Source organism: Furipterus horrens, unplaced genomic scaffold, assembly GCF_987537825.1.
Source record: "Furipterus horrens unplaced genomic scaffold, mFurHor1.1.pri manual_scaffold_2, whole genome shotgun sequence".
Taxonomy (NCBI): Eukaryota; Metazoa; Chordata; class Mammalia; order Chiroptera; family Furipteridae; genus Furipterus; species Furipterus horrens.
The window spans coordinates 9,047,967-9,191,263 of NW_028327172.1; the positions used below are offsets into that span (position 1 = coordinate 9,047,967).

General features: G+C 43.4%; 5 protein-coding genes, 1 long non-coding RNA gene, 1 other non-coding gene and 1 pseudogene across 10 annotated transcripts; 4 read left to right on the plus strand and 4 right to left on the minus strand.

Moving 5' to 3' along the window:
• Positions 1-6,553: 6,553 nt before the first annotated feature.
• On the plus strand, positions 6,554-8,914 carry MPEG1 (macrophage expressed 1). The gene has a single exon (XM_090260920.1). It carries the CDS (start codon positions 6,654-6,656, stop codon positions 8,802-8,804), a length of 2,151 nt encoding a protein of 716 aa, XP_090117046.1. The 5' UTR covers positions 6,554-6,653; the 3' UTR covers positions 8,805-8,914.
• A 4,133-nt stretch (positions 8,915-13,047) lies between these two features.
• Positions 13,048-41,173, minus strand: DTX4 (deltex E3 ubiquitin ligase 4). 3 transcript variants are annotated; one of them, XM_090260931.1, is made up of 9 exons: positions 40,876-41,173; positions 31,840-32,563; positions 25,541-25,602; positions 25,027-25,188; positions 23,178-23,239; positions 22,148-22,300; positions 19,826-19,987; positions 15,905-15,994; positions 13,048-14,205 (listed from the first exon to the last, which is right to left on the minus strand). In XM_090260931.1, exons 1-9 carry the CDS (start codon positions 41,084-41,086, stop codon positions 13,972-13,974), a joined length of 1,860 nt encoding a protein of 619 aa, XP_090117057.1. In that variant the 5' UTR covers positions 41,087-41,173; the 3' UTR covers positions 13,048-13,971. The 3 variants fall into 3 exon arrangements, with proteins under 3 accessions (XP_090117057.1, XP_090117071.1, XP_090117065.1); XM_090260945.1 differs by lacking the exon at positions 40,876-41,173 and adding an exon at positions 33,471-33,763; XM_090260939.1 differs by lacking the exons at positions 13,048-14,205; positions 15,905-15,994 and adding an exon at positions 19,020-19,362.
• A 2,094-nt stretch (positions 41,174-43,267) lies between these two features.
• LOC150017735 (centrosomal protein of 72 kDa pseudogene) lies at positions 43,268-44,049 on the minus strand (annotated as a pseudogene).
• A 3,977-nt stretch (positions 44,050-48,026) lies between these two features.
• LOC150017736 (small nucleolar RNA SNORA61) lies at positions 48,027-48,146 on the minus strand. The gene has a single exon (XR_016509532.1). It is a non-coding gene; the product is annotated as a small nucleolar RNA SNORA61 (small nucleolar RNA).
• An 8,715-nt stretch (positions 48,147-56,861) lies between these two features.
• FAM111A (FAM111 trypsin like peptidase A) lies at positions 56,862-64,278 on the minus strand. Its single transcript, XM_090260955.1, has 3 exons — positions 64,226-64,278; positions 61,646-61,763; positions 56,862-59,403 (listed from the first exon to the last, which is right to left on the minus strand). Exons 2-3 carry the CDS (start codon positions 61,724-61,726, stop codon positions 57,604-57,606), a joined length of 1,881 nt encoding a protein of 626 aa, XP_090117081.1. The 5' UTR covers positions 61,727-61,763; positions 64,226-64,278; the 3' UTR covers positions 56,862-57,603.
• Positions 64,279-69,757: 5,479 nt separating this feature from the next.
• Positions 69,758-73,001, plus strand: LOC150017738 (uncharacterized). 2 transcript variants are annotated; one of them, XR_016509173.1, is made up of 3 exons: positions 69,758-70,311; positions 72,316-72,569; positions 72,899-73,001. It is a non-coding gene; the product is annotated as an uncharacterized LOC150017738 (long non-coding RNA). The 2 variants fall into 2 exon arrangements; XR_016509172.1 differs by having other exon boundaries at positions 72,358-72,506.
• Positions 73,002-105,652: 32,651 nt separating this feature from the next.
• Positions 105,653-111,444, plus strand: GLYATL2 (glycine-N-acyltransferase like 2). The gene is made up of 5 exons (XM_090267493.1): positions 105,653-105,764; positions 106,933-107,040; positions 107,986-108,112; positions 108,207-108,387; positions 110,825-111,444. The coding sequence occupies exons 1-5, from the start codon at positions 105,687-105,689 to the stop codon at positions 111,231-111,233; spliced, it is 903 nt and encodes a 300-aa protein (XP_090123619.1). The 5' UTR covers positions 105,653-105,686; the 3' UTR covers positions 111,234-111,444.
• A 14,179-nt stretch (positions 111,445-125,623) lies between these two features.
• On the plus strand, positions 125,624-142,214 carry LOC150017740 (glycine N-acyltransferase-like). The gene is made up of 6 exons (XM_090267495.1): positions 125,624-125,822; positions 131,490-131,585; positions 137,332-137,439; positions 139,301-139,427; positions 140,755-140,926; positions 141,139-142,214. The coding sequence occupies exons 2-6, from the start codon at positions 131,505-131,507 to the stop codon at positions 141,539-141,541; spliced, it is 891 nt and encodes a 296-aa protein (XP_090123621.1). The 5' UTR covers positions 125,624-125,822; positions 131,490-131,504; the 3' UTR covers positions 141,542-142,214.
• Positions 142,215-143,297: the final 1,083 nt, after the last annotated feature.

Consider the following 143,297-nt stretch of genomic DNA (forward strand, 5'->3'; position numbering starts at 1 on the left):
CTCTTCCTCCTAGGCTGATGTCATCAGGAAACCTCCAGGCAGATGGGGAGGGGGTTGGTCCTAACTGTTCAGTCTCTGTGGGGCTCAGCTTGCAGAGCAGAGGAAAAGGGAGGGGTGGCTCCGAGGGCTTACTCAGTCAACCAGACTGCTTAAACATGACACTGACTACCCCAAAAGTGGCACTTACTAGGGATGCCTGACAAATAACAGGTGCTCAATACGTGTTCATGTAATGAGTGGATGAAATGGGCTTCCGCTAGAATGTCCTGGGGAACTGTGCTGAGAATACTGAGGCAGCCTCAGAGCTGAGACTGGTTAGTGCCGTCTGCCATGATGTGGAAGTGGCAGCCTAAAGGGAGATTCTGACTTTGGGTGATGAGCACACAATGAGAGATATACAGATCATGTATCATGGAATTGTACACTTGATACCTATATAAATGTATTAACAAATGTCACCCCCCAGAAATTTAATTAAAACATAAAAAAGCGAAGAAAATAAATAAAATTGGAATCCTGGGGGGAAAAAAGACTAAGTCTTTGCCACATCAGGATTTCCTTCTTTAGTGCAGTGGACGTATCACCTCGAATCACAGACTTGTATCCTCTGAACGTAAATATGGAAAAGGCAAAGAGAAAAGAGAGCAGAAAGAGAAAAGTTGATGAAGAGGAGAAGAATTAGGACAACTGAGAGGGAAAAATGTTTGTAGAGGAAAAAAGATGAAATGACTGAAGGCTGCCAAATTCTGGCCTCACTTTTAATGGGGAATATGCAGAATTTCACATGGACCTTCTATCTTTACCAACAAGATTAATTGGAGTCAAGAAACCACTATGTTCTTCTTTTTGTGGTCAGGATACAAACAATCCTGATAAGAAAAAGAGTCTTTGAAGGGAAAAAGCAACAAAACAACTCTGACAACATCGAGTAGGAATCAACAGTTCAGAAAAGAAAATACTGTCACTTTGTTGACTGATACCTCCATGATTTTCTAGAACCAAGTTTATTCCAGAGTCTATAAAAGTCATAGTTCTATGATCCATTTAGCAATTATTTGACTGAGTTTTCAGATTGGTCTCCTAGATTCCTGTTAAAAATAAGAAAGGAATCAGTTCCTGCAAACAGTCAGACTTTCCCACAACCCCTGCCCCAACACACACACCATTTCAGACCGCAGGTGAAATTCAAAAGTAGGAAGCACCTGGCCAAGCTCCAAGCCCACACAGAACTGAACCTTAGGCCTGAATCATGGCTTGACTCTGCACGAGATGATGCCAGAAGGTGACATGTGCTCAACTTGAGAAATCATGCAGACATGGGACTTCCCTCTTGCCTCTCTTTGGAGGAAGTGAAATTGCTTTTCTGCAACACAGATGGATGCCTTTTGTAGAAAAGTTGCCTTTTTCTTTTAGAAACCAAAGTGCAGTTTTTAGAGTTTATGTGATTGCATATGCACTTCAGTACAAGAAAAAAGTAGAGGAAATTGCTGGTAAGCAGGTAAAGCAAGAAAAAATTGGGTGTAAGGCTCAGATCAACCGGTCAAAATCCTACAGGCTGCTTCCTCACCCTTGACCATTAGTAGTAGCAATGTCTGCGGCTGGCATGCAAATTTAAGTTGAACTGAAATTCCCATTTGCACTTCATTTTTCATTGTCTCCCTGGGAACTGAAAAGAGAGCTCCCTTGAGCACAGCAATCAGAGTCATAGGGTCTGGGTCATTTCAGGTACATAGAAATTACAGAAATGACTTCTTTCATTTTTTTAACTGTATATGTGTCAGTTATTTTCCTGAGTACAAAAGTATTGATTACTCAGTACCCATCCCGTGTTTGGTACTGAGTGATTCTCAATGAAAACTTGTCAAATGATTACAGATATCCTCATTATCGAAAACTCAAAAAAATGCAAAAATGTAAGAGGAAACATTTAAATACTTCATACAGTTATAAACCAAAATTAATTTTAGGTTGTATAAAGATTTTTTAAAGTATATTTTATTGATTATGTTCTTACAGTACTCCCAATTTTTTCTCCTTTGATCCCCTCTGCCCAGAACACCCCTTCCCCCAGCAATCCCACCCCCTTTAGTTCATGTCCATGGGTCATGCATATAAGTTCTTTGGCTTCACCCTTTCCTATATTATTCTTAATTCCTCCTGTCTATCTTGTACCAACCGATTATGCTTCTTAATCCCCACTTCTCCCCCTCCCCCCTCCCAGCTGATAACCCTCCAAATGATCCCCAGACCTATGATTCTGTTCCTATTCTGGTTTGCTTAGTCGGATTTTGTTTTTATTTTTTAGGTTCAGTTGTTGATAGTTGTGAGTTTGTTGTCATTTTAGTGTTTATAATTTTGATCTTTTTCTTAAGTTAAGTTCCTTTGATATTTCATATAATAATGGCTTGGTGATGATGAACTCCTTTACTTTACCTTGTCTGGGAAGCACTTTATCTGTCCTTTCATTCTAAATGATAGCTTTGCTGGATAGAGTAATCTTGGTTGTAGGTAGGTCCTTGCTTTCCATCACTTTGAATACTTCTTGCCAGTCCCTTCTTGACTGAAAAGTTTCTTTTGAGAAATCAGCTGATAGTCTTATAGGCACCCCTTTGTAGGCAACTTTCTGTTTTTCTCTTCCTGCTTTTAAGATTCTCTCTTTATCTTTCACCTTTGGCATTTTAATTATGATGTGGTCCTCTTTGTGTCTAGCTTGTTTGGGGCTCTCTGTGCTTCCTGGACCTGTGTGTCTATTTCTTTCACCAAATTTGGGGAGTTTTCCTTCATTATTTTCTCACGTAAGCTTTCATTTTGTTGCTCTGCCTCTTCTCCTTCTGGCACCCCTATGGTTTGGATGTTGGCGTGTTTAAAGTTGTCCTAGAGGTTTCTAAGCCTCTTCTCATATTTTTTAATTCTTGTTTCCTCATTCTGTACTGGTTGACTATTTTTTTCTTCCTTATGTTCCAAATCATTTGTTTGAACCCTGGTTTCCTTCCCTTCACCATTGGTTTTGTGTGGATTTTCCTTCGTTTCACTTATCATAGCCTTCACTTCTTCTCTTATGCATTTTCTGTATTCAAGCATATCTGTCAAGCCTGTGAGCATCTTTATCACCAGTGTTTCAAACTGTACATCTGTTAGGTTGACTGTCTCCTCATCTATGAGGTTGGCTGTATCCTCATCACTTAGTTCTCCCACTGGAACCTTGATCTGTTCCCCCTTTTGGGCCATACTTCTCTGTATCTTCTTCTTGACAGGCTCCTGTGTTTGTTTGCCGCTGTGTATTATGTAGAGCTGTTGCACCTGTTACATTTAAGGGGTGGAGCCTTAGGTATTCGTCAGTACAGGGCGACTCGTTTCACCATGTTGTGGCGCTGTATGTGGGGGAGGGGTCTAAGAGGAAACAATGCTGCTTGCTCAGCACTTGCCCCTTCTCCAGGCACTTCTCCCACACTGTATGGGACTGGTGCCTCTCTAGCAATTGCCCTGTCCGTCGTTCCCTGAGTGGGTGGGTCTGCAGATATTCTAGGACTGGGTAAGGCCCTTTAAACAAGCGGACTCTGCTGAGAGACTGGAAGTTTCTTCCTCTGCCCCAACCCACCCCCTCAACTGGTTTGCACAGTCAGAAGCTTTATTTTCCCTGGCACTGTGACCATGAACTACATGGTCTGATCTGGTGCTGGGAGTGCTCCCCAGGTGTCCCTCCTGACTTTTTAAAACATGTGACAGGGCTTTCCACTAGCCTGCCGCTGCTGCTACCGCTGCTACCACCACACTGCATCCTCTCTGCCCTGGCTCCGCCCCTCCTCCCTGTCTGAATGAGTATTTTTTTCTTTATATCTTTGTTTGTTGGACTTCCATGCAGCTTGATTTTCTGGAACTTCTGGTTGTCTCTAGTTTTGAGGTAGTTGTGTTCCTTCTCAGTTGTGGAGGGAGACTCAACATGTCTAGGCCTCCATCTTGGCTGGAAGTATGTATAAAGATTTGAAAGCATTTATTTGAAGCAAAAAGAGCTGTATCCTGGGGGACACAGATTCAGGTACAATCTAAACAACCTAAGTCATGTTTTGATTGGCCAGTATAGATGCAAATGAGTTGCATAGTTCTGATTGGACTAGCGTGTCCCAATCCAGTGGTAGAAAGATGAAATCGGGGCTTCCTTGTCGTGGTGGACTCAGATGGCGTAAACAAGTGGGGTGTAGTATGGGAAGCCAACGGTCCAGTCTGAGGTTCTCCCTGGTGTACAGAGGATATGGGAAGCCCCTGTCAGTAAATGGCCACTAGACCCTATTATTCATAAAATTGGGGCCTTCAGTTGACCATATGGAGTCCACCTGAGCAGATAAACTCCTTCTTTGGGGTCATATTAAATAATTCTTTCTTCTCAGGTTCACAAAACCTACCAACCAGACATAACTACTGTCAACAGGTTGTTGCCTATCCTTCTAGTTGTATATATTGATATATTGCTGAGGTCATGTTGAATGTATATTATGCTTTTTTCATTTAACATTATGGCATAAGAATTTTCATGTTATTAAAATTGCTTTAATATTTTGTCATATAGATGCAATATAATTTGACTCTTGTTGGCTCTTTTAGCTATTTTTAATTTTTGCTATGATAAAAGTGAATAGGAAGGGTGTCCAAAAAAATGACAATGGCTAGGTGTTGCAGGATATAGGAACATGAGATCATCGAGTTATTGATATTCATTGAGTTATTGATATTCGCCTTGCTTACATTCTCATTGTAGAAGAGTGAGGTTTCAATAGGATTTATTAAAGGGAAAATGAAGAGCAGGACATTGTTAGCAGGTCCTCAAAGCTCTAAGTGAGAGAATTTTTCTGATTCAGATTAAGTAACCCTGACACAGTTTAAAGAAAAGTATGTGGGTATTTCAACAAATTTATTGGAAGTACTAAAGGACATTCAACTCTAATTATTCAAATTCTTGAATTATTCTACTGAGCTATAAATTTATAACTCATTTGTAAGTCAACCACAAGATCCTGTGCAGAGGATTGTTTCTCTAGCCAAGTAAATATTGGACACTGGTTCATAAATTAATCCTTCTTGGGTATAAGTAAATTCCCTGAAGTGTGATAACCTAGGCATGAATAGACCCAGAATGTCTATTTCTGGATTTACAGAACACAATACAATTGTTATTTTAATAATAACTAGTAACTAGTGAGTTCACCTTGTGAAATTAGGCAAATGACCTCATAATTTTTTAAAACACTGCCAGTTGCACCCATGGCAATCTGAGGTAATTCTATGCCTTGACACAGTCTTTCCAGATGCATACAGATGCTGGTGTAGTGATACTTATGAATTGCAGCATAACTTTTTTAACCTTGGCAGTGCATCTGGTTCATGGTCTGATTTGGGGAGCCATGAGAGTGCATTTGGAAGTCCACTCACTCCTCTGGATTCCCTGGCTACCACTAAAGGCACTAAGATGCACCTTAGGGGTCCGAAAGAATTAACAGAGCCCATTTAATCCTGGTACTGTATCAATGAACCTGAAAACACTATTCTAAACTATGGGCTCTAATGCCCTAGCATTAGTACACTTTAAAAAATGGTGAAATTATATTCTAATGGTATAGAAAATGAATTGTTGCTTTTTAAAAGTTGAGTTATGAAGAGCCACATTCTTTTTTATGCATTCTACTGTTTACATGCATTTAACAATGGAATAACAGGTATAACAGCAGGTACCAAGTGATTGCCAGCTACACACATACACATTGTATAGCTGTGCACATACAAATATTCTTTGGCCACTGTCTGCTTTTGCTAAATCAAAATTTAGATTATAGCGTGATTTTTCCCTTTGTTTAAACATTTCTTAATGAAAAAAGATAACAAGGCTGCGCAGAGACTCCTCACCTTCACTCAGAACACTGAAGATAATGCAGACTGAGGTTCCCAGCATATAGCAAATAGAATCCTCTTCATATCCCTTCAGCTCCACCTCAGCTAGGGCCATCTCCAAAGCTGGGACTAATGGGGCTTATCACAATGGCCCCCCGCGGGACTCGTGTCTGAGATCTTCACTCCATTCTTCTGCGGGAACAACCTTCCCTCTCAGGCGAATGGAAAACCCAGGCCCTGGCCCTGACCTACTTCTAGCCTAGGGATGGTGTACCAGGCAGGGTGTCTCAGCAAGAGTGATGCTGCCACTCACTTCTGCATTTACAGTAGGAAGAAACTATTATTGGAGTTCCGGGAAAGGAGAGTGAGAAAAAGAAAATTGAAACATCAAGGGAGTGAACAGAAAACAAAACCAAAGCTTTCTTTCACAGCTGGAAAGCTCCTGGGGAGGAAACAGTGAGGCGTGTGGTGCTCTTCTTCTGGGGACTCCCTACTGACGCTGTGTAACCAGCTCAGGGGCAGTTAGGGTGGTTCACTGTTAAGGATATCTAGTACGCCAGAATGTTTTTGAAGTCCTGATGGACCATAATATTCCATCAACTCTCATTTCCTCACTTTGCAATTAGATTAGTCTAAAGAGGAACTCGTGACTTTAGGAGAACTGTGAATTTTTTTTGTAGTTTCAGTAACTGCTTTCTTTCCCATCGGTTCAGTTTGCACCAAAACTTGCTGTCCGCTGCTTAGGGCTGGCTGGTGACTGGGCTGTCTGAACCATGGACAGCTTTAGGGGTACCATCCTCTTCTGGGCAGTGGCAGCGTGGGCTAAAGTGGACATGCTTCTGGGAATGGCAGATGATGGTGGATTTCAAACATGCAAGAATGCCTTAAAACTACCAGTTCTGGAAGTCTTACCTGGAGGGGGCTGGGATAATCTGCGGAATGTGGACATGGGACGGGTGATGGACTTGACTTACACCAACTGCAGGACCACAGAGGACGGACAGTACATCATCCCCGACGAAATCTTCACCATTCCCCAGAAACAGAGCAACCTGGAGATGAACTCGGAAATCCTGGAGTCCTGGGTGAATTACCAGAGCAGCACCTCCTACTCTATCAACACGGAGCTCTCCCTCTTTTCCAAAGTCAATGGCAAGTTCTCCTTGGACTTCCAGAGGATGAAGACCCTTCAAGTGAAGGACCAAGCTGTAACCACTCATGTTCAGGTAAGAAACCTGATCTACACAGTCAAAATCAACCCAGCTCCAAAACTAAACTGGGGGTTTAAGAAGTTGCTCATGGACATCTCTGACCGTCTGGAGAACAACCAGACGCGAATGGCCACCTACTTGGCAGAGCTCCTGGTTCTCAACTTTGGCACCCACGTTATCACCAGTGTGGACGCCGGGGCTGCTCTCATCCAGGAGGACCACATCAGATCCTCCTTCCTCCAGGACAGCCAGAGCAGCCGTAGTGCTGTGACTGCATCTGCTGGAGCTGCCTTCCTCAACATCGTGAACTTCAAATTTGAGGAGAACTACACCTCACAGAATGCCTTCACCAAGGGCTACCTCTCCAACCGAACCAACTCCAGGGTGCAAAGCATTGGAGGGGTTCCTTTTTACCCAGGCATCACCCTCCAGACCTGGCAACAGGGCATCTCCAACCACCTGGTGGCCATAGACCGCGCTGGCCTGCCTCTGCATTTCTTCATTAACCCCGACATGCTGCCTGACTTGCCAGGGCCTTTGGTGAAGAAGTTGTCGAAGACGGTGGAAACCGCTGTGAGACGCTACTACACGTTCAACACCTACCCTGGATGCACAGACCTCAATTCGCCCAACTTCAATTTTCAGGCCAACACCGATGACGGCTCCTGCGAGGGGAGAATGACCAACTTCTCCTTTGGTGGGGTGTATCAGGAGTGCACCCAGCTGTCAGGGAATGGGGCTGTCCAAGCCTGCCAAAACTTGGAGCAGAAGAATCCCCTCACCGGTGATTTCTCCTGCCCTTCTGGCTACTCCCCAATCCACCTGCTAACCCAGATGCATGAGGAGGGTTACAATGGCCTGGAGTGTGTACGGAAGTGTACTTTCTTTGTCTTCTGCAAGACGGTGTGTGAAGATGTATTCCGAGTGGCAAAGGCTGAATTTAAGGCTTTTTGGTGTGTGGCCAGTGACCAAGTGCCAGAATACTCAGGACTACTTTTCGGGGGACTCTTCAGTGGTAGGAGCATTAACCCTTTGACAAATGCACAGTCATGCCCAGCTGGTTATTTTCCATTAAGACTCTTTGAAAGCCTCAAGGTTTGTGCCTCTCAGGACTATGAGTTAGGGTATAAGTTTTCGGTCCCCTTTGGTGGGTTCTTTAGCTGTGCAGTTGGGAACCCCTTGGTGGATCCTGCCATATCCAGAGATTTAGGGGCACCTGCTCTGAAAAAGTGTCCTGGGGGCTTCAGCCAACACCTAGCCCTCATCAGCGATGGATGCCAAGTGTCCTACTGTGTCAAGTCTGGGCTCTTTACAGGAGGGTCTCTGCCCCCCGCCAGGCTCCCGCCTTATACTCGGCCACCTCTCATGAGTCAGGCGGCCACCAACACTGTCATAGTGACTAATACTGAGACTTCAAGCTCCTGGATTAAAGACTTCCAGACCAACCAGTGGAGGTTGGGAGAGCCAGTAGAGCTGCGCCGGGCCATGAAGGTCATCCACGGGAATGGTGGTCTGTCAGGGGGAGAGGCTGCCGGGGTCACCGTGGGGGTCACCACCGCCCTAGCAGCTCTCATCGCCCTGGTTATCTATCGCACCCGGAAGTACAAGAAGAGAGGATACCAGATGATTGAAGACGACAGGCAGAGTTTGGCTCCTGGTCCTGCAGAGACAGGGGACACCCCTGACCAAGAGCAGGAGCAATGTCCAGCCTAAATCTCTCCTGGGAAGCTGTTTCATTTCGGGGCAGAGCTTCAAGCATGTTTTTCATTTCTTCTTTCTCTACTTCTGCTTTCTAACTATTGAAGTGGCAAGCGTAACCAAAATCAGGTATAACTTTGTGACTTCTTTTTGTCCCGGGCGGGGGGCGGGGGGGGGCAGGAAATTAATAGAGCCACTCGGATGACTTTGGGGTAGGGGGTGAGGAGAAGATGTAACTTTCTAAGCAAAAGTCATCCTGGGAAGTAAAAAATGAAGGGTGTATCTTTTCTCTACGTGCACCATTAATTATTTTCACCTGAATGTATACGTATGCAAGAGAAGAGGGAAAATGTTGACATTTGAATTCGTATATGATGCATTTAATCTGAGGCTGGCCGTGGTTTCTAATTCATGAGCTATAAGAATTTCTGTCTTTAAAGCTTACCCTGCAACTATTTTGTTTTCTAAAAGCTGTCTGGATCTCATGTTCCTGAGGGCTGCTAGAGCCCCCAGAAGACAGAGAAGTACTGTGTGTGCACAGCTTTTTCAGTTGGAGGGCTTAGTGTGGATAGGCCCTGTCACCTCCTCTGGGTCATCTCAACATTATCTGAACCAAAAAATACTGCTTACACCAAGCCCATATTGTCAAACTTCCCTATAATTTAAGGCTCACTTAGATCAGACCACCCTTGGACTTTGGACTATTCGTAAGATACTCAGAAAATATTTTAACTTATAAACTTCTATTAGCATGTCCAGGGAGAAGGGTTAATTTGTAGAAAAGGAGTAAGCAAGGAAGGGATAAAACCTGGGGAAGAGACTGGTGCTCAGGGGAAATTGGAGTTCTTACCTACAACCGGCTACCTGGCTTCTTTCTCTTAGCTCATTATAAATGGGACAAAAACAAACACAAAAAACAGCAACTAAAAGAACAATGTAGATTTGAATAGATCAAGCATTACAGGTTCCTGGTCTGAGTGAGTGAAGTACAACCCCTTCCTCTTTCATGGGTGGCTTTGTCCTTCCTGACTCCTATCACATGCACCCCCAGACTGCCCCCCCCCCCCCGCCCCCGACACTCTCCAGACTGCCCAGCTAGGGACACCGTCTTCTCCAACCCCTTCCCTTCTTAACCCCACCTCTTAAGCATTAAAATGGTCCTCTAAATCTCCGGGTGTTTTGTGGGTAAGTTTCAGCCAAGCTAACCACTTTTCTGCAAATACCGACTTTCCCACGAATTCCTTGAAGATTACCGAGTCAGAGAGACAAAATAGATCTGTTGGCTGCCAGACTTTTCGTGCCTCCACATTGAAATGAAAAATGTCACAAACTGCTATTCTGACTAACAAAATTGCACATAAATATGCATTAAAATATGTACCTAAGGAATACTCTGTCTGACTGTTCACCCAGAGGAGATGGGAACGCAGGGACTCGCCGCGCGCGTTCACGGGGTCCTTTTGCCAAGTCAGTCCCCAGAGGGGAGGGTGCCCAGGCCCCGCCTTCCTGGCTGGTGGGCTCAGGCTGGGGTCTGTGGGAAGGCCAATCTGGCTTTTAAGAAAACCACACTCTATGTACTCTCAGAAATGGAGGCCCGTTTGGGGAACCAAGGAGCCTTTGCAATTGCATTATATTTTTGTGTTCTCATTAATAGCGGGATAATTACTACGTTTATTTGAAAAAGAACAGCTTGTAAACTACTGAAACATACACTCTAGTGGTCAGGTGGAGGGGACTTTAAGTGAACATTCAGGGTTTTTAAGGTCTTTTCCCCACAGGTTCATTTACTTATTTCCCCTGTCATGTGGTCTATTTTCTTTAGAGGAACAGGAAGTCAAGCCAGGTGCCTTGGTCAAATGTGTGGGTGAAAAAATAGAGAAAAGGGATTCCCCCAGCCCAGCCAGTGGAAGGGCTTGTGGTTGCTTACAGACTCGGAGAGGTACCCCAATGCCTCATGATAGGTGCCCTGACCTACAGAAAGCAGAAGGTGGACGATTGGTGGTTGTTCATTTGCCATTTATTGTTCTGCACATACACCTCAAGAGCACCAGGTGGCGATGTCCTCTCACAGAGCAACACCAAGGACTTCAAAACACACCCGTTACAAAGACTTAACATTAGGACGTTCACCTGCCCTCTCCCCCCGAAAACCCACCCCCACTCAAATGCCAGTGACCACAGACAAGGAGAGGGGACAGGGCCTTTTCTTGTACCACATGGGGCCTTCCCCCAATCTTCTCATGCACACAACAGTGCAATACCAGGACGAGTACTTTTCGACCAAGTCTAAAGCCACAGAGGAAAGGGATAAAACAGAAAAGCACACACAACCACGTTTACACAATTAATCTTTAAGAGGTGAGCATCTGACAGGGTCTGTCATCCCTGGAGACTCAGGGAGGGAGGAAGGAAATGGGCTGCTGGTGCTAAGATGATGAAAGGCAGGCAGGGAAGTCCCTGCATGGGCCAGGGAGCTCAGAAGGGCTTCCGGTGGGGACACTCCTGTGTCAAAGTGGTGGATGCAGAGGGCCTCTGCTGGCAGGGTTGTCACTGAACCTGAGACCGTACCTTTCCAAGCTGGCTCAAGAGAAAGAGCAAAGGAACGTCTCCCTCCTTGCCTGGCTGGCACAGTGTCAGAAAGAAAGCTCCAGAGTTCTCCTGCCCAGAACATCCCACAAGAAGATGAGGGTGAGGTAGCCCCTAATGAGCTGCTTCAAAGAGGAAGAGAAATGGGGCACAGACACAGTCAACATCCCGGAGGAAAGGCTTGAAGGCATGAACTTGCTCTCAAAGTGGTATTGCCCTGGCAGTCTGCCTTGTGCGCTCTCTGGGTCCCCTTTCCCACCCATACCTTCATCTGCCTGATGCAGGAGATCAGCTTCTCCCCACTGCTCACTGCCAACAGTCAAAGCATGTCTTCTTTCTTCCCCACCTCCTACTGCAGGGTTGTGTTTTACCCCCTGACCCTCTGTCTAATTCCTCATCACTGTGGGTGACAAGCCCAGCAGATCCTTGACCAGGGTGAAGGTAGATGGTAGTGGCCTACGGCGAGGCTCTCTGATGATCTCTGGTACATGGTAGCCTGGCGAGGGCACGGGGTGTGGCATTAAACCCTGCAGGGATGTCTCTTCCATTGAGTTCTACTGTCTCCTTTCCGACCGTGGTAGGAATTACTCTGTGGTGCAGTGAGCTCAGGACTGATGTCCTGGTTTGCTGGTGAGATAAATGGCTGCCGACTGATGGGAGAGACAGGAACCAAGATGGCAGACACAAGTCTTCTTATCAGAGCTCCTGCTGCTGGAGCCGGTTAACGTCCCTAGAGCCATTTGGAAAAGGCGGAAAGGCTCAGCACCAGCATGTCCCCAAGAACTGGGTGATACTCAGGTAAACCCACTGGTCACATGAACGGCCAAAGGGCTGCAGGCCTAACAGCAAGCAGTTCTGAAGCCGGCTCCCAGGAAAGCTTGGTTTCCGGTTCTCCTTTAAGTACCATTTTTGAAGGTTCTTTTGTTTTCATTTTTATAGCATCAAAAACCTTCCAAATATTATGAAATATATATGCATATATATATATACGTCAAACCCCAAAAACATGAGGTATATAAATTCAAATTAGTATCCAGAGGAACTTCCCCCAAACATATAGTTCAAAGAACCCACTTTCAAAGGGGGAATTGGGTTTCCCTTCTTGGTTCCCCCTTCTCTCCTCCCTGACCCCTAATTCATTCCTTAGCAGAAGCCAAAGGCAAAAGGAATGATGGGGAGGAGATAGACAGGGTCTTGGGACACAACCCAGATGTACATTGGACTAGACCATGACGTGGTCCTAACCCTGTTGCATGAGCTAAAGAGGCTCTCCCTCCATGTTCTAGGTCAATCTGTAGTAGACAAGGGAGATGAAGGGCCTGGCGCCACCCCTGGGCTCTAATTAACAAATTTGCATTGACCAAGATTGAAGCTCTCAGAAAAACAAGGCTGGAAGGAGATTGGCTTAGATCCAATCTTGAAAGAGACAGAAAAAAGGGTCAGTCCAGCCCTCACCTTCCACACCTCCCCAGACAGTCCTGATGCTCTCAGGGTCTAAGTTTACTAGGGCATGGGTTGGCAAAGGTTGAGAGAAGTTGAGGGGCCACAGCCTGGCTGTCTGATCCCCAGCAGAGCTGGGGTTTGACATTTTGCAAAACAGCCTGTGAGAATATGATGGGACTCTCCACCAACCTGGCCCAGGGGTGTGCACATGCGCATGCACACACACACACACACACACACACACACATACATGTGCACACCCACACACGCGCTCATGCACAGATGGCACAGAGCCAAGCTCAGGCTCTGTTCACAGTGACTTGATGAAACTCATGGAATCTTTGAGCTGGGAAGGCTATGGGCTCCTCTCCCTGAGGACAGTTCAGATGCTAAGTGGAATGCCTGCTCTGGCCTGATCAGAGAGTGGCAGGAAACATCATGGGATGCCGCCCAGAGAGGAATCCCAGAGCTCATTCATCCACATGAGAGAAGCAAATGCCTCTTTGGGCAGGTCAATGGTGTGAGGAGGAAGGACAGCCCAGAGAAGCCTAGGACTCTTATGAGAGCTGAGTGTGCTCCCAGAGGCCTTTGCTTCCCTGACCCTCTTGGCAAGAAGTGCTTCCTCACTCTATACCGAGGCATTGATTTCTGATGTCATAACAGTTTAGCGGTTCACCCCTTTGCCCCCCAACCTTGCACAGTGAGAGCTCCTCGCCTCCAGCGGAGGGGAGAAAAGTGGAAACTCCACTTTTGGAAGTGGAAGCAGCAAGAAGCCAGTGGAGGCAGTGAACCTCCAGCTTCATGAGGCCAGGATATGGAGTGTCCGTGCACTGTCCGTACCCGAAGTGTGCTGACCGTGCCCCCACTTACGGGGGTGAGGGGCGGTGTTCTTGCCTACCCAGCACCGAAAACTCCAGAGGAACAGACCAGGGATGGCCTTCATCCCATGTCCCTTTTTTGATGGATGAGGTTTATGAATGATGTCCCCTTATTCAATCTGGCTCCCCCTTGTTGCTGGGAGGGATGAGGACTGAAGACGGGACAGGAGGGGAGATAAGGGAGTCAGGAGGGCAGGGAACCAACTTCTACCCGGACACTCCCCATTTCCTGCCCAGTGGTCCCCACAACCCGTCTCCCCCAAAGCCCTTCCAGCTCAGTCCTTCTCCTGGGCTGGGCTGTCCTCAGAGATACCCTGGGCAGCCAGCTCAGCCAGCACGTTATCCAGGTAATTGGCATCTGGGTAGCCGTGGCCAGTGAGATTCGAGCCAAACTCTGTCTTGTGGTGGACCTCGTTCCAGATGACGGTGTCTGACTCGCCCGTCGTGCTGGAGGTACCGATGGCAAAGATGAGGCGGCGATCCCAGGCCACCAGCAGCAGCTTCAGAACCTGCGAGACAAAAGGCAGAGGTCAAAGTCAGACATTTGCTGCTGGCCAGAGACTATCCTTTGGAGGGGAGGGAGTCATGCCAAGGGCCCCATCCTTTCCTGCATCAGGATGCCCTAAGTGAAGGGACAATGTGAAGTCAGGGACCTGCAGGTCAGTCTTGGCCCTGTCACTGCCTAACTGTGTGACCTTGGAAAAGTTATACCACCGCCCTGAGATTTAATTTCCTTATTTATAAAACGGCAATGGTATGATCTGCTTCTAAAGGCTGTGAGTAGTTTAGCAGGTGCTATGGGAGAAAGACTTTTAACAGTAGTGCCTGGCACACGCTATTCAACAAATGTTAGCTACAAACATCACAGTTGCGTTTTAAAGTGAGGACCGAGGAGTGCCAGGCACTGCTGACCTCAGAGCTTCTGAAGCTGTGCCCCTCTGCCCCCACCTGAGTGTGGCATTAATGTACCCACAGCTCACGTTGTGGAATATTTCTGCAGTGGACCTCTTCAAGGCCATTTCATATGTATTTGCTCATCTGGTCCTTACGGCCACACGTTGAGTGAGGCCTGGCAGGTGCTATTACAGTACAGCAGTCCCTCTCTATATCGCGGTTCACTTATTGTGGCCTCACTGGATCGCAGGATTTTAAAAAATATTATATTTAATTGTTTATCATGGATTTTTTGCTATATTGCGGGATTTTGAGGTACTGTATATGTATGTTGTTAAAGTTACAAAGGTTTAAGGGTGTAGAATATGTTTAAGAACGTAAGTTGTGTTTATAAAAATGTGGAAAAGGTTAATAAGGGACTGGGAATGGTTTATAAGTGTATGGGAAAGGTTTAAAGAGCCTTAAATATATATAAATACTAAAATAAATGTAAGGTTCCTACTTCGCAGATTTTCACTTATCATTGGGGGGGAGGGTCTAGAATATAATACCCGCAATAAGTGAGGAAATACTGTATTATTTCTGTTTTACAGATGAAGTCAAGAGAGGTATTAGGGCTTGCAGAATGTTCTATTTCAGCTAAAATTAAAACTACATATTTCCTTTTTTGAGCAAGACACATGTCTAACACCCTGTCCCGCAAGAAGGAAGTTCCTGATAGAAATGCATTGGGTTCAAAACTGAATGACTGTTAACATGGCATGGGCTGGAGGTGAGGAATCATAATAGCCATTGTCATTAGCAGCCGTCCGTCTCGAGAGACGATGGCGTAGCTTCTTGAGAGTCTATCTGCACCGCCGAGAATGGCTGTGCAGTCCGACTCGGGAGTGACACTCCCTGCCGCACTAGCAATAGTAGTCATAATAGCAGACATGAAAACTATGAGCTACCATTCTCTTCTTAGGGGTACCTGTTAAAATAAAGTAGGTTCCAAGGTTCTGAATTTCTATCTGGTGTTGGTCCCAGGCCCAGCTGTTAAGCAGCAAAGTTCTAAAGAGAGCATTCTAAAACAAATAAATTATTGCCAGTAAGAGCCAGATGAATGAGAATGCCAAAGTTCTGCCCCTCCCATCCTACAAAAAAAAAATTTTTTTTTGCATCATCCACTTTTACCTGTGGTTGACTCAACTACGCTCTTGCTCCTCAAGACATCTAGAGTTAAGAGAGATCCAGTTCTTTTTACCCTGTGCATCCCAGGAAGCAAACTATGGGTCCCTAACATAGAAGGAAATAACCTGACAGCCTGGTTCTTACTTTTCTCCCTTTCTCGCTGTCTGGAAGGTAACAGTGTCGCGGGAAGCCACGGGCGCTGAAACTCTTCCCAGGATTTGGGTGTTCTGGCCCCTGAAAGCAAAGAGAGAAAACAAAGGGCATTTTTCAACGCATTTCTGATGAGGGTTCGCAGGCTGTGACTAATGCCAATAATGAAAACAATAATAATGGCTGTAGAGTCTAGACAGAGGACAGACCCCAAAAGCGGCGGGGAGTGAAGCCCTCAGACCTGGGCCTGGACGGGAGCTGCAGCCTCCCAGCTGGGCTCGCTGGAGCGCTCTCCCGGGGCAGTGGTTTCCCATCCATTAAGCAGGATGGATGTGGGATTCTCATCTTGTGCGATCATGATGAATGTTAAGTGACCATGACGCCCGCTTGCATACTAAGAGCTCGGTAAATGGGTAGCATCGCCACCAGCCTCTGTTCTGACCGTGTGGTTGTACAAAAGAAGAAAACTACAGCCCTTATAGGCCAGAATAGCTTCCACCATGAATGGCTTTGCTAAAGCTTAAGCCCCGGATTTCTGAGGCACACGTGGGACTGCTGGCCTCCAAAGTGCGCAGAAGCACGCAAGGGTGTCTGAGCTCTGGGCCGTGCAAGCAGAACGATCTGAATGATTCTTGTGGACTTTCTCCTCTGTCCTTGTGGCTTTTTTTGTTTTTGTTTTCTTGTTTAACAGTATGGATTGGGAAATTCATGACTAAAAATCTAACAACATGTCAACTGTTGGCACCCAGTCCTATGAAGCAGCCTCGGGGCACTGGGCCGGAAGGAAACTGAAGCAGAATTCAGCCAGAAACCAGGCTTCCCAGTCAGGGTCCCGAATGGGTCCATAGGCCCCTTTGAGAAATTCATGAAAAGTGAGGGATTTTTTCCCCCAGTAACATATTTTTTACCTATACACAAATATTTGTCTATCATTTCTGAGTATCCTTAACCCACCCCCTAGCCCCTCACCCCAGAATCTGTGAATCCTGTTTAACAATCCCTTCTAGATGAAACCAATATACTGTCGACAATGGTACGCTTGTCCAGGCACTGACGGTTGGTAAAGGTGTCCTAGCTGAAGAAATGAGTGAGTGCGTGAATGTATGAATGAATGGCAGAACTGCAAGGAAACACACATTTTTTCATTTTCTTTTATTATAGACAATGATTCCAAAATGATTTTAGAGTTCTGGGATTTAGTTTTGTTTTTCCCTCCCAGTGCGGTTCGGGAACACCTATGACTTTGCAGATTGGAAGGCACTGTACGTGCAGTGGCGTTCCGGCGAAGGGAATCGTCGCTCCCAGCCGAAAGTGCGACAGTGACTTCTTGGCGAAGCAGGACTGGAAGGGCCTGAATTTCCTATTCCTACGAGATCACTCCACCTGTGCAGCATCCCCACGGCCATGGCTTCTAAGGCAGGTTTGGTTGGCTGACGGGCCAGTTCCTAGCACAGGGCTGCCTGTCCCTCTTATGCTTGGGACATGCCGCGGTGCAGCGGGCAGAGGCACAGCAGCCAGCCTGCCTGGCGCTGACCCAGCAAGGCTGCGTGCTCCTGGCGCATTGCTAAGTGAAGCAGTCACGACTTGGCCTCAGAGTTTCTCCCCCAGGGGACAGTTCTCTGCAGTAAAGGCGGAGCCTGAAAGGTCTCAACTCCTCACAGAAGCCCAGGCTTCCATGGGCTGAGAAAGGGCAGTAACATCAGGACCTTAACCGGGGAGGCCCCAGATGAAACACTTCCTTATGGCCCTTCAATATCCTCACGTTCTCTCCTCTAGGACTCTGTCGTCTCTTCCTACTAAAATCTCTTTTCTCCAGTTCTTGATGTTGTTCAAGGCTCCACTAGCAGCTGCCCTGCACAAGAAAGTCTGCAAGGCTCCCAGCCAGATGGACGCAGGCCCTCTGCCTTACCCCCTAAAGTAAGATACCCCAGCGATGATGGTGGCCGGGGACTGAGCACTGAAATGCTGTGCCCAGTACCACAATATGCACGCAGACTCCCTGCAGATGAGCTTCCTGCCGCACAGATAAGGAAACTGAGTCAGGAGGGTCAAGTGGCTGTCCAAAGTTTCCAGCTCGTGAGGATCAGCCAGCAGTTGGAAGCCTCCCATAGCTTTTATAAATGGTGTACATCCGTTTTTGCTCTGGAGCTTAGTGATGTACAGTTATTTTTTCTTTAAGTCCCTTGAAGAAGTACCATATTTTTAATTCAATTTTTTTACAGGCTATTGCATATCCTTGTTTTATTTCTTTCACGTGACTTAACCACTATTTGGAAGTGCCTTGTTCATTTCTCTGTTTATTTTATTATCTTCCTCCTCCTGCTGGAATGGGGACTTCAAGGGAGCAAGGACTGTGTATTTTGCTCATCATTGTTCCTCCATCACCTAGAACATGCCTTGCCCCTAATTCATACTCAAACATTTATTAAATGAAAGAAAAAAAAATGCAAAAATGCAAGGAGGAGAGGGAAAGAGAGGGTGTACTAATAAGTATTTTCTAAAGAAATGAATCCAGTAAGCACCCGAAAGCACTTAGAATCTGCTTCCATGTGTGACGAAGGAATCCATCTTTATATACTGCCAGGAAAATCGTTCAGTTTATTCCTTAGGATTGTCTTTCAAAGAATCAAAAGAGGAAAGAAATGCCCGCAAAAATCAGAGCCAAGGAATCGCTATCAAATTACAAATGCTAATACCATTTGACAAAGAAATTCCACTTCTAGAAAATTATTCTACAGACACACTCGCATGCGTACGAGGTTATTCATTACAGCATTATTTGTTGTAGCAAAAGATTGGACACAATCCATATGCCCATCAAATGGAGACTGTTGAATATGAATTACGGCAGCTTTCCACAATGGATTATGGCACAGAGCTAAGAAAGAATGGGGAAGCTCCCTTCATGTGAACATGAAAAGGTATACAGACTATATTGTTAACTGAAAATGCGGAGTGCAGAACAATATGTCTAATATGTCACACTTCGTGTAAAAATGGGAGGAGTGGATGCAGTCTTTGTTGCGTGTGTGCAGAGACCCTGGGAAGGAGACACAGGAAAGTCAGAACAGTGGTGGAGAGCAGAGGTGGGTCTAACCCCATAGACGGGAGGACAAGAGCGGGAAGGGGACTTTTCGGGGTCTAACATTGTCGCAGTCAGCTTCGGCTGCTGTGACAGAATACCACACACTGGGTGGCTTTTAATCCCCAGATGATCATTTCTCACAGTTCTGGAGGCTGGGAAGTCCAAGATCAAGGTTCTGGCAGCTTTGGTGTCGAGCGAGGCTCCACCACATAATTTGTTTGGTTTCACAAATTCACAGCCGGAGAAGAATTTGCTTCAGGATGAATTGTGCCCGGAGTCTCACCCACACCTGGTTTAGGTGATGCTTAGTGGAAACTCTGGACTTAGAAATGAAAGTTGATGCTGGAATGAGTCAAGACTTTTGGGTCTGTTGGAATGGAATAATGTATTCAAGAAGGATGTACATTCTGAGAGGGCAAGGGTGGGATACTATAGACTGAAACTTTGTGTCCCCCCACAACTGATATGTTGAAACCTAATCCCCAACAGGATGGTATATGAGGTGGGGGTCTTTGGTATCTGATTAGGTTAGGAGAGTGAAGCCCTCACGAACAGGATTAGTGCCCTTATAAGAGAGCCTCTCTCCCCTTCCACCCTGGGAAGACACAGCAAGAAGACAGCCGTCTATAAACCAGGAAGAGCGTCCTCCCCAGACACCAAATCTGCCTGCACCTTGAACTTGGACTTCCCAGCTCTTCCGGAAATAAATTTACGTTGTTTAAAAGTTACTCAATCTGTGGTATTTTGCTACGGCAGCCTGAATGGACTAAGACAAACATTTATGGACAAACATTTACAACAGTCACGGTCAACGGCCCAGGGGGGCTCACCTGAATGCCCGGGGGGATGCTATAGATGATCCGGATGGTTTTGCAGTCTGGGTGGCCAGGCAAGGAGTGGGGGATGAGGTGGTACTCCATCTTCCCTGGAGGCTGGGTGCCTGTCTTCACCCCATAAATGGTCTTACAGGTTGGACACTGCAAACTGCCATCCTGAGGGGACAAGGCGAGGACAACCAGATCAGGAAACAATTTCAATAATGACCTCCCCACCCAACCCCAAAAGGTGCCAGAGATAAAGGGTCTGGGGACAAAAGGCACCCAAATGAGTACCAGACCGTAGCTGCCCCCGCCCCCTGCTTGGGCTACCAAGGTCGTTTCTGCTTTCCCCAAAGTAACAGGCGGTAAATTGCACAAACGGCCCCATATGCCGTACTCAGGGACTTGTAAGAGAGACCTTGTCCTTGAGCAGGAGGCCTGGCTTTGCACCGCACTCTGTCGGGGGTGCCGTGGGGGGACTCTGGCTGCAGTAATGTAAGGGGTCACTGTTTCACAGCAGGGCCTGGCGAGGTGTCACCTGGTGGGGAGGGACAAGAGCCTGGACAGTAAGTTCTATTCCCGGGCGTGCAAGGAGAAAGGGAATGAGAGGAAGGAAGCATGAGAGTGCGGGGAGCAACGGGTGTAAAAAGTGCTGTCGCACAGCTGGGACCAAAGCCCTGCAGGACACCCGCGTCTCCTGGGGAAGGAAGGCGGGGATCCTCTGCAGAGCTATTTAGGGACATTTCAGTTTGCTCTCTACTCATTTAAAGGCATAGCTTGTATTCAGGGCAATTACTCCATGTGATCAAGGAATGAGAACTCAAGGCTTGGGGTCAGGAAGTCAGGTCCCACTCTCTGTTCTGGCCTTAACTTGTTTCATGACCTTGGGCGCATCACTCTGTTTCTCTCTGGGCCCTTTTCTCTCCTCATTTGTGTAAATAAAATTAACAACAACAACAATCACAACAACCCTGCTTCCAAGTCTTAGTGTCAGAGAGAATAAAGGCTAGTGTCTACAGAAACATTTTAGAAGCACTATGGAAATAAATGCAAAGAGGTATTAGATTATTCTTGAATACAGTCATCAAAAAGGGAATGAATATGTTAGGAAACCCCTTTAAACCCCAAAAAACCTCTGAAAATGCAAAGCCCCTATGAAACCTTTTACTGTAGGGTTAGGAAAGTGTGCACAGGGTCCAGATATGCATCATCCATCAGTGATTGAACATGCACTTTTTAAGACACTGAGAAAGATCCCCAGGGCTTTGGTAAATTCAATCATAGGGATACATAAAGATGAAGGAAAAGAATTCTAGTCTATCATTAATACAAAGGAGATATCAATTTTAATCATAACTGTAATATCACCCTATAAAGTCGGTATTGTTTTATCTCAATCTTCCAGATGGAAAGTAAAATCTTGGAGTTGAAAATCTTGCCCCAGGTCACTCGGCTACTAAGCCAGGGTCTAGTCTTGGGTTGCTGCCTCTCTTGCCTCTACTCTTCCCCACGGTAAGAGAGGCACACGGAAGCCCCCTCAAAGCCAGACATTTATTTTGGATGAGTAAGAAGTTGGAGGAGATCAGGGAAATCTCAGACTCTGACTCAATCCAAGCTGGGCCTGCAAAAATGAGCAGAGTTCGAATTCATGCAGATGGGCGATGTAGGTTATTCCAGGTACACAAAAGAATATTAGAAGAGTCAAGGACTTAGAAAAAGCTGGGACATTCTAAGGAGAGAGTTACCATCCAGGGACATTTGCAGAGTCCCAGAAACCAGCTCTAACCAGGGAATACTCGCACCACGGTCAGTAATGAACAAGACGAGCATCTCAGCTTTCCCTGCCTCCAGCAGGCGGACCTTAAGGGATTACCTGGTAGACCTTGGCAACAGTCCCTAATGCCTCTGAAAGAGCAATCAAGGGTGTTTTGAAAACACCCGAAGAAAATGAATTATAACCGAAGGAAGGAAGGTTGGTTGGGAAACCCACCTCTGCCAGTGTGAATGGACGCTCACCATGGGCCCAGCATTGTGCTGAGAACTTCCTTTTCCCTCGTGGATGGGGGCCTGCTTTACCCAGCAATGGGCGTGACAATGGACCACCCCTCTCCAAAGCCTCAGGGACAGAAGTCTATACCTCTCAGACCACCGGGCCTCAGGTAGAGATTGGGGAGATTGGGTAGCATAGCCCGAAGGAAAGGCAAAGACGAGCTTTGCCACATTATAATTTTGTAGAGGATGGGCCCTGCTGAGAACAGCCAAGAGGACCCCCCCTGCCGCCCTGGGATGCCTGTAAGGCTCCCACCTCACCTGGGCACACCCCCAGGGACTCACCTTGTTTCCGTTGTTGTACATGGCAACCAGGCAGTAGACGTGGTATACGTGGCCGCACCTGGACAGCTTTCCCACCAGGTCAGGCTTGACCGTTGGCTGAGGGCCCTTGTAGCCCGACGGGGCTGTGAGGCGCTCCATACAGATGGTGCAGTCCTGGGGGGGGGGGGGGCAGGGCACAAAGCAGAGAGGCCGTCAAGCCTCCCCCAGCTTGGGAGATGGCAGCACCCCCATGTTGGTTCCCAATGATCAGAGGTCAGGGGAGCGGCCACTGCTCCTCTTCTAGGAAGCCCACCAACTAGGGTAGCCGCACCTTTGGGAGTCTAAATATAGTTGTGTCTTGCTTCACACAACAGAAGAATTCCCGAAATAACTCCTGGTGGCAGTACGTGTTAACTTGGGCTGGCCAACAAAATAACAGTCTCCTTGAGGGCTGTGATGATACACCATCCTTCCTGGGTGTCCTTCAGTGGCTTGTGAAGCAAACGAATGCTTGCTGACAGACCCATTGATAAGCTGTATTTAAGCTGATCGTTTTAAAGGAATTATAATTCTAGTACACCAGAGGAACTGCTATTTAAAGAAACCTACAACAGGATTTCTCAGCCTTGGCACGACGGACATTAGCGGCTGGATAAATTCTTTGCCGCAGGGGCTGTCCTGGGCATTTGGGGGGTGCTTAACAGCATCCCTGGCCTCTCCCCACATATTGTGGAAAACCGCCTCCTGTTGAGAACCCCTGATCTTCAGTCCATTTAAAAGTCAGTTCTCCTTCCTTATCATTCTCTTTTTCTTAAATTCAGACTGTCCGGTAAAGGTAGTTTAGGATCAATCAGCTCCTTGCTGAATGGGGAGGTGGGAGAGTTGAAGCTGCGGCTTGGGACCACCAACCTTGGAGCCCACCCAGGTGAGCATCTGTTCTGACCAGCTCTGTACGTGCCAAGACTTAGAAAGCAGCTCCCGCTGCATTGGTGGAGGAAAGGCTGGCGGGTGATGGAGAAGGTGAGCCCTGTCTTGTGTGCCCTGCACTCACCTCGTCTGGCGGGTGGCGGACTTTCTGCAGATACTTCTTCAGCACTTCCTCTGGGGTTTTACCTGTGGGGACAGGATGATCAGGACACCACCATGACTGAGACAGGGGATCAAACAGCCTCCCCAAGCTGGGTATACCACAGAGGAGCGTTCATCAGCCAGGCCAAAAGCAGGCAAGGGAAGGAATTCATGCTGCAATGGGGTTTAAGAATCTGAAAGGGACTCGGGGTAGTCGAGGCAGAGAGGTGGTCTGAGGAGGTGGGAGGTGGTCCCACCTGTCTACCTCTTGCATCAATCACTTCCCTGACACCCCCCCCCCTGCCTATTTGCAACAAACCCACTTTTTACTGAGAAAGACTGAGTGGGTTTCTCTTCCATATACTCAAAGAGCCTAGATCTGCCCACACAAAGAAATCAGATAGCAGAAATAAAAGCCCTCTGCACACTGTTACAAGTTAAAAAAACAAAGGTCAGGTAGGCTTATCACATTTATTTTACAATGTGCCAGGTACTGTCTCGATCTATAATGTGGCATCAAACTGATATTATTTTCACAGGAAGCCAGGAAGTTATGACCACGGTTTCAGAAGGGTCTTCCCCGGTTGTTGGCGTTGCAACCACTGCCCACAGATGTAGCCTTGCAGCAGGCAAAGGCCGACGGGAAGCGCACTGACAGGTGCGGTGATTCTGGAATTTCTTTGGGGACTGGACTGATTGGAGGCAGCCCAGCCTGAAGGCAGGGAAATGAGACTAAACGGCCCTACAAGGCGGCATAGAAGGAAAGAAGGGTCAGGGCCTCTTAACTTCCCTTAGTTTCTGTTTCTCATAGGAGGGAGAAGAGCAATAGCCCCTACTCAAGAGCAGTTTTGATAATTAAACGAGCTCATGGACACATACAGCCCTTTCAGCACATTGTCAGCTAAGGATCCGATATGGGCTATTAATAATAACAGGAAGAGTGGGGAAAGTGGAAAATCCTGTCATTTCCTATCAGATAATGAGCAAGGCAATCGAGTTCATTTAAGCAGAGACATTCTGATAAACTGGACAAGTAGGGCAAGGGTTTGAGGAAGTGGATCAGGCAACAGCCCAAAGCTGGATGCCGGCCCTTCCTTCCCACTGTCCCGCTTCTCTTATAAGAATTAAGCGTCCGTTAATGGCAAGCCTAATACTTGCCAGGCCCTGGGCTAAGTGCAACGTACATGCAATCAAACCGAAACTTCATAACACATTTGCAAGGCGGGGGCTTAAGGGTGACAGTCAACACCTTTAGCCACCAATATCAGCGACCAGAAAGCCCCGCCACAGGGCTGAGGCAGGGTTCCTGGGATTGTGGGCAGGTAGGAAGGAGCTCCTGAAGAGGGTTCAAGTGGCCAGAGCAGCTGGCAGCTTGAGTGGGACACAAAACAGTGGCTAACTCCCAACTGTCATGGATGCATTGCAGGGCACACCTGGAGGATACAGATCATGACTGTTTTCACCCCAAGGAAAGGTGGGAAAACATAGGTCCTCTGAGGTCATGACTTGCAAGTGATGAAGTTGGGATTTTCCAATGCCAAGGTCATCTTTCTCTGTGACCTATTTTATTTGTGTCTCACTTCGTGTTTTTCTGTGTTTCTGTAACTCTGCCCTGTATTGTTACATTTCCTAAGGTGTCTTCACCGGATCCATACACAGTCCAGCTTGGTACGGTCATCAGAACAAGCATGAGTTTGGCCTGCTTAGCTGAGGCGGAAATTAAGGCACAGAGAGGGTAAGCCATGGGGGTGACTCTCAGTGATCCAGGCAGAGCCAGGGCCGGGGGCCAAGGCTGTGACTCCCAGTCCCTCATAAAATAAGGAGGGTGATACCTTTCCTGGCTTGCTTTTTCGTGGTCTTGCGGCTTGTGTTGGAAACCCCTGGGATGGATTTTATTTCGCTCTTGCTGACGGGGGGTGGGTGGAGGACCAGCTTTGGTGGCCTGGTGAGGCACACGGGCAGCCCCGCTGCACTCATGAGGATCCCCGTGATGCCTAGAAGGGCAGAGCATGAGTCAGGGAGGACTGGGGAGTGAGGTCCCCAACATCCCTTCACTCCTCCCTCCCCATTAACCTCCTCTCCTCCTCTCCCCAGAGTTCTCATAGCTCACAGATTCTCTGCTTACCCTCTGCTTTTTCCAGAAACCAATTCATTCATTCATCTTCAATATCACGCTCTGCTTTTAACAATCAACTCTCCCCAAGCTCTTCCTGCTCATCTGAGACAACTCCTAAAATCCTCATTTGTTTTAATTAACATCCTAATTCTCTTTTACAAATGCTCACTACCTATTTTGTTGCTTTCATTTTTCTACCTTCAGCAAGACCGGTGCAGGGTCTCTCTTACCTGCCAAGGCAGGATTGACAGGACTGGACCCATTTAGGTTCTTCACTGGGACAGTGGGGACCCTGTGGAAAGAGAGAACAGATGCATTAAGGTTTGGTTTTGACAAGTGGGACAAAATGACCCAGTGCTGGGACCCAAAGGTTTGACCCACCGAAGCCTTCCCCTTTCTTATAGAAATTAATCACCCTACTAAAGGCACAGCAAGTTCTAAGCACCCCAGCCAGAGGGGAGACCTTCAAACCATGTTGCTCTTCCACTCAGAACCTTAAGACTCAGGATGACTCCTTAGTTCACTCAATGTCCACAGCCCTACATGTTCTGCCCACATGCCTCACCCCAATCCTCCTCTCTCTCTGTTCTCCCACATATCACTTGCCTCTTTGCTTTAGCTGTTCCTCCTACTCCAGAGCCTTTGCATATGCTGTTCCCTCTTCCTGAAATGCTCTTCCACCAGTTATATTCCTGGCTCCCTCCTATGACTCCTTCACTCTTGGCTCACATCTTACCTGCCACGTGAGGTTCCTGAGACCATGTTATTTAACACGGCTACCCACTCACCCGTCCTGCCCTGAGAGCCCCAAACCCTCTTACACCGCTGTATTCTTTTCCCTATAGAACTTATCATCTTTTAAAATAAGTTGCTGCTTATTATCTCCCCTTCTAGAAGCTAAGGTCTACAAGGATGAATTTCTTTGTTCATTTTGTTCAGAAGGCTGACACTAGTAGGGAATCAATGAATATTTTCAGAAGGAATTAAAATATAAAGAAACATGTTCAAATCTGGGTGGGCATCAGTCACCTAAGAAGCTTTGAGAGAGCCAGAGCTCGAGGCTCAGTTCGGGGTGCAAGAACTTGCATTTTTTTATTTATTTGTTTGTTTATTTATTTTTATATTTAGAGAGAGGGGAAAGGAGAAAGAGAGGGAGAGAAACATCACTGCCTCTCACTCGCGCCCCCAACTGGGGACCTGACGTGCAACCTAGTCATGTGCCCTGACTGGGAATCGAACCAGCAACACTTGGCTCGCAGGCCGACGCTCAAGAACTTGCATTTTTTATGCGCTTCTGCAGAGAGGATGCAGAGGCAGCCAGTCACCAGGCCAACATTTGGAAACCATTGCTCTAACAGCTGTCACTTCTCCTTTTCCCTGGGAAATACAAATATCAGGCAAAGCCTCCTCCTCTCTCAGTTCCTCTCCCAGCAACTCAGGCCAAGCTGGAGAGGAGACGGCACAGCTGCCGGGGGTGGGTGTGGGGGGTGGGGCTGGGGGGGGGGGGGACGCGGCCTCCCACTGCGCCAACTCCTCGAAAAAGAGAGGACATGTGGGGATAGTTCTTGCGCCACTTCCCACCCACCACCCCCACCACCCCGGCTTCCACAGCTGGGCTTAGAGGGTGATGTGGCCTTGGAGAGGTCAATGGACTGGGTCACAGAGGACCCCAGGAGCCAGGCAGCCTGAGAAGCTGGCGTTTCTGCTATGCAGGTAGGGTGGTGCTGGCCAAACAGGAGGAGGGAGAAAGAGCATGTTGATGTGTTTACTTATTTTGTTTATTATTTGTTTACTTGTCCATTCATACTGAGCCAGGGACACGGCCATGAACAGGACAGCCCATGAGCTTTCATCCATGTATTGTAACCATTAACATGCACAAAGCCTACCTCATCCTGGGCATGTTCTCCCTGCTTATATATAAATCATCCAATCCTTCCAACAACCTATACAAGAAGTGTTATTACTATGATCAACCTTATTTTAATAGGCAGGGAAGCTGAGACACAGAGAGGTTAAGCAAACTTGGTAAAGATCACACAGGTAAGGATTTGAATGCAGGCAATCCTGCTCTAAAGCCCTGCGTTAGCCACTCACAACACTGTGCTCTTATGTCTCTGTCACCCGTCACCTCATGCCGCAGACAGAGAACGTGAAGCTCAGAGAGGGAGGGAATAAACCCATGCCTAAGAGGCAGCAGAGCTGGGAGGGACCTCAAAGCTGGGCAGTGAGTCTGCCTGTCCCCCACATGCCCAGGGGTGATCCCCCTGCTATGCTGAGTCTTCCACGGCCTCTGTGCCTTCCTAGGGACCATGACATGTGCACTAGGGTTGTGATAAGGATGTGGAAATAACAGATGTGGCAGTGTTTTTATCTCAGCAGGCCACCAAAGGCTACTTTTCCTTGGAAACTCTCCTCAGGATAAATCAAACTCAGATGGGGGAGGGGTATCCAAAACAAGGAACGTAGGCCAAAAAAAGAGGCACAGACCAGATTCTGGACCCTGTGACCTGCCCCATGGGGCCGGGCATGGTATGGTGGATGGGGAGTCAGGAAATCCTGCCAGTCATGCCTCACGAAGTATGTTAACTTTCCTGAGCCTCAATTTGCTTATCTGTAAGCCTGTGAGGGCCTGGGGTTAGAAAATGTCAGGGAGACTTGACAATACCCCGTTCTAGTACCTAAGAACTGGAAACAGCAGCCTGAGTCCTGGGTTCTCCACCCGCAACTGAATCGCCTCCTTCCCTGGGCGCCCTGTGGAGAGGCTGGGAGTGAAGGTCTGGTCTCGTGTGCCTGTCCCCTGCTCCCCACCAGGGGGCACAGTTACCGGCCCCCTCCCCACACCTGCCTGACCCCCTCACCACCCCGAGGCCCCCGCTCCTGCTGATAAGCACTGTGGTCTGGGTGACAAAAGCTACCTTTGTTCCGCAAACTGGACTGGCAGGTTTCCACACCCAATCTGCTTAACTAGGAAATAGTCCAACAGGCAGAGCACACACCCCCAGGCAGCCCAAGAACTCTGGGGTGGGGGCAAGGTCTGAAGAGAGGGTGGGTCTGCACTTGGGGCCAGGGACTCCTGTGAATACTGTAGGAGAGGTGGGTGTCCCCACTATGCCAGGAAGGAGACAGCGTGGCAGAAGGGCTTGTCACTAGGCTCTGGGTGGCACTGGGGCTTGGAGAGGAAGGGGATATTTCTTTATGAAACACAGAAGGGTGAAGAGGAAGGAGCCCCTCCCCCCAGGGGGCCAGGAAGTCCGCCTTCCAGTCCAGCTGTGCAGTAACATGTGCCTTTGGGAGGGCCACACAGCCTCTCTGCACTTGTTGGCCACATCTGAGTAAACAAGCTCCCCTACATCTCTGTCCTGTGGGGTCCCTGTAAGGATAAAAGGTCTAGAGCAAATACTGTGTAAATAGCTAAGCCCTACACAAATCTGGACGATGATTTACATTTTTGTTGCCCAACCATAAGAAGTTGGGCTTGATACAGTCCTCTCCTGCTGCAATATTGCAATTTTCTCAGGTTCTTGAGGATCTCAAGCATAAAGTGTCAAGTCCAGTGGCTGGACAGTACAGAGAATTGTTGAGCTGGCAACAAGTAGCCACCCCTCCCCCACTGACACCGGTTAAAGTGAGAACCAGGGGACCGGCCCACGGAGCCCATAGCTGGCTTCATATGCCTGAGCCCTCCTTCTAGAAGCCAGCAGCCCTGCTGCCACTTGGCGCAGCCAAAGCTGCCCGCCTAACTACTCGTTGGCCAATCAGAAGACACCCCCTCTGCCCCCATGCTGTTGGGCTGATCCCCGTTACGGAGGGTGCAAGTTTTCATTTCTGTCCCTAAAATATAAAACCAAGAAAAGGGAAAAGCAAGCAAGGTGGCGGGGAAGGGGAGCCCAAGACAGATACCATGCGGAAAAGCAGTGTTTGCCTTGGAGTCTTGAGCCAACCCAGGAGACCTCAGGCAGAGCAATGGCATTGTCTCTCCAGCAACCGAGGCCTCACTGGAGATAGAGGAGCCTCAATTCTAGAGGAGAAGGCCGGAGGGGCGACTCTTGCCCTCCCCTGTACGGCCCCTCTCTCTGCTCTCTTTAGAAGCCCCCTGCTTATGTCTCTGAATAATTCACGGGGTCTTTTGTTCCCCCAAACCCTTTGCTCCATCCCACCTCTCCCACCCTCCCTGGGCTTCCTTTATCCGTGGGAAAGTTGCTTGAAGAGGTCATGGGCAGCAAGAGGAGGGGGGAGGGGCCACGGGGTGACAGAAGGCTGATGGCAATACCAGACAAAGGGAATAAACACGCCAATTAAAAGGCCAAGAAAGACTGGAGCAGAAGATGCGAATGGGGTTGAGGGAGGTGGTAAGAGGTGAAAAGAAGAGGGCTGGAAGATAGGGAGGGGCCTCCCTTGTCAGGAAAACAGAGCAGAGAAAAATCAACTTGTTTCTATAGCCCTTTTGAAGCTGCGCTGGCCAGCCCTCCAGCCTATTCTCTCGCTCCAATTCTACTGGCTGGCAGGGGAAATAAAGCAGAGAGATAAAGAGCTGCCGAGGCCCTCATTGGGATTTAAAGCAATCTGGGGTTCCTTTCGCTCCATTATGGCATGGGGTCACTTGGCATTTGTCAAGGGTCCCAGAAATGAGGTAAGGCTGTTCAGCTTTGACTTCAGTTCAACAACTACAGTGTGCCTATTCAATAAATATCTGCAATTAATAAAAAATAAACAATAGCAGCTAATTCTGACAGAACGCTTACTATGTGTCAAACCTTGTGCTAAATCTATACACCAAATATTTCATTTAATCATCATGACAACCCTCTAAGGAAAGTGCTGTTATTATTCCCATTTTATAGATGACATTGGATGCAAAACTTGACCCAAGTTATGCAGCAAGGAACTTGGTTTCAAGCCTAGGCAGTTGGGTTCTGGAGGTGGGGTTTTCATCCAGGCCAGTAATCACACTGAACTGTGTCAGAGGCCCCCAGGATGCTGCTGTGTGACAATGTACAGAAATTGAGTGGAGGCACTGTTTCGGTACCCAGTCCCCTCTGCCAAATACTTCTATCCACTCAGAGGGAGTCATATGAAAATCCCATGCATCTGACCAGCACATGACCATTTGTAAATTGCTTTTGCATAAATGAGGAGCCGGGCTTAAGCAAACAAAAAGCAATGGACCAGGAGACTAAAGCCAGGTTCCAACCCCCACTCTGTAACACATGAGCTATGTGGCTCTCCTTGGGGAGTTAATCCCGAGCCATGTGCCATGCTTGACTCTTGGCTCACAGAGTATGGGAATGGGATAATGCTGGGGAGTGCAGCCGGTAAACTGTGATGGAGCAAACTCCCTCAGTGGGCTTTTTCCTGATGACTCCACGGGGTAGACAGGGCAAGCATTATGATCCTCATTACACAGGTGAGGAAACCGCACCTTGCGAAGATTCTGTGGTGTACCCGAGTGGCAGAGGCAGGAGTAGAGGTCGGGCCTCTCGATCTATGGTATACCCTCCTTCTTCTCTCCTCCCAGTGCTGAAGCTTTATGTGCAGAGACCACCCTCTGGGCAGCCTGAATTTTACTCTCAGGTGTCCAACCTAACTCTAAACCATCCCTAATGCCTAGGCTCCTGGGCTGAAGGAAGGGCCAGGCGCCTCTGGAGAAAGGGAAGATTGGATGGCTATGAGAGGCCAATCTCATAAGAAATCAGGGACTGGTAGGCAAAGGCAGCGGGTACCACATGGACCTGGGACTCTCCCATTTTGTGGTTGAGCAGATAAAGATCATAAAAAGCAATAACCACAGAACATATATCACTGACACAGTGCAGGGAATGTGCCCAGCACACGGTAACTACTCATTAATAGGGGCTGTTAATCTATTCAAAAGGCATGCCTCTACATACCAGAGAGACGAGAGGAAAGGAAGAAACACTTATTTGGCACCTACTGTATGCCAGGCACAATGGTGCGTGCTGGACAGGGAGGGGCACGCAGAGCCAGAAAGAGTCTGGCTCTGACATCAGACTTCCTAAAGTGTGAATCCTGGTCTCTGTCGTGATCAGCTATGTGCCCTTCAGCAAGTGAACTTGTAGTTTCTTTATGTGTAAAATGGGATCAAAATGCCATTTTCCACATGAAGGACTAAGCGAGGTGATAAAGCCTCCACACTGGAACACGGTGGGAGTGCAATTCATGTTGCTGCTTTTACTGGGCATGCGTGATCTCCTTTAGTCCTCACGCGGTCCTGACTGGGTATGATGGCCAGCATCTCCCCAGCAGGAAGTTGGGGCTCTGAGGTTAGGGATTGCCCCATCACAGGGCCAGAAAGAGGCAAAGTCTCAATTAGAATATGGAGCTGGGCCCCCAAAGGCCAAAGCCCCCTCTCCGACCATACCACGCTGCCTTCCACCTGCAGCCAGGGGCGTGGGACAAGAGGACAGGGAGCTCGAGTCCTGGCGGCCCCTCCTCCATCTCTGACCCGATGATCAGTCGTGCTACTGCTAATGAGTGAAGGCTAAAAGGCAGCCAAGCAAGCACCTACCCAGAGGCGATCAGCACCCGGGACTGGGCGATGGCAAGCCGCTGCAGGTTGGTCCGATTCAAGGTCGCCAGGGCCACCCTTCCAGTCTTGCCATTGGCACCTGGGGGGCTGGCGGAAGAGCCCGCAGTCGCCCCCGCTGGCGAGCTGGAGGCCTGTCGCTGGATCGGCTGCGCTGGGGCGGTCTTCACCGGGCCTCGAATGGTGCCCGTGGTGTCCAGTGGCTTGGCCCCAGGTCCTGGTGGTGCGGGGGGCTTGATCGCTCCAGAGGGGGGTATATTCTTGCGGGCCACTGGGGGCTGCAGGGGCCCAGCGCTCCCGCTCACCACGGCCGCCTTGACGCTCATCACCAGGACGCACTGCGGGCAGGAGCAGGGCGGGCCGGGGGGTGAAGCGGCCGATCCCGGGCTGGACGGCCAGGACTGGGCCTTAGGCAGGGTGCCAGTGACCATGGGGTAGACGAGATCCAGACGGCGGCGGATGCGGCGCTGGCGCTGGGTCTGCCGGTTGATCTGGCCCATGGTGCTGAAGTCAATGACGTAGCTAAAGCCGATGGAGGTGAGGTCGATCCAGGGGTGCTGCTTCTCGTAGGCGCGCTGGATGGTGATGCCCACTTCCATGTCATAGGGCGTCCACGTACCATTGTCATTCTCCCACTCCCACACCACGCCCTTCCCGGGGGCCGAGGACGGGTCGTAGTAGTTTCGGCGAACTGGGCGCAGGGTCCCTGCCAGAGGGGGACAGAGGGGAGAGTCAGGGTCAGCAAGGAATGAAACTGAATTGTGTTTCGTTAACAGGTGAACATGACGTGAGTTTCACTGTGTGCGGGGCACTAGGCTGCCTGTTGAGGGATCAGCTTTGAATGAGACCCATTCCTACCCTGTAGGAGGAGTCTGCGTCCCACCAGCATGAACACAGATGAGTTACAAGGAAAACGATGTGGCAGACAGTGCTGGCTGCCAGAAGGAGTACTTCCTGGCTTGGAGTGGGGACACCTTGGTCTGCAGTCAAGTTTGTTCACTTACTAGCTAATATCGCTCTTTCAGCCTCTTTTTCTCACCTCAGAAACAGGAGAATAACTCCTCTGCCGAGTTTTTGTGAAAATTTATTGTGACTTCTTATTAACTCTACAATTATGCGTTTGTTTATGCCAGGTTCTGGATTTCTCTTTACCTTAAGGCATATAAAACCCTTGACACCCAGTAGGTGCTCATAAATATCCCTTCTTCCCATCCCTCTAAGTCAGTGGTTCTCAACCTTCCTAATGCCACGACCCTTTAAGACAGTTCCTCATGTTGTGGTGACCCCCAACCATAAAATTATTTTTGTTGCTACTTCATAACTGTAATTTTGCTACTGTTATGAATCGTAATGTAAATATCTGATATGCAGGATGTATTTTCATTGTTACAAATTGAACATAATTGAAGCATAGTGATCAATCACAAAAACAATATGTAATTATATATGTGTTTTCTGATGGTCTTAGGCGACCCCTGTGAAAGGGTCGTTCAACCCCTAAAGGGGTTGCGACCCACAGGTTGAGAACCGCTGCTCTAAATGTTCCTGCCTCTAGGGTTGTGAAGAGAAAGAACGGAGGGCCCTGGAAACTAGAGGGCAGAGGAAGACTCTACCTCCATCCAGGAAGGCCGCCCAGCGACAGTGGCAATTGAGCTGGCCTGTTACTGTGCGAAGAGAAGGGAAAATCAGGTGGACAGCCCTCTCTCAAACTTCCCAGCATTTCTTATAGCAGCAACATCAATGGCCATAAGAAAAATTTTCTATTTATCTAATGTCTTTCTTTCAAGAAGCTCAAACCCTCCTAAAGAAATCTTCTTGATTGTTAGAGTCTTGCTGGGGGTGGGAGTAGGGTCGAGCCCAGGGTCATTGCAGGGGGATAGCACAGAGGAAGTGAGCCAGCAGGACCAGAGGGAATACAAAGCCTATAACTGTTGCTTCTTTCTCCCCTACCCACCCCAAACCTGAATTCAGACCCAACTAGGGCTCATTTCATGGGTATCCTCATCAAGGCTGAAGATGCCCAGCTCAAGGCAGGGCGGGGAAGCTGGGGAGAGCTCCAAGGTGGCCAGAATTGCCACATCTGTCATCTTGAGCTCTATCCATCATAGTGGTGGGAAAAGGCTCCCCTCCTCCGGCCTCTGACCCAGCCCTCCTCCAACCCAGAGGGAGATACCAGGACTGGGGACAGAATCCCATTCAAGGGGGGAAGAAAAGGAACAATGGCTATTCAGGCCTTTGCCAGGGTCATAACCCGCCACCACCCCCCATCTTCAAGCCCCTTAATGACCCAAAACATCAACATTCAGAAGCAGGAGGGAGAGGCAGAACAATCCCCTATTCAGCAGCAGGATCTCTGCTAGGGGACATGCGGGTAGCTAACAGGACAGGAGGAAGGGGGAGGCAACAATCTCCTGCTTTGCTTCCATATCCTTCCTAAGCAGCCAGCTTGCCGGGGAACAAAGAGCACAGACTTTGTGTCCAAGAGCAGAGGTCCTGCCCCTTTCAGCTGTGTGACAAAGCCTCAGTTTCCTCATCTGTTCGAGACCCAGGGAAGCCACTTCAAAGGGTGAATTTGAAGATGAAATGAAAGAATGAATATAAAGCATTGAAATAACACCTGTCACACATGGAAAAAGCTCAATAAAGGTTGGTGATTATTATTGTAATTAATTTTCTATTATATGTCTAAGCAGGATGGAGAAATTGGGGTGGGGAGTTTAGTTCAGGGGATGCTGTGTGTGTGTGTGTGAGAGAGAGAGAGAGAGAGAGAGAGAGAGAGAAGAGAGGAGGAGGAGGAAGAGAAAGTTTATATATAACTTATATTTGTACAATCTTCATTGTTTAGAAAGCAACTTCACCTATCCCAGACCATATGACCATCATAACAATCTAATGAAACATCTTTTAGAGGTGAGAAAATTAAGTTTCAAGAGCTTAAATAACACTTACTTGACCAATTTTCACAGATGTACTTAGAAGGCATTTTTTTTACGACAGTTGTTAGCCATCCCAGAGATGTCTGAGAATGGCCCCAGAACTCCTGGAGACCATGCCCTGGCTCTCACACACCTTTTCAGGTTTATCTTCCTCTGGGTTTGTGTTGCCTCCACTCCTGACAAACAGACAACCCTTTTATCCTCATAAGTTCCCTTGGAGTTTCTGGACCTCCTCTCCTACTAACCCATCAGATCTCTTCTACTGAAATGCTCTCCTTTGCCTGTTTTTACCTATTGAAATTTTCCTGATCACTCAGGCCCTATGCCATTTGCCATCCATTTCCTGATAGGTTCTCCCAGCCCAGCCCCCACCCTGGGGAAGTCTGGGGTACACCAGTGTCTCAGCACATCTCATGGAGGCATATACACCACAGTGCAGGTCTTTACTTTAGTGCCTTCTGCAGTGTCTGGAAGCAACGAGGGCTCCGTGGCATGCTGTGATTGATCAAAGACTTCTGGCTACTTCGGCATTTCATCATTTATCTCACACTGCTGAGTACCCGCTAGCTGCTGCAAGAAATGCCAAGACCTAGGCACTCCTCAAGTAGCTTCCAGTCTAAAACAAGACAGGTGTGTGAATGACTATTCATGGGGCAAAATAGCTATTGGAAGGGTGCCGGTGAAATGCACATCAGCAGAAAATCTGATGATATCCCCATCGTGTTTAAATCCTTTCCAATACATCCCCTGAGTTCAGGACTGAGCTCCCCTCCACCCACCAACCTCACATGAAGGCACTCTGCCCCCACTTCTGCCACCCCAGCCTCCTTTGGTCTCTACCCACCATATGCTTGTCAGGGGGCCATTCCACAATGCCAGCCCCTCCCTCCAGCCCCTCTGGCAACCCTCTTCACTGCTCATCCTCCAGATTCCTCTGGGCTGCCCTGACCAGGTCAAATTCCCATTCCTATTTTTCTTACAGCATTTATCTTGATGGGCAATTACACCTTTATTGTGTGATTAATTTGATGAATGTCTGTCTCTCTCCACTGGACTCCCAACTCCACAAGAGTGGGCATCCAGGTGTTGGCTCAGAGCTGTTTCCCCCGTGCCTAGAATGTCTAGGGGGCTCAATAAATATGAATTAAGTATTCGATAAAATAATGATGGCTTGGAGAACACTTCAAGAAATGGATGCCAGCATAAGATCTGAATGATAAGGAGAATTTCAGTAAGCAGAAATGGCAAAGGAGGGCATTTCAGTAGAAAAGACCTTGTAAATAGTTGGTGGGGGAGGGTCAGAGGGAATTCATGAGGATAAAAGGGACACCTGTTTGTCAGGTGTAGAGGAAAAGATAAAAATATTGAGGAAGATAAACCTGGAAAGGTAGGTGAGAGCCAGGGCGTAGATGGTCTAGACTGCCCTTCTGTGGTGGGTTTTATTTGTAGGCAATAAGGAGCCAGTGAAGTTTGTGACACAGAGAGGTGACAAGACCGGAGCTCCTCTGTTAATTGGTTCTAAGTGAGAATTAATGAAGGTGCTGGCAGTGAAAATGAAAAGGAGGGGACAGGCTGGAGGGACCCTACAGAGAGGAAGTGGGTAGGGCTTAACCACGAGGAGCTGAATGCTTTCCAAGAGAGCATCCAGGGTCACCTGACTCACAATCTCCAGGGATACAGTACCCTGCAGCCCCCTGGGGGTGAACATCTCCAGGGACAGGACCTGGGAATCTGCATGTGAACAGCCACCCTAAGTTCTCATCATGCCTGTCACCCGAGTAAGACTCTGAATGACAGAATGCACCAGAGAATCCCAAGATTTGACCATGGGCAGGTAGTCAAATGGTGGCACCAGGAACAGGAAGGAGGGTGTCAAGAGGAAGAGGTGGGTGTGGGAAGGGGAAATGTTGAATTCAGTTCAGGCCTAGCAGGTTAATTACAGGCAGAAAGCAGACCTCAGAACCGAAGTTGTGGGACAAGAGGTGGTAGGATTTAATTATTCTCAGAGTCCATGCCATCTGGAATGGGCTAGTCCTGGACCTTTCTATAATCAGAACCATGAGCTAGATGTTCTGAGCAAATCCACGTGGTCCTAAGGTGCAGCGACCCAAGGAAAAAGCCTTGAATGGGAAAGGGATAAAGGATGTTACCAGATGAAGGGGGGAAGAAACAGAAAGAAAGTCAGTTTCTCTTGGCAACTCACGCACCCGCACTCCAAAACCCAAGATATTTCAGCTTCTGGGAAGTGGGAGACAACGCTTTCTAAGAATGACCTCAGGTCTCTAGGGCATTTCACCACGTCTATGCAACACTGGGTTAGAGCATCTGCTGTGCCCAAGAAATCCCAGCGTCCCTCACCCTTGCTAGAATGCTCCATGAGGGCAGGAGCAGAGGTGTTTGTTATTGCTGCACCCCATGTGCTTGCAACAGTGGCTGCACAGAGGAGGTGCTCCATACGTGTTCACCACTTAAAGGAGTAGAAAAGGGGGCATTTCACTGGGAACCACAGCTCTGCCATGGGCTAGTTGTGAACCTTCGGACAAGTTAATCTCTTTCAACTTGCTTCCTTTCCTATAAAATGGAACAATAGGTCTTTCATAAGATGGCTGGGAGAATTAAAGAAGATAGTGTAAGCAATGTGCTTGGGGCACCCCCTAATATTGTAACTGTTATGTGGTCATCATGACCTTTGCCTCCTCCGATTCTGGGCTCGCAGAGGATGGAGGGTATTGTGTGTGGGGGGGGGTTTGCTGAAATCAGCTTCTGTCAAACCCTTTAATCTCTCTCCATCTGACCCTCTCACCACACGAAAGACATAAAAGAGGCCACAGTTGCACAGAAAACTCTGAACTGGAAAGATCCCTCCCTCACACCATGTCGCTTCTAAGTAGCATCCTCTCTGGTTGAGGGGCCAAACCCATTCAAATGCCAATCTGCAGGATGGGAAGAAAGGAGCCAGAGAAATCTAAAGCCTGTTCTTCATTCTGCAGAGGAAAATGAGGCCTGGGCAGTGAAGGGACTTGTTCAAAGTCACCTTGTAAGCCAGTGAGGCTGGGATGAGAGCCTGAGTCACGTCTCCCCCTGCCAGCCAGGGTCTTCCCCCATCCTGCTGCCTGGGCCCTGGAGATGGCAGTGATCAGGTACATCAGAAGACACAGGGGGGAAGTGATGCTAGAGTACAAAGGCCCAGGCACTGTCCTACAACAGAAGAAGGCCAGCCCAGGCCAGGTAAATGACCGTAGGTGGAGAGGACCCAACCATGGCTTTTGGAAGTGGCCAAGCCCCAGTTGCCTCTATCTCACCCCAGCTCTTCCCTTCTTCCAGATTCTCTAGCCCCAAATGCAGAGAGGAGACCAGCAGAGAATGCTGGGAGGCTGTCTGGGGAAGAAGGGCCCAGGGCAAACAGTCAGCGGAGTGTGTCTGAAACCTCCTAGCCATCTCCCTGGAGACAGGCTGGATAGAGTAGGAACCCAGGAGAGCTGAGAGTCTGAGGACTCCCATGGTGGCAGGGCAGGCTACTTCTAAAACAAAACAAAACAAAACAAAAAAAAACCCCACAAAGCTCCCACATCAGGAAATGTCCCCACACAGAGAGGCCAAAGGAAAAAAGAGAGGAATCGCCTCTACACAGGGGACTTCCAGCTCTCCTTTGTTTATGGGGATGTTTCTGGTTCCCAGCTTCAAACTATGGCTTAGGGGGGGGACTATGGGTAATTTAATTAAACATTGCCAGGGCTTGGCCGAGGTTGCCTGGGAGACGGTGGTCTAAAGTTCCTACCCTGTCACGGCCTCATCAACGAGCTATATTGAGAGGAACTTGTGTCTGTTGGTGGAGAATGGAGAGAAAGGGGTTTCCGAGCCCAGAAACCCAGAGATTCTATTCTACTTTGACGAAGCCCCCTGATAGACCCAGCGTTCCTGGGAATTCAGCCCAGTGCCTCCGGCACCCAGTGCGGGGCGGAAGAGACAGATGAGAATGTGAAACACACCCTGAGGCAGGCTTTGAAATGATCCAGGGCAACCTCTCTGCCTAATATCTGGGGAACTCCAGCCACTCTTCCCTGAGGACAGGCTGGCCACCGCCTGGTGCCTAGCCTTGGACTAAGCAGACCTAGTGGTCAGCCTGTCCTCAGGGAAGAGTGATCAGACCTGGGGGAGGTAGCTTCTGTCCTTCAACCCAGTGTTCTCTAGAACTTCACTTCTATAGAAAGGGTTCTTCAGGCCACGGCCCTTCCTACGTACCATGTCCCTAAACACTGATTACACTTTCTCCTTTTCCAAATGTGGGACAAGGGCTGGGAACTTTATGTCACCAGAGTGGTCCTCCATATGCTGCAGAGATTTAATTTCAAATAGAAAAGCTCACACCTGCCTGTTTCTTTTGAGCAGGACTGGAATTCCCTGTAAGGTGTCTTAACTGCTGGTCTTTCTGGTCTCATCTCCATGGCTCAGCTGTCCCCCTCTCCAGACAGCCATCCCCTGCCAAACTGACATCTCTGCCCCCTCACCTCCACAACCTCTATCCAAATTGCACAATTACATTCCCTCCCCCTCAGACACACTTAATCCTCTTTCTCAATCTCCCGTATACTCCTCATTCTCTCTTCCTCTCAGTCCTCTGGGTTCCAACTCCTTCCCTTTCCCAACAGAATTCACTCCCCTCCCCATCCTGCCCCCCAGATGATAACACTTCTGGAAGCCTTCCCCCAGAAAAGTTTACTCACTCCACCAGTGTCTGCAAAGTCGTCGGCAAATGGATTGTTGGGAGTCGTGACTGAAGATGGGACGTGGGGTGGGGGGGGGGTGGTGGTGGAGGAACGATCCCCGATCCCCCTTTCCCATGACAATCCTAATTAGCACACAGGACGCAGGGGCTTTCCAAGGGGGCCCAGATGCCCAGCTCCTGCAGCTGTTCTCCGGCCTTCTGGGACGGCCCAGGCATCCTCCGCAGTCCCTCCTCCGCAGCCCCTCCTCCCCGCACCTGCCTCTCCAGGCTCCTTTGTACTCTTGGGAAAGCTCAGCCAGAATTCCTGAAACAACCCCCGACCCCCATGAGGAGACCACAGGGAAACAGACTTGTCCCAAGTCATCAACTAAGCCTGGACACGTTGGGCCCAGCAAAGAGATGCAGCTCTGTCCTGCCGCTCCTGCCTTGGACGCGCCACCCCGACCTCCTCCCAGACGCCTCTCTTCCTTGCCCTGACGTGGGAAGGCTGGTCAGCTGCGAAGTGGGATTGTGGTGGCCACAGGGGCAACTTGCTTCTCATGCAAAGATGGGAGTTTAGTGGCCAGGGAGTCCAGTGTCCCTCATAGGCGAGGGTCTCAAGAGGAAGCTTGGGGGGCAGTTTCTGCTTAGGAATCCGCCTCCTCCTCGGCGGACAAAGGGAGCGGAGCGGCTTCCCTGCCAGGCATTCCGGAGCCCGGTCCCTCCCCCTCTCCTCTCCATCTGCTCTGGCCTGTTGCTTCAGCCCTTGGAGTGCGCCAGCAGCCGCCCTCGCCAACGCCACTGCACCCAGGCGGCTTCATCCCCCGGAGCCCCCAACTCCAGTCTCCACTCCCAGGGAGCCCGGCCCTTACCATTCGAGACGACCGCCAGAGTCTCCGGGGAATCCCCGCTTCCTTCCCCCAGTTCCCACACCCAGCACCCCGCTGTGGGAAGGCACCCCCGCCCCGGAGGGGCAGAGGCAGTAGAGCGGGTGACGAGAAGGATATGTAGCTGGCCCAAGGGTACCCGAGGCAAAGCAGGGGCGGCTGGTGGGGCGGGGTGGCCCCAGAATTTCCACCGGGGAGGACCTGGGCCCTCCAAATGCTTTAAAGGGGGCGTAAAAGAGGAGTTATTAGGAGCTGGGGTGCAGCCGGGTTTGCATAACCAGAACGCCGACCTTAATGACATGGGCGTTTATTGGCGGGGGCATCTTAAGGGGATCACGAGAAGGAAGCGCCCCCTCCGTGACCATCTCTGGGCGACACCACAGCAGGGAGGTGCGGACTGGGTGGGCCGCGGGGGCTCGCGCGGCGGGAGATCTCAGGGCGGGGAGGGGAGGGGCGCGCCGCGCGGGCGGGGCGGGGGCTGCCGGCTCACCCGTGTCCTGGCGGAACTGGTTCATGGACTGCAGGTCGATGATGTAGGGCGCGAGCCGGCTGTCCACCTGGCCCAGCACCACGCTGCCCCCGGCGCGGGGGCCCGCGCGGACCACCGCCTCGATGTGGTGGCTCACCGCCGGGCTGTAGGGACGCCAGCGGCCGTGCTCGTTCAGCCATTCCCAGACCACCACCGCCGAGGCCAGGAGCATGGCGAGCCCGGGGCTGCGGCGCTGCGCTCTCCCTCTCCCGGGCTCGGCGCGCCCGCCCTCCTCCGCTTCCTCCTGCGCCGCCGCCTCCGGGCCTCGACCGCGCCCCTCGCCCCGCGCCCCGCCGCCCCGGGCAGCCTCAGCTCCGGCCCATGGGCCGCCCCCCAGCCGCGCATCCACCGGGGCCCGAAGACCGGGGCCGCCTGGCTCCGACCGCGCGCCGCCGCCGGGGTCCGCCGCTGCCACCGCTGCTGCCGCTGCTCCGAGGGGTCGGGTGGCTTCATGCAAAAGCCCGGCTCTCCGCAGTCAGGCCCCCGCCTTGAAAAGCCACCCGGCGGGCACGCCGCCGGAGCCCGGGCGGCCGCGAGCGGGCGCTGCCTGCCACGCGAGGTCCGAGCCCTCGCACCAGTTGCGCCTCGGGCTCTGCAGTCGCCCGGGTGGGATCTCGCCGCGCGCTCGCGCTGGGAATGACACTCTGTGTTTCCCTCCCTCCCTCCCCCCCCCTTCCCACCCTTTCGCCGCACGAAATGCTGTCGCCGCCTCGGCGAGAGCTCCCCCTCCCTGCGGCTGTGCTCAGTCGCTTCCAGAATGGTTCGCTCCTCCCAAGCGGGGCGCTAAGGCAAACCCGTGCCTGCTGAGGTTACCCCAGTGCCTAGACGCCGAAAAGAGACCCGCCATGACGCGGCCCTGACACCGCAGCTGTCGCCGGGCCGCCACTTGGCAGCCTCCCTCCCAGAAATGAAGTTCTCTTCTTTTTCTTCTTTTTCGATGCAGCGTTCTCAGTGTCTGCAGTGTCTCCGGCTCGCGCACGCACCCGCACCCACACGCGTCCACACCCTCAAGCCCTCCTTGCTCGGGGGGGTATTACCTCATCTGCGCGGGCATCCTTAGCTGTCAGTCAAGGGTGCAGCCACGCCTCGGAGCTCCGGCGCCCCCTGCTGGCTCCAGGCGACGCGCGCCGGCCGATGACCGCACACCGGTTGCGGCTCAACTCCAACCGCCGCGAAGGAGACCCGGTCCAAAGGGGGGCAGCGATTGGGTGAGTGATGGATGTATATCGTCTACGTCCAGGGCATACGTGCTCTTTCTGGCCTCTTTCGCCGTTACTTGAATCAAGAAGGCTCCTGCTAAATTGATTTATTCTGCAAGATTTCTATGACCAAGAAAATGAGGCAGTAGGACAGACGCAAGCTAGACTTGGTTATTTTGGCCTTAAGTAATTAATGTGGAAAATAATCTAAAAGGGCAGATTGACATCAGGAATATATGATATTCTTTCCTGAGGAGACAGACTTTGTTTTGCTGGGGCTGCAGCCACACAAAACAATCCATTGATATGAAGGATAGGATATGGAAAAATAAAAATCTATGCTGTATTAGGAATTGGGATTATGAGCCTTTTGAAATAATCATTTTCATAATATCTTACAATCTTTGGGGAGGGGGAAGATTTACTTTCCCCTCTCTCTTTCTTGTGCTTTCGTGAATTACAGCCACTCTTGATATCATTATTGGTATTTTCCTCATCTCCTTCATCCTTTACCTTGCTCCTCACAGAGTTCTAAATGCAAAGCAAAAGAAAAAATATCATCCGTGGAGCCTCCAAAAAGCACCAGACTTGAGGCTCCCTCCGAGCTTCGTTCTCTCCGGTGTGGACTTGCCCAGAAATCTCCCCACCACGGCCTCCAGAAGCCCCAGTGCTGCTCCATGAAGGCCAGTTTCCCACTCCAGCTCAATCAACACCATTCACCAGAACATCACATTTTGGGACTTGAAGGACAAAAGGAAAAGGAGTAAAGGATACCTCATTGAATCCTACCAAGAGCCGTTATTATTCCCATTTCAAGATGGCAAGGCTTTGGGAATTTACGCCATTTGCCCCGGATTACACATTTAGCCAGAGGGGAAATTGGTATTCAAACCTTAGCTCCGCGCCCCTCTACCCCCAATAAACAACCCCATGTGTGTTATATGGGAATGTATGTGGCAATGTAAAAGTCTCTCAATGTAAATGAAGGAAAGGGAGGAATGAGGTGAGAGTATCCTGGAAAAAACAAGACTAGACTTGGTGAAGAAGTAATCTAAATTTTATTGAGCTATTTTTACTTTTAATCATGAGCCCAAGAGGATAAAGAAACTCTGCAAACTTTCTTGTGGTCTGGGTAGGTATAGATCCAGAAACTATCAGTAATGATGTAAGGGGAGTTGAGAAGGACCAGGGAGAATCCAGCTGGATTCTTGGGAACGAGGGAAGTCATCCTCTTGTTCCTTCTGGCTGGAACTTGTCCTCTTAGGAGGGTTGTTCAAGTCCCACTCAAACTTGGCAATGAGATTCAGGACTGCCTCGTCAACAGCGTCCATGACCAAGCACTTTTTGGCCCACGGGTCAGTGCGCTTTGTTCTGGAGTGGTTCGGTCTTCCAACTCTGCAAAGAGCAGGTAAGCTGTGTGTGGAGTCCAGTGATTCCTCTGAAGCAAAAGGCAGCTGGGATGCTTTCCGCTCGCGCTCTCTCTCTCTCTCTCTCTCTCTCTCTCTCTCTCTCTCTCACTGGGCGGTCATCCAGCTGCCTGAGCTTCGGGAGCATGTGCACAGCAAAGAGGCGGTAATCAGATTCATTCTTCACCACAGGGTTCAGTCGGAAGTCTTCCTCCATGAGCTCAGTCAAGTAGTGGAGCCCGAATACTTCTGCTAGCGAGGAAAGGCAGTCGTAGTAGAGATTGAGACTTTGCAGTGCAGCCAGGTACTGAATACCCTCTAGACTAACCAAGGAGTTGCATGAGAGATCTAAAGATTTTAGACCTGTGAAATTCATCAAAGACTTTCTTAGGTGAGTAATCTTTTCTCGGTAGGTTCCAGGAATAGACAGCGAGCGACCAAAGTTCAGCCAGGTCGTGGTGGGGCGTCAGGCCACTCTTCTCCCGGGTCTTGTCCTCACACGGCAGCAGCGATGGGCTCACTGGCGCCATGCTTTCAGACGGCCAGATATTTGTATTTTGGATATGCTATCATAATTTGTAATTCATAAGTACTTGGAAATTATAATTTATAATTATATGTCAATAATGATAGTAATATATTTGTATTTGTGTTTCTTAGATCTGCCAAGACAAGCCTAATTTCAAATAATCTGTACCATGCCAGAAAAACTCAGGCATTCCATTTCGGCATTCAAACTGTATCTCCTAAATTGCCTCCTGTTCCCACCCATCAGTGGCATAATAATCTTTAATCAAATGATGTGTCCAATTTGTCATTCGTGCTATGGCAGCTATAGTAAAACCTCACTAAGTAAGACTGATTGGAACAAAGCTGGTCTGTATTGTTCAAAGCTATAGTTTGATGAGACTTCGAAAATTGCCATCATTGCTTACCATCGAGTTTCAATGAAAAAACCAATTTTCTTTTTTTTCCATGGAACATTCATAGACAGAAGTCATCCTTTTTGCCCCCCCCCCCCTAGTTACCTATGGCACTCTAACAAATGCCCCTAAAATTAGATGCTAAAAACAGCAGCAAGCATTTATGTTGCACACGAATCTGCAAGTTGGGAAGGGCTTGATGGGGGCAGCTCGTCTCGCTCCACATGCAGCTCAAAGGCAGCTGGAAGGATGGCTGGGAGCTGGAGTCATCCGTGGGCCTGCTCATTCACAGGTCTAGTGCTTGAGGCTGGCTGTCCCCTGGCAACTCAGCTAGGGCTACAGCCCAAGCACCTACGCATGGCCTGTCTATGTTGCTGACTGACTTCTTCACAGCATAGAAGTGGTTGGGTTCCAAATGAGCATGGCCCAAGAGAAAGAGCTGTGCAGAAGCTGCATTGTCTTTTTCTAAATTAGGTGTTTTCAAAAACTTTGAAATAATTGTAGATTGACATGCGGTTGTAAGAAATAAGACGGAGAGATTCCATGTACCTTCTTCCCCATGTTACTCAATGGGAACATCTTACAAAACTATTATCTACAAAACTGTAGTCACCACTGATATTGACACAGTGAAGACACAGAATAGTTATAATTCTGCTCTTACATTGAAACAATATAATGGTATCATATAGCATACAATATATGTTATTATATTAATGTATATATGTTATGTTATAACACATACATATTACACAATATACATTTTATATACCAATGTATTCAGTATAGTTTCTATCACCACAAGGATCCATAATATTGCCCTTTTACAGCCACATCCAATCTTCCCCACTACCATCCCGTCCTTAACCCTTGGCAATCACCGATATGTTCTTCATGTCTGTAATTTTGTCAATTCAAGAACATTATGTAAATGGGATCACAGAGTATATAACCTCATATTAATGTGTACATTTGGTTTAATTGATGAGCCAATATTAATATGTTATTTGCAACTGAAGTCCATATTTTACATTAGGGTTTATTCTTGGTGTTGTGTATGCTATGGGTTTTAACATGGACACCATAGAACACAGGTAGTGGTATCTCGTTGCCATTTTAAGTTGCAATTTTCTAAGGACATAAACACTGAGGACATTTTCACCCACTCATTTGCTATCTGTCTTTGATAAAACACCTGTTAAGGTCTTTGGCCCATCTTTTTTAATTGGGGTGTTTGTTTCCTTATTGTTGAGTTTTAAAAGATCTTTGTACATTTTAGACAACAGTCCTTTATCAGATGTGTCTTTCACAAATATTTTATCTCATTCTGTGGCTTATCTTTTCATTTATAACTTCTCTCTGTGTGTCTCTCTATCTCTCTCTTCCTTTTAAGAATGGGTTCTTGCCCCATCTGGCTTGCTGCAGGTGTCACAGGACCCAGGGGTGGTAAGAAATGCCTTGGAGTCCAGTGCTCAGGCCCACAGGACTTTCTCCAACCTTGCACACACTTACCTCTGCACCATGTAACACTGGGCCTTCATTCCCTTAATAATGTCTTTCACAGGGCAGACATTTAAAATTTTAAATGCAACACAATGATTTTTTCTTTCATGGATTATGCTTTTGTGTTGTATCTAAGAAGACATCACCAAATCCAGGGTCACCTAGATTTTTCTTTGTTACCTTCTAGGAATTGTGTAGTTTTTGTGTTTTACATTTGGGTTTATAATCCATTTTGAATTAATTTTTGTGAAAGGTGCACAGTCTGTGTCTAGGTTCATTTTGGGGATGTCCAGTTGCTCTAGCAACATCTGTGGCAAAGACTATATTTGCTTGAATGTATTATTTTGTTCCTTTGTCAAAGATCAGTTGACTACATTTACGGGGGTTTATTTCTGGGCTGTTTCTTCTGTTCCATTGATTTGCTTGCCTATTCTTTCACTGATACTGTATTATCTTAATTACTGTAGCTTTATAGTAAGTCTTGAAATTTAATAATGACAGTTCCCTTTTTTTCTTCTCCTTCAATACCGTATTGGCAATTCTGGGTCTTTTGCCTTTCCTTATAAATTTTAATAACAGTCGTCCATATCCACAAGATATCTTGCTGAGATTTTGACTGGTATTACATTGATTATAGTAGATTGAATTTTCCTCTACTTGTACATGGAATATCTCTCCATTTATTTAGATTTTCTTTGATTTCGTTCATCAGAGTTTTCCTCATATAGGTCTTGTACTTATTTTGTTAGATTTATTCTTCAGTATTTTTCTTTTGGGGGATGGTAAAGTAAATGGTATTATATTTTAAATTTCAAACTCCAATTGTTCATACTGGTTTATAAAAAGCAACTGACTTTTGTATATTAATGGTGTATCTTGCAACTTTGTTGTAATTGCTTATTAATTCCAGGAGGTTTTTGTTTTGTTGATTCTTTGGGATTTTCTACATAGTACAGAGACAATCATGTCATCTGTACTATTCTTTCTTCTCAGTTAGTATATTTTTATTTCCTTTTCTTATTTTATTCTCTAGAACTTCTAGTATGATATTAAATAGGAATGATGAAAGCAGACATCTTTGCTTTGTTTCTGATCTTAGCAGGAAAGCACCTAGTTTCTCACCAAGAAGTATGATGTTAGAATTTTTGTAGATGTTCTTTGTCTGCTTCAGGAAGTTCCCCTCCTAGTTTGCTGGGAGTTTTTATAAATGGGTGTTGGATTTTTGTCAAATGCTTTTTCAGCACATATTGATATGATCATATGGCTTTCTTCCTCAGCCTGTTGATACGATGGATTGCATCAATACATTTTGAAAGGTTGAATCAACCTTGCGTGCCTTGAATAAATCCCACTTCTTTGCTGATTTTAATCTGCATCCTTTCACTGTAATAAACCATAACCATGACTGTAACAGTTTTCTGAGTTCTACAAATCTTATCAGATTATTGAACCTAAAGGTGATCCTTGGGACCTCCTGAACTTGTTTGCTATAGCATGGTTGGCCAACAGGGAGCTCAGGAGTTAAAATGGCCAATCAGAGATGCCCCACATTTTCCCTTTGCCACGTAACCTAACACAGTCCCAGGTTCCAGGAATTAGGATGTGGATGTTTTTGCAGGAATGCTTCCCACAATGCTCATATAACTCGCTTGTGATCTTCTGGCCTGCTCATACTCAGTCCTGGAGGCTTCACCTTCATGATACAGGAGATAGTTTTTGGCCACACCTGACTTGGTACATCTAATAGCATGCACTACATAACGGGCAGTTCCGGATGCACAGTCACTTGCTGTCCCAGGTACTCCATTTTTACCGGGCCAATAACACACCAGGAGTTGTCATTCAAAACGTATGTACTCCCCCACAAAGGGGATGACCTTGCTCCAGAAGCCCGGGAGTCTGCACTGTGGTTCTTCCCTGTGGGCTTGCCCTAAACCGCACCTGGCATGTTTTCCCACATCTGATACTTCCAATACCATGGAGTCGCCTCGGCTGCACTGCCCGGGAAGCGGCACTGTTTGCACCGTAGCCAGCATCCCCTCTCACGGGCTGGCTACTTCTTTTTTTTTTTTTTTTTTCAACCTTGTTTGAAACTAGCCCACATGCTACAGAGCTGTTAGGCCAGCTTCAGTATTACTTTTCCTCCTTTTACGACCACCAAGACCAGTGTTCAGATCCGATGGGAAAGGGAGCTGGAGGGTGGCTGGCTACTTCTTGCCCCTCTAGCCTGATTAGCATGATGTCATTGATAGAGTGGATTGATCGGGTGGTCCACAAGAAGTACAAATAGTCCAGACTTCTCCTATGCATATTATAACAAAAGAAGAGAGCGTTAATACAGACTCGGGACTAAACTAAAACGTATGTACTATTGTCTACTCCATTCATCTGAGTTGAACTGGTTATGATCTCCCTTCCTGATTGTGACAGAAAAGAACACATTCATTCAATCAGTGGCCACCCACTATGCACCCGAGACAGTGTGAATTTGCTGCCATATCAGGCACAGTGGCTACAGCTGGACCTACCACTTGGTTTGCCTCTGTGGTAGTCAGCTGTCCTTCTCCTGGACTTACTCGGTTTCCGCAGTGGCCAGACTGGTAAGTGAAATGCATCTATGACAGAGACCATTATTCCTATATTCTTTAAATCCTTAAGGATTTCACTGCTTTTCATGCCCTGCCCCCTGCCTCCTCCACCCTGGTGAGTCAGTGAAGAGTGGGGCAGAGTTCTCTAAAGACTCACAGTGCTGACGAGGTAAAAATTGGAGTTCAGGGGTGGATAAGGAAAGGGGTGCTACTGAACATCCCAAACTGTTGGTTGGGACCGCCAGAGGGCTAAACTCAATCCTGGGTGCTTCACCTTCATTTTATAAGAGACAATTTTTGGCCACACCTGACATTCTGACTCAGTGAATCTAATAGAATGCACTACATAATGGGCAGTTCCGGGTGTGCTGTCACTTGCTGTCCCACGGTCAGGTGCCCCATTTTTACTGGACCGACAACACAGCAGGAGTTGTCATTCAAAAGGTATATATTTCTACCACAGAGGGGATGGCCTTGCTCCAGAAACCCGGGAGTCTGCACTGTGGTTCTTCCATGTGGGCTTGCCCTAAACCCCACAGAAGACAGGGGAACCCTTTTCTGGAGGAAAAGAACAAAATCCAGATGATGAAATGGGAAGTAAGGTTTCCCCAAGAAAGGCAACAGCCATTTTTCATGTAAAATCCAAGACAATGTCAAGGCCAGGCTGGCTGAGCTCCCAAGTATACATCGTCGTCGGCAGCCGTCCGTCTCGAGAGATGATGGTGTAGCTTCTTAAGAGTCTATCTGCACCGCCGAGAATGGCTGTGCAGTCCGACTCGGGAGTGACACGGTATCTGTCTCCTCCCGTGTTGAATCGACATGTTGCGATGACGCTGGAGTGTCCTCTCCAGTGGAGCTGAAGCTACAGAGCCTGGGCAGGGTGATATGGAGGGTGTGCTGTTGCCCATGCAGCAGACCCCCCCTCTCTTCGCAGCTGAAGGGTCCAAGGGAAAGACGGAGTCAATACAGCTTGGCTTCAGGTGCGCCGCCGGAGTTGCCGGTGTTGACTACAACGTCAAACCGCCTTAGGGACTCCGGCTCCGGATTTTCTGTCGGGGTTTACTCCCTTAGCCTTTCCCCTGAAGAGGTATGCCGCAAGGCAGCGGAGGTTTTTTGGAATCAGAGTTTTCCTTCTCTGATGTACCCTGACTGGAAGATCGAACCAGCGACACTTAGCTCGCAGGCCGATGCTCAATCCACTGAGCCACACATACACACATACCATTTACGTATATTTCACAACGGAGGCGTTTTGGATCCTTCCTTTGTAAGTCAATGAGTCTCAGTTGAACCATCTCCCCCAAAAAGGAATGCCAGATGGAAGACACCACCTTGGGTGGAGCCGTTAGTTTCAACAATTTAGCAACAGGTTAATAATGACCGCCTTTCTTTGGAAGGGCCGCACTGGTGGCTGCATCCGGCAGGTGGCAGTGTGTACCAGGAAATGGCCTCTGATTGCCTGGCAGCCTTTCAGTGTTTAACGCAAGCTGGGATTTCCCTTTCTTCTTTTGGGTGGGATTCTGTATTATTTTTGCTGGAATAGTCAGAAGGGACAGTGCAATAGTTTGGGGACAATCTATATGTTCCACATGAGCAGTTCCTGAACAGGAGAATCCCCTCTGGCACTAATGGGAAGTACAGGCATAGAGTGCAAGTCCACAACCATGCGGCTTCCCTCCCCCACCTCAAACCTGGCCTAAACCCCATCAGTTGAATCAGGGTGCCTTTCCTCTGATAGGAGCACAAGGCAAACCACAGATTCTATCCAGGAGCCCGGGGAACTTTGGGGTGATGGGGACAGGCTAGCTAAGGGTGAGAAAGTGGAATAAAGAAAACTTAATTTTCAGTCTTTTTCCCACCTTTGTCCTATTGTTCCAGTGTCAGCATCTAGGCAAAGTGTTAGTTCCTCTCCCATGTACTTCTCAGTGAGTACCCAGACCCTTTCTGCACCCCCACCCCCACCCCAGTGCCTCAGCTCCATCCCTCAGTTCTTGGTGTCTTTGACTACTTCTGTGCTGAGATCTTTTCCTTCCATGGAACAGAGTAGGATGGTGATTGCAGCGCCTGGATTCGGCTGGGCCAAGTTTGATTCCTTCCCTCCAATGTTCACACAAGTGCGGATGACCTTTGGAGCCCTTGGGAACAGGGGGATCTCAGCTCCATCTCTATCTTTCTCCAAAAGCAGCTGAGGCTTCGGTAAAGGGCAGAAGAGGAATTAGGGGATGGGTGAGGAGGGAGATGAGAGTGACTACAGGCTTTAGGTTTTGGTTTTGAGTGGCTGTGGTGCTTTGGGTTCAGTCAAATGAACTTTCATGTTTTAGCTTACCCGAAGCTAATCAATAGTAATTGCCATCACATAGCAAAATCAGTTGGTGAACACATGGTGCTGGAAGAGTGGTGTCCCTGGAGACGGCAGGAAGGCCCATGACCCTTCCCATATACCTTGCTGCGGTGACACCTCTGGTCTTAAGACTCCCAAATGCCTGCACCATGCAATGGAGAGAGGGTCCCATTCCCTGTTCACAGATTCCAGCATCTTTGCAGTAAGAGCTCTGGACAGGGTTCAGAAATTTAGTAGAGGAAATGAAGGGACTGGAGAGACCTGGGGTCTGGCAAACAAGTGACAAAGTTGTCTCCTGCTGTGTAAGAAGGGAGGCAGAGGTGGATCTAAATGAGGCACTGGCTTCAAAACAGGTTCCGCCCTGGAGGGAAGCTGGTGGGCGTCTTGGTTTTCTTTGTCCTTGTCCTTTGGCCCACTTTCCCAAGACACATTCATGCCTTCCTCTTTTTTTCTTTCACCCCACAAGGCCTTCTTCTTGGTCTGGGTCAAAACTTCCCTCTTTTTTCCCTCATGAGGACATCAGTCATTGGATTTGGGACCCACCCAAAATCCAAATGGTGTCATCTAGAGATCCTTAATTACATCCGCAAAGACTATCTCCAAAAAGGTCACATTTACATTAGCAGATAACAGCCAGTTTGGATTTAGATATGTTTGGGGGGAACACAAATAAGGAAATGAATGTTTTCAAGAAGAAACAAAGTATCAATGTGAAAAAAAGGCCACGCTTAATGCTTTTGTGAGTTCATCTGGAATTTCCATGCGGAAAATAAGCAAAGAAAGAACAGCGGTAGACAGTAGGAAAGATCAAAAGGAAATAGGAAGAAAACGTTTCTTTTTCCTACCTGGGTTGAATTTTAGCCTGGTTTTTTAACTTGTTACTTCTCTGTGTCAGATTATATCATCTGAACAAAAAACACCTCGTAATAGGACTTGTTTATAGCATAATTCATCAGCAGGACATAGTGAGTGTGCCCATGATTTTCAGTTAGTAATTGAAGTTGTGACATACACTTCATGATAAAAACTGTATTACAACCTCACTAACAATAATTTATGGTTGTATACATGTGTATGTAGTGTGTATGTCAGTGTGGGTGAGTGTGTGTATGTGTGTGTGTGTGTGTGTGTACTGGTTACCTAGCAACACCGCTTCCTTATAAAGCTGAGAACTACTTTTCCCCCAGAACTCCTGTGTGTTATAGGTCAGCATTTGTCAGTGAGAAAAACTCTTAAGAAACTTGGAAGGTGAAAATGAGGTGGTAGGCATTAATTTTTTGGACAATTATGGCACACAGACATGACTGTGTAATATCTACACAAGCTCCCACTTGTTGGTTCTATCTGATGTGGCAATTCTCTGTAAGTATATTTTATTATGTTGTTACAGTTGTCCCAATTTTTTTCCCTTTGCTCCCCTCCACCCAGTACCCCACTTCCCTCCAGCAACCCCACCCCCCTTATTCATGTCCATGGGCCATGTATATAAGTTCTTTGGCTTCACCCTTTCCTATATCATTCTTAACTCCCCCCTGTCTATTTTGTACCAACCAATTATGCTTCTTGATCCCTGCACCATTTCCCCATTTTCAACCCTTCCCCTTTCAGCTGACAGCCCTCCAAATGATCCCCATACCTATGATTCTGTTCCTTTTCTGGTTTTCTTAGTTGGATTTTGTTTTTATGTCTTAGATTCAGTTGTCAATAGTTGTGAGTTTGTTGTCATTTTAATATTCATAGTTTTGATCTTCTTTTTCTTAAATAAGTCCCTTTGACATTTCATATAATAATGGCTTGGTGATGATGAACTCCTTTAGCTTTACCTTGTCTGGAAAGCACTTTATCTGCCCTTCCATTCTAAATGATAGCTTTGCTGGAAAGTCATCTTGCTTGTAGGTTGATTTTCATTACATTGAACACTTTTTGCCAGTCCTTTCTTGCCTGCAGTTTCTTTTGAGAAATCAGCTGATAGTCTTATAGGCATGCCTTTGTAGGTAACTCTCTGCTACTCTCTTGCTGCTTTTAAGATTCTCTCCTTATCTTGAACCTTTGGCATTTTAATTATGATGTGTCTTGGTGTGGGTCTCTTTGGGTCTACCTTGTTTGGGACTCTCTGTGCTTCTTGGACTTGTATGTCTATTTCCTTCACAAAATTTGGGAAGTTTTTCTTCATTATTTTTTCACATAAGCTTTCAATTTCTTGCTCTTCCTCTTCTCCTTCTGGCACCGCTATGATTTGGATGTTGGCACGTTTAAAGTTGTCCCAGAGGTTCCTAAGCCTCTCCTCATTTTTTTCAATTCTTGTTTCCTCATTCTGTACTGGTTGACTGTTTTCTTCCTTATGTCCCAAATCATTGATTTGAATCCTTCTCTTCAGCATTGGTTTTGTGTGGAATCTCCTTCATTAGCATAGCCTTCACTTCTTCCCTTATGCATTTGCCATACTCGAGCATATCTGTCAAGCCTGTGAGCATCTTTATCACTGGTGTTTTAAACTCTGCATCTGTAAGGTTAGCTATCTCTTTGTCACTTAGTTCTCCCACTGGAACCTTGATTGTTCCCTCTTTTGGGCCATGCTTCTCTGTCTCCTCACCTTGACAGGCTCCTGTGTTTGTTTGCCTCTGTGTCTTAGGTAGAGCTGTCACTCCTGTTACATTGTAAGGGATGGAGCCTTAGGTATTCATCAGTATGGGTGACTCATTTCGCCAAGTTGTGGCACTGTATGTGGGGGAGGGGTATAAGAAGGAATGATACTGCTTGCTCAGCACTCACCCCTTTTCCAGGCACATCTCCTACTTCCCATGTGAGACCGGTGCCCCTCTAGCTGTTGCTCTGGCCATACATTCCCAGAGTGGGTGGGTCTTTGGATGTTCTTGGTCTGTGGGGGCCCTTTAAACAAGCGGACTCTGCTGAGAGACCAACAGTGTCTGCCTCCGCCCAACCCCCACTGGTTTGCACAGTCAGAAGCAATGAGGTTTGATTTTCCCCAGTGCTAGAACCATGAACTGCATAGCCTGGTCTGGGCTGGGATCACTGCCCAGATATCCTTCCCTACTTTCAAAAACGCGTGACTGTGCTTTCTTCCAGTCTGCGACTGCCACCACATCACATCCTCACCGCTCCAGCTCCGCCTCTCCTACCTGTCTGGGTGAGTATTTCTTCTTTATATCTTTGTTTGTTGGACTTCCATGCAGCTCGATTTTCTGGAACTTCTCGTTGTCTCTAGTTTTGAGATAATTGTGTTCCTTCTTATTCGTGGAGGGAGATGCAGCATGTCTACCTATGCCTCCATCTTGGCTGGAAGTTGATGTGGCAATTTTGCAACCTCTCTGTAAATTACTACTTTGTTATCATGGTGACAAGAGGCAGGACCATCTCAGACTTCCCCACATCAATCAGTCACTACTGTCCTCTGCTTGCAGTCTTATAGCTCTTCTCTTCCCCTGTTCTTCACACACTCATCTAACCCCTAATTCCTAATTAAATACCTTATCCTTGTAATACTTACAGTGGCTTTACTCTCCTGACAGGATATAGATGACACCATAACTGTATTTACATATGCTAAATCATTCAGGACAGCCCCAATTTCATGAATAAATCTCATAATCCCCTGAAGGATATCATGCAACTAAACAGTATTAATATATGCGAAATAAAAAGTGACAATACCAAATGCTGGTGGGGACATGAGTCCATATGAACTCTCCTTCAATGCTGGTGAGAATACAAAATGCAACCGCCATGTTAGAGGACAGTTAAGCAGATATGAAGTTAATCATGATTTTACCATACAGTCCAGTAATTACCCTCCTTGGTATTTACCCAGTTGAACTGAACACATAAATTGACTCAAAAATTGGTACACAGATGCTTATAGCAGCTTTATTTATAATCACCAAAAAACTGAAAGCAGCTAAAAGATCTTTCAAAAGGTGAATGGATAAACAAGTCATGGTAACGCTATGTAATAGCATATTATTCAGTGATAAAAAGAAACGTGCTACCAAACCATGAAAAGACCCAGAAGAATTTCAATTGCATATTACAAAGTACAAGAAGTCAATCTGAAAAAGCTACATACTATGTGATTCCACTTATATGACATTCTGGAAAAAGCAGAGCCATAAAGACAGTGAAAAAATCAGTGGTCACTAGGGGTTCAGGTGAGAGGGGAGGGATAAGTAGGTGAAACCCAGGGAAATTTTAGGGTGGTGAAACTATTCTGTGTAATGTTGTCATGGTAGATAATAACGTTATGAACATAAGACCCACAGAATTTACAGCATGAAGAGTGAACCTTAATGTATGCAATTAAAAAAAAATCACTTTGCAAGCTAAAGGAGCAAAGAAAAGAATACAGGTGGTGACAGGACGATCGAACTATGTTACAAAGGTATGAAACAAACCCACAGAAGGCTACGGGGAGGCAGGGGGGAGGTGCTGACCTCAGTGACTATAGGAAGGAGTCTAAGACTGAAGGCAAAGGAAACTGGACATACACATTCTACTCTGGTTGATAAAGTTATTTCCCATTCTGGTACACGTGAACAATTATGATACTGTTACATGTGTATACTGGAATTTAACAATTAAGTAAATAGGTGGAGGACGATAGGAACCAGCTGTCTCACTCTTGGAGAGTCCACAGATGAGCAAGGGAAGAGGCTGAAATGATCCACATGATAATAGACTGGAGTAGGAAACATCATTAGGAGTTATTTATTTTACTTTTTTTTTTCTCTTTTATTTTTTGGTTTTTCAATTACAGTTGTCCCGTTTTACCCCCATTGCCCCCCCCAGCCCACCCCTTCTCCCACAATCATATCCCTCCCCGTTGTCCACGTCCATGAGTCACTTATACACGTTCCTTGACTAGACCCTTCCCTTACTTATTCCCCTTCTTGTTTCCATATAGAAATGTTTGTAGATATGTGTATATACATGAGTTAATGTACTACGCACATATTTGTTTGCTTTGTCAGCTGAGAAGACCTAAAAGAAGTAACATTTAGTGCCCGGATCTTGGTTTGTAATATAATTGTCCATTAAGGGTAACTAGGACAAGAAAAAAAAGAGTAACTAGGGCTCCTTGGGGCAATGGCTGACTCTAGGCAGGGAATTCACTACAGGACTCTGGAAGCATCTTGAAGAGCCAGGACTCAAGAAAGTGCTTTTAAAAAAGAGAAAAAAGAAACAAGCATAACACAGTAATGGAAGTTGTCAAAGGGGACACAAGAGTCAAGTGAAAGGGCATTGAAACAACTGAAGCAATAAAGTGCTACTGGATCATAACCCCAAGTAAAGTGTATCTGTGAGCCTATACTAATATAAATAAATGATGAAGAAGAGATAAATATCCTATGCTGACTTATTCCAAATAACTTCTGTAGATATTCCGGAGTGATTTGATATGGATGGGGAGTATAACTCCCCACTACTTAAGCACGTGTGCATAGACTTCCTTCAAGGAGTATATAATCTAAAGGAGGGGAAGAGAGTAACTTGAAGTAGAGAAACCTGATAAACAGGACTTCAGGCAGGTGATCAAGGCCGAGGCCAAGTCATAAATCACACTGATAGTATGTACCCTTGCAAACGGCACTTTGCCTCCATGACCTTTTTGTTAAAACCCACAAGCCCAGTCTAATCATTACAGAAAATATCAAATTCCAATAAAAGAGCATCCTACAAAATACCTGATCAGTACGCTTCCTGTTAAGAGTCATCAAGAAAAGAAAAGTCTGATAAACTGTCACGGACAAGAGGAGCCCAAAGAGACATAACAGTCAAATGTATGTGGTATATTGGATGGGATACTAAAATAGAAGAAGGACTTTTGTTAAAAACTAAGAAATCCGAATAAAGTAATAAGATCTTTAATATCCCCCTTATCCTGATAGCCTTATAAACACATGAAGAGTAGATACTACACTCTGAATTTCAGGATACCTACCTATATCCTGACAGTTTTAGTAATATAAGGATTTTGGAAATTCTAAAAGATTTCATTTGAGATCATTTCTAATTGAGCATTTAGCTCTTCAGTTAAAATTAACTGAAGCCCTAAGGTTTGCTACTGATTGACCCACACATTTTCTAAGCACTTACTTTCTATATGCCAGGCATTGGGGATAATGGGATGAACAGGTTTTGAATCCTGCCTTCAAGCAACTGAACTTGGGGAAGATATGGAAAGTGAAAAAACAAAACAAAACAATGCTTACACTACTTCTAGTATCCTAAACCTAATTATCACTTAATCTTATCATTCTTTACATTGCTTGCCTTTAAAATAGCAATAAAAGCCCTGACCAGTGTGGCTCTGTTGGTTGGGTGCCATCCCACAAAGTGAAAGGTCTTGAGTTTGATTCCCATGTCTGGGTTGTGGGGTCAGTCCCCAGACTAAACATGTAGAGAGGCAACCAACTGATGTTTCTCTCTCACACTGATGTTTCTCTCCCTCTCTCTCTCACTTCCCCTCTCTGTAAAAATAAAAGTCTTAAAAAAAATAAAGTAGAGATAATAGTCCACCTCACAAAGTTGTTAGAACTAGTTTCTTATGTGGCTTAGAAAAATGCTTGGTGCATAAGTGGCCAATGATATTAATTATTATTATTAATGAAATAAGCCATTTTGGAACGTAGAGAACTAACATCACTGCCTGTGGAATAACACCCCTTAGGTAATTCTCTTAAAGCTCAGAAATAAGCCAAATTCTTACTGTCATCAATCCTCATCACTCGCCATTTCTACATCCTGCTGAATTTTGCATACTTTTTCATACCAGGCACTATGGTTTTGTTTAATATTGAGGAGGATGGATTCCATAGTAGGACCAAACTCAATAATACTGGAAAACCTAGCTTGGTAGTCATTACGGAAGCCAGCACTATGCATGGCCACCAACAAACCTTTTGAATCAAATACTGGTGAGCCAGAAGACCCAAAGAAGAAACTCGTGTCATAGGAAATCATATCAAGCCTGTGAACCATTTCCTGGAAACTTCTTTGGGTGTACATATGGATATACTGCATCTCTTCATTGCAACCCTGAGCCTGAAGATGTTCACGATATTTCTGTACTCGCTGACCCTGAGGGATTACAACACAAGCATCGGTAGACTTTGCCTCTCCATCTGGATGGCCAATAATATATATCAACCCACTAAATGGCACAGGACAGTTTCCATTATACAGCCCCAAAGGTATGTGATGTCCATTTTCCTTCAGTTCCAGAACAGCGAAATCAAGATTTTCATCACATATCTCAAGCCAAGGCTTAATGGAAAAGTAGTCCTTCTGTTCTTGGCTGTCTTCGTAACCAAATGTCACCCTTACACATTGGCCAATTATGCTTGCCCACTTACTTGGCTCTATTCCTTCTCCCACAACATGACATATTACATGCCAACAAGTGAAAACGAACGGCCCCCTAAAAACAAAGCAGGTGGCAGAACCCTTGTTTCCATTGTTGTCCCATGATAAGTACCCAACTGAGTCACTGAGATGAGAAAGAAGTTTGAGCATTTTAACTGGAGTAGCGTTTTTTGTCAGTTTCCCAAAGTATGTTTTATGTGCAAGATATAATGTTTTCCCTGGTTTTTTTTTCATTTTTTTCTTAAAGCTTTCTCTAATTTTTTCAGTTTCTCTTTTCAAACTAGGATACAGGGCAACAATAGCTCCTTTCAAAACACTGGGGTTTCTTTCCTCCAACTCAAAATTCTGAGTGGCTGCCAGATCACAGCTCTGAGTGGTTGCCAAATCATAATTCTGAGTGGTTGCCAGATCACAGTTCTGAGTGGCTGCTACCCTAGAGTCCCTCCTTTTCTCGGCCTCAATCTGAAAGAGCTTGCCCTCTAAGTCGTCAACTCGCTGTGTGTTTTCTACAACGGAGTTCAGGTTTTCAATGAGTTTCCAATCACCATTCTCCAGAAATGAAAGAAATCTTCCATCCTTGCACACAGCGTCCTTGATGGTTTCTCCTTTGAAAGCATAAACACAGAGTTTGACCCCTTCTTTGTGAAGTTCCCCACATTTGACAATCTTTTTTATCTTCTTCCCAATTGCGTGGATAAAAAATTTGACACAGTCAGTAGATGCCTTGTCATGCCGGCCAAATATCTGGTTCTCTTTATTCTGCCCACTTTTGCACCGGGCAAATGTAATTGCCAGGTGGCAGTTTTCAGGAAAACCACTGAGGGGCATTCCTACATTTACGTAACCTTCAATTCCTTCTGTGCCCTGCACCAGCATTTCTTTGCCTTGCTGAGTTTCTATCTCTTCTTTGACAGCCTCACAAGCATCGAGTGCCATGGACAAACTCTCTCTCTCATTATGTGAGAGCCTGTGTCTCATTTTTTTGTTTTTCCTGCAGTGTACATCCAAGGTAACGTAAAGTACCTTATTTTGGGGTATAGGCTGGTCTTTGGGTCCTTGAGCCCTGGTATCAGTTGTATTATTTTGGCTTTTTCTGGAGCCATTCTTCATTTGAGGAATACTATAATTATTCTGTTGTTCTTTATTGACCTAAAAAAAAATGTTAAACTATTAATACAACTCCCCTTTCGTTTCTTTTTCTAGTACGCAATTCACAAAATTTCTATAGGAAACTCAGAACCAATCTCCAAAGCCCCAGTGAATAGAATTAAATCAGAGTTTGAGTTGGGAGCCAAACTATGAGCTGAGTTTCCTGCCCCATCAGTTAGATAAGCTTTTAATACTACTAGACTAGTGCATGTTTCTGAGGGGAAAAAAAACTGCTTTCTAGGGGCATCAGAAACAGAGATGCTTAGAAGTCTGCCATCTCTCACAGTGTTCTCCAGGCCTTGCTTACTATTTCAGCTGTTTCAGCTTTTGCTGTTTCTGACCAAAGTAACAGATTGCACCAAAAATTTGTCTTTTAAAGCACCAAACTCTAAAAGAACAAGGTACCATGATTTATTATTGGGAATTAAATGTTTAACAAAACCATCATCAGTTAACTAATTATTTGGTCATAATAATATAGTTATTTCTAATAATTAAACACTGATTCACTCAGCATCTATCATGCAAATAACTCAAATTATTTCCTCTAGTATATCAATTAGTTCCAAAATCCTATGAAATGAAGAGCAACAAATATGACTTCTTTGTCCTTTTGATGGAGAAACTGAGGCACAGAAAGTTGCTCCTGTAAGTGCCTTTCTTAATTAATTGGTTACATAATAACTAATTAATGAAGTGAGTATCAGAACTTCAATACTAGCCCAATATTTTTTCCCATTAGACTCTATATATGTTTTTGGTAAATTTTATATCCATGATTCCTATTGTTATAGGGCATTATCTTAAAAACTAGGGGTGGGAGAGGGGAGAGGAATTACATAAGGAGGAGTAATCAAATGGAAAAAATTCAATAAGCAATTGAGAGAATCTGATTCTTATGTCTAAAAGATACATTTCTTGCCAAGTCATATTCATCATGGCATGGGTGGCAACAGATATCACTTGCTGGTAATAGGAATAACAACGCCAGGATTGTTGTAAAGATTAAGTGTAATATCATGTGTGACAATGCCTAGGATAATAACTGGCACATTAGTAGGTTAATTTTTATTTTCCTTCTTTGTAATGATACTAATATTCTAGATAAAGGAAAAGAAACATAAGGTAATGTAAGTTCATTCTGGACACACATCCAAACTCTCAAAGAGCATCCCTTCAGCCTAATGCTGTCAGAAACATCCTTGTCATACAGCCCATCGGAACACTGTGATGGATTTCCAACTATTCAAAGGATTCTTGGGCAGCTATAGACACCTTCAAAAAGGGGGACCTGAGGTTGGCCCTACATGGTTATTGGCTTGCACTGTCATGGAGTGGGACAGAGGAAAACAGAACTAGGCCTGGCTTGGCCTTTCTGCCTGCTTGGTTGTTCTAGTTAGAATCAGAACAAAAGTTGAAGGCTTTTAAGTTGTATTCTTAAATGCTCACTATCTTCAGAATAAAAAAAAAGTCAAAGGCTTTTAAGCTGTATTCTCAATTGCTCACCATCTCTCAGCCTTTTTCTTAATAAATTCAAGGAGCATTTTAGACTCAGGAATGCATAGGTGGTTTGATCTAACAGAGCCCAGTTAGTAGAAAGAACCCCCACCTAATGTCAGTACACTTAAGTCCAAGTCTTCATTCCACTACTAGTAAGAATAAATACTTTAAAAATCGTTTTATAAATTGTAAAGCCTTACACAATTGTATTGGTGTTATCAAGTAGATAAGCCATATTTGCATGGTATTGTTTATATTTTCTTTTTTTGTTGTTTTTTTCTTTCTTTTAATTTTAATTTTATTTTTATTTTTTATTTTTGGTTTTTCAATTACAGTTGTCCCATTTTTCCCCCATTTCTCTCCCCCACCCAGCCCACCCCCTCTCCCGTGATCATATTGTTTATATTTTCAAGTGCTATGAAATAACTTTAATTTTGTTTTTATTTTATATTTTACTGTAATAAATTGTTTGATTTTTTTGTTGTTGTTGTTCAGAAAGTGTTACAATAGCTTTTTGTTAAAGGCTGATTTGCTATGGCTAAGGTTTTTATTTAAGCTCCTCCTTACCACCACCCCTGAAAACGGAAAGAATAAAAATGAATAAGAAAGATTTCAACCTATTTAACATTCCCTACATTCAATTAGATAATTTCTGGACAGGAAGATTATGAAGCACCATGTCAAGGATGGCTAAGTCTAATATTGATACATTCTGTAAACAGTATTTACAAATATATTGTACCTTAGAAAAATAGTCCTCCATTTTCTTATTACTCTTTGTAACGGATGAGACCTTTGGTACCTTGCGTCTCTTAGGGCTCATGATGGCTTGAAGGTGACTAGGCTGTTCAGCTGGAACACTAAAAAGGTTCAAGTTAGAGCAGTATCTTCATAGCTACCATTAATTGTACAGAGGATAAGATTAACAGGGACCCCATATCCCACCTTTCCGTTTACCCCAGCCTTGCCCTTCTCAGAGTTGTTAACTTAGCAAGTAGACAGTTTATCCATCAACTATAATCACCCCAATAATAAGAGCTCCAATTGGCAGAGCACTATACTGGATACTCTACAAAATTTATCTTTAATTGCCAATGCCCACAGATACCATGCAGGATAGGTATATCTGCTTTTGTAGATGGGGAGCATATAACTCAGAGAAGGTAGGTGACCTACCCAAGGGCAGAGCTACATGGCAGAGATGGAATTCAAAGGCAGGTATAAAATACACTACCGAAGGGTTTGCAGCTGAAGAATTCAGAAGTGTGCTCCAGTTACATTAATGTTAAAATCCGGCCTCCACCTAAGTTGGAGATGGCATGGGGATGGTATAATTACAGGAAAATGGATGGGAAAAGAACCATAAAGACAAAATAACCTTACAGTGAGAGTTTGCCTGGGAAGATAGGAATGTTAGTTGCTGCTTTAGTTAGTTTGTTTGTTTAAAGAGGTATTTTCCCCCTCTCTCTTTCCTCTGACATCTCCCCAGAGGAGAATGAACAATGAAACAAAAGTGTAAAATCTTCAATAGTGATAAATACACTAGAATGGAAGTCATAGATGGGTAGCAACCACCTGTCTTCTGCATCTCAACATCTAACGCAATGCCTGTCACATGGCAACCCCTCAAAAAAGACAAGTTTATAAAGATACATTCAATGAATGACTGGAGTATACATATGATGCACTATGCCCTGTGACACATGCTTTTCATAAACCACCTCAAATAATTCTTACAACCCTGTGAGATAGGCACGGCTGGTCCCATTTTACTGGTAAAGAACTTGAACACCCAGAGAGAGAAAGCTATTTACTCAAGGTCAAGCTGAGAAGCTGCCCTCAACCATGCCAGTGACTGCCTATATAGCGTGTATTTTTAATGACTTTTTATTATGAATATTTTAAAATAGAAAAAAAGAGAATAATATGATGAGCCTACATATACCTATCACAAAAGGCCAATAACTGCTCATTTCTTTTTGCAAATTTGCATCATATTCTTATTTTACTAGATTACTTTACAGTTAAGAAATATCATGACATTTTAACCTTAATTATCATTGTCCATCTCTAAAAATTTAGGACTTTTTCTTACATAATCACAATACTAATTTATTAAGACCGAGATCCAATTGAGGTACCTAAGTTTTCTTTTATCATTATATCTCTTAAGTTTTCTTTATTCTAGAAAAATTGGTTTGTTGAAAAGAACAAAAACGTTAGCAGAAAGTTTACTTCCTGGTTTCCTTCTACATGCTGTTGCTTAATTTATGCTTAGCCTGTATAGTTCTTGTCAAGTAGAACTTACCTAAAGACTATGCTTTAAGGAAGATTTGGTACATACATACAATGGAATATTACTCAGTCATAAAAAGAATGAAATCTTACCATTAGTGACAATATGAATGGACCTACAGAGTATTATGCTAAGTGAAATAAGCCAGTCAGAGAAAGACAAATACCATATGATCTCACTCATGTGTTTCGGAATCTAATGAACAAAATAGAAACAGTCATAGATACAGAGAACAGACTGACTGACGGTTGCCAGACTGGGCGTGGCGCTGGGTGAAAAGGTGAAGGGATTAAGAAGTGCAATTGGCAGTTACAAAATAGTCACGGGGATGTAAAAAATAGGGAATATAGCCAATAATATTGTAATAACTATGTATGAGGCTGGGTGAGTACTAGACTTATTCAGGGATTATTTTGTAAAGTATGTGATTGTCTAACCACTATGCTGTAAACTTGAAACTAATACAAAATGATACTGAATGTAAGCAGTAATTGAAAAATATTTAAAAAGCATGAATAACTAGCCTCTAATTTAGCTATTTATGAACTACACTAATAAATACCATTTTAAAATTTTGAGGCAAAAAATAAATAAATAGAGACTATGCTTGCGCTCTTAGCCATTCCACTGTGTAGCAGGAGCCCTGGCGTCATATTTACTAGTAATGAGCTTTTCAGGAAGCTCACTTCAGCCTCTCTCAGCCTTAGTTTTCTGTTTGTAAACTGAGGCAATGATTCTACATAAGGTAATGAATATGAGAGTGCTATATCAATGTGAGTTTTTGTAAGTCCACCTGGCTTCAAATTTTAGGTTACCATCTACTAGCTGCTTGACCTTGGGGATATTAAGTAATACTATACCTTATTCTCCACTCCGCTAAGATGGAAGTAGTGCTGAGATCAGCCTCCACTGTTGTGAAGATAAAAGAAGATAACGGATGTAAAGTTTTTAGAACAGTGCTTGGCACATAATAGGTTGCCCAGTAAATATCACTATGGTTAGTATTATTATCATCAATATACTTACCACAGGGAGTCTTTTTAAACAGCAGAGACGCTGGGAAAACAAAAATGAGATACCTGTAAATAGAGGAGATGGGCTCTGTTGTATAAGCTCCTTGAAGGCAGGAACTTATTGCCCCCAAAACTAAGAGAATCTGGGGGTTCACTGTGTCTGCAGCTGCGGACTCATCTTACGGAATATGAGAGAAGACCTAGGTGCGTTAGGAGTGATTATTACACACGGACCAAAAAAGAAGTACAAAGTGGGCAGAAACAACGTGAGTTTTGCACTCCATTGTAGCGAACTTGAGCCATCACAGTGGGGAGGGGCGAAAGGTCAGGAAAATACCCCATATTCCTTCCCCACCATGGTTTCCAGTGCCCAGACTGAACCACGTTAGGTCAGAATGTGAAGTGTGCTAAGCTACCCTCCTCCAAGCCCAGCCTCGTGGTTGGAGAAGTCAAGTCTCTGCTGACCTAAGGGGCTGGCCTTATGTTTTCCAATAAAGAAACATATACAGCCTGTCCTTGCCTTGGGCCATTTCTAGCCCACCTAAGGGCTTCCCCTTAGAATTCATCTCCCCCTCATCTCTCTTATCTCTCTGTCTCTCTCTGATCTCTATCCCTCCCCACTACTTCCCTATCCCTCTTCCTCCGCCTTCTCTCCTTTTCCCCCGCCTCCACCCCAACTCCTCTCCACAGCCCCGCCTGCGTCTCCCCTCTCTCTCCACTCTCTCCGTCTCCCTCCCTTTCCCCCCCTCTATCTCTCCGGCGCGGGGATGGCCCACTAGAGCTGAGCACGGGCTGTAGAGAACACGGAGCTGATCGCTGCTGAGCTCAGGCCTCCATCAAGCCCACCACCACGCACTCACGGTCCCACGCCAGCCGCCGCACCAGAACGCAGCCCCTGGTCATAAAACCTGTGCCCTCTCGGCCCCGCAGGTGGGCAGCGTTGTCCCACCCAGGCCTGCGGAGGGGGGCCTAGCTCCTTTTTCTCCCATCGAAGCGGGCTCCTGACTCCCGCCCACCCAACAGGGCACTCCAGCGCCCCAGCAACCCCGCGCGCACCCACTCCACAGCGCACCTCACCTGCCACCAGCACCTAAACCCAAACCCAGAGCCCAGCCGCGGGCGGTTCTTGCGGCAGCTGCGCAGACGGCTGGCCCAGATGAGCGCGCCCGCGTTGGAATTTTTGAAAAGGTTTCCCGCCTTTGGGGAACTGCGGCTCCGCTGGCCCAAGGGTTATTTTCGCTTTCGAATCTTCCGGATTCTCAGCCCTAGGCCTCCTCCCACCACCCCAGCCCCTCCCCGACCTCGCCCCAACCGAGATTCTCCTTTAGTTCTTTGCTTCTTTGGACACCTGGGGAAGTGGGAAGCCGGGTGTTGTTTTCACAAAGTCCCACCAGCCTTCAGCAACCTAAGGACCTTCTTAGTCCCCAGGGTCAGCCTGAGAAACAGACTCAGGGAGCCTATGACTGTTCTCTTGACCATTCTTTTACACAAGTACAGGTGGCAAGAACAGAGACACACTGTGGGCAGTATTGCTTTAAAAGGGAGGGTTTCACCAAGCATAAGAGCTTTTAAAATTTTGGTCAGACAATCAAAAAGATCCCTGCAAAGCATCCTTTACTCCCAAGGGCAAAGTAAACTTAGTATTCGGAGAGCTCAACAAAACCTAACGCAAGGTTGCTTTTCCCTACCTTGGGTTCAGAGAGCCTCGGGAGCGACAGCTGAAGGGACCTCAGAAGAAAACTCCGATTCTGAGTTGAGGATATTGGGCTGCCTAGGTTTTGCCGGGATCTCCAAGAATCCCAGATGCCGGCTCCCAAAAATATCACCAAAACAGCCTGTTAAGACAAACCCAAGTCTATTGCTTTCTGAGGTCACGAGGAGCAATAACTTGACAGACTTTTGGTAGTGTCTCAGGGGATGGGGAGAGCAAGGTTGGGTTACTTACTGAGATTTTGAGGTCTGGTTTAAGTTAGGAATATAACGTGGAAGATTGGTTAGGAGAGGGTCATCATTGAGTAACAGTGTCGGGTTGGGTGTAATAAGGCAAAGATTTTGAGGCAAGGGTTCAAGAAGCCTTGAGAAGTAAATGGTACAGTACTTTGATGTTTTCTATTGAACAGTGGCTGGGCCTTGAGGATGTATCAGAATAAACAATAAAGATACTTGCAAGTTTCATTTTCCCAAAATAGTAAATGTTAAGAGTAAGTCAAATGAATGTGGCTAGCAAGCTATGTGAAGACAGAGGGCTTCATTCCTTTCAGTGGTGAATGTGCCCGAGGTCTTAGTCAATGTCTGTCACTTAAGAGTATTTTATCCTGGAAAGAAGCTCACTCAGGAGAACATATTTTAAGTGACATGTGTGTTACTGTTTGAAGACAAATTCTGTAAACCAGAATTCAAACCCAGAGAGGTTAACTTTAGGAAACACTTTCCTATAAAGTTAGCTAGGGTCTTACAAATGCATCCGATTTTAACACGCTCTCCCTTGGGCACTGCAAAAGAAATACGCATCTTTTTACGTTACTCTCTGTTCTCTTTATGTTTCCAGGGACAGAACTCAGTCTCTGTTCCACGAACAACAGTATACAGGTGTACAGTTTTTCCCCACTTCCTCTCCCCCAGCCTGAGGTTTTCCTGCACTGTGCTCTGAGAATATTTTCTCAAAACCTCGGGTCAGCCCCTGGACCGAAGGGATAATTCATCTAAGAGGTTCCAAACTGCTGTCACTCCACCTGCACTGGAGATTTCCAGGGAATCTTTCCCTTTATCCAGCAATTCCGCATTCTGGGAAGGAGTCTGGAGTGGAGACCAGGGAAAGGGGGAGTGTGGACCCATCACGTGGCAAGTGGATGGAAAATCTGGAGGGTTGGGGATCTGGGGTTCATTATAGGGGGCCTGGAGGTTTGCTCTGAGATCTCAGGGGCAGGGCCACTGAGGAGGAGGCCTCAGCTCTTTGCACCAAACTTGTTGAGGAAGTCCTAGTTGGGGAGGGGGCAGAAATGTGGTTTCTGGGTGCCCTGCAGTCCCCTCCTGGAAATCTTGGCAGAGAAAGAGGTACAGAGATACTAGATTGCCTTGCAACACCTGTTCTAGGGCACAGCAGACATTTTGGGTAGGTAGGAGTGGGCTTGGGTGACCCCTGCACTTTCCAAGGGACAGCATTGCCAGCAGATGGGAGAGGCTTCATAGCTGTGACAATCAGGAAAAAGCTGCAAATGCAGGCCAAGTGAACAGTTCGCTAGACATTTACCCATATGCGCAGAAGTTTACGACTGGGAAGAACACGATATGGACTTCAGGAATATACATCTCAAAGCCGACAATCAAAGAACTTAATTGTAAAGGTCAGGGAAGGGGAATGGACATATACATCTGTGGACCACAAGCAGCTGCACTCAGATGTGATGGAGAGATGGCCATGACCCAGAAATTGCAGGTTGGGTAAGAATTCTTCATATGTGGAAAGAGGGATTATATATATATTACATTAGAGAGGCTAGGTGGGAGGGTCTGTGGCTGGGACCACTAGTTTACCCAATATTCATTTTCCCTTTATTCCACAGTAATAGAATTTAGAGGGGCACCTGGTCATCCAGAATAAACACATTTCACAGCCTGATTTTCAGCTAAGTAAGCTGTGACCAAGTGGTAAACAGTGGATATCAGTAGCCATGATGGAACCAGTTTCTGGATGGTGTCCTTTAGAGAAAGAGGGGTACTCACTTTTTGCATATTTTCCCCTCTCACCCTGACTGTGGCTAAGGTGGGAGGTTAGCATCCACCTTGCACCATGCTGCATGTTGACAATTGTGGGGTGATCAGATTGGAGAAACCTAATACCTTGACACCCTAGAATTCCCACAGCCACAGAGGACTGTATGTTTAGACTGTTACGTGATAGTGAGCTGCTATTTTAAGTTACTATTTTATTTTTGAAATTCAACAGTTGTGCCTATATCCTTTCTAAGAGACAACTGTTTCCAAGGACAGTAACCATGTGTGAGAACCAAGCTGAAGCATACTGATAAAAATATAGGCATCTCCAACAACTCCCCCAAATATGAAATTCACCAAGCTTGCTATCCAATCAAAAGGGATCAGGCATAAAAAGAAGCAGGAAAGCATCACCCATAATGAGGAACGCAATCAATCATTGAACAGAAACAGACCCGGAAGTGGCACCTGTGACAGAACTAGTAGCCAAGAACATTAAAGTAGGTATTACCTTGGATTTCTGGCCAAATGGGCTGACAGAGACTGGGTTTACCCTCTTCTCTGAAAACAAAACAAGACAAATGGGCAAAATATATGAAACCGTGGCTGGCAAGGGACTGTGCATCAGGTAGTTAGGGACAGTCATAGATGAAATGCTCTCTGTGGTAACTGGGGGTGACTGCCCTGAGACATTCCAGGCCAGGGTGCAAGGAGGGGGGCAGCAAGGCAGAGGGGGTCGGAATTCCTGTTTGGAGGAGACAGAGCTGAGATGCCAAGGAGACAGAGAGAACTCTGGGTCACATGCAGGGGGCTCCCCTCAAGTACTCAGCTGTGAAGGGACAGGGCAGCAATGGTGGAAACTACCTGAGGGCAGGAGAGAACCACCCCACTCCACAACAACAAAAAAACAATCAGGGGACATCTTTCCTCAAACCCTGTCCCTACACCCCACCGAGGCAACTCGGTTTTCTCATCTGTAAAGTTAAAGAGCTTGGTTCAGATTAAACTTTGATTGTGCCTGTGAATTACCTGCCCACTGTGGGCTTGTGGCAAAGGAAGGCGTAGGATCTCACTCTCCAAGATCGCCCTCCTGTAAGTCTAGAGTGCAGTCCTGGAATTTGCATGTTTAACACACACCCTCCCCCCCCCCTCCACACACCTGGCAGCTGCTCACATAACATCGATTGGAACAGCTGCCTCGACGGTGTCCAAGCGACATTCCAGGTGTAAAACTCTTCCCCTTTGAAGGGGGGGGGGCGCTCTCCATAATGAAAGCTACCTCTCCCTCCCCCACCCCCCACCCCCGAAACCTCCACATCACTAACCCTGTAGGAACTCCAGGTCCAACTCGAACGCACAAGAAGCACTCACAGACACCAGGAATCTGCCCTCAACCGTGCGGGTGACCGCCGCACCGGGTGGGAGTCACTGGAGCTTCAGAGATGGCGCCCTGCGCGCTGTCGGGTGAATTTACCGCCGGGCAGTAAGCGGGAAATTCCGCATTTTAGACGGGGCACCGCGTCTGGCCAATAGCTGGAGAGCTTGCGGCCTCAAAGTGGCGCGGGAGGAAGGGACTGGCTGGCCGCGGAGTGGAGAAGCGGGGTCCCGAGACGAGGCAGGGTCTGGCCACAAGCCAGTGCAGCCGCCTTATGAGGCCGTGTCCCACCCATCCACTCGCTCGCACTCGCGGTCCTCAACCAGCTTCCTCCTTCAGGGACAATGAGCAATCGCGACCCTCCATCTCTTCCCCGCGCTCCAGGTCCGCTGTAGTCGAGCGCGGGGCGGGTGTGGGAGGAGCCGGGGGAACCCTTGATGTTCCCGGGCTGTGATGGCGCGGGGGCGGCGCTGAGGGTGAACTGCGTGCCCAGCATCAGGAGTTGGAGGGCGAAAAGCCTGTCACCGCTGCGCCCGGGTGCTTCGTGCGCGGCCGGCGCTGCTGTGCAGCCGCTGCGGGGTGGGCGACGGCGGTGGGACGACCATCCTCGGCCCGACCTGGCGGCCGCTGCGGAAAATGGCCCAGAATCGACAGAGGCAGCTGTGTGGGTCCCGTGGGCGTCCATCCGTGCCCTGCGCTCCACCAGCTTCCAAGGGACCAAATGGTTCCCAAGCAGGCAGCAAACAGCCCGCTCCTGCGGTGGGATCTACTGGGAGCTGGGGACCCCCACTTCACTTCCCCACTTCCCTGCAGGCAAATGAGCCAACTTGTCCGAGGCAACAGACTCTGGGAACAGGAGGAAGAAGCCAGCCCTCGTGCTCCTGGTGTCCAGGAAGCGCATTACTAGACGCAGAACTTGATGGTCCTGATGGAGGACTCCAGAGTCAGGCACCTCCCAACGGATGATCAAAGACAAGCTTCGCCAGGGGCTTGAGAAAACATCTTGCAATGTAAAAACCTGAATAGGAGCAGATCCCTTCCGTATTGGGTGCTGTGTTTGAAAAGTTGCTCAAAGAGGGGGAGAATATAATTGCTAGGTGATGATGGCGACAACTCTTCTTGTAACTCACAGAAAAATAGATATTTACGTGGAAGTTGATGGTGTTGGTGGAATAACCGGGGAAGCTTTTCCTAACTTAACCTAATGCAAATTATACACCGAGAACTACAATTACCACCTAGATTCCAGGTGCTGGGTGGGGTTTGCAGAGAGCAAACCTTAAGAGCATTAATTGTAAAAATAGTATGAAAACAGAAAAAAAGGGAAAAGGATAGTTTTCAAATCCTGCTTATTCTTTAAATCATCCTCAAGTGGTATAAGTGACTGATTATATATATATGTAATATATATACACATATATGTATATATGTGATTATGATTGTATAACACACACAGACACACACACAGTGGTCAGAAGAAATTATTGTACAAGGGGCCTTGCCCATTGTCTTTCCTTGTAGAATTTGCAGATGTAAATAAATAAGAAGGGGCAAGAGGCAGTAGACAATGGTGCTGTGGAAGTTGCCTGACATCTCTGGGGACAGAAAATTTGCCCCAGGATGAGACAAACCTTAAGGAGTGCTTGCATATGTCATCGGCACCTTATAGGCCATAGTAAAAATCTGCATTTTATTATAAATATGAGATGTATTCTAAACAGTTTTAAGCAGGAGAGTCATATAACATGTTCTACATTTTGAAAACCATTATTGGTGACTGTGTGGACAATAAGCTGTGGGGGCAGGGGAAGGGTGGACGCAGAGGAAGGTTGGTAGGAGCTGCCCAGCATTTCAAAATGGGGGAGCTGTGGGAAGGGGCGGCATTCTGTATTTATTTTAAAGGGCAAGCCCACTAGGTTTGTTTATGGATGTGATGTTCCAGAAATGAGAGAAAAAGAGGGCTCTTTGATGACTCCGGGGCTTTGACTTGAACAACTAAAAGATAAAATTATATTAACTCATACGGGGACATCTGAGGGAGGGGCTGCTGTGTATGCTATGAACAGTGTGTGTGTGTGTGTGTGTGTGTGTGTGTGTGTGTGTGTGTGAGTATGTGTATCAATAATTCTGCTTTCGGTATGTTGATGTCCAGGGGTTCATGAAGCGGTTACTATCCAAAGGCACTGGCTTGTCCCTGACTCTGAATTTGATGCATTCCCACCTCTCCCAACCACATGAGTAGTCTTTACCCGTTTCTGGGATTGAAAACAGTAAAATTGCCCTACCATCTGCCACTTGGCCAAAAGTATTTTTGTCACACTTATAATAAAATGCAGGTGACTTACTATAGAGTGGATGTGGTCTGGGGTCAAGATGCTGGGGAGCTGGGTGGTTTTCCCTCTGTGCTCATACAGTGGGACTCAGAAACCCCAGGGCAGTGCATGTCTTTCCCAACTCTAAATCACTCAGGAGTCAGCTGGGCAGGACTCGGGACAAAACAAGAGGCCCAGAGATTGTACTGTCTCCCAGAATCCCCTCTCCTGTTTACTCCCTTTTCCAGAATGCCTTATTTTATCAAGGATTTCTTAGAGGGAAACCTGTCCTATGGGGTTTCAGGGGTCTGCAGGTATTTCAGGTTCTGAGTCCTGGAGTTGGATAGATTTGAGTTCAACCTCTATTCCCTCTGGAGTGGTGTCTGGTAGTTGGCACATTTTGGTCTCATCTGACCTTCACAGTCAGCCCTTGAGTTAGGCCATGGGACTATTTGGAACAGCAGGCAGGGGTGTCCAGGAGGAGTGTAACTTAGAGCCTGTCAGTTTATTAAGACCCTGCAGGGACACCTTGAGCAAGATGTCTCCCTTCTTGAGGGCCTCCATTCCTTATTTGTAAATTAAAGAAGCCTGTCCCTTTGTGAGTCAATGTTCAATTTTGTTCAAACTTAGTACTTGGGTAGTTTTGATTCTTTTTTTAAGATGAATTCTGAGACTTAACCTCTATATACTTAAATTTAATAGGTTTGGAGTAAGGCCCAGTAATCTGCATCTTTTAACAATCAGGGGCATCAACATACCCGCCTGAGAAACAGACCAGTGCTTTGCAGAGTTCCTGATGATGCAGAATCCTCTGGCCAGCTTGTTGAAACGCAGTCTTGGGATCCTTCTGCAGACACCGATTCCGTAGGCCTGGGACTCATATTTCTCAAGAGGTGAGGCCAGTGCAGCCCGTGACCATCTTGAACACCAATTGTTAATTTCATCGGGCAAAAACTGTAAGTATATTACAAGTATTTACTCATTTTATCCTCGTAACAACCATAGGAGGCACTACAGTTATCCCCATTTCAAAGGAAACTGTGGCCATAGAGACATCAAACAATTGGCTTCAGGATACACAGCTATCAGCAGGGCCAGGATTAAACCCAGGCAGCCAGGCACGGTGACCTTAACTCCTCAGGCATTGCTTTCTCCTCCATTTTTCCAATCAGATTCCAAGACCGCAGCCCACTTCTTGCCCCTGCTCCCGTCCAGTGCTGCTTCCCGCTGCCCCCACGCAGCCCTCCATGGCCCTCCCTTAGTGCCTCTGTTCTCTTATTTGCAGCTCCAAGGACGCCCTAGCACTGGGGAACAGAGCCTCTAAAAACCACGCCTGGGCGGGCGGGCCTTCGCTGTGGCCAAAAGCTTCTTAGGGACGGCTGGCGTTCTCGAGTTGGCCTGAAGATGGCGCTAGAGGATAAGCCCGCTAGAACTGGGCGCGACAAAGAGGCGGGCGGAAAAGAGGCGTGAGGATTGACACTCCTGGTGGTCAATGGCAGCACGGGGTCAGTTTGCCCACACCGCTATTCTGGTGCCCTTGAGCTTCCCCGCCCCTTTCGGCGACTGCCTCTGTGGACACGGAATGGAGAAGTGGGGGTGAGAGGTGCTGCGGCTTGTGCTCCCGGAAGGTGCGCGTTAGTCCGAAGTTGCTATACCCCATGTATCCCCACCCCCCCACCCCCCGGCTCCCAATTTACCCTCCTCTCAGTTAAGGCCTCCTCACCTGTCTCTGGGCAAACCTGTCTTCACTCTGGGCCCTTGGAGTTTTTGTAAAAGTCTCTGCGGGACAAAGCCAGCCGGGGGACTGTCATTTCTGGCGCTGAGTAGAGGGGGAGATCATTGTGGGAGGGGGTCCCCCAAGTGCCAGGCATTGTGCTCCGTCGGATTGTCTCATTTTATCTGCGATCGCGTTCTGTTTTACGGATTAGGAAACAAGGCAAAGCAGTTGTCCAAGGGCAGTGATTGGGTGATTTTTAACGCATGTCAGGCGCCAAAGCCCGGAGCCCTTGATCGTGCGAGGCTGCCCTCGCGGCGTTTTCATTCTGCAGGCCGGGTGAATCACTGCTTTCCGCTCAGCTTTCCTTTCCTCCAGCCATCACCTGTTCATCATGGGGGACCTATTTGCAAGGCATGGGTCCAGTGGCTATCAAAAATACAGAAGAATAGGGACTCTGCTGTAGAGGAGATTAAGAAGAAAATATACCAGATAGTCATGCCTATCTTTTTTTTCCAGATAATATGATGGGGTCTGACGATTCAGACGTAGATAAAATCCACCCTTGCCTTTCAAAAGATCATTGCCTTAGACAGTAGTAATCTCTGAATTTTTCATTTCCCGCCCCTACAGTTTTTAACAAATACATGGGGTGTTCCACCCCATATATCCTTATTTAAATTACGTATTTTTTCTTTTAAAATTAATATACTGTAGTATATGTCAGACACACTTCATTTCTTATTTTCAGATAAAAAATATTAATGGAGTTTCAAGTATTTTCTTTGTTTGCCCCAGTGATCATCTTGGTCATTTCCTGGAGAGCGCCTCAGTCTGGGACCCTCAGCCACAGGAATGTGGCTGACCCTCTGCTTTATTCAGGCCTCTGTCAAGTAACAAGTTTATGCCAAGGTCTTCCCTGACCACTTTCTGTGACATAGTACCTTCTCCCCCTCTGTCATCTTCTGTCCCCTTATCCTAATTTAAGTTCATCTATGAGTACTAGAAAAAATTCCATACACAGGGAAAATAAATTAATTTCACTACCTTTTCTAGACACTTAACCTTTCTGGGGATAATCTATGACTCTACAAGCATGTTGTATAGTCCTATTGTATAGCCATTGAGTGAGTGGACACCACTCATTCATTTGGTCATCAGGAGTCAGAGCCGACATAATAATGGCACGTACCAACAACATAGAAGAAGCATTAACTCCTTTTCAGTATATTTTTGCAACAACTAAACAGTTCAGTGTTTGTGCATAAGGTTGGCTCATCTGGCCTGAGATGAAAAGTTTTACCTCAGATATATTTCTCATGAATATTTTTTGGGAGGTCAGTGAGCATGCTCAAAAGGGGATTCACAAAAGCCCTATAACACATGAGTTTGGGACAGAGGGAGGTGAAGATTTGGACTAAGTTTAGATGAGATCAGGTGCCAAGAAAAAGTGTGTGTGTGTATGGAAATAAGCTCCTTCAGGGTAAAGAAGGAAGAAACTGTTCCTTTAACCTACTGTCTCTTCCCTGTGCCCTACAAAAGCACAAGTTCACTGTCAGAGACAGTCCAGTGGGATCCATTCTGGTGCTGCCCATATTCCTGAATTGAGGCTTTCAGTGGGATAAAAGAAATGAATCCTTCTGTGTCAAGGGAAGATTCCTATGGAAAGCCTGAGACTCAGGTAGTATTTTAGGGGAGTTTGTGTTCATGGTAAAGTAGGATTGGCCCAAGTTCATCAGACTGCAGTGGAAAGCACCTGAGGAAAATAGGAGGGAATTGATCCAACGAGGGGTGGGATCAAGGTGATGAGCCAAACACGTGTCTGCCTTTTTCACACCAATCATGATATGAATGAAGTAATGGAAAAAATAAAAAGAAATAACAAAGGAAACATGCAACAAACAGCAAGGCGCGCGTGCACACACACACACACACACACACACACACACACACAAAATACTGTCATTGGACCAAAATTTTTGAGCAGATGGATAAGCCTGGAGGAAAGATGTTGAGGGCGCAGATGCCTGTGGAGATGGGAACTGTAAAAATCCTTCAAGTTTGGGGAAGACAGAATAAGAAGTGGGTGAGAGGTGGTCTAGGATGTGCTTTTATTGTGGCCCAACCAGTCAACCCTGTCTTTCTTCCATCCTCATGTCCTTGTTTGTCCAAAGCCACGTGACAACTAAGGCATTTATTCACAGGCTAAAGCGATGTCTGTCGGCACTGGGGCTAGAGATGCAGGGCCTGCCAAATAGAAAGTGGATGATTGCAGGGAGGAGCTTCTAGACTTGAAAACTAGTACCCACGCTCACTGGGGGCAGCATGATCCTCCTCTTCCCCATAGTCCCTGCATGTCAGCCATGATAGACAAACAGATGAACAGGAGTTCTCAAACACAAAGCAAGTAGATAGCCAAAAATCATCAAAATACCAGGTTATAATGGTATTGTGTAAATCCGAATGGTCTTTTTTTTTTTTTTTGAATCTACTTGATCTGTTGCTTTGTAAGGAAAGTGATCTGAATTCTCCCACTAGGATTTACTAATCTTTCCTTGTATGTTTATATGTTTTGTAGCTGCTTTTTCTTAGGAAGATTTATGACCTACCTTGTGGAAGGCTTTTGTATTTATCAGGTTAAATTCTATTTTGTTGCATACTGATGTTATTACCTTGTTTTCAGTTTAACATTAGTCTAGTACAGTGATTTTCAACCGGCATGCCACAGCACACTGGTGTGCTACAAGAATTTTTAAAATATGCAATTCCTGACTAGTCAGGGGCACTGACCTCTTTTCCTTTAGACTGTAAAAAAAAAAAAGACAACAGTCAACACAACAACTGCTATCTGGTGTGAATGTCAAAATTATACCTATTTTTTTTGTCAGACCAGCACAAAATATAACATATTTTTTGGTGTACCACAGAATTTTAGTCATTAGTTTATGTGTGCCATGAGATGAAAAAGGTTGAAAATTGCTGGTCTGGTGTATTTTTTCCATTTTTAACCCTCTTGTGTTGTTTATTTCAGATGAACCTTATCGTGGAGTCAGTGTGTCCATCTCAAATCATGTTGAAGCTCCAAACTCCAGTGTGAGGTGGGGCCTTTGGGAGGTGACGAAGTTCAGATGAGGTCATGAGGATGGGGCGTCCACAATAGTATTGGTGTCCTTCTATGCAGAGGAAGAGACCACAGCTCTCTCTGTGTCCACGTGTGAGGACATAGAGAGAAGGCGGCTATCTACAAGCCAAGAGAAGCCTCAGAGTGACACTTACCCTACTGGCACCTTGATTTTGTACTTCGCAGCCTCCAGAGCAGTGAGAAATAAATTTCTGTTGTTTAAACCACCCAGTCTATGGTATTTTGTTATGACCATGAACTAACTAATACATACTTCCTGGACTTTGTTTTTAAGTCAATTTATGAGAGAGCAATATTTTAACAGGAAAATGAATCCATTCACTTTTATTGTGATTATTGCTATTTGGGGTACTTATTTTTGTCCTATTTAAAAGATCTCCTTATTTCCTGTGCTGTATTGTTCTTTCTTTCTTTCTTTATGCCCTGGCTGGTTTAGCTCAGTGGATTGAGCGTCGGCCTGCGAGCTAAGTGTCGCTGGTTCGATCTTCCAGTCAGGGCACATCAGAGAAGGAAAACTCTGACTCCAAAAAACCTCCGCTGCCTTGCGGCATACCTCTTCAGGGGAAAGGCTAAGGGAGTAAACCCCGACAGAAAATCTGGAGCCGGAGTCCCTAAGGCGGTTTGACGTTGTAGTCAACACCGGCAACTCCTGCGGCGCACCTGAACCCAAGCTGTATCGACTCCGTCTTTCCCTTGGACCCTTCAGCTGCGAAGAGAGGGGGGGTCTGCTGCATGGGCAACAGCAGACCCTCCATATTACCCTGCGCAGGCTCTGTAGCTTCAGCGTCATCGCAAGATGTCGATTCAACACGGGAGGAGACAGATACCATGTCACTCCCGAGTCGGACTGCACAGCCATTCTCGGTGGTGCAGATAGACTCTTAAGAAGCTACACCATCGTCTCTCGAGACGGACGGCTGCCGACGATTGTTCTTTCTTTAATCCAGGTGCATGATGAAGTTTGAGAATCGCTGTCTTAACGGAGCCATGCAGGGTCAGGGATGGGAAGCTGCCAGGGAGACTGTGCTGAGGTGGCCTGAGCCCCAAAGCCTGCATGCACATCCTCTTCTGGATAAAGGATCTGCTTGGGGCACCATTTTTAAATAGGCAAATTTTATTTGCTTTCCATTTTCTTACCTTTGTATTCATTTCTGCATTTTGAGTGACAGAACATAATTACAGTATTTTCATATAATCCTAAACTCTAGATTTTATTTCTTATCTAAGACTTTTCTACCCTTCAAAATTCAAAATATCTTTCTTTTTTGGTCTCAGACTACACTTACAGTTAGTCACTATAACTTCAGCCAGGTCTTAGGAGTTTAACAATCTGATTGGACTGATTTATACTGAGGTTAGAGCGACAAGCCTACCACAGACTGCTAAGATGAATTGGAATTTTTAAAAAGTCCACTAACTTATATACTTAATTCTCTAATTGCTGGGGTTGCATTCTTTAAAATGATATAAAATATAAACATCAATTTCTATGGAGGTTTACCTTTTTATGAAGAGGTGGGTCTGGCATTGGTTAATTGCCCAAAGCCATTATTATTATTATTATTATTATTATTATTATTATTATTATTATTATTATTATTATTTTGCACAAGCTGCAGTGTCCACAACAGCCTGGATTCCAGTGGCAGGGTGCAGGGCAGGACCAAAGAGGCCATTGTTCTGTCTGTGCTGTTCCTGAAGTGTTTGGTTTTTTTTTAAATCAGGGATTCTGAATTGGTAATATATAAATTTTCAATTAGAAGCTGCTTTTTAATAGTGCCTGGCACATGTTCTCTCTTCCCCCTGGCATTTCCCACCACTCTTTTTCTGGCCCATTCCTGCTCACTCTTCAGTCCTCGCCTGTTACTGCTTCCAGGAACTGTCCTCACACCAGGTCTTACCCTGAGATACCCACGGCACAAACAAAAAGGGCTGGACAGACAACCAGATCCACAGGAAACACCTCACCTGGGAGCCGGCTTCACGGATGATTAGCCAAGGGTGCGAGGAAGGAGCCGCAGCAAACGGCCCCTCTGGACAGAGGCCCTGAGTCCCGCAGGCTCTGTTCTCTAGGTTCCGTTCCCGCAGGAAAACTGATTGAGCGAGCGGGTGGTAGTAGCCTAGGGAAGCCATGAAGCCATTTGTTTGGGGTTTCACCTTTTATACCTTGCTAGTGACAAATGATGAGACGGGCTTCCTTCCTTCAGTGTATTTGTGTATACCACCCATAGAGAGTAGGTATATTCTAGTGACAATTTCATTAGTCCCCATTTATCTTCCAGATAATCGATTCTGTGATTCCAGTTTCATAAGGAGTTCTGAATCCCAGACCTAAGAACTGCCCCTGGCTTCCCAGCTCCATGCTTAATAATAACCCCTTCCTTCCTCCACAACACATCATAGGTTTCTAAAGACTGTGTTACCACTCCCGACCTCCACCAGACTGTAAGTTCCTCAGGACTGTGGGGGTGTCTATTTAAGATCATATCTCCACGTTAGAAGAGTTCCTGGCATATCATAAATACCCAATAAACATTTGTGAGTGAGAGTTATTTCTTTAAGTACATTTTATTGATTATGCTGATACAGTTGTCCCAATTTTATTTCCTTTCTCCTCTTGGCTCATTATCCCCTTTCCCTCCAGCAGTCTCACCTGCCTTATTTCATATCCATGGGTCTTGCCTGTATGTTCTTTGGCTTCTCCCTTTCCTGTACTATTCCTAACTTTCCCCTGTCTATTTTGTACCAACCAATCATGCTTCTTAATCCCTGCACCATTTCCCCATTTCTCCCCTTTCCCTCTCCCACCCAATAATCCTCCAAATGATCCCCATACCTATGATTCTGTTCCTATTCTGGTTGTTTGCTTAGTTTTTTGTCTTTTGTTTTTAGGTTCTGTTGTTGATAGTTGTGAGTTTGTTGTCATTTTAATGTTCATAGTTTTGATCTTTTTTCTTAAATAAGTCCCTTTAACATTTCATACAATAATGGCTTGATAATGATGAACTCTTTTAGCTTTACCTTGTCTGGGAAGCACTTTATCTGCCCTTCCATTCTAAATGATAGCTTTGTGAATAGAGTAATCTAGGTTGTAGGTCCTTGCTTTTCATCAATTTGATTACTTCTTGGCAATCCCTTCTTGCCTGAAAAGTTTCTTTTGAGAAATCAGCTGATACTCTCATAAGGACCCCTTTGTAGGTAACTCTCTGCTTTTCTCTTGCTACTTTTAAGATTCTCTCTTTGTCCTGAATCTTTGGCATTTTAATTATGATGTGTCTTGGTGTGGTCCTCATTGGGTCTAGCTTGTTTGGGGCTCTCTGTGCTTCCTGGACTTGTATGTCTATTTTCTTCACCATATTAAGGAAGTTTTCCTTCATTGTTTTTTCACAAAAGTTTTCAATTTCTTGCTCTTCCTCTTCTCCTGGAACCCCTATGATTTGGATGTTGGCACGTTTAAAGTTGTCCCAGAGGTTCCTAAGCCTCTCCTCATTTTTTTCAATTCTCGTTTCCTCATTCTGTCCTGGTTGACTGTTTTTTTCTTCCTTATGTTCCAAATAACTGATTTGAACCCCAGTTTTCTTCCCTTCACCATTGGTTTTGTGGCTTTTCCTTCATTTCATTTAGCATAGCCTTCTTTTCTTCCCTTACACGTTTTCCATACTTAAGCATATCTGTCAAGCTTGTGAGCATCTTTATCACCAGTGTTTTAAACTTTGCATCTGTAAGGTTGGCTATCTCCTTGTCACTTAGTTCTCCCACTGGAACCTTGATCCATTCCTCCTTTTGTGCCGTACTTCTCTGTCTCCTCATCTTGATAGGCTCTTGTGTTTGTTTGCCTCTGTGTCTTAGGTAGAGCTGTTACACTTGTTAGATTGTAAGGTGTGGGACCTTAGACATTTGTCAGTATGGGGCGACTTGTTTCACCACGGTGTGGCACTGTATGTGGGGGAGGGGTCTGAGAGAGAACAATTTCACTTGCTCAGCACTCGCCCCTTTTCCAGGCACTTCTGCTTCCTGTATAGAACTGGTGCCCCTCTAGCTGTTGCCCTGGCCATCGTTCCTAGAGTGGGTGTGTTTGTGGATGTTCTAGGACTGTGGGGGCCCTCTAAACAAGTGGACTCTGCTGAGAGACCTGCAGTTTTTTCCTCTGCCCCAGCCCCCACTGGTTTTCACAGTCAGAAGCAATGAGGCTTGATTTTCCCCGGTGCTGGAATTGAGCTGCGGGTCTGGTCTGGTGCTGGGAGTGCTCCCCAGGTGTCCCTCTAACTTTATAAAACATGTGATCGCACTTTCCACCAGCCTGCCGCTGCCACCGCTGCCACTGCCACCACTGCTGCCACCATCACCACACCTCATCCTCTCCAACCCGGCTCTGCCCCTCCTACCTGTCTGGATGAGTATTTCTTCTTTATATCTTTGTTTGTTGGACTTCCATGCAGCTTGATATTCTGGAACTTCTGGTTGTCTCTAGTTTTGAGGTAGTTGTATTCCTTCTTAGTTGTGGAGGGAGATGCAGTTTGTCTGTCTAGGTCTCCATCTTGGCCAGAAGTCCAATACCACGCCTTATTAACTCAATGTGCTTAGGCAATCGCTACTATCTGCCTTGTATACACCAGAGTTAATCTCATGATGTCCTTTTTCCCTGTTAACGTTGGTCACCTCAAGCAGTCTAGATTCCAAGATATTCCCCATCTCTCTGTTCTAATCCCTCTAATGCTCTTTCCCCATGCCCATCTCTCTACAGCTCCCAAACACCGAGTCTCTACTGAGACTTCTGTTATTCATGACCCATTGTCAGCAACATCCCCCGAACCCTTACTTCTTCTGTGAACATATAGAGATAGCTGTCACCTTTTTCTCCTAGCTCTCCCCTGAAAATATTGCATCCTTTTCAGCCCCTTCAAACACCAAGTGTTTTTTTATTTCACAGTCCTCAAACCATTGGTCTAGCAATGGGGCATGTAGCCTCCTATGCTACACAAGTCCATTGTATTTACAACATCCACCCATGCCCTTTTGTGTCCCTCCTTGGGTCTCATGGGAAAATGAATTTCACGACACAAACATGAAATTCATCCTGCCTGCGGTGCCATAAAGGATAAGAATCCTCTCTCTGACTCAGAAGTCTTGTGTCTTCTGCCAGGCTAGCTTGTTACTCTATAAGTAGGGTAAAAATCAAAGCCCTCATAGTTCTTAATAATTCTGCCTCCAAAATATATCAACTCTCAGTCCTCCAGCCACCATCACTGACTCTTGCCTAAGATTTCTGCAATAATTTAGTAACTCTCTCTGCTTCTCTCTTTGCGCCCTACAGTATATTCTCAGCACAGAAACCAACATATTCCTTAAAAAAAAAAAAAAATAAAGTCTTGTCATTCCTTTTTCTGACTCCTGCTATGACTGCCAATCTCATTCAGAATTAAAAAAAAGACACAAATTTCTTACAGTGGCCCACTAGGCTCTTTTTGACTTAACCTTTAATCACCTCCCTGACCTTGTATTTCACTGCCTTTCACCAATTGGTTTCAGCCACTTGGTTTTCTTGCTGTTTTCAAATCAGGTCAGGCCTACTGTTGCTTATGACCATTGTTCTGGCTTTTTCCTCTGCCTGAAATCTCTTTTCTCCTTTAGGGTTCTCTTGCCTCCTTTAAGTCTTCATTTAAAAGTCACTTCCTTTAAGTCTTCACTTAAAAGTCACCTTCTCAATGTGACCATCCTATTAAAAGTAACAACTGCTTCCCTCTTTGACACTGAGCATTTTTGCTCAATATCCCAGAGTGGGTACAACATAACTTATGTAACCACTTCCCTATGGTTGAGCATTTAAATGTTTTTCTGACTTTTCACTTTTCCAAATGTTTGTGATTAATTTTTCATGTTTTTTACACCTTTGTAAACAGCCACAGTTATTTCTTTAGATTATATTTCAAAAATTAAAATTGAGAATCACAAATTTTGTTTCAGAAACAGGTAAGAGCCAGCCTTTATTAAGCCTCTACTATGTGATAGCTACCTTCACATACAATATCTTATTTAATTTGCTCAATAGCTCATTATTTTTGTTATACAAGGATGAGGAAACTAAGGCTCAAAAGGTGACTTATTTAAGGTCATTCAGCTAAGACAGTGGCAAGCACTGCCTCCAATACGCCTCAAGGCTGCCTGGATTTCTTGCACACACTATGTCAGGATCTTGGCCAGGAGAGAAGTATCCTTGTGGGATCCCCTCCAATTTTTCAGGGCTGCCAAGGTTGCCAGTTCTTCTGACCACTTAGCCAAATCAGCTTCCTTTGCAACAGTAATTATGATCACCTCTGGAGTCTCTCTGGAGCTCAGCTCAGGTTCATGGGGAGCAGAGGGCTAGGGTTTGACCCAGACCCCAAACTCCTTTGTCAGGAACATCTGCCATCTGATAGAAATGAAGGACTCTGAAGGACTTCAAACCAATTTCCCTGACGTACCTAGCCTTTGGGTCATATCAGAAAGACACCCTAATGTGTCATTGCCTCCAAGCTCTCTGGGATCAGCATGGTTCTTTTTTCTTTATTTTTATTGTTTACCTTGCTACAGATGTCCCCATTCCTCCCTCCCCTTTTTGCCCACCTCCACCCTCTTCACTTACCCACCTTCCCTCTAGCCATCACCACACTCTTGTCTATGCTTATGGCTAATGCATGTATGTTATTTACCAAATTCCTTCATCTTTCATCTAGTACCCTCCTCTCCCATTCCCTCTGCCAGCTGCCAGTCTGTTCTCTGTATCTATGAATCTGTTTCGATTTTGTTTTTTATTTTGTTCATTAGATTCCACATAGAAATAACATCATATGGCACTTGTCTTTCTCTGACTGACTTACTTCACTTCGTATAATACTCTCCAGGTCCATCTAGGTTGTCATAAAAGGTAAGGTTTCCTTATTTTTTATGGCTGTGTAGTATTCCATTGTGTAAATATAACACAGATTTTTAATTCACTCATATACTGATGGGCACTTGCACTGTTTCCAGATCTTGGCTATTGCAAATAATGCTGCTATAAATGTAGGGGTGCATATATTCTTTCAAATTGGTGTTTCAGGCTTCTTTGGATATATTCTCAGACGTGGGATTGCTGGGTCATAATGTAATTTCATTTTTAATTATTTGAGGAAACTCTATACCGTGGCTTCACCAATCTGCATTCCCACCAACAGTGCATGAGGGTTCCCCTTTCTCCACATCCTCATCAGCATTTGTTTGATTTATTGATAGCAGCCATTCTGACTTGAGTGAGGTAATATCTCACTGTTGTTTTAATTTGCATGTCTCTGATGGTTAGTGATGTTGAGCATTTTTTCATATGTCTATTCGCCATCTGTATGTCCTCTTTGGAAAAATGTCCATTGAGGGTCTTTGCCCATTTTTTAATTGATATCAACCCCATCACACTTGGTATGTGTCACAGAGTAACTTTATGGATATTAATTTTGTCTCCTGCTACTTCTGATGAATTCATTTATCAGTTCTAGTATTTTCTTGGTGGAATTTTTGGGGTTCTTTATGTACAGTATCATGTTGTCTGTAAATAATGATAGTTTTACTCCTTCCTTTCCAGTTTGGATATCTTTTATTTCTTCTTCTTCTTCTCTGATTGCTGTGGCTAAGACTTCCAGTACTATGTTGAATAAGAGAGGTTGAAGCGGATACTCCTGTCTTATTCCTGATCTTAAGGGAAATGCTTGTAGTTTTTGCTTGTTGAGTATGATGCTGGCAGTGGGTTTGTCATATATAGCCTTTACTATGTTTAGGTATGTTCCCTCTACCCCCACCTTGCTGAGAGTTTTTATCATAAACAGGTGCTGAATTTTATCAAATGCTTTTTCTGCATCTATTGATATGATCGTGTGGCTTTTATCCTTCATTTTGTTTATGTGGTGAATCACATTTATTGACTTGCAGATGTTGTACCAAACTTGAGTTCCCAGAAGGGTAGCTTTTTGAAACATTCATGGCAGCCTGGTCTCTGGCAGGAATTCAGGCTTCCTGAACGGGAGCAATAGATTCTGGTTTCCCAACTGCTGTATCCACGCTAATCAGCTTTGGCTGCTTTGGGCTGTGTTCAAACATGACCTCTCTGCTCTCTGATTCCGGGCCCTTCACAGATGGCTAGCCCCAGACTTCCTTCCTTTGGACCTTTGCAGGTCTTTTATGGAGTGATGGAGGAATGGAGAAGGAAGAGGACCATCGGGGCATGGCCACACTTTCAAAAGGGGTCCCAAATTTGAACTTCTGGTGTTATCTCTAAGTGAGGTGATATATACAGAAACTCTGACAGAACAGAAATAAAACATTCACCATAAATCATACACTGCCAAGAGTCCACTCTGAATTAATGTGTAATTTCTATACTGATCTCATGAGTAGAGCAATTGTATTGCGTGATATTAACACAGGACATTTTTGTTGTTATAGGCATAAATTTAAAAATGTACACATTTTAAATCTATGTAATAAAACTACTATGATTTTTGACCATATATTGTTCTGTCTTTATTTTTTAATATACCTAATGCCACAAAGAATGCCCATGGACTGGCCCTCTATGAGGCCCTGACTCTTACATCTTTGGGACTACAGGGCTGGGTGATGGTGGGAGACCAGTGCAGCTTTACCCTCTGCATTCTTTCACAATGTATCAAGGGTCTCTGGGATGCTCCCTTCATATCAATGTCCCTCATTAACCCTTAGCTATGCAAACCTGGGACACAACAGCGCCTTAGGAAGAGCAATGCCCAACTGATGGTAGTCAGCACTCACCTATAAAATCCTTAGAGATTCTGAGGAAACTTGACCTTGTAAGATCTCTGGGAGGATTCTGGAGGGACATCAAGGTCAAAGGATCACTCTACCTTTGTCCTAGCTTAAAAATTGATTTCTTAAAATTTACCTTAAGACACTAACTGGACACTTGGATACCTCTACTGAGTAGCAGTGACATCCTGGTTCTTGCTCGTCAGGGAATTCACCAAAAGATCTTTTCTACTACCAAACCTGGAGACATTTTTTTTTACACAAAGAATCTGTCTAGGATCTTTTCCACTGGCTGCTGAGATGACAGGAGCACACTTGGGTCTTGATATTTTTGCTCTGTCTCAGAATTCCTGAGGTTCCTCTTGATGCTGCAAGCAGCATCCTGACTCTGAATTCAAGCACTTGAGTGAGTGAGTAGATTATGCCCCTCTGATCACTCAGGTAGGGGTTCTTCAGCCAGACAGAGAGACTTGGACTGCTGGTGGCTTTAAATGTGGCTGTAAATCTTAGTGTTACAGGACAAAATAAAACTGAAAGAGTTCATTAGATCCAAACCACTGTTATATGAGATGTTAAAGGGACTGGTTTAGAAAAAGTAGGACCAAAACTATGAACACTAAAATGAAAACTGTATCACAAGAACCAACAACAGAAGCTAGGGAATTGAAACATAGGCAAACTAAACAGGCAACGAGAGTGGGAAAAGAACCATAGGTACAGGGAGCATATTGGGGGGAGGTCAGCAGGGAGAGGTAAGGGGGTAAGGGAGGGAGGTGGTACAGGAATTAAGAAGCATAGTAGGAGGGAATGGAGTAGACAGGAAGAGACTGAGAAGAACTATATGCACAACCAATGGACATGGACTAAAAGGGGGGGACAACTGGAGGGAGGGGGGGTCACTGGGTGGAGGGGAGCAGAGGGAAGGGAAATTGGAACAACTGTAACAGTATAATCAATGAAACATATTTAAAAAAAAAAAAGAAAGCCGTTCTAGCTTATCAGTGGTGGGTGGCAAGGCATTAAAGTGCCAAGGAGATGCAGATTTCTCTGGGTCAAAAAGATTGATGGCACCAGTTTGAATATTTAAATTTAAATCTTTGAGTTAATTTTCTTTATATAGTGTGAGATAAGGGTCCAGCTTCATTCTTTTGAGTATGACTACCCAGTTGTCCCAGAACCCTTCGTTAAAAATACTATTCTTTCCTCCATTAAATGGTTTTGGCATCCTTGTTGCAAATCAGTAGACCATAAATACATGAATTTATTTCTTGACTCTTAATTCTATTTCTTTTATCTATACGTCTATCTTTGTGCCAGTACCATATCACATCGATTACTGTTGCTTTGTAGTAAACTTTGAAGTCAAGGTGTGAGTCCTCCTACTTTATTCTTCTTTTTCAATATTGTTTTGCCTATTCGGAGACTCTTACAATTTCATGTGAAGTTTAAAATCAGCTTTTCCATTTCTGAGAAAAAAATGTCATTGAGGATTTGATAGGGATTGCATTGAATCTATAGATCATTTTGAGTAGTATTGTCATCTTACCAATGTTAGTCTTCCAATCCATGAAAAAGGGTTGCCTTTTCATTTGTATGTCTTTTGGAGAACAGGGTGGGGATTTACTGTGGGAGTGGGGGCAAAGTAGGGGAGAGCAATGGGGGGAAAATGGGATGACTGTAATAATAATAATAATAACAATAATAATAAAACAACTAAAAAAGAAAGGAAGAAAGGGAAAGAAAGAAAGAAAGAAAGAAAGAAAGAAAGAAAGAAAGAAAGAAAGAAAGAAAGAAAGAAAGAAAGAGAGAAAGAAAGGACCTGGAGAGCATTTGAGACCTTAGTCCCCAGCATATGTCATCAGTTTGGCTCAAATAAACTCTTATAAAAATTCAAAAAAAAAAAAAGTCTTTTAAATTTTCTATCTGCAGTGTTATGTTGTTTTCACTGTACAAGTCTTGTACCTACTTGGTTAAATTTATTTCTAAATATTTTGTTTCTTTTGATGTTATTATAAATAAAATGTTTTCTTAATTCCATTTCTGGATAATTCACTGCTAGTGTATAGAAATATAATTTTGTGTGTGTGTTGCTCTTATATGCTGCAATTTTGCTGGATTTACTTTTTAGTTTTGTGGCTTCTTGAGATTTTCTTTTTGTAGGATTATGTCATCTGCAAATAGAGATAGTTTTACTTCTTTCTATTTAATTTGAGTGCCTTTTATTTTTATCTTCCCTAATTGCTCTGGCTAGGATTCCAATACTATAAGTTGTGGAAGAAGGCATCTTTATTGTGTTACTGATCTTAGAAAAAATACTCAGTTTTTCACCATTGAGTATGATGTGAACTGTAGATTTTTAAAAAATGCCTTATTGTTTTGAAGTTCCCTTCTATTCTTAATTTGTTGAATATTTTTTATCATGAAAGAGTGTTATATTTTGTCAAATGGATTTTCTGCATTAATTTAGATGATCATGTTTTTTTCTTCATTTTATTAAGGTGGATTATTACATTGATTGTTTTTTGATATTGAAACAGGAAATGGACTGACAGCTGCCAGACAAAAAGGGGGTGTGGGAGAATTGTGGAAAGAAGACAGGAAAGAAGACACCCTTGCTTTCCTTGGATAAATCCCACTCTGTTATGATGTATAACTTGTTTAATATACTGCTGAATCAGTCTGCTAGTGTTTCGTTGAGGATTTCTACATCTATATTCATAAGGGATCTTGGCTCTTACTTTCACCAACAATTTTAAGTTTCTGTGATGCCCTGAGATGTAATACAACCATTGAAATGTCATCAAAGTATTAGGGAATATGGTGTGAAAACAAGTCTACGGAACCTGCAGAAAAGGTAGACGCAGTGGCATTTTTATTTTTATTTATTTATTTTTTTACCTGCTGGTCTTCAACCAGCCAATTCTGTAGACTCCACTTTCACTCCCCTGCAACCCTGCCTAGTTACATCCTCGGGTTCACACCTTCATGCACTCATTCTTGGCTGTGCCTCTGAACTCAACCACTGGCAGGTTACATGGTCATGGGTGATGGGCTCAGTGACTCACACTGGCAGGGCCCTTCGTCCTGTATGGGGTGCTTTCCTGCCGTGTCTCCTCAGCTTGCTCAGCCATGAAACAGTAAGATCAGATGAGAATGTTGAAGAAGTCTGACGTTCAGGACTAGCTCTTGGCCTGGATATAAGGAAATAAAGGGAAGTGAATGCGTGTTTACCATTAGCCACTGACAGCGCAGTATATAAACCCACTTATGCAACCATTCACACTCATTATCGAATGATTTTCTTGAGAAAATGCCCAGATTGTTTTCCAAGAGGACACTGAACTTTGTTCCAAGGATATTCCTCTAAAGTTATCTTCCTTATATGAAGGACAAGTCACATATTATCTATTTCCCTCACATCCAGTTCTATTCTTCCCACAGAATTCAGTGTCTTTATGTTGGCTAACTCCGTCTTTGGAAGCTAGCACTTTTACTTTTTAAACATAATGTAATTTAACATAGCAGACTATAGTCTTACCTAGAATGTTTAATTTTATTTATAATTAGGCTAAGTTCTATAACTTAGTATTTCTAGGCATTCTTGAATTTAATTTTGTAGATGCTTTGTGCTCCATGCTTGCTACAATCTATACTGTCCATGGTGATGGGAAAAGTAATATTTTAAGTTATCACTTTAATCAATACCCTTATGCATTAAAAATAATTCATAGAAGCAGCAGCTAATATTTATCCTACACTGACAATGTGGCAAATACTGTTCTAAATTGCTTTTCATGTCTTAAATAATTGCCCCTAAAGTAACCCTATGAGTTAGGTACTATTATCACCTACAAATAAGGAAATGGCTACTAAGGTTGCTGTCACTGTACTTAGAGTGGGTCAGGTCATCACGACATGAGAGAAAGATTGTGCTTCTTGCCCAAAATGACACACCCAATAAGTAACCAAGCCAGGAATCAAACCTGAAACCCTGGCTCTTAATTCCACACTCTCAGTCACCACACTATATGGAAGAGCATAGAAACAGAAAGCAGGATAAAAGATGCATGGGAGAATACATGTATAACTCAAGGGGGGTGGGGCAGGGGATGTTTGAGGGCCTCCCACACCCTCTTCCTGCCATGACTTCTTTCAGCCACAACTATGCTCAGCTCAGCAGCCAGGGTACTTTCTACCACATCACCCTGCTGCTCTGGCTGCTATTACCTGGACTTAATCTGAGCTAGGCCAAATGAGCTACATCTCAGGGACTTAAAGGAGGATTCTGGGTATACCTGTGGTCACAATTGCAATGGTATATATCAAAGGGGCTGCGATATGAGAGTGGGAGGTGCGAGTTTCCGGACTAGCAGAGAAAACAAGTCTGAAAAGAAGAAATAAAAGTCATGCAGAATGAAGCTGGGAGGAGACCAAGGGAAAGTATTACTTGCGTTTGTTCTGACAGATTTACAGGTGGGGATTCCACAGCTGGGCTGGGTGTGTTCGGGTTCTGAATTTGCCTACAAACTTAAGAGATTCCTTCCAAAATATTTCCTCCTTTTTTTAAAGTATATCTTATTGATTATGCTGTCACAGTTGTCACAATTTTTCTCCCTTTGCCCCCTCCACTCAGTAACCCCCTTCGCTCCAGCAATCTGCCTCCTTAGCTCATGTCCATGGTCATGTGTGTAGGTTCTTTGGTTTTTCCATTTCCTAGGCTATTCTTAACATCCCCCTGTCTATTTTGTTCCTACCAATTATGCTTCTTGATCCTTGCAGCATTTCCTCATTTCCCCCTGCCCCCTCCCAACTGATAACCCCCCAAAAGATCTCCATACCTCTGATTCTGTTTGCTTAGGTTTTTTTTTAATATTCAGTTGTTGATATTTATGGATTTATTGTCTTGCTAATGTTCATGTTTTGATCTTCTTCTTTTTCCTAATAAGTCCCTTTAGCACTTCATGTAATAATGGCTTGGTGATGATGAACTCCTTTAGCTTTACATTGTCTGGGAAGCACTTTATCTGCCCTTCCATTCCAAATGATAGCTTTGCTGGATAGAGTAATCTTGGTTGTAGGTCCTTGCTTTTCATCACAATGAATACTTTCCATATTGACTGGTATACTTCCAGCTGCTGCTCTAGTGGTGAAACCTAGGTGAGTTTGTATAGTTTTAAGTCTGTGTGGGTCCTTTAACCCCAGTGAGTATGGTTCTAATATGATTAAAAGCTGGCAATATATTAAAGATGCCTAGAATTAATTATATTGACTATATTTGGGGGTTCTGTGTGATGGACTAGTGATATTTAAATCAGTGATAAAATAAGGATCTACATAATCTATAAATTATTATGTATTTATTTAATAAAATTGAATTTCCTTGGTTTTATTTAATCAAAAGCACAAAATACTATATGTTCTCATAAACATTTTTTTCACATAATTTGAGTCTTTTGACATTATTGATAAATTAGATAAACTTTCTTGAATCATGGTTAGGTACAATAACCCACTTATCTTCCATTTCTTTATTTATCTAACAAATACTGGTTGAGTACCCACTCCATTAGACACTTTCTTGGACTGGAAAATGTGATATTTAAAACAAATTTCCTGAAGAATGAGTCATTATAGTTCTTATACTGAGTTTTATTCGTTTCAATTTGCAGAAACTTTACTCTGCTGAGATAATAACAACTGGTGTTAAATTTCTTAAAGTAATACATAAATTTAGAAATAAACCATGTATTATATATATATATTGTTTAGACATTCTAATAAGGTAGGCTATGTGAGACAAATTATTATTATTATAGAGATATTCCAAAGTACTTTAATTTTATTATATATATTACACTTATATTGCTATTTTTACCATTTTTTTCATTAAATTTTTTAATTGTTGTTCAATTGCAGTTGTCCCAATTTTTCCCCCATTGCTCTCCCCTGCTCCACCTACCCTCCTGCTGCCACAGTCAGTCCCATCCTATTGCCCATGTCCGTGGGTCCTTTGTACTTGTTCCTTGACTAGACCCTTCCCCTTCTTTCCCCCATTATCTCCCTCCTCCCTTCCCTCTGGTTCCTTATTTCCATGTCTTTGGTTCTATTTTGCTCATTTGTTTGTTTTGTTCATTAGGTTTCACTTATAGGTGAGATCATATAGTATTTTTACCATCTTTGAAAGTAACAACTCCTGTAGATCCTTAAAATGATATAAAACATTGTCTCAGTTCATGCATTTTCTTTCTACATTTACATAAATACAAATTACAGGGTAATATTAATTACTTAACATTGCAGAATGTTCCTTATATGTGAGTGTTGCAATATTAATTAGTTAATATTGCAAAATGTTTCTTATTTATTTTATTATTGGAACCTCCATACCCATGACTGGGAACACAAAGAAAACAGATCCGTGGAACTTATGCAATAACGTATCGCATTCAAGTTGCCTGAGGGGATTTGGAAAGTTAGGTCATTTCTCTCTTTTCCTTACAATGTTTCAGTAATGGCACTATCTACAAACTTTCATGGCCTTTTGATGATAGCCTTTAATTTTTAAACGTGGAGAAGCATGTCCCTGGGGTCTGAACAGTGTTAGTCACAAGAACAAATGTTTAAGCTTATAGGTTGTACTATGTCAGGACAGAGAACTGGACCCCAAGGGCTGGAGGAACTTATGTGTTTTCAAATAAATTTATTTTTGTGAATGTGAGATACTGATCCCTCTAAAATAGGATGCCCAGGTCATGGGGGTCAAAGGCCCCTTTTGCCTAGATACAGTTAACTTCAAGTTCTCCCTCTGATTATGATGCACCAAGTGCATGTTGGTGGTCTGCACCCCAAGGTTGTACAGGGAATTCCATACGACTTTCTTCAAGTTACTAAGTGGGGAAGAGGAGTCAGGAATCTCTTACCTGTAATATGACCCCTACTCATCTAACACTTCCTGTTCCTTCTCTAAAGCAAAAATCTTTAGGAATCCAATCAGGTCTGACGACTAGGCTCCTGCTCCCCTTTCTTCTTTTCTCTCGGTCCTAGACCACTACAAGTGTGTCTTCCTTGTCACATCACCTTTTCTTTCATAGAGCAGCAACTCACACAGCCTCAATGACATAAGCAAAAGGAAAGATGTCTATGAGATGAGTCCTTCCGTTTGTTTTTTGATATGATAAAGAGGGAGGAGAAAAGACTTTGCTCCTTTGTCTTGTTTTTGAAAACCAGAAACTGATCATTGATTCCTTCTTTTTTTTTATTGTATGTATTCCTTTTCTAATGAAAGCCGTATGTCTCCCAAACATGTATGTTCCAGGTTAATACTGTCTGTTAAGGTACTCACTACATATATCTATATGGCCTGAAATCCTGCAAACAACTTTGCATGCTTGGTATAATTGTTCATATTTTTCAGCTAAAGAGGCTGAGACATGAGTTAATTTTTCTAAAGTCACACAGCTAGTTAAATGGCAGAGCTGAAAGTAGGTTTGAATAAATGACTAATTGAATTGTTGAATACATAGATAAATCAAAGAAATACCAAGTGAATGAATACCAAACATCCTGCTATTATATAAAAACCCTGTATCAGTTAGGATTATTGTTTGCAAGCAACTCTCTGACTGAATAGAGTGAAAAGAAATCCATTGTGATAGACGAGAACTTAGAACTAGCTTTGGGAACAGAGAGTGACTACAGAAAGTTCTGGAGGCCTAGAAAGCAAGAAGTGTAACAGCAGTATCCTAGAAGCTACCCTTTGATCAACAACAAGCTTTTGGCCTTTCATCTCTCACTCAAGATTCAACATCCCCAGTGAAATATCTGATTGGCTGATCTTCCCTCGGTACTACGAGCTAGAAGGAATAAATTATTTTCTTGAATAAGAATGTGACATTAGCAGATAAATCAATATATACCAGCACACTGGCATCATGGCAGAGAAAATTATACTTTGAAAACATGGAGTAAGTTCTAACAAGTGTGCTTAGTGCATCCCATGTATGATCTTGTTTCATCCTCACCACAACTTTATGAGGTAGAATTTAAATGTGGTAGCTCTGTAAATTGGGACTACAGGAGGCTAAATTGCTTGTTCAATAGCACATAGATTTTAAGTTGCAGAACTTAGACTGGAACCTTAGTTCAATCCCCCAAAGCTCCTGGTTTTAACTGTTATTTTTATCATCTGCCTACCAATGTTGAGCAGGGGGAACTCGTAGAAGGGTGGATGCAGCAGCTGGTAGTCCAAGTTCCTTCCAGCTTATTTGCTGATCTCCCAGAAATACTGGAGCTAGGACATTGTGGACTACATTTATTCTTAACTAGCTTGATTAAATTTTTTAAAAATTTTCACCCCTTGAATCAGATACTGTCTTATACTTTTGGGGATTCAATAGGAACAGTTGAACAAAACTATCTCCAAGTATTTATTTAGCTATTTTTACCTTTTGTGGTCTTTCCGGAAATCCAGGCTTCCATATAATTGAGGAAACTGGCAGATAATATGGTCTCAAATAGCTGATGGCGATCAGAAACAGAATGATGCTTGTCTTCTTATCTTGCTTGGAGGCTCTGGGTGAAGATTCCAGAGCCTTAATTCCTGGAACGAGACTACACAGATTTGAATCCTGGCTCAGCTATTGCTATCCTGTGTGATCTTAAGCAAAGTACTTAATGTCTCTGTATCTAAACTTCCTCCTCTATAAAATGTAAATAATAGTCATGCTTACCTCATTGGGTAGCTGTGAAGGTCAGATAAAACAGTATGTCAATAAGTTAAAATGTGCTTGGTATATTGCTAATCACTCCATAAATGTTAGCCTTTTTTATTCAAAATCCATAGTCAGGCAACTTGGGAGCATCTTTGAATTTCTGTTAGTTACATTCTCGTTGTCTTATAATCAAATGTCTATAAGCAGGTTTAAAAGGTTTCCCTGGCAAATAACAAATCCTTCTTCATGAAGCATGAGGGGAAGGTAAAGACAGGGCTGGGAATAAATTAAAACCTATTGTACAATTAGTTATTGAGAAACATATCATTTCATGTAAAGCATAGGGTTGAGTGAACCGACTTTAGAAGGTGTGAGACCATAAGAGCCCTATCAAAAGTAAGTACATACACAAATAAAGACACATTTGGTTTTACAGTTATTAAAATACTGTAATAAAAAAACTCAAGTGAAATAACACAGTTATCAATGTACATATTTTTCCCTAACATAATTGAGATTACTGTATTATCTTCTTCCAGTAGATCCATCGATAGACCCAGATGTCATCCTTCTCTTCTCAATAAATTACCAAATTCTGCCAATCATACCTTTTAACCATCTCAAATCTATCTGCCTCTTTCCCTCACAATGGCTACCACACTAGCTCAAATGGCTGTCATCTCTGGTGTGTATCCCTCCAACACACATCTGCCTCCCAGGCATGTTTCTCCAGCCCTAACTTTCCAATGGCTTCCCATCACCCTTGTGATGAATTAGAAACTCCTTAACAGGGCTCATAATTCTCTTTCTGTCTGGCACCCTCTCATCTATGGTCATACTTGAGTTCTTCAATTAGGTCCTCTCTCTTGCTCTGAGAAGTCACAGACGCTGTCCCTCTGTTGGAAGCATGGTTCTCACCAACACCAACATGTCAACTCTTCTTCTTCTTGGTTGGCTTTAATTCATCCTTCAGGAGATTTGGCTTAATTACTACATTTTCCAGTTCAGGATAGTATCCAACAGAGTGGGTACTCAACCAGTATTTGTTAGATAAATAAAGGAATGGAAAACAAGTGGTTTATTGTATCTAGCCATGTTCAATAAAGAACTTAAGGCAAATATTTATATTTGTTTGTCTCTGAACCAAGACACAAAGATACTCACATACAAACACAACAGACAAGTTTATTAATTGTATGGCATAATTATTATTTATTATTCATTAAGTAGAAGTAGATCTACATAAATATCTTCATCCTCATCATGTTTCTGTTGAGTAGGCAGAGGAAGAGGAGGGGTTGGTCTTGCCATCTAAGAGGTGGAAGAGGTGAAAGAGGAGTCAGGAGAGGCAGGCACATTCAGTGAAATACATTGCAATTTGTCTGACTCTTTTACCTTTCCGTTTCTCTAAAAGAGAATGGTACAAATTCTTCTCCCACTATTTGCTTTAATTTCAGCGTCCATATCATAGAAGGGACCATGTCATAAAAAAGGTCAAAAGCAGTCTTGAATAACTGGAACTGTTCTGCCAGACTGTCTGATGTCCATCATTTTCTGGCACCACTTCTATGTCATTTTCCTCATTGTCTGGCACTGGTTTGGAAGAGCTCATCTCCATCAAGTCATCTTCTGTTAATTCCTCTGGTGTGGTGTCCATGAGTTCTTGAACTTCTCTACCATCTATATCTTGTAACCCTTCAGCCCCCACCCCTCTCCCATCTTTTGCCATACTTAGATTCTCTTTCATGGTTTCCTTGACCGTTGTCGGCAGCCGTCCGTCTGGAGAGACGATGGTGTAGCTTCTTAAGAGTCTATCTGCACCGCCGAGAACGGCTGTGCAGTCCGACTCGTGAGTGACACGGTATCTGTCTCCTCCCGTGTTGAATCGACATCTTGCGATGACGCTGGAGTGTCCTCTCCAGTGAAGCTGAAGCTACAGAGCCTGGGCAGGGTGATATGGAGGGTGTGCTGTTGCCCATGCAGCAGACCCCCCCTCTCTTCGCAGCTGAAGGGTCCAAGGGAAAGACGGAGTCAATACAGCTTGGCTTCAGGTGCGCCGCAGGAGTTGCCGGTGTTGACTACAACGTCAAACCGCCTTAGGGACTCCGGCTCCGGATTTTCTGTCGGGGTTTACTCCCTTAGCCTTTCCCCTGAAGAGGTATGCCTCAAGGCAGCGGAGGTTTTTTGGAGTCAGAGTTTTCCTTCTCTGATGTGATGTGCCCTGACTGGAAGATCGAACCAGCGACACTTAGCTCGCAGGCCGACGCTCAATCCACTGAGCCAAACCAGCCGGTTTCCTTGACCAGCTCTGTCATAAATCCTGTGAAGTCATACATAGCATCTGGATAGTTTTATTAAGCAGGAATTTTTTGTTTCATCTTTTTGGCTTTCACAGCTTCTACTCTAACAACAATGGCATCTTTAATAGTGTAACCCTTTCACACTTACATGATGCTCTCTATCAGGGTTCTCTTCCAGAATATTGACAATCCTTTTCATAGAGTACCCTGTTAATGATGATCCTTAAAGGTCCTTATGAACCATTGAGCCAGAGCTGAATCAGAGGCGTCATGTCTGGGGGAAAGTAGACCACTTTGACACCTTTGGTGCTGAACTCATAGGGTTCTCAGTGGCCAGGCACACTGTCCAATGTCAGAAGAACCTTAAAAGGCAGTTGCTTGCTGGCAAGGTTCTTCCTGACTGCAGAGAAAAATCACCAATGGAACGAATCCAGGAAAAGGGTTCTTCTTATCCAGGCCCCCTTGTCATACAATGAAAAGATTGCCAGTTGGTGTTTGTCTTTTCCCTTCAAGGCTCGGGGTGAACAGCTTTATAGATAAGAGCAGTCCTGATCAGGCAACTGCCCTTGCATAAAACAGTAGAGTTAGCCTATCTTTTCCTGCCTTAATCCTGGTGCTTGCTTTTCTTCCTTACTAATAATGTCTTCGGTGGCATTTCCCCCCAGAACAGGGGACTTCTGTCAGCATTAGATACCTGTTCAGGTAGGTATGCTTTCTCCTCAATGACTTTCTAATTGCACCTTGGAATTCATCTTCCTCTTGGTCAACAGAAGCTACTCCTTCTGTTAGCTTCACATTTTTAAAAGCAAAACCTCTTTCTAAAATTATCGAACCCTCCCTTGCTGGCATCAAATTCTCCAGCTCTAGCTCCTTCACCTTTCCTTGTTTTAAATCGTCATATGATGGCTTCACTTTTTTTTTTTTGAATCACATTAGAGTCTATAGGTATGCATTTCTTAGAGCAATCCTGCACCCACACAAAAGCTGCATTTTCAAAACGAGATTAAAAGGTATTTCGCAAAAAGTGCAAGATTTTCATGCCTGCTGGCATAGCTGCAATGGCAGCTTTATGAATTTTCTTTTCTTTTCTTACAATGATCCTTACACTGGATTTGTTTACCTTGAAATGGTGGGCAGCCACAGCTGCAGACTTCAATCTGTGGTAGATACCAAGAAACTCAACTTTTTCTTGGAATGTCATGACTTTTCTCTGCTTCTTGGGACCACTTCCAGCATCACTGCTGGCACTTTGCATGGGTCCCATGATGTCACTCATAGTTTACAGTATAACACTAAACATGACGAAAAATGGTACGTGCTACAGTTAATATTCTGCAGTTTTGATTTAATACTTCATATTTATGTTTGTTTACATGTCTTGTGACTGCAAAATGATGACATTCTGTGTCTGTGTGTGCATATATTTCAATAAATTTTAAACTTTTTGTAATAGATTTGGGTATGTTTTATGGTAATAAGTGATTAAATAGACTAGTATCTACATACATTTTATGCATTTATGACATGCCTACCATCTTTTAATTTTTTTCAATATTTCTAGGCTATTTGGTTCATCTGAAAATTTTTTCAAATTGTCATAAAACTCCCCCAAATTTTCTAATATGCTTATTGAAAAAAAATCTGCATGTAAGTGGACTGAGCAGTTCAAGCTCGTGTTGTGTAAGGGTCAACTATAGTTCTTTTCTTGTCAGTTTTCCTAAGAGAGTTTAACTGAAGTCTGTTGGAGAGAACACATTTTGTGTGTCTGTATGTGTGTTTGGTTTTCATTCCATATACCTATGCTTTTCTGATTTTAAGATTTAAAAGATGCTGGTTGCCTTCTCTGTGAGCCTCCCTTCTTCACTTTCCACAATAGCTTATTTTCTCTCATTGTAGCAGCTTCTTCACGTGCTCAGCAATATACGCATGCTCTCTCTTTCTCCTTAAGACCATAGTTTGACCCCATTGTCCATTCTCATTGGTAGTTAAGTATGGCTGTGTGTCTGAATTATGGTTAGTGGGTTTTCAGGGAAGTGATGGTACCATTTCTATGGATGGCCCTTGCTCTCTTTCACCACCCATGAGCTGCTTGGAGGGAACTCTGAGGTCTCAGAGGTGGATAGAACCACATTAATGGGAAAGGCCTGCACCCTGGTAGGACCGTGTGGGACAGAGTACCTTTGTTACGTCATATGGCATTGTGTCATGGGCAAGAAGTAAAGTTGTATTGCACTAAGTCACTGAAAATTTTGGGGTAGTCTACCCTTACTAATACACTTGTATTTACAATGTCTCACGGACAAGATCTCTTATGATACAGTCGCCCCTCTCTATATCGCAGTTCACTTTTCGCGACCTCACTGTATCTCAGGATTTTAAAAAATATTATATTTAATTATTTATCACGGATTTTTAAGTATATTGCGAGATTTTGCAGTACTGTATATGTATGTTGTTAAAGTTATGTAGGTTTAAGAGTGTAGAATATGTTTAAGAACATAAATAGTGTTTATAAAAGTGTGGTAAAGGTTAATAAGGGAGTGGGAAAGGTTGATAAGGGACTGGGAACGGTTTATAAGTGTGTGGGAAGGGTTTATAAAACCTTAAAATACATATAAGTACTAAAACAAATGTAAGGTTTCTTCTTCGCGGATTTTCACTATTGCGGGGTTGCGGGGTGTCTAGAACGTAATACCCGCGATAAGTGAGGAATCACTGTACTACTGTATCATCTGGCTTCCCTCCCTTTTCTATTTTCAACTTTCTTTGCTATAAAAGATTGACAATTTGCATATGAAAGGTCCCAAGGTTGCATAAAGGAATAAGTCATATGAGTGATTCCACTTGGGGTAGGACTATCTGGTAGAAAAAGTGATTAGGAAAAAATGTGACTATTCACAGAGTTCTAGGGAAATAAGAGGGTGCATCCAGGAAACTCACCTTAGTAATTACATATCCTAGGTGTCTGGAGTTTCTAGGAAAATACAAATGTCATGAAATAAATTTTTTCCTAAGATGTACAATTCAATTGTACAACCATTATGACTGTCTTTGTAAAATTTTTTGATGGCTTGATAAATTACTTATGCAATAGTTATTGTGGGATACAAAATTGGGTCATCTCAACTATGCACAGTGTGATCTCAGCTATGTAAAAAATGTGCATTTACCAGCAGGAAATAGACCAACATTTTTAAAAAGGAGGATGAATTAATAAATAATATAATCATATACAATTTTGTAAACAAATTAATTGCATAAAATTACAAATCTGTAAAAAAATTTTGATAGATTGTGTGAACCATTTTTGGCTCAAAAAATGGAATTACTAGAACTGTAAGACCAAACGCCTTACCTAACAAGTACATACATAGTTAGTGCTAAATCCTCAGTGGTGGTTTTGAATACGTCATCTGAAATTAATGAAGCAGGTCTATAAGAAGATATAATGGCCATCGCTGCTGGTAGTTTTTGTGATCCTGGGAAGACATTAATTCTCTCTCAATGTCATTTTCCTCATTTGTGTGAAAATAACTCTTGCTTTCTCATCTTACGAATGATCAAAATTTGTGAAGTTGCTCAGCACCATTTTAGAAAGTGGGTATAGTTTTCATAGCTTCTTTTCTCTCTCCTCTGTCAAGATGTCTCCAAAATGTTAACATAGGTCAGACTCTCTTAGGTAGCTTTTTATAAAATACAGATTCCCAAGCATTCTGGGAAACCCCGGTCCAGTTGATTTGCAGAAGTTCCAGTATTTCTAACAAGCCAGCCCAGATGGTCTAGATGTGGATGGTGTGAGAAGCACACTTTAAAGAAACAAGTTTTACCTCTATTCCTCTTCAAAACTAATTCCAGTTCCCCCCAAACTTTTGTCCAATAACTGTTCATTTTTCTCGTGTTTATAACCCCTCCTCCCTTGTTTGTCCCCATTCACTTTAAACAGCACAAAGGACATGTATGAGACTCAGTTCTTGTACTAACAGCAACTTCCCTGGGCTATTCTTGGCTTTTCTCAGGTCACATGGTTGAAGGCTTTGGACCAGGCCCTTTGAAAGGAAGCCAAAATTTTCAGTCTTTTGTATGCCCTAAATAATCCTGCAGCTGGACAATTTCTGTCAACTACATAATATGGTCTTATTAGTCTTGCTTTGGAATAGCCAATCAATTACAGTGACAACATATAAATTAAAAGCTTCAGCAGGAAGTGTTTTGTAGTTGGGGAAGTTCTCCAATGTTGAACACATACCCTTTCTTCCTGGTCCACAAACTCTCTGGCTTCATGTCAACGGACAGTTCCTCCAGTTTGCTCTTTAGGAACCTAGTACATCTTGAACAGTGACAGTTCAAGTTTAGTGCAGTTGAGTCTATAAGGCGGTGGCCACAGAAGTTTCTCCATTGCCACACCGAGTGACTGCAGAAGGTGGTGTGCATACAGGTCTACCACGAAACCACAGGTAAGCAGAATTGTTTTGGAAAGCTAGCGTCTTCTGCTTTTTAGCCTTTCAATAATTAAGATCTTGATTCTAAAGAATTTGTATTTGTACTTTACATCCCTGTGACTCCTCTGTAACTATTAATTTGTACTTCTTAATATCTTCACCTTTTTCACCCACCCATCCCCAAACCCCTTCTCATCTGGCAACTATCAAAGTGTCCTCTGTATCTATGAGTCTGTTTCTGTTCTTGCTTGTTTATTTATTTTGTTTTTTAGATTAAGTAGTTGAAAGGTATTGTCATTTTATTATTCATGTTTTTGATCTTTTCTTCTTCTTAAAGAAGACTAACATTTTATGTAATGCTGGTTTGGTGGTGATGAACTCCTTTAGCTTTTTCTTATGTGGGAAGCTCTTTATATGTCATTCAATTCTAAACAGTCAATAATATTATAATAACCATGTATGGTGTCAGATGGGCATGAGATTTATTGGGATGATCACTTAGAAGGTTATATAATGTCTAATCACTGGATTGTACACCTGAAACTAATAAAATAGTGTATGTTAAATGTAATCAAAAAATAAAAATAACTTAAAGTCAAAAAAGGAAGAAAATATAAACAAGTTTGTAGCGCCACCTCCCCACCCCCAATTTGTATTTGTTAATTTATATTTTTTTCCCTGCAAACCCTTGGAAGGAGCACTCACCAGAATCCAATACCGAGGACCCATTTCTCAAGACATTGTAGGTCCCTGGAGCTGGAAAATATTTTTAAAATCTACAAAGTGTGTGTGATTTTGAACTGGTAAGCTGCCAAAATCCTTTCCTTGAACTACAAATTGTTGATATGTGTTACCTTTCCTGCCACCCTGCAGACCCCCATATTAACACAGTGCATAAAGAAAGACAAGAATCAGCGTTCTCCTGGTCTTCAATACATGGCTAAAGTGTTACTTGTCCATTTGCATAGAAAAACTTTTTTTAATGCTGTGCTGTGTGGTGAAGATGAAGTGTTAACCTTTCCTGTTGCTCTCTGACAAATTTCTCTCTAGTCACTGTGGTAGTTGGCATCCAGCTCAGACGTTGTTCTTCATTAAACTCCTGCCACATTCTGGTGATGTCTATGATGCCCGCGACACCCATTCCCATATTAACTCCTTCTCTGTTGACTTGAAGTTGAAGTCAACAGCCATATATCCAGAACTGATTTACTTCTGAAATGCTAACCTCTAATAGTCCAATGTCTGATTCCAGACATTCCCTCTATCACCATTGCTATTCTTTGACTTTATAAATTGATTTCATCCCTTGCTCTCTTCAATTTTTCCCCACTTGATTGGTCCGTATCCTAATTTACTCCCCCTGTCTCTTAGATTACATAATTTTAATTCAGTTTAAAGGGTCTCATTTACTTATTTTCAAAAACTTTGCCCCTTATCTCATTAGCTGCTCTGAGCCTGGAAAAATTTAATTCTGGTTCATTTCAATATGTCTTCTCTTCTTCTGGTCTCTGCGCACTGAGTTCATACATAGGCTGAATACCACTCCCAAATGATGGTTTTCCACCTGCACCTCGTCCTAAGCAATGCCTGGCAACCCCTCTAATGTAATCCTAGTCTGCATTTTCTCCAAGTAACACCAGAAGCCATTTAAATCCTAATTGTTTCCATTAAAACCCTATTCTTTTTCCTCTACACTTTTCTGGTGCACTCTCTCACCCTATTCACTTCCAAAAGATGACTTTCCATTCTATTTCTTCCAGAAAATAGATATTAAAAGATAACATGTCAATTTCCTGATCTTTCTTCAAACCCCAAGTACTCATGCACATATACCTGGGTGCACGCCTGAACTGAAATCTTTCTGTTCCATCGTGTAGAAGAGGATTCTTTTGTCTAACACTAATCTCAACACTTACACTTAGAGATGTGATTGAAGATTAAATGAATTAATACATATAGGGGATTTGAAACAGTGTCTAATCCATGGATTTAGCTATTTTTCTTTCCCCTTTCCATCTCCTATTATATTCATTGACCCATCAATTATGGTCCATCTTACCTGCTTTCCATTATTTAGCATAAATATGATTAATTCTCTCATCTATAAGAAACTTTCTTTGAGCTCCTATGCCCTTCATCCCCCTTCATACACTCATAATTTTCTCCTTCCTTTCCTGGTGAAGCTCTTTGAAAGACTTATTTTTGTTTCCTCACATCTCATTTATTTTCCAGTTCCCTTAATGTGGATGTCTTCCTCCCTCATTCTATGACTTATGTCTCACCGAGTTAGAAATGAATTCCTAACTCCAAAATGCCTTGACGTTTTTAGTACTCATGTCTCTTAGCTTCTCTGCAGTATTTGACTCCTTTGGTTACTTTCTCCTTTAAAATAATGTTTCTCTTATTTTGACTTCTGAGATACTTATTTTTCACACTGTTCTTTGACCATTTTTTTTCTCAATCTCCTCTGCTGGCCCCTCTTCCTCTCTGATCTTGTTAAACATTTATATTCTTCAACTTATGTTTATGTATGATCATAACAGAGTATCTATTGGATTAAGTTAATCCAGAAAAATTCTACTACTGGAAGGCCCCAGGGTGAGTTGGAAATGAATGTCTCTAATTGGTGTGAGCTGAGCCAGGGTCCTGCCATGGAGGGAAGTGGCTGTAACATGGCAGGGAGGTGGGAGAGCGTTGCTATGGGTATTGGCATGTGGCAGCAGGGAACAAAAGGTATGCAGAGCCTTGCTCCCATCCCTTTTCTTTCTATTTATTTATTTATTTATTTTTAGAGAGGGGGGAAGAGAGAGAGAGAAACATCAAAGTGTGGGTTGCCTCTCACATGCTTCCAACTGTGGACCTGGCCTGCAACCCAGGCATGTGTCCTGATTGGGAATTGAACCAGCAGCCCTTTGGTTCACAGGCTGGCACTCAATCCACTGAGCCACACCAGCCAGGTCACTCCTGTGCATCCCCCCCTACATTTTATATATCTGATACAAGGTGCTTGGAGCAACCTATTGGTGAACATTTTCTTATTTGAAAGCTTCTATTAGCAGCCACATTTTCCTCAGAAAGTTGACTAAGTCTGGAATCAAAGCAAAGAAAATGCTCCAGTGACTCCATCTGTACACTTCACTGATTCCATTCATTCATTCACTGAACGGAAGTTCGTTGATGTCTATCTACCCTGTGCTAAGAGCTGTGCTTGATGCTTGAGCTACAAGGAAGAATAAAACATGATCCCACTCTCCAAGTAAATGACACCCTTCTCAGAAAGTGTGCTACGAAAGGCCCTAAGAAAGAGAAGAATTATCTACGTTTTGGTTAGCATACCCAAGAAACATATTGGCTTATTCTGAGTCTGTGCTTTGGCTACACACACACACACACACACACGCACACACACACACACACATGCACACACACACATGCACACACATACACACACACACACAAGCACGTGCACTGGTGCTGGATTTTCCAGGATTGTTACAATTTTTTAAAAATGAAACCATCAGAATTTCTTTGAAATTTTTGTATTTCTGGGGTTTTAAAAGTAGGGTTACTCTTTTTTAAAATATTTTTATTTTATGTTATTTTTGTTCAATTACAGTTGACCCAATTTCTCCCTATTGCTCTAACCTATGCACCCCAATGTTCATAGCAGCATTTTTTGCAATAACCAAGTGCTGGAAATAGCCTAAATGCTCATCAGTAAATGAATGGATCAAAAAACGGTGGTACATTTACACAATGGAATACTACGCAGCAGAAAGAAGGAACTCCTGCCATTTGTGACAACATGGCTGGAACTGGAAAGTATTATGCTGTGAAAAATATGGTTACTCTTATGTAATGTCTTTATCATATATATCTTAATCATGTATATGTAATATAAATATATATTATGTAATTACATAGTTACATATTTATGTGTATAATGTTAGAAAAAGTTCATGTGTGTATCTTATGTATTACTTTGTTTCAGAAAAGCTTTGAGTGTACGAACATACATATACAAAGATAACTATTCACCTATACATTTCATATTACTAATTTGGGATTATATCATATATTTTCTTGACTCTATAATATGGACTTTTCCTATGTCATTAAATGCACTTTGAAGCCATCATTTTAATGGCTGCCAAATAACTCATTATTTGAATATGCAATTATTAACTTAACCATTTCTCTATGATAAATGTTGGATCATTTCTAAATTTATAATATCATAACAGTACAATGGATTTCCTTGTGTTTATACCTTTATAGATATCTATTATTTTCTTTTTTGGGATGAGTTCCTAAAAATGTAATATTGAATAGAAGCATTTGCTTTGTTTTTAAGATTACTAGGATATAATTTATAGATTTTGCCAATTTATACTTGGGTAGCATCATCACTAATCAACAATTTTCCCTCCTACAATTCTGTTCCTCGGCTAAAAGAAACTAAACACAATATGTTTTCAGTATCTTTTTCAGAAGATCTCATTATTTCATGATAGCTGAAAAATACTACTGATGATTTGGCAACGTTTGAGCACGGGTGTTTCAATGCCTGGAAGCCTGGAGGGTCCTTAGGGACAGTTTCTGAAGAGATAGTTACTCTTCATTTGCATATGAACAGCTGAAGACATTCACCTCTCAGATTTTTGGCATGATTTGAATCAAAAGGGCTTGTGGAGATTTGTTTCACTAGTTATGTTAATGGTACTTCTTACCTTGGAATTGTAGAGAAATCACCAAGGAACCCTGAGGTCCAGTTGCAGCTCTGGCCTTTAGTTTCTCGTTTGTAAAATGAAAGGTTTGGACTAGATAATTTCTCAAGCCCTTTACCTCTGACACTGGTGTCCTAGGTGACTTCTTCCTCTTCCTAGACATCTGTCACATCTCTCCAGGTATTTTTGTCTGTGTGTTTATTTCCTTAGATCATCTTCCTGAGGGAAGGGGGCTGAGGTGCAGCACAGGATGTTTGTGATTAATGAGCCCCAGAAGCTGCAGCTTTTGTATGAATCTTTGGAAAAGAGCATCCCTGAGTCCTTTAAGGTGAGGGAGCAGGGGATGATGTGGGGAGAGAGGGCTGAGGTGTGAGGAGGATAGCTTCAGGGCTCAGAACCTTTCTGGGCAGATGGTAGTACAGGTTTAAAGTCACATTCCTTTTTCAGGGGTGACCTCAATACCCATATCTATTCACCTACCTTACTTCTTTTGTGGCCTTTTAAATATCTTTTTGACTCCACTCCATGCTATCTCTAATTAAATTCCTTTTTTTTTTGCCCCAGGCTGTTGCAATATCTCCATTTTCAATATTACCATCCCACCTGCCCCTTCGTGACCAGAGTCATCTATCTGAACAAATATAATTATATCACTCCCTTGTTCTAAGATTTCAGTAGAGTCCCATGTCCCTGGCATAAAGTCCACAATCCTTAACTGGGTACACAAAGGTTTATCAAAACATACCAGCCTCCTCTACTCCATCTCCCAACATTCCCCTGCCATATACTTACTACATGCTACAATTATTGAGCCCCTCATAGTTCTGCAGGTATGACATATGATACAATCTGCTACCCATATAAGCATTCATTCATGCTTTATTTTAAACTGAAATTACTTGCCCTGCTTCTTTCTTCATCTTGCCAGGGAAAAAGTTTACTTATCCTATAAGATGCAAGTCAAATATTACTCCTTCAGCGAGTCTCCCACCACTTTCTCCTTGGGATGCCACACCACTGTGTGCCTACACATCTATCAGACTGTGTCTCATTATGATCAGACTAGGCATTTCTCTACCCTTGTAGACTTAACTTGAAGGCAGACTGTGTATTTTTCTAGCCTTCTAGACTTAATTTGAATTCACCTTTGAATTCTCTATACTTGACACACATCTGATATGTAATAGATGCCAAATAGATGATATGTTATAAAATTTAAAATGGGAAAATAATATAAATTTTTTTAAATGAATGAATTAATGTCCCTGGACCCAGCTCCTAATGATTCAGCTATTAACTTGGATTTCTGTGGACCCTTATGGGGCCATTTCGCAGCATACCTTCCAATAAATAGTCCAATGAGCCCTAGCTCTGGAAGTCCTACTTCTATCCTGTCCAGTCTTCCTAACCCCTAGTTTTATTTCCCATACCACACCCAAAACTCTATCTCAAAGAAACACTTCATCCTTTCCTGTTTTGTTCTGTTGACCTTGTAGGTATACGGTGCCATTTTCAACATTATAAATAAAAACCCATTCAACCTGGAGGTGTTAGTGGATTCCTGGCCAGATTATCAGATAGTCATTACTCGGCCTAAGAAAGAGGTGAGACCTTAAGCTACTAATTACAAGGCCAGTCATGCTCTGGATGTTCTCTCTGTGGTAATGAGGGAACTGAAGCTGGGGGCTGGGGAGAATAACATTGGCACCCGTGATTCCTATAAGTTTTGGAAAGACTGCTCGGAGGAGAAGGTAAGATGGTGAGATAAGGCATGGGAGTAGCTCAAACAGCTAACAGTCCATGTCTTGTAAATAACACTAGGGTGCCATCTAGTCAATTCTTCTTCATTAAGATTCTGATCACAGGCATACATGTATATTTAGTAAGAATGTCTTCCGCATCTTCTAGGTTTGGGAAGTATAAGCAGTGAATCCTTTTCATCCCAGAATAGGGATATTTTACCTTCCCTTTATTTACCTAGTAGCCAGGGGAATTAGAACACACAATGCCTGCAGTGACCCCCAGGGCCCCCAGGAGAGTGTCAACAGTAGAAAGTAAGCAGGTAGGCACTGTCAGACTTGGCCTTCAACTCCACGTGTTTTTGTGAGCTCTGGCATGATGGACCTTTCCCGAAGGCCTCTTTATTTACGTGCACAACAAGTCAATCACCCCATAAAGCTGGGTCAGAATTAGCTTAGGCATTGTTTCCTCAGAGTCCCGGAATATTGGCCTCCAACCCTGTTGTCTTTCCTTACTGGATGTACTCTCTCTTTTAGACCCTTAACTAGTCCCGGTGCCCCTTCCATCCTAGACAACGGGGCTACTTACTCACCCTCTCAAGGGCAGCTGACTTCAGGGCACCATCAAAAAAGAAACACTTTCAGTGTGTCAAAGAATTCCAAGGCTATTTATGCACCTCTCTCAAGAAAAAAAAAAAAAAACAAACCCAGAGGGTATCAAATAATCAAGTCTCTAGCACACCAGATATGAGAACATTTGGTATATTATAGTACTGTGTAAATAAATATGACTAATATTTGTTATGTCAGGAGATGAAAGATGATCTGGATCATTATACCAATACTTACCACATCTTCACCAAAGCTCCTGACAACTTAGAGGAAGTGCTGGCGTGCCCCCAGGTCATCAACTGGGAACAAGCCTTGCAGATCCAAGGTAACTGGTATGAGTTACAAGGCAAAGATCCCCTGGTTTATTCACAGCAGATATGGATGGAGTGATGTGGAGCCTGTCTTCCTCCCCCCTCCAGGTTGCCAAGAGAACCTGAATGAGGCAATAGGAAAGGTTTCGGCTTCAAAATCAGTGCAGGTGGATTACATGAGGACCATGCTCTTGTCACCAGAAATGCAAGAGAAACTCCAGACATCAAGTGATGGCAAGGATGATTTGACACAGATATTTAAAATATACAAAGGGGATGAAGCTAGCAGGTGAGATTTTACTTTTATGCTTCTCAAGTTCCTGATAGAATTATTAAGTTGCCTTGAGAGCCAGACTCAGAAATGTAGAGTTTGAGACTAAATTATGACCAGGTACATAGTTGTGTGAGTAAAGGAAGAGAAGTTTGCTGAGCATGGTTAGGGCCTTTATTAGATGAGGTCATTTACATATATGAACGCACTCAGGTCTCATAAGAGGATCCCTGGGAGGGTATTGGTGGCACTGAAAAATCTTTACTAAGTTTCGCAAAAATTCTACCTGCTATACAAAGTATGCAAATATTCAAAGTAAAAAGTAAAAGTTTGCCCACTCAGATTCCTCACAATTTTCCTGTCCAGGTATATTCTTAACATTGGTGCATATGCTTTTAGTACTATGTGTCTTTGTTCTTTTTTTCTTTTTTTTCAACACACACACATACTGTACTGCAAGTTACTTTTTAAACTCAGCAATATGTTATATATACATCTTTTATGTAAACTCATGCAGATATCTTGCATTTATTTTGGTAGCTGCATAGATTTCTACAATAAAGAGATATATACTTATATATTCCTGTATTAACACAAAAATTCTATAATAAATGTCTTCATAAGTAGATCATTGAACAAGTTGTATAAGTATTTCTGAAAGATGGACTCCTAGATATGAAATGCTTGGATCAAAAGTATGTATATTAAATGAAAATATTACCAAACTGGATGGTAAGATTTTGATGAATTTAAGTGTCCATCAGTAAGGGCATGGATAAATTCATTAAGTTATAATCCAAACAATGGAATACAGTAGTCCCTCGCTATATCGTGGTTCACTTATCATGGCCTCACTGTATCGCGGGATTTTTAAAACTGTTATATTTAATTATTTATCGCCCATTTTTCACTATATCGTGGGATTTTTTGGTACTGTATATTTATGTTGTTAAAGTTATGTAGGTTTAAGAGTGTAGAATAAATGTAAGGTTTCTACTTCACGGAGGGATCTGGAATGTAATACCCACGATAAGTGAGGGAATACTGCAATATGCAACTGTTAGCAAGAATGAGGCAGCTCTATATGAATTGACAAGAATTACAAAATATATTGCTAAGTGAAAAAAAGGAACAACAAGAAATATGGACAGAACAGTGTACATTTTATGCTATCATAGTGTGTACCCATCTAAAATTGCATAGGGTACCTCTAGAAGATTACATAGATATACTGTATCACCAGTTATCACTAAAGAATATAACTGGGTAATAAGGAATCAGAGAAATGCTTAATTATTTTTAGTTAATATCCATTTATGCTTTTAAATTGAATTATTAACTCAAAAGAATAACTAAAATCTAAATACCCACTCACACATGCAATTGATTTATCTGGAAGAGCCAACAATATTCAGATCTTGCTTTGGCCCAGCTGTGTTTCCATGAGAATCTTCAGATAAACTAATGCACAGGGGAACACGGTAAATGGCAACTGAAGAATACTTAATATTACAACTCTGGAAATCTTGAATAAAGTACTGTCCTAAGGTGATTCTTTGCTCTAAGCTCAAATGCATAGCTATCCCACTTGAGGGGGGCAGGTGGCAATGCTTGAGACCTTTGAGGAAGCAGGACTAGGATCGGGTCAGGCATGAAAGAGCAAAAAGAAAGCCTCACCCATTGCAGACAAGTTAGTGCTCAGTGACCCCACGTTCTAGCAAATATAGAACAACTTTGACAAGTGCCTAAGAAAGCTTTGTAGGTGGGATAACACTTCTTTGAGATCTTCCACCTGCCCCAACCTTCCCTATCCACAGAGGGTGTTATTCTGATTTCGCAGATGAGAAAACTCAGTCTCAGACAATTTATCCAATGAGAGAATTAAAATCCTGATTGTTCCCACTCCAAATTCCAATTTCCCCCCTATACTGGTGCTTCTTAAATTTTACTTTTGGTACTTCCCTAGAGGTATGCAGTGATGGACACATGAAGCTGTAAGACCAACATTGCTCTCATCTTCCTGTGACATACATTTTACTGAAATATCTGTTAAAAGAAATACCTTGTGTATTTAGATATTTTGTGGAATAGAATTCAGAACCCATGTGTTTCACATGTGGATCTTCAAAGAAAATTCAGCTGTGTGGGAGGTAGTGCTGGTGTACATCTTTGCTATTTTAGGAAACTAAGTTCATTTCTTTTTCTTCAGGGTATCCACTTGGACTTTTTTTTTTTTTGAGATGTACTTTCTGCATCAGGAAGCAATTAGGATTTTCTCTGTCAATTATTTGGGAAGATTTTAAAGCAGACATAGAAATCATACTTTTTTGGTGCACCTGTTTCCTCCTCTAGGCTCTGGGATCCTCAGGAAAAGGAATGGTGTCGTACTCATTTTCTGCAATCCTGGTGTTTGGCAAAAGTTGGCTGAACAAATGCTCTTTTTTTTCCTTGACAGGAAAGAAAACTTTGCAGGCATCTTCTTGGATACCTCACATGCAAGGCTTGTGAATGAGCATTGGGACTTTGGAAAAAATGAGAGGAGCTTGAAATATGTTGAACGCTGCATCCAGAATTTCCCAGCATTTGGTGTACTGGGTCCAGAGGGGCTCCCTATCTCTTGGACTGTGATGGAACAGTCCTGTGAGATGAGGATGGGTTATACGGCCCCTGAATATAGAAAACAAGGCAACATGTGGCAAATTTGTTGTCATATGACAGAGTATGCTATGCAGAGAAAAATACCATATTATTTTCATGCAGCAGGCAGCAAAGAAATTATTGTACAGAAACTGATAGATTTTGGCTTTAAGCGTCATCCTTGTGGCTGGCATCAGTGGAAATGCAACCCCAAGAAATACTGCTGATGGGTGCCATGGTCCCTTCCAAGCCTTTCTTATCAGTGAAAGCACATCAGTACAAACACATACAAAATCCAGTTATCTGGGGTCCATGCATTATTTCAGCTCATCCTTATGTAATATTTTAGTCTTCCTTCTCCTTCATAGTACAGACAATTATAAACTTGGCCTTTTGATGCCATGTTTTTCCTTTATGGTGACAGATATCTCAGAATTAAAACCACCTGATGCCAATCATTAGTGCCAGGAGAATTCTTTTAAAGCAATATTTTCTTCTTTGAAGATGTCTTTTGTGAAAGAATCCTGCTTTTTTATGCTTCTGTGTTTGACAATAAAAAGTCTACTTTGAAAAGTGTCTCCTCTGGTATCCTCCTCTTCCTCTTACAAAGTTTTCCAAAGTGTTACAGAGTGGGGGTGTCCAAAAATCCCCAGAGACTGCGGTTTGGGGGATGGAGAAAGGAAACAGCTTTTAAGATGCCTGCACATGCCTGTGGCTAGTGGCTAGTGTCTTTGTTACGTAAATGGCTTTGGTTCTTCCAAGGCCCCAAGAAGATGGGAGGGGTTTTGACCATGGAATGGTACAGAAAGAGCACACGGAGCCTGCGCAAGGTTCTGTGAATGGTCAGAACTGGTTACCACACCCACCGCGTCACAGGACGCATCAGGGGTTTAAAAATAGGCGGCTGACATTTTAGCGAGGTTCTCCATGTGGTTGTAAGAAGAGATCTCACGCAGCTTTGAGAGGAGGAAAGGAGATCCACGCAATTTGTAAGGAGGGCAGAGGGGAACTCCATGTGGCTTTGAAAGGGCAGAGAGAGAACCGTGTGTGATCCAGTACAATACAACACATGTTTTCCTGGACTGTTATATGGAGGCTGATGACATCGTACCCCAGATCCTGAAGGAGAGAGCTGACAGATGAGGGATGGGGAACTTCTGGGCATGTTTTTGGCTTCTAGCCTTTTGGGGGCCAAGGGAAGTGCTGGGTCCCGTGGGAGAACAGGGCTCTGAGCTGAAGTGCTCACTGCCCTCCCCAGGTTGGACTATTGTAAATAAAGTCCTGTTTTCCTCAACACTAGTTGTCGGTTTTTACACCAAGGCATCAGGTGAAAGAACCCGCGTTCTCTAGGTAACAAAACAGTCTTACAAAAGCACTCAGCATCATTTATTTTGGTCCTGGGTGCCTTCTAAAGAGCTTCGAGACACTCTCCTGTGGCTGTCAGTGATAGTTTGGTTTTCTGACTAGCTCTTTATCACGGGGGCTTGATCAGTTGAGGTGTGTGAGTTCATATTTTCACTATTATTTTAATATCTATGCTGTATTAGTTTCTGGTTGTTGTTAAAAATTACCACATGCTCAGTGGCTTAAAGCAACAAAAATGTATTACCTTATATTTCTAGTAGTCAGAAATCAAAAAAAAGGTCTTACGGGATAAAAATCAAAGTGCCAGCATGGCCTGTTCTTTCTGGAGGTTCTCAGGGAAGAATCCTTTTCCTCATCTTTTCCAGCGTGTACAGGCTGTGCTCATGTCCTGGCATGGGGCCCTGCATCACACTACATTTTTTCTTCCTCTATTTCCATCCTCTTCCCTTACCCTTCTTTTCTGTATTCAGATATTCCTTCCTCCTTCTTACTAGGACACTTGTGATTACACTTAGGTCCCACTTGGGTTATAATCCTCCTCATCTCAAAATGCTTAACTTAGCCACCTCTGTGAAGTCATATAATTTAACAATCCAAGATTCTAAGGATTAGCACCCGATTCTCACTGAGGGTCATTGTTCAGCCTACCACATAAGAATATCAAATTTGTTTCTCCATGAAGAAAGTAACCTCATGCTTCCTGTCTGAGACTGAGTGGTATTTCATTTTTCGTTGTTTATTAAATTTATTGAGGTGACATTGGTTAATGGAATTATATAGTTTTCAAGTGTACATTTATATGATACATGATCTATTACATTGTGTTGTAGGAAACAGGCAGGAATGATTCAAAAGACTTTAATGACCACTGTGTGGAGCCTGGCCCTGGGTCTTAACCAGCTGGTTTTTGTCTTTCATGCTTGCTATGAATCCCACCCTCCAGGCAGTCTTTAAGGTAGAATAGAAATGCAAAGTGGCTTTTAAGGAAAAGGGAACCTGCTCTGTTTTTCTCTTAATAGCCCCAAATTCTTGCCAGTGGAATGTGAAAAACAGAATGATTAAGTAAGAGAAAATGTTTTTGAACTTGTATAAAATACCTGGGCGTTTCAACCCTGTATTGATCTACATTTTCCTTTGTTATTACTCCCAACCATTTGGTGAAGGGCTGCATGTTTTTCTTATGCATTTCTGTGTGTAGAAAGTAGATAAAAACCCTGACTAGTAAAGAAACAGGGGCAATTTTCCTGAGAAAAAAAAAAACCCCTCCCTTCCTTCCTCAGATGGTGAGTGTCTGAGTAGTTTCTTCATCCATTCCGAGGGACCCAGAGTCTCTCACAGTGTGTGCCCAGCGCCCAAAGTCAAATCATCTTCCATCCTCATATATTTTGCCTCTTGTATCCTTTACTGTCCCCTCTCACCCCTTTCCCTCTGGTAACCACTATCTTGCTGTCTATGAGTTCCAGTTTTATATCTCGCATGAGTGAAATCATATGATTCTTAGCTCTTTCTGCCTTCCAGCTCTGTGGCTCTGTGGGGGGAGGGTTTAGAAAAGGGACAGTGGTCTCTTCCCACCTTCCTGTCTGAGAGAGAAAGCTGTCCCTCAGCAGTTGCCTTGATGCCTGACACTTCACCTTCTCCCTGTATGCCACTGGTGATTTTCAAGCTGCTGGAGCTCAGAGGGAGTGAGTCTAAATAGGCGAGATGGTTTGTGGGTTCTTTAAGAAGAACTGCATGGGACTCCAGAAATTTCTTTCACTGACTCAATCCCTGCTGGGTTTTGCAGCCAGAAGTTATGGGACTTATATTCTTGGCACTGGAACCCTGGGCAGGGCCTAGTGTGAGACTGGGACTCCTTGTTCCCGAGATAGCCCTCCTGTTTTTTTATTCCTTACATTCCAAATCATTGATTTGAACCCTGGTTTCCTTCCCTTCACCATTGGTTTTGTGTGGATTTTCCTTCATTTCACTTAGCATAGCCTTCACATCTTCCCTTCTGCGTTTGCCATACTTAAGCATATCTGTCAAGTCTGTGAGCATCTTTATCACTAGTGTTTTGAACTCTTCATCTGTTAGGTTGGCTATCTCCTTGTTGCTTAGTTCTATCATTGGAACCTTGATCTGTTTCCTCTTTTGGGCCATAATTCTCTGACTCTTCATCTTGACAGGCTCTGGTGTTCATTTGCCTCTGCGTCTTAGGTAGAGCTGTCGCACCTGTTATGTTGTAAGGGGCAGAGCCTTAGGCATTCATCAGTACCGGGTGACCCATTTCATCACGTTGTGGTGTTGTATGTGGGAGAGGGTTCTGAGAGGGAACAATGCCGCTTGCTCAGCACTTGCCCCTTTTCCAGGCACTTCTCCCACTTCCGTATGAGACTAACACCTCTCTAGCTGTTGCCCTGGCCATCGTTCCCAGAGTGGGTTGGTCTGTGGATGTTCTAGGACCATGGGGACCCTTTAAACAAGCAGACTCTGCTGAGAGACCGGCACTTTCCTCATCCACCCCAACCCCCACTGGTCTTCACAGTCAAAAGCAATGAGGCTTTATTTTCCCTGGTGCTGGAACTGTGAGCTGTGTGGTCTGGGCTGGTGTTGGCAGCGCTCCCCAGGTGTCCCTCCCTACTTCTTAAAATGTGTGACTGCACTTTCTGCCAGCCTGCTGCTGCTTCTCCTGCTGCTGCTACCACACCTTGTCCTCTGCCATGGCTCCGCCCCTCCTTCCTGTCTGGGTTAGTGTTTCTTCTTTATATCTTTGTTTGTTGGACTTCCATGCAGCTCGATTTTCTGGAACTTCTGGTTGTCTCTCATTTCGAAGTAGTTGTATTCCTTCTTAATTGTGGTGGGAGATGCAGCGTGTCTCTCTAGACTTCTGTCTTGGTTGGAAGTGGTCCTGACTAGCACTTCTATATTCTAGGTCCTGGTTCAGGGGAGAGAGGTCTTACTCTAAGTTTAGTCCAGTGTCTATCTAAAATCTTTTCAACTATAGCTTAGTGTCAAGGCCATATATAATATTAGTGTTCAGGTCTCATTTATATAAGGGATTTGGAAGAGAAGGTACCATAGGAGATGTTCACTTAAATCTAGTAAAATAGAATCAACAACGTCATTTTCAAAATGTACTTTGTACTTGTAAGTAGGTGCCCCCGGGATGGTAAAGAACGACATAGCCAACATAAAACAATAGACGATTGCCTCAAAAGCCCTGTGACTCCATGATCATTCTTTGAGCAGAGAGAGTATTCTAGCTACCTTGTTTATACATTAAGGATATAGAGAGCACTTACTAGATTCTTCCTAAATATCATTACTTTCCACCGAAACTTGATACTCCCTGGAATTATATGGGTCCTCTTTTTTCCAGAGCAATACAGTCCGAGTTATTTGCAAAAAGAATCTCTTCTATTACAATGGGCCTAAGGGAAATCAAACTTCCTCTCCTTTCTTGTTCTCTCCCCACACTTTTATTACTGTTGCCATTTTGTTTTATTAATTTAATTTTATTAAAATATTTCAAAACTTTTTACAGTTTGCATTCAATATTATATTAGTGTCAGGAGTATGGAATAGTAATTAGACATTTAAATAACTTAGGAAGTTATCCTTGATAAGTCTAGTACCCACCTGGTAACATATATAGTTATTACAATATTATTGACTATATTCCCTATGCTGTACTTTACGTCCCCATGACTATAATGTCTTTCTTTTTTTTAATTAATTTATTTTATTTTATTGTTGTTCAATGGCAGCTATCCCAATTCTCCCCCAATTGCTCTTCCCTGCCCCACCCACCCCCTGCTTCCACAGTCAATCCTCACCCTGTTATTCATGTACATGGGTCCTTTATACTTGTTCCTTGATTAGGAACAAGTCCTTTATACTTACCCTTCTTTTCCCCGTTATTCTCCTCCTTCCTCCCCTCTGGCCACCGTCAGTTTGTTTCTTATTTCCATGTCACTGGTTCTATTTTGCTTGTTTGTTTTTATTCATTAGGTTCTGCTTATAGGTGAGATCATATGGTATTTGTCTTTCACTGCCTGGCTTATTTCACTTAGCATAATCCCCTCCAGATCCATCCATGCTGTCATGAAGGATAGGAATTCCTTCTTTCTTTCTGCTACGTAGTATTCTGCTGTGTAAATGTACCAGTTTTTTGGCCACTCATTTACTGATGGGCACTTGGACTGTTTCCAGCACTTGGCTATTGTAAATACGTTACTATGTGTATAGAGGTGCATAGTGTTATTTCAGAATTCTTAGGTATAATCCCAGCAGTAGAATTGTTGGATCAAAAGGCAGTTCCATTTTTAGCTTTTTGAGGAAATTCCATACTGTTTTCCACAATGGCTGCACCAGTCTGCATTCCCACCAACAGTACACTAGGATTCCCTTTCCTCCACATCCTCACCAGCACTTCTTTGTTGATTTGTTAATGATGGCCATTCTGACCAGTGTGAGGTGGTATCTCATTGTGGTTTTAAATTACATCTCTCTGATGGATAGTGATGTTGAGCATCCTTTCATATGTCTATGGGCCCTCTGTCTATCTTCCTTGGAGAAGTGTCTGTTCAGGTTCTTTGCCCATTTTCTAATTGGACTGTTTGTCTTTCTGATGTTGAGTCATACAAGTTCTTCATATATTTTGGAGATCAATCCCTGGTCTGAGGTATCATTGGAAACTATGTTTTCCCATATGGTTAGTTCCCTTTTTATTTTGCTGATGTTTTCTTTAGCTGTGCAGAAGCCTTTTAATTTGACATAGCCCCATTTTGTTTCTTTATAGCCTTTGTTTTAAAATCTATTTTGTCTGATATAAGTGTTACTATCCCAGCTTTTTAAAAATTTCTATTTGTATGAAATATCTTTTTGTATCCCTCTACATATGGCTTTGTGTGTCTTTTTATCTGAAGAGAGTCTCTTGTAAGCAGTATATGTATGGGTCTTATTTTCTTATCCACTCAGCCACCTTGTGCCTTGATCAGAGCACTTAATCCATTTACATTTAAAGTGAATTATTTACAGGTATATAGTTATTGCCATTTTATTACTCATAATTGTGAATTTTATCCTCCTCCTCCTTCTTCTTTGCTTTCTTCTTCATCTTTGCTTTCTCCTCCTCCTTCTTCTTCTACTTCTACTCCCTCTTCTTCCTCAAGAAATTTCTTTAAAATCTCTTGTAATACTGGTATGATGGTGATGAACTCTTTTAGCTATTTCTTATCTGGGTCTTGCCTTTTTCTTGTCCTCTCTTGCCCTTTCCTCATTTTTATCTTTCCTTCGTTTTCCCCCTTTATGCTAGGATTAACAACCAGGCTGACTCTAGGGTTTCTTCCTAGTAGGGCTGAAGCACTGTGCTCTCCCTTGTGCACAGCACAAGAGTTTTCTGAGTGTTCAATGGTGTAAGAGACTCTGGGTCCCTCAGAGTGGATGAAGAAACTACTCACAGACTCGCCATCTGAGGAAGGGAGTGTTTTTTTCTGAGGAAAATCACCCCTGTTTCTTTATTAGCCAGGGTTTTTATCTACTTTCCACATGCAGAAATGCATAAGGAAAACATGCAGCCCTTCCCCAAATGGTAGGGAGTGAAAGGGAAATGCAGATCAATACAGGGTTGAAACATCCAGGTATTTTACAGAAGGTCAAAAACATGTCCTCTTACTTAATCGTTCTGTTCTTCACATTTTACTGACAAGGATTTGGGGCTATTCAGAGAAAAACAGAGCAGGTTCCATTTTCCTTAAAAGCCAGTTTGTATTTCTATTATATCTTTAAAATCTCCCAGAGGGTGGGATTCAGAGCAAGCATGAAAGATAAGAAACCTGCTGGTTAAGACCTCAGTTCCCATTTTTGGGCAGGCTCCACACAGCAGTCATCAAGTCTTTCAAACCATGCCTGCCTGTCTCCCACACGATGGGTTCCATGTGCTCTCTGGATTGGGCACCACAATAGCAGAGTAGTACAGAGAAGTTCTTATGAGTAGGAGTTTGCCCCTCACACATCAGTCTGAGAACAGTAAGCATGGTTTTTACAGTATGATCACATCATCAGAATATTATGAAAAATATGGTGTCCCCCCATTATTTTGAACTCAATGTCTGATAGTTTGCTTTTCTCTATTTCATTTAGCACTCTTTCTGAGGATTCCTCCTCTCATTTCTCATTTGGGGGTTGTTTCTTTGTCTCCCCTTTTTTGGTGACTCTTCCTGTTTGTTTCTTCTTCTTCTTAGATTGATCTGTTTTAACTCCCAGTCTTTGTGGTGTGACATTCTGTGGTAGGAGACCTGTGAGATTCAGTGGTGCAGTCTTCTTGATCTCTTGACCTTGATGCTCTTGGGATGCCCTTTATGCCATTTATGTGGGCTCTCTGGTTTTAATTGGGTTTGGGTTGTTGTTGAGTTGTTCTTTGGTAGGTCCTTCCCACTGAATAGCTGACATATATTGTTGTACAGGTCCTGCCAGAGACAAAACCAAACAGCCCAGGAAAGAAACCCACACCCGCAAAATAACCCCCACCCACAATCACACTATCAACAACAAATGACCCAGTATTAATAAAGGTGTAAAGAGATCAAGATTATTGTAATAGAGGAAAAACAAATATGAGATGACTAACTGAAAGAAAAGTTATTTTGAGATTGTAGAGGGAAGAGCAATAGTAAGAGTAGTGAATAGAGAAAAAGTGAATAGAGAAAGAAAGGAGAAGTTACATCGTAAATAAAAAAAGGGAGTGAAGAAGGCAGAATGGAGTAAGAGAAGGGAAGCATGTAGTATTAGGTTTAAACAAAAATTTAAAAGATATATAAGGAGAGAGAGAAAAATAGGAACCAAATTGTAGCAAAAGATCCACCACAGTACTATCAACAACAAATCATCAAAGATTAATACAGGTGGGATGGGAATAAGAGGGAGAAAGAAAGAAACAAAGAAAAGCTTAAGAGAGGTCCAGAGGAAAGAAAGGTGACTTTGAGAGGACAGTGTGAGAAGGAATACTAAGAGTAAGGAGTGAAAGCCAACCTCAGACAGGGAAAAATTTTAAATTAAAAAAAGAAATAAAGAAAGGGTAGAAGGAATGAAAAATGGAGTAGGAGAGGGGAAAGGTAAAATTTGAGATTTGAAATACAAAAATAGTGAAGATCTAGAAATAAAATGGAAGAAATGCAACAACTACCATATCCACAACCAAAGAACAAAGACTGATAAAGATGCAGAGAGAATAAGGGTATTTTAAGAATGGGAAAAAGAATGTGAGATGATTAATGACAAGAAAAATGATTTTGAGAGGCTGGAGAGGGGAGAGATAGTAAGAGTGTGGACTGGAATCAAGTCGTAGCAAGAAAGAAAATAAAATTTAAAACAAAAATAGAAGAGGAAAGAAGAAGTTAAAATGGATTAAGAGAATAGAGGACCTGAACATGATATTTGGAATAAACTATAATATAAAAACTAGTGACCTAATAGGCACAAAATTGAAGGACAAGGAATGAATGTTAAACAGCTATGCAGTAAAAAAAATAACGCAAATCATGAAGAAGACAGCAGTGAAATTTGTCTCAGTAGAATCTAGTGATTACCACTGTTCATATTTTTTGATCCAACCCTGCTGCTGTCAGGCGGTGTCCCAGTCTGGCTCTAGGCAGCCTTTTCAAGACTACCAGTGATTCAATCTGTGGCTGTCTTCTTCAGTTGTTAATATAGTCAATCTGTAATCAGCAGCCAGGCTTAAGATCCACACGGTGGGGCAGAGTAATTCCTGAAGGCAGGGCTATTGTTTCCCTCAGGCTGGTGCCACTTGGAGGGGACTGCTCTGCTTGAGAAAGATGGCTCCTGAAGTATGAGGGATGACTCACCACAGGGATCCTGGTGCCTACTCCCTCAGTTGTCTCCCCAAAGTCACCATCCCCACACTCCCCTCAGCATCCCTAGTCTATTCTGTTCTCCCTTTGCCAGAGCCAGGGTAAGTGGCTGCAAACAAAATTTTATGCATTGTCCCTTTAAGAAGCTCTCTGTGTCTCCAGCTGTCTCTCCCTGTCAGACAGAAACCCTGCCACTTTTCACAGCTGGATGTTATCTGGGTTTCTTTCTTCTCTGGCACTATAGGCTTGGGATCCCAGCTTGGTGTTTAGACTCCACACTTTCTCATGGGGAACCCCCCTCAGCTGCTGAAAATTTCCTCTGGCACTTAAGCTGCCACCTGTGGGAGCCCAGCCAGCCCTCTCATGTCTCCTCCACATTCTCTACCAGTTATGCTGTGATAAAGTGGTTTCTTCTGTCTGTCTACAATTATAAGGCTTATCTCCAGCTATTGTTCAGTTGGTTATTCTGGATGATTTCTCTACAATTTAGTTGTAATTCCAGATTGTTCCTGGGAAGAGGTTAGTGTAGCTTCCACTTACGCCTCTGCTATCTTGGATCTCCTCTTCTCCCATGTTTAAAATTTCAAAAGGACAAGGTAGATTCTAGTACAGGTACTATAATACAGATAAAATTCATTGTTGACTTAAAATCATACAAAAGAAATATAATTTAAAAAATCTCAGCTGAACTGTCATTTTTCTGTTTCACATTCATTTTAAGGGTCTCCAATATAGTACCATATATATCTTAACTTTCATGTGAATGGGTTTTAGAATAGTAAAGTAATGACAGATAATTTATGTAAATTATCTTTACAAAGAAATGGATTGTGTTTAGTACTTTTCCATAAGTTAATATTACTTCACAAAATGTCATGAATACCAAAAGTAGAGCAAGAATGAATTTAAAAGAATGATCATGAAAGTAGGTAGATAAATAAATTTAGACAACATTGACTTTCTCCTGATATTAACAGGGGTTAGCACACCCAAGTTTAACACAATCTGAGTCTCACAAGGAGACTTTCTCCATAGCTCCAAACTGAAAGAGTTAGCCAGTACTTCCCAGGAGAATGGCGGCTCATGCCATGCTCTCCTCAATGGCCAGTTCTAGTGAAGCCCCCTGCAAGAACCCTAGTGTGAGCTTCACTTAGAAGTAATACCTCCCTCTTGTGAAATTTCATGGAGTTTAGGCAAAACACTTGAATTTCCTTGGTCCCACATTTTCAGTTAGCAAGTCATGATCCAATAATTTTGAGAATCCCAATTTGATACAATGAGTCACAATTTATTTTTTATATTATGTAGTAATATACACTGTATGCACCAGACCTTGGGTTTAAGGAAGGGATCATAGTCAAGAGGACATGAGGATTGGGGATGCAGTAAGTGAATCAGTTTTAAAAGTAATTTAACAATGAAAATGAAACCAAAGCGATTTATGTTTTAGACCACATCAAAATTTCCCTCATAAACATGGCTGCTTCAAAATGTTATAAAATCTAGAGCACATGTAGGAAATAATTTAGTTCTTTCTATGGGGCATTTTAAAGTTATGTGCATGTTTAATTTCCTTTATTAGATTATGAGTTTTTAGGTAACAATAAGTCTATCTATTCTAGTTTATTCTAAGCTCACAGTCACTCATATTATCGATCAGTGAAGTGTATCAATGAGGGTCCAGAGAGAGAAGCAGTAACATATTTGTTATAGGGTTCAGCTTTCTGCACTTCTGTGTGCTAGTGAAGTTAGTTTATGTAAGGCTGTTACTTCTCATCTGATGCTGAAGATTGAAATACACAGGAGAGATAGTTGGGAAAAGAAAAATGAATTTAAAAGTGATGAGAGCAAGAGCACTCTGAAACCCACAGCACAAGCTGGAACATGTAGGAACAGAAACATTCTCATTTTTTGCTATTGCAAAAAATTCAGGAAGAGGGAGGATTCCAAACTCTTTTTATGAGGCCAGCATTATCCTAATTTGAAACCAGATAAAGACACTACAAATAAAATTAAACGTCAATATCCCTGATGAACAGAGATGCTAAAATCATCAACAAAATATTAGCAAATCATCCAACAATGTATTAAAAAGATCATACACCAAGTCCAAGTGGTGTTTATTCCAGAGATGCAATGTTTGTATAATATTCTTAAATCTATAAATGTGATACATCACATAAACAAAATGAAAGATAAAAATTACACGATCTTATCTATAGATGTATGAAAAGCATTTGATAAAATCCAGGACCCATTTATGATTTAAAAAAAACAAACAAACTCTTAGCAAAGTATGAATAGAGAGATCACACCTCAACACAATAAAGAATATATGTGAAAAACCTACAGCCAACATCATACTCAATGGGCAAAAACTAAAAGCATGTCCCATAAGATCAGGAACAAGACAGGTGTGTCTGCTTTTACCACTCTTATTCAACAAGTACTAGAAGTCTTAGCCACAGTGATCAGAGAAGAACAAATAAAAGGCATCTAAACTGGAAATGAGGTAAAACTCATTATTCGCAGATGACATGATATTGTCCACAGAAAACCTTAAAGACTTCACCTTAAAATTAGTAGATCAAATAGATAAATTCAACAAAGTAGCAGGGTACAAAATTAATACCCAGAAATTGGTGGCATTTTTATAAACCAATAATAAACTATCAGAAAAAGAACTAAGAAAACAATCCCATTTACTATTGCCAAAAAAAAAAAATTAATAAGGTACCTAGATAAATTTAACCATGGATGTAAAGTATATATCTCAGAAAATTATAGGATGTTGAAGAAAGAAACAGGGGAACACACAAATAAATGAAATCATATATTCTGTTCATGGATTGGAAGAATTAACATCATTAAAATGTTCATACTATTTGACGATATCTAAAGATCCAAAGCAATACCTATTAAAATACCAATGGTATATTTCACAGATCTTGAATAAATATTCCAGAAATTTATATGAAACCAAATATACCTCAAATAGCCTCAGCAATCTTGAGAAAGAAGGAAGTTGTAGGTACCACAATACTGGATATCAAACTAGACCACAAAGCCATTATAATTAAAACAGCATGATACTGGCACAAGAACTGGTGTATAAATCAATGGAACAGAACAGAGAGCCCAGAAATCAACCCATGACATTAAAGTCAATTAATATTTGACAAAGGAGGCAAGAGCATACAATAGAGTAAAAACAGGTTTTTTTTGAGAAAATGGTGTGGGGAAATTGGACAGATACATACAAAACAAAACAAAAAACAACCATCAACTTATACCATACTCAAGAATAAGCTTAAAATGGATAAAAGACTTAAATGTAAGTCATGAAACCAAAAAAAATTTAAGAGAGTATATAAGCTGTAAAATCTCAGACATTTTTCAGAGCAATTTTTGCCAATACATCTCCTGGGACAAGGGAAACAAAGGAAAAAAAAAAAAAACAATTGGAAAAACATCACACTAAAAAGCTTCTTCACAGAAGAAGAAACCATCAACAAAATGAAAAGGGAACCCACTGTATGAAAGAACATATTTCCAAATGATTCATCCAATAAAAGGTTAATTTCCAAAATCTATAAAGAACTTAATACAACTCTACACCACGCAGATAAACAACCCAATTAAAAAATGGACAAAGGACCTGAATAAACATTTCTCCTGAATTTCTTTGGATATATTTCCAGAAATGGGATTGCTGGATCATATGATAGCTGTATTCTTTTTGTGGAACATTATACTTATTTAAGACTGGCTACACCATTTTATCTTTCTACAACCAGTCCAAAAAAGTCCCAATTTCTCCATATCTTTGCCAACACATTAGTATTTGTCACCTATGCCCTTCCCCCAAAAACTAAGTACAGGAAAAACTCAAAATTTTATGAAGTAAATACTATGATTTACTGTTCTTTCTAGATAAACAGATGCATGAAAGATATAATTTGAAATAAATAGTTTGTCCAAGGTCACCCAGTAGTAGGTGGTGCAGTCAGGATCTAAACACTGTTAGTTTGGTCCCATTGTCCTCTCCCTGAGTCACTGTGCTAGGCTGCTTATGACATCATTGCCAGCACCTCAATCTATCACTTGTATCTGGTCTCAGAGTGTATGAGGAAATTCACATCCACTATCTCATGTAATGTAGCAAGAATAACCAGCGTCAAGAAAGAGAGGGGAAAAAAATCCCTGGATACCTGGTACAAAAGCACTCTTGCCAGCTGGAGAAACAACCCAGAGAGGTTAAGAAACTAATTCAAGATACAAGAGAAGTGGCAGAGGCCCTGGAATCTTCTGAGTGACTGAGTGAGGGTGATGGCTGAAGGAGACAGAGGACTGGGGTCTGACTTATTCTACTGGATCATGGGAGAATTCTCCTCTTCTGTTGTAATAAATTCTTATAAGATGTGGACCCTACTGGGGCCAAGGAGCCCACTCTGTTGATAGTGACAGAACACTTTCATTGGCCTTTACTCTTGGAGAAAGAGTAATGAATGATTATAATGACTTTAACCACAGGAGATAAGATTGAGAATTCATATTCTAGGAGGGACAAGACTCCTAGAAACGGCAGAGAAAAATATGTGCAAGTCTGTGCTGAAGGAGCATGCAAGCTTTTGTACTTTCTCTCTGGACACTAGCCACCTTGGTCCCTGCCCTTCTAATTAGAGTGACTCTTCTTTCCTCCATAATGAAACTCTTTGTCAACATGGTAAAAACAAGGGTAAGGGTGATGAGGACAAGATATAGATAGTGTCAAACTTCCCTTCTTGGTTGTTTCACACAGAGGAGTTGGTACTCAAAATATCATTTCTATGAATCTCCTTTCTTTTCTAAGGATAGTAGAGCAATAGTTAATGTGGGGTTCTGAGCAGATTGGAGAAGCTTCGTGTTTAAATTCTACTTAATTCAGTCATACTGAACCTCAGTTTCCTTCTCTATAAAAGTGATGCTAAGAACTGCCCACATTGAGTCATTGTTGGGGTGCTTAACTGCAGCCTTAGAATGGGCAGGGGAGAAGGCACAGCTTATACTAGAAAAGGAGGATCTGGACAGCTTCAATACACCACACAAGTTATTTTCTCTTCTGCATATAAGAAAATAGATCAAGTTCTGCAAATCAGGTCTCATCCATATCTTTCCTACCACCTTGCTGTTACTGCAGGTTCTTGAGAATGGGAAGGGAAGGGAGAAGGTACTGTACACATAATCTGGCTCTCCTTCCAGTATCCCAGCCATTGGTTTCACACACACTACAGAGCCTGTGGGGGCAAAGAGCAGCCTGGCATTTGGGGGGGGTGGGGCTTAGATGACCCACTGTCAGCCTCTGAACCTTGCACAGCCAAGTTCATGAAACACAGAGACAAATCAGTGCATTTTATAAGAGCTGACACTAGATGTGTTTGCTCTGTGCAAGGTCCACTTCACAAGCCTCAGGTCAGCAGTTTCTGGAGGAGACACACTCAACGCACTCTAAGACCCCGTCGAACTACCTGCGTTAGAAGGGAATTTCAGCCTTGAAAAGTCTGCCTTTCTCCTTTGTTCCTGGGGACACCTGTGAAGACCGATGTGGAGACAGTTCCCCAGGTAAGGACTCATACCCACCTTAAGTCCCCAAAAGGTAATAATTACTTTGTGGCATCCTCTGCACTTAAGTGACATTGATCAAAATGTTCATATTGTTTATGTTCAGTATCACCATATACCTGAGGAAAAGGAATAACTTCAACTTCATCATAAATCTGGCACCTTCTCTGTAAAGGGCAACTTGTTATGTACTACAAAAAATTTCTTGCAGGGTTCTGATCTGAACTGATAAGTGAAGGAGGAGAGATTTGGGCACTTTCTGGAAACAGGTGGATGAATGGAGCACTTACTGTGTGGGACACTGCAAACATGACTATTTAATCCTTCTGGTTATGGTATGGGGTTTTTTTTGGCTTGTTTTTCAATGGCTTTTACTTATATCATAAATTAATCATAAAGGAAAATATATCAATAGACCCTTTTTTTAAAAAGTATATTTTATTGATTATGTTGTTACAGTAGTCCCAATTTTTTCTTCCCTTTGCTTTCCTCTGCCCAGTATCCCCCTTCCCTCCAGCAATCCCACGCCCCTAAGTTCATGTCCATGGGTCATGCATATGTTCTTTGGCTTCACCCTTTCCTATATTATTCTTAACTTCCCCCTGTCTGTTTAGTACCAACCAATTATGCTTCTTAATCCTGCACCACATCCCCATTTCTCCCCCTCCACCCTCCCAGCTGATAACCCTGCAAGTGATCCCCATACCTATGATTCTGTTTCTATTCTGGTTTGCTTAGTTGGATTTTGTTTTTATTTTTTAGATTCAGTTGTTGATAGTTGTGAGTTTGTCGTCATTTTAATGTTCATAGTTTTGATCTTCTTTTTCTTAAGTAAGTCCCTTTGACATTTCATATAATAACAGCTTGGTCATGATGAACTCCTTTAGTTTTTTCTTGTCTGGGAAGCTCTTTTCGCCCTTTGATTCTAAATGATAGCTTTGCTGAGTAGGAGCAAAATTGCCTGCAAGGTTTCTTTTGAAAAATCGGCTGACAGTAGGTTTAGTTACCAGTAGGTAACTAACTGTTTTTCTCTTGCTGCTTTTAGGATTCTTTCTTTATCTTTAACTTTGGCATTTTAGTTACAATGTGTCTTAGAGTGGGCCTCTTTGCATCCATCTTGTTTGGGACTCTCTGTGCTTCCTATACTTGCATGTCTCTTTATTTCACCAAATTAGGGAAGTTTTCTTTCATTATATTTTCAAATAGATTTACAATTTCTTGCTCTTTTTCTTCTCCTTCTGGCACCCCTATGATTCAAAAGTTGGACCTCTTATAGTGGTCACAGAGGCTGCTTATACTATTCTCATTTTTAAAATTCTTTCTCCTTCTTTTTGTTCTGGTTGGTTGTCTTTATCTTCTTTATGTTCCAAGTCATTGATTTTATCCTTGGCTTCATCCACTCTACTGTTGTTTCCCTGTAAATTTTTCTTCATTTCAATTAGTGTACCCTTAACTTCTTACTAGATCTTTTTTTATACTGCTGAGGTCCTCACTAAGTTCCCTGAGCATCCTTATAACCAGTGTTTTGAACACCACATCTGACAGATTGCTTTTCTCCATTTCGTATAGTCCTTTTTCTGTTTTTTTTTTTTCTTCCCAGTTCTTTCATTTGGGCCGTGTTTCTTTGTCTCCTCATTTTGGCAGCCTCCCTGTGTTTGTTTCTACATTTTAAGTTGAACTGCTATGACTCCCTGTCTTGGTAGCATGGCATAATGTAGTAGGTGTCCTGTAGGGTTCAGTGGTATAGTCTCCACTATCACCCAAGATGGGTACTCAAGGTGTGCCCTTTGTGTGGGCTGAGTACACCCTCCTCTTGTAGTTGAGCCTTGATTGCTGTTGGCAGGTCAATGGGAGGGATTTACCCAGGCCAGTCAGCTGCAAGGACTGGCTGAGGCCACTGACCACCAACCTTGGCCCTCTGTAGAGGATAAGCTGTGCAAGGGCAGGGTGGCGGTATTCCAATGTGGTCTGTAACTATTTATTGGATGTGTAGGTTCTGGAGTTTCTCAGATGGGGCAGGCCAAGTGCAGCCCCCACCTGCGTTCCACCCAGGGCCACCCTGTATTATCTGTTAAGCAATCTGAGGTGGCTGCTACTTGTGCTGGGCTTGGATGTTCCCAGGCAAAGCCAAGCTGTGAACCTAGACTGGTTGCTGCTAATGCTGGGCCTTGGGCCATTTTGCAAAAGGGATGGAATCTGAGGCTCACTGAGGCCAACTATTGCTTATTTGAGGGGACTTAGGAAGTTATAAAACATGAGCCAAGACCAGCCACTCATATGGAAAAGCCACTGTTAACAGTTTGGTGGTCCCAGAAGTAGGGTGGGGCAGAGTGTCAGGGAGTCTCCAGGGTGCGGCAAACAGTGTTAGCCAGGTTGATGCATTCTCTGATATGGCACCTGCCCGCAGGCTCTGTGGTTCTGTAGGGAGAAGGTTCAGAAAAGGGACAATGTCATCTGCCCGCTTTTCTGTCTGGAAGAAGTCTGTCCCCCACATCTCACCTTGATGCCAGATACCACACTTCCTACCTGTGTGTCACTCATGCCTTTCAAGTTGCTACTCTGGTGCTGGATCTCAGAGGGAGTGAGTCTGAGTAAGTCTATGTGTGGGCTCTTTAACTGCTTGGGAATACAGAAGTTTCTTCCACTGACTCAATCCCTGCTGGTTTTTTTGCAGCCAGAAGTTATGGGGACTTATCTTCCTGGCACTGGAACCCTGGGCTGGGGGCCTGGTGTAAGGCTGGGACTCCTCATTCCAGAGATATCCCTCCCAAGTTTTTATCCATCATATGTGGGTGTAGTACCAGCCCATTCTGCTTCTCCTCATCTTCTGCCAGTCTGGATGGATGTGGTTTCTTTAATCAATAGTTGTTGGAATTCCATTCAATTCGATTTCTGATGGGTCTCACTGATGGTTTTTCTATAATTTAGTTATAATTTTGATGTGGTTGTGTGAGGAGGCAGGCTGTGTTTACCTATGCTGCCACTTTACTGAAAATCTCTAGGTTATTTTCTTCTTTTCTTGGCTGCCTTGAGAATTCTTTCTTTGTCATTAATTTTTGACAGTTTTAATGCGAAGTACCTTGAAGGTACAATTAGTTACATAGATTTCATGTTTTCTACAACCTAGCTAATTTTGAATGTTTTCTTTCCCTCAATAAAAACATCTAAACTGGTTACTTTCTTAATCTATCCTTGTGGTTTTCAACTGAGTCGTTTTTATATGAATCTTTAGATAGGAAAGGGAGACAATGTCCGTAATGTGTGCTAGTTCAGAGTTATGCTACATCCAGCACACCATCTTTTCATTTATTTTATAAACATGTGTGCTATGCAAACAATGTAACTAGTGAACACTTGTGGGAAAACTGAAAAAGTTACAGAAATGCTCTGTAATGTCCTAATTTTTCTTAACGATTGATAAAGCATGTCAACCACAAATTTTAAGGCTAGTTATCTTTTCAGTCTGCCTAACACTTAGGGGGAAACTACGATATAAAATGACTACTTACCAGTTTGGCAATTAACATTACCTCCTTGGGTTTCACACCTCCTAACTCGAATACACAGGAATACAGTTAATCCTGCAGTTAATCTATTCTTATCTCTAAGTAGCTTCTGGGTATTGACCATAACATCCTTTTTTCCATAACTGAGAACAGCTATGTCATAAAGTTTGTCTGCATGCCTCAACTTGTTATTTTTATCTGGAAAAAAGTCAGGTAGTGGGAAGACCAGATATTGAAGTTTTAGAAACGTGAAGTTGAAACCTGGTTCTGTAAACAAGCTAGCTGAGTGATTTTTGCACGTTACCTTGGCTTTCTGAACTGCTTGTCCCGCCCCCCCCCTTTGTAAAGCACGCTAAAATACCTATCTCATAGTGATGTTTTAAGGATAAGATGAAATAAAGCATCTTTATCACCTCAAAGCTATTCCTAGTTTCTAAAAACTCCCTGAAAGAGCTCAAGCATGTGTTTCCTTGAATCCTTGACAGTGACTAGATAGCACTCCACGTATCGCAGAAGCTCAGGGGATCCCAGGGAGAGCCTCAGGAGGAAGTTTCTAGCTTCTTCGTAACCATTTCACTGCTATTACTCTTTCAGAGAAGGAAAACTCTGATTCCAAAAAACCTCCGCTGCCTTGCGGCATACCTCTTCAGGGGAAAGGCTAAGGGAGTAAACCCCGACAGAAAATCCGGAGCCGGAGTCCCTAAGGCGGTTTGACGTTGTAGTCAACACCGGCAACTCCTGCGGCGCACCTGAAGCCAAGCTGTATTGACTCCGTCTTTCCCTTGGACCCTTCAGCTGCGAAGAGAGGGGGGGGGTCTGCTGCATGGGCAACAGCAGACCCTCCATATCACCCTGCCCAGGCTCTGTAGCTTCAGCTTCACTGGAGAGGACACTCCAGCGTCATCGCAAGATGTCGATTCAACAGGAAGGAGACAGATACCATGTCACTCCCGAGTCGGACTGCACAGCCATTCTCGGCGGTGCAGATAAGACTCTTAAGAAGCTACACCATCGTCTCTCGAGACGGACGGCTGCCGATGACGATGACCTTGAAGGCCATTTGGATTCAGGTAATTAGGTTTTCTGATTTCCACATATATTTGAGGATCTAATTATTTCCATTAGCTCAGAAGTTCTTATAAATTTTTTGTTTGAATAGACTCTCTGTGTCCTTCTCCCTCTCTCTCGTTCTTATAAGTTATTATTCTTATATTGCTCTTTCTGATAGAGTCAGATAGTTTTCATAGAGTTCTTTCATTTTTTTTAATGCTCAAGTCTCTTTTTCTTCCCTCTGCATCATTACTAGATTTTTATCTTCAATATCACTAATCCTTTCCTCCACCAGGTCTGCTCTATTTCCTATGCTTGCTAGTTAATTCTTGAGCTCTGTTATTGTATTCTTCATATCCAGAGTTTCTGTTTGATTATTTTTTAATATTTCAATCTTTTAGGTAAAGTATTCATTTGGTTCATTGATTTTTTTCTGAGCTCATTAAATTGTCTATTTGCATGTTCTAATATTATGAAATAGGAAGCATTTTAACTCAAGTGGGGGGAAGGAGGAAGAGGAAGAAGACAAAGGAGGAAGGAGGAGGAGGAATGAAGGGAAGGAAGAGAAGAGAGAGGAGGAAGAATGGCAGTAGTAATACAATAACATGTTCAGTACTTACTATACGTTAGAAACTCCTCTAAGCAATTATTTACTCATTTTAATGTATTAACTCATTTAATTCTTACAAAAATTCTGTTAGTGATATTATCGCATCTACCTTTGAAGAAACCAAGGTACAGACAGGCTAACTCAATTTCCCCAGGTTACACAGCTTATTACTTGTGGAATTGGGGGATCACTCATAACAACTAAATTTCAAAAGATGTTGTGTATTTCCAAGTGTGCTTGTTAGTCTAACATAAAACTAAGGGCTGGAGGCCATCAAAGTTTAAAAAAGTGAATTCAAAGTATTCGGAAAGTGCCCTCTGTGCTTTCTGCCATTCTTTTCCTTCCTTGGAGTTGATGAGGATTTTCATGAAGATGATACCAATAAATGGACACTGAACAGGGACCTGGCCATTAGCATAGAACTTGCTATTACTTGTTTCAGAATCTCCTCTAGTTTTCTCATTCCTGTTTTTGTTTTGTTTTGTTTTTTAATCTCTCTAGGCTAAGGTGTCTTCCATGATGTTCCCATTGCAAGGTGCCCAGATGCTTCAGACGCTGCAGAGATCCTTGAGAAAGAGCCTCCCTGAATCCTTTAAGGTGGCAATTGATGCGCAAAAGGTTTTTAGTGTTATATAGTGCCCTTTGTTTCTTTTTCCTTCATTTCTCTTGCCTGAAGAGATATATTTGCAAAAACATTGCTATGAGAAATGTATGAAATTTTGCTGCCTATATTTTCTTCTAGGACTCTTATGGCTTCACAACTTAACACTTGAGTCATTAATCCATTTTGAGTTCATTCTTGTGTATTGTGTAAGTTGGTGGTCTAGTGTCATTTTTTCATGTATGTGTCCAATTCTCCCAACACCATTTATTGAAGAGACTGTCTTATCCCCATTATATGTTCTTGCCTCCTCTGTGAAATATTAAAATATAAGTTTATTTCTGTTCTTTATTCTGTTTCATTAAACTATATTCATGTTCTTGTGCCAATACCATGCTATGTTGATTACTATGACCTTGTAGTATACTTGGATACCAGGTAGTATGATTCTTCCATTTATGTTTTTCTTTCTCAAGATTGCTGAGGCTGTTCAAATCTTTTATGGTTCCATGTAAATTTTTGATATATTTATTCTAGATCAGTGAGATATGACATTGGTATTTTAATAAGAATTGTGATGATTTGATAGATTGCTTTGGGTAGTATGGACATTTAATTATGTTAGTTTTTCCTCTTCATGAAGATAGTATATAGTCTTCCACTTATCTGTATCTTCCTCATTTTCTTTCTTCAGTATCTTAGAATTTTCTGAGTACAGGTCTTTCACTGAGTACATGTATTTTACCTCCTTGGGTAAATTTATTAATAGGTACCTTAATTTTTGTTGCAATAGGAAATGGAATTGTTTTCTTAATTTCTCCTTCTGGTTAGTCATTATTGGTGTATAAAATACCACCAGTTTCTGAATATTAATTTTGTGTCCTGCTACTTTGCTGAATTTACTTATTAGATATAGTAGGTTTTGGTGGAGTCTTTAGGGTTTTCTATATGCAATATCATGTCAACTGGGAATAATGACAGTTTTACTTCCTTCTTTCCAATTTGGATGCCATTTGTTCTTCTTTTTGTAAGATTGCTGTGGCTAGGATTTCCAGAATTATGCTGAACAACAGTGGTGAAAGTGGACATCCCCGTTTTGTTCCTGATTTTAAGGGAAATATTTTTAGTTTTTGCCCATTAAATATGATGTTGGATATAGGTTCATTGCAAAAGCATCCATCAACAAAATGGAAAGGGAACCCATTGGATGGGAGAATATATTTGCCAGTAATACATTTGATCAAGGTTAATTTTCAAAATATATTAAGAGCTTACACTACTCAACACCAAGAAGACAAGCACCCCAATTAAAAAATAATAAGTAAAGGACCTGAATAGACACTTCTCCAAAGATGACATACAGATGGCCCATATACATGTGAAAAAATGTTCAATGTCACTAATCATCAAAAGATGCAGATTAAACTCACAATGAGCTATCACCTCACTCTTGTCAGAATGGCTATCATTACTAAATCATCAGACAACTAGTGCTGGAGAGGATGTGTAGAAAAGGGACTCCTAGTGTGCTGTTGGTGGGGATGCGGACTGGTGTAGCCACTGTGGAAAGCAGGAGTTTCCTCAGAAAATTAAAAATAGAACTCTCTCATGACCCAGTGGTCCCACTTCTGGGAATATATCCAAAGAAGCCTGAAACACTTATTGTAAACCATATATGCACACTTTGTTTATTGCAGCATTATTTACAATAACCAAGATCTGGAAACAGCCCTAGTGCCCACCTGTAGATGAGTGAATAAAAGAACCCTGGTACCTTTCTCGTCTCGGCAGCCGTCCGTCTCGAGAGACGATGGTGTAGCTTCTTAAGAGTCTATCTGCACGGCTGAGAATGGCTGTGCAGTCCGACTCGGGAGTGACACAGTATCTGTCTCCTCCCGTGTTGAATCGACAACTTGTGATGACGCTGGAGTGTCCTCTCCAGTGAAGCTGAAGCTACAGAGCCTGGGCAGGGTGATATGGAGGGTCTGCTGTTGCCCATGCAGCAGACCCCCCCTCTCTTCGCAGCTGAAGGGTCCAAGGGAAAGACGGAGTCAATACAGCTTGGCTTCAGGTGCGCCGCAGGAGTTGCCGGTGTTGACTACAACGTCAAACCGCCTTAAGGACTCCGGCTCCGGATTTTCTGTCGGGGTTTACTCCCTTAGCCTTTCCCCTGAAGAGGTATGCCGCAAGGCAGCGGAGGTTTTTTGGAGTCAGAGTTTTCCTTCTCTGATGTGCCCTGACTGGAAGATTGAACCAGTGACACTTAGCTCGCAGGCCAACGCTCAATCCACTGAGCCAAACCAGCCAGGGGTCCTGGTACCTTTACACAATGAAATACTATTTTGCTATTAAAAAGGGTATCTTACCTTTTATGACAGTATAGATGGACCTGGAGATTATTATGCAAAGTGAAATAAGCTGGTCAGGGAAAGAAAATACCACATGATCTCACCTATATGTGGAATCTAATGAACAAAATAAACTGATGAACAAAAAAGGACCAAAGACATAGATACATGAAACAGATTGACACCTGTCAGAGGAGAGAAGGGTTGGGGGCCTGGATGAGGAAGGTGAAAGAATTAACCAAATATATATAGTGATACAGTGATAGCCAGGAGGAAAGGGGGTGAGGTCAGTGAAGGTGGATAAAGTGAAGGGGAAAATTGGGACAGAAAGAGACTTCACTTGGGGTGATGGATGTATGATGCAGTATGCAGATGATCTTTTGTTGAGCTGTACCCTTGAAACCTGTATGATTTTGTGAATCAATGTCACCCCAATAAAGCCAATAAAAAAGAACATTAGTGATTTCAAAAAAAAAGTGACAGCTGAAAATTTTGAGGGCAGTAAGAATAGAAAGTTTCTGTGAAAAAAGAGGAAAAATGACTAATATTTATTGAGCACCAATGTTGTGCCAGGCACTATTCCATGTTTTCTGTCACTTGATATCATTACCTCCCTATAAGATATTTGTTTATGTTCATGTCACTGATGAGAAGATGGAGGCTCGGTTAAGTGACTTTCCCGACATCACACAAAGTGTGAGTTGCAGTGCTTGGTATGATCATAGGTGTGCCTGAGCCCTACCACGGCCTTTTGTTCTGTGCTCTGTGATTCAGAGAGTATTTCCCTCCTCCCTTTCCAAGGAATGTTTGATCGTAACACTGAAAATTTGTCCAGAATTCCCATCCAAACTTGAAACTACATATTAAGGTTTAATTTGTTCTTATTAAAAGATTACTTTGCCAGGTAAGAAGTTTAAAATCATCATGAGTCTTCTTCAGAATTCCAATTTTGAGTTAAATTTTCCAGTTGCTCTGAACTTATTGCATATCAGACTATGTTGTGGCTGACTCCCAATATCTCCCTTAACCTAGTGCAATTGATCAGAAATCTCAGGATCAAATAAAAGCATATGCATAAATACCTACATCCACAACTACAGAAATGGAACTCTAATGATAGACTTGGGTCCTGGCTTGTGCTTTTCTTTAACAACCAAAGGGATAGGGTCCACTCCAGTGGAAGCTAAGTGAAATTCTGTATGTATATTTAGAGGACAACCCTTTTCCCTGAAAAATTTTTTTCATAGAAATACAAACTAGTTTGGTAGTGTTTTATAAGACACTCCTAGAAGATTTATTCATTTTAGGTAGGATAAATGCACTCACATTCCTTCCTTCCTAATAGATTCAGTGTTCTCTTTTTTCACTATAAAGAATATATTTACATTATTTTATTTGCAGATCCATTGGCTTTATTTTAATTTATTAGAAATAGACTGATGGAATCACTTATCTGTTCTATAGTTACTACCAAAAATAAATGGCTTCAAATCAGCTGATCTAAAACTAAATTCACCACTTTGATAGATCACCCTAACTTTAATTTCTATTACCTAATATTTAACTGCTTTTAATGGATAATCCTTAATACTAAGACAACCTCTGAGAGAGACAGTCAATGTTTCTAAATGTTACATCAGTTATCTGTGGACATTTGCCAAAGACATTTTTTTATGGTGAGTAGCTATTTTTAAAAATTCTTCAGGCTTAAATGACTTTCTTTCATGCTTTATAGTGTAGAATACTGTGATTTCAGTTTCTTTTTATTCCTTGTGTTATGTGAATGCCATACATTTTGAGAAAACTCTAGGTGCTTCCAGGTGTCCTTTCTTGGATCATCTGGGATTAGATACGGTGGCCCTCTTGACTTCCTAACTTTCATGAAGGAATGGTGTTCCTCTTCTTTGGTTGCATATTAAAGACATACTTTTCCCCTAACTGAATCTAGGATATTTGTATGCCAGACACTTTCAGTGGACGTTTAACTTAGAACTCAATACTTAGTTGTGTCTCAGTGAGGAAAAGTTCATCCATTTTTCTAAGTGTTCAGTATTAAATACCGTTTATCACATCTGTCATCTCCACTTGAGTCAGCTTAGAGTAGATGCCTGACTTAACTGTGTTCTGAGTTCAGCAGGGAAAAAAAAGAGTTCTTAATGAACTAGGCCATGGGAATAAGGAACAGTAGCTAAACTACACTGAATTTCTATATCAAGCCTCCACTCATGGCTGAGAACAAAATAAATTCAGAGAAAGCAGTCAATTTAGAGAGACTTATTCCCCTTCTATTTCTCTCTGGTCCAACATCAATAGCTCATATGGGGAGGAGGGTGGCAGTGGGGAAGGACACTGGTATAGTCCTTAGACATCATCTTTCCATGGTGAAAACCATTGAAGTGTATACGTATCATCTTTTAGGTCTTGGTCATTGGCATGTTTCCGTGTTAGCATCTGTGGAGGCTTGGTGTTCACAGTCAGCATGAGGCCCATGTTGGTACCCGTTGCTGCATCCCCCCAACCTTCCAAACCTCAACAGAATTAATGTTCACCTGCTCAGCCTCTCTCATTCTCTCCTCACGATGCTGTCTCTCTCTCAATAGCTTGCACAATACGGTGAGTGTAGAGATTCAAGGTTGGTCCCAGCCTATGGGACCCCACAGCCCATTCTCTTGAGCATTTTTCTGCATCTTCTGCTTGTTCATTTAACGTTTTCAGAGAGTAATATGGACATATATGTTAAAGAGTTGTAAGCATATTCTTCAAACAAGAAATTACCATTCTGTATAGTCTAAGAAAATATCAGGTGTCCATGTAGAGACTTCTGTGGAAGCACGTTCTATGCAGAATTAGTTGTTAAAGTGAAAAGCTGGAAACAGCTGAAATGACCATCAACAGGCAAGTGAATAAATAAAAGTGTGATATTTTCATGTCATGAAATTCTATGCAGCCATTTAAAAATAATTGAAAATTTTTGTGTTTATGAACCTATAAATATGTCCACCATATATTCAGTGAGGGGGAAACATGATGCATCAGATTATTTTATTATTGTAAAATTGTATGTCTCTAGCTGTATTAATAAGAGAAAGCCTGCAAACAGGTAAGATGAACTCCTAAAATAGTAGTAGTCTTAAATCATTAATTTTATTTGTCTTAATATTCTATTATATGTATGTATGATTCATATTGGAGAAGATGGAAAAACTTTTCAATTTGAGGTAAAAAATAAATAAAGTGGTATTGAATATAGGGAGATTGACTAGATTCCTAATTTGGCCTTAATCCACCATAAAATCTTATGATTTCATAGAAATGCTCTTTGTCCTGATCAAACAGGGCCCTTTGCCAGCTCTTCCTAATAAGCCGACCCTCTCAATTTCTCGGGACCCTGCAGGTTTACGGGACGGTCTACCACATGAACCAGGGAAACCCATTCAAGCTAAAGGCCCTGGTGGACCAGTGGCCTGACTTTAATACAGTGGTTGTCCGCCCTCAGGAGCAGGTAAGGTGGCAGATGTAGGACGCGTGCACTTCTGTTTGCTGTCTGTGCCTGCCATGCGGCTGGCAATGTAGAGCCGGGGACACAGAAATGTATGTCAGTGATGGTGAACGAGTCCTTGTGCTCAAGGAGCTCACAGCCTGGAGGAAGAGGTAGAAGAGCAAGTATATTACAACTGAGTACAAAGTGTGTAAGAACAGGAGATGCACGACATGCAGAAGTAGCGCAGACAAACGCGGGTTAAACCACGGCGCCTGCTGACGGCGGTCACAGGGTGAGGTCAGAGGCACATCTCAGTGGGCATTTCACCGGAACTGCGTCTGTAGGTAATTATCTGTTAGTTAGGCTGACAAGGAAAAGAGGGCACAGCAAGGGCCAAGACAGGAAGGTGGGAAACAGGGCAGTAAGCGGGGGCGATCCTAAAAGGCAAATTCATGACACCAGAATTTCCACATACATTTTGGGGAACATTCAGAAATTGGTGCAACTCAATTTTAAAGCCCAAAATTCTAAACTCACTTTAAAACATCCAGTGAAATGATACATTTATAAAAATGCAACTAGTATACCTTTCAGACAAATAAAACTTGTTTTAAAACCACTAAATTAAACAATACATAAGTAATTTATATTAATAATAAATATAGAAGTAAAATAAAAGTGTATAATAAACAAATTTTCTTATCTTTTATCCTAATGGGACTTTAAATGTGTTAGTGGTATCATTGATGACCTGTGTGTGTGTTGTTACATTTTCTAGCTATATTTTAAGAAGGCTTTCTAATTCTGCACTAGTCATTGTCAGATAGCCTGGCTCTGAGAAATCACCCGGAGACCACTGGGGGATCAGGCAACTGGCTTATTGAGGGAAAGGGGTGGACAGAAGAGGACACTCCCTGACCAACTCAAGGGCCCGTAGGAGCAAGGGAATGGGGGAGCAGAGACTTCCGGTCCACCTCAGTGGCCCATAGGAATTGCTGCCTGGACTTCTGCAAACGCTCTTTTTATATTTGCCAAACACATACATTCATGAGGGTGAGTTTGCTTTTTTACTATTCAATAGGTTATTTACATCCTTTTGCTTTTCCCCCACCAGGTTAGTTAGCATATTGGGCTAGGCCTATTAACATTTCCTCTGGGAACTGGCTAGGACCAGGTTGATTGGCATACGGTTGATTTGCCTATGTCAGAAGTCCAAGTGGGTGTTCTAGCTGCCTCCGTGTTCTGACAGTCATGGTAATATTTTTCTGGGCCTCCTTCCTTTTAATAATCTCAACTGTTATTTAATAATTTAAGGGGATCTTTCTAAATAAGTGGGTTTTTTTTTTTGTTCTTCTGAAACTACAATTTAACTACAGTATTGCTTTAAGAAAACCTGTCTAACCAGTTTTCAACTTCTTTAGCTTCATTAAGTATAAATGGAGATCTTAATCCAGAGTTCTGTAGCCAAATTAAATACTGTCATGTTTATATTTTTTTGTGCACTGCAATTATTTGAACTGTAGTAAAATTTATTCTTGCAACAGAAGCTTTTCTTTGTCCATTGCATGTCCCTTCTTCCTGTTGAAGATGATAGAAATACAGAAGAATGCTTTCTAAATAGGTGTGTCTTTGTTTGATTTACAATTTTAATGCAATACATGTGTAGAAAATAGTATCGTTCTGCCACATTACATCATAGATTGAATAATTCAGTTTCTCATCTTTATCTTATGATTGAAATGAGTCAGAAATAATTGTAAGGCACAAAAAAGAACCCTAAAATTTTAGTACTTAAAAATATCATGGTGTAATGAAATTTTTAAAAAAATTTGCAATGATGAACTACATGGAATTTTCTTTATTTCTTTTTCTCCAACAACAGGAGATGGTAGATGACTTCGATCACTATACCAATACTTACCAGATCTACTCCAAGGACCCCAAGAACTGTGAGGAATTGCTTGGCTCACCGGAAGTCATCAACTGGAAACAGCATTTGCAGATCCAAAGTAAGAAAGGCGAATGGGAAGTGTGCTGACTCACTTCTCGGTCTTGAACAGTTTCCCCTATAATTTGTATCTCCTTTCTCCACACTCCAGACCCTAGCTGCTGTCAGTTTTGATTCAGCTCGACACTACTTCTAAAGGGGAAAACACATCCTCAAAGCCTGCAAACAGTGGGCTTCATGTAGGAAAACATAATATAACGCCTCGAGCCAAGAATTTATGGTATATTTTGCAGACATCGGGTGCCAGAGCATAACTTCCCCAGGTGCCTTCCCTGCCACCTGGGATAAGAATGACAACTTGTGCGGTGAAGCTCCTCCCAGATCATGAAGGAAAACTGTCATGGTTATGAGCTTGCCCTACAGAATCAGACTTCCTATGATGGCATTTGTCTGTTACTTGCTATGTAAACCTAGCCACATGATTTATCCTTGCTGAGATCATTAATACAAATGAAGATAATAATAGTACCTAAAACACAAGGAGTGTTGAAAAGATTGAATAATATCTTGAATGGGAATTGCTTAGCACAATATCTGAATGTGTCAATTAACTTCCACTGCAAAGCAAACCTTGTAAATCTGTGAATCAACATTTGGGGTGGGCTTTGCAAGGCAGTTCTATTGGTTTCATTTAGGTTTTCTCAAGCAGCTGCACTCTGTTAACAGCTGGACTACGGGCTGGTTGCTCTAGCATGGCCTCACTCACATGTGTGAATGAGGTTTCTGGCTATTGGTGACAGCATGATAGGAGCACAAGTCCTCAGCAGGCTAGCCCAAGTCTGTTCATATGGTGTTGGTCTCAAGGTAATCAGGAACACAAAGGATGGACAACCCCAATGTGCAAGCACTCGTCAGCCTCTCCCTGCATTAAATTTACTGTTTCCCATGGCAAAAGCTAGTCATATGACCAAGGTCAGATGCAATGCAGGTGGGGACAAGTCCAGGGAGTGGAAACAAAGAGGGGTGGGCAAATTGTGGGTCATTCCTGCAGCAATCTAGCACATGGGGAACATAGTAAATGCCCAACAGATGTTGGCTACTCTTGTTTTTATAACTCATCTCCTGTGATGATCAAAACTTCGTGATCATGTAGCCCAGAAATCTTTGTTCCAGTCTTGGTATTGCCACAACTGGTGTGACCATAGCTTAATAAACTTCTGGGCATATTCATTGCACAAATCCTCGCTATGTGGCCCCAGTCATACAACACCAGCACGGAGCCAGAATCAAGGTTGTCAGACTGTAAATGCAGACACTTTCTACTCCACTGGAGAGCTTCTTCACAGAATGTCCTGAATCACGACATCTCTTCTGAAAATCCCGTCTAGGTTCACAGCCCAGCCTGAATGAGGTGATACAAAATCTTGCAGCCACAAAATCCTTCAAAGCTGAACAAACACAGTGCTTTCTCTATGCGGGGCTTGACACTGTGAAGAAACTGATCCCTTCCCTGTTGGATGTAAAGAACTTACCACCTGGCGATGGCAAACCCAAGTCCATGTAAGTCTGATAAATTCTCGGCACCACTCACAACTTTCATTCCTGAAGTATCCTCCCAGCTTCTCTTCCTGCTTTCACTCTGGCTTGCCTACAGTCAATAGTCTTCAAAGCAGGCGGAATAATCATTTGTAGAAATGTAACTTAGACAATGGAAATATGAAGAAATATAATAAATACTCATAAACATTACTTTTCTCTTGGAACCTCCACAGCAATCAAGAAATGTTTAAACTTTCATCCCTGGATGTCACCCACGCTGCCCTGGTGAATAAATTCTGGCATTTTGGTGGCAATGAGAGAAGCCAGAGATTCATCGAGCGCTGTATCCAGAACTTCCACACCTTCAGTGTGCTGGGGCCCAAGGGGACCCCTGTGTCCTGGACCCTAATGGACCAGACAGGAGAGACGCGGATGGCAGGCACCGTGCCTGAGTACCGGTCCCAGGGCCTTGTCTCCTATGTCATCTATACCCAGATCCAAGCTCTGACCAAACTTGGCTTCCCGTTGTACTCTCACACGGACAAGAAGAACAAAATTATGCAAAAAACGATTTACAATCTGCATTCTATCCAGATGCCCTGCTCCTGGAATCAGTGGCACTGCGTGCCTGTGTGAAGTGTCAGGGGGGCTCAGGCACGTGGCTGGAACAGTGGGTAGATGAGGACAGAGAACGAATAAATGGTAACTGTAATCATCATAAAGGATTGGTCTCTGGGAAGCAGTGTGAATGGTCCATCATTGTGGTCCCTGCACTCGAGTCTCTCACTGATGGGCTTCCCTTAGATTTCTCAGTGTGGAGCAACCCAAAGAACTCCGCATTGTTTGGTTCCCCTCACTTCCGGGGATCTCCAAGACACTTTCATCAGCTGCATGTTGCCCAAATGGCTTCCTTGGAATTTCTAATGATGAGTCAGTAGAGCCTTGCCAAATTTTTCAGGGAGGGGTAATATTTCCTGGGAATTATGACTCATTTTTTTCTCTTTCTACGGCTTTTCTCTTAATAATCAGCAAGTGGACCATGCTCATTAGGTCTGTACAGATTATCCTCTATTCTGATTGCTGCTTTATCAGGACACGAAACAATTATACACAAATATGTATGAAGCATTAGGTTAAACATAATGTACATGATATAGCAGGGAGTGCTACTAAGAAAAAGTTTTACTCATATTAGCTTGTCCTGTCCTCCCTCTACACCAGGGAAAATGATTCAATGTTTTTTTTCTAAAACCAGAGCTTCCTAAATTCACAAAAACCACATAACAATAAAAAAAATTGATTGTACAAATTGAAGTAAAGTGATTCAATGGGAAGATTGGACTGAGTTTATGGAGAGTGGGAGGACCCAGACCCAAGGAGGGAGATATTTATTGAGAAGGGATACAAGTTGAGGAGGAGGGCAGTACAGCAGGGGTACCTACTGTTTCATTTCACCTGGACACATTGTTTCAGGAGACCCAGCTTCTACATAGTTCAGGCGATAGCCTCACGGGTGAGTCTGGTTGGTGGTTGGAGGGATATTTCTCCTGGTTGGAACAGGGTAGTGGGGAGATTTTCCTGCCCCAACATTTCAAGAGAAACAGCACTAAACCTCAGCTCTGTGCTACAAAGAGAGCACTGGACTGAGGTGACCACTCAGATTAGGAACCTGTTCCCTTTTGGTCCTTCTCCATCTGGAATTAGGCTATAGAACTGGGCATGAAGCCAACACACACAGAAAAACCACTGAACGAGGTTTAATTTCTTGGCCAGTCTAGAGAGGGGAAACTCAGGTTAGAGCAGAGTTTCTCAGCTTTGGTACAACTGACATTTTAGAGTGGACAATCTCTGCACTTACAGGATGTGTCGCCTAATCCCTGTCCTCTACCCACTGGGTGCCAGTAGCACCCTCCCTTCCAGCTACGACTCCTAAAGTGTCCAGCTGTTAGTAATATATCCCATGGAGGCAAAATCACCTCTGGTTGAGAACCATCCATTTAAGAGCAGAGGTTCTCCCACTCGCAGATGCATCAGAATCACGTCGTGGGATTGTTCATACAGAACGAGGGCCTCACCTCTAGATTTTCTGACTCAGTAGATTTGGGGTAGAGCCCAAGAACTGACATTTCTCACAAGTTTCCAGGTGACCCCGATGATGCTGGTCCAGGAGCCATACTTTGAAAACCCGGTTTTGGAATAATAATAGAACAAATCTTATACCCTAGAACTAATGATGAAAATTCATAATGTGCACTCTTATGTATATTGTTTTACTCTAGTAGTTATAAAGTAAATTTGTGTTCCAATTTATGGTAATATTTTATTTAAAAAATTTTTAAATTATGTTGACATTCAATATTATTTTATATGGGCTTCAGATGTATTGCATAAT

Excerpts from the sequence above, each read along its gene's own strand:
- MPEG1 (XM_090260920.1), top strand. The coding sequence starts at position 6,654 with ATGGACAGCTTTAGGGGTACCATCCTCTTCTGGGCAGTGGCAGCGTGG.
- DTX4 (XM_090260931.1), bottom strand. The coding sequence starts at position 41,086 with ATGCTCCTGGCCTCGGCGGTGGTGGTCTGGGAATGGCTGAACGAGCAC. Across the intron at positions 32,564-40,875 it reads CCAGTTCCGCCAGGACACGG|GGACCCTGCGCCCAGTTCGC; the intron begins GTGAGCCGGCAG and ends CCCCTCTGGCAG. Across the intron at positions 23,240-25,026 it reads GAAAAAGCAAGCCAGGAAAG|GTAAAACCCCAGAGGAAGTG; the intron begins GTATCACCCTCC and ends CTGTCCCCACAG.
- FAM111A (XM_090260955.1), bottom strand. The coding sequence starts at position 61,726 with ATGAGCCCTAAGAGACGCAAGGTACCAAAGGTCTCATCCGTTACAAAG. Across the intron at positions 59,404-61,645 it reads TGGAGGACTATTTTTCTAAG|GTCAATAAAGAACAACAGAA; the intron begins GTACAATATATT and ends ATTTTTTTTTAG.
- GLYATL2 (XM_090267493.1), top strand. The coding sequence starts at position 105,687 with ATGTTTGTGATTAATGAGCCCCAGAAGCTGCAGCTTTTGTATGAATCT. Across the intron at positions 105,765-106,932 it reads GCATCCCTGAGTCCTTTAAG|GTATACGGTGCCATTTTCAA; the intron begins GTGAGGGAGCAG and ends TTGACCTTGTAG. Across the intron at positions 108,388-110,824 it reads AAAGGGGATGAAGCTAGCAG|GAAAGAAAACTTTGCAGGCA; the intron begins GTGAGATTTTAC and ends TTTCCTTGACAG.
- LOC150017740 (XM_090267495.1), top strand. The coding sequence starts at position 131,505 with ATGATGTTCCCATTGCAAGGTGCCCAGATGCTTCAGACGCTGCAGAGA. Across the intron at positions 139,428-140,754 it reads ACAGCATTTGCAGATCCAAA|GTTCACAGCCCAGCCTGAAT; the intron begins GTAAGAAAGGCG and ends AATCCCGTCTAG. Across the intron at positions 140,927-141,138 it reads GATGGCAAACCCAAGTCCAT|CAATCAAGAAATGTTTAAAC; the intron begins GTAAGTCTGATA and ends GAACCTCCACAG.